Here is a 142759-nt window from a genome sequence, read left to right as displayed (position 1 = left end):
CTCCAGCTGCCGGAAGGACACTACTGTATAGGAAAACCAGAAAGGAAAACGGTTATGGATGATGTAATGCTTTTGTATCGCCTAAACTTCTGCCTCTACTCTCCAAAGAGATGATGAACAAATAAGTAGATACTATCTTTTGTACAGAATTGTCGCATGTTCTTTTAGATTTTCTTTTTCTAATATGAGCATGATTTTGGTTTCTCATTGTTATATGCCATAAACCTTTTTATTTTGTAATGGAAGAGAAACTGTTTTACTAGTATATTCTACTATTGACTGAAACCAACGTATTATCTTCATAAATCTTGCTAAAATTTTATAATTTCATTCCATATTATCATTGTACTCATGTGAATCTATTCGTATTCCTGTTTCAAATTGTTAGTATAATCTAGCCAACACCTACGACGATATATAAAAAAGTTCAAAACTTTGTATCTAGACTCTCTCATCTAGAGATTGAGCCTCGCCGCAGATACATACATGTTCAGACTTCCAGAAAAGTTTTGTTTGGGTTGAACCGTTGAAGGAGAGCCATCAGAGAAGAATATGGATGCCCTGCTACAAGAGGTGATCATCCTCTTGAAATCTTTTCAGTAGCTTTAGATATAATTTTGTATGGTCAATATTGTCATTTAGATTCTACGAAGTATCTCTCTTTTCTATCATAGGTTGTGAATTTTGACAATGGAGGTCAAACAAGATCACTTCATGATTCTAATCAACCCTTTTTTTTACTTCAACTACAAATAGATACTCTGCATATATACTTTGTATTAGATATCAATTTTGATATGAAAACTTTGTACAATATGATAATTGAAATCAACCTTTTTATTTCAAAATTGTTACAATGTTACTCAAATTTATTGTGAACATCATTTAGTTATCGAGCATATGATCATATTGTTTAAAAATATAATTAAAAATTATTCATTATTATTGTGAAAAGGTTAAAGCGCTAATCTATTTATTTTCCTTATATAAATACTTCCGTTGTGAATTTTTTTTATTGTTGTTGGCCAATAATACTTCCAATTTTTACATATTTCTGGATATTCGTGGCTTAAAGATTTGCTTATACTAAAAGTAGAATTTCCCTCCAAACAATACTAAAAATAGAATATGGAACTATTCCCAAAAACCTACCCATCATCAAAATATGGATTACGTTGGAATTAGCTAGGACTTTGTCTGCCGCCCCTATACCACTAGTCCACTAAACTTTATACAATTAAAGTAAAATTAACCCCTAATTGTGAATTAGAGTAAGAGTAATCAACCAAAAGTTTGGGTCACGTGATCTATAATATTTCTTTCAGGTTGATGTTTAGCTAAAAACAACATAGATTTAGCTTTATTTTTTATGATAATGATTTATAACGACCCATCATATAATCTATGGTATAAAAATTCTATAATCTACTTCTATAAAAGTAGACCATACACCTTTATAAGCACAGTTCATTTGAAAGAAAATACAAACTTTTTGGTGATTAGAGTAGAGTATTAAGAGTTAGTTATGCTTTACTGTACTTGATTTTTGCTGTTCCTCTAGAGTGTGGACTAAAGTTGAAATTACACTACTTTTAACAAACTTTTTCCGGTTAAATACAAATTTTTGGATATCTCAATTGTCAGACAAGCTTTATTCCATATTATTATTATTATTATTATTATTATTATTATTATTATTATTATTATTATTAGTACTACTATTACTGTGAATAATACATTAACATTTGGCTTGCATCCCATTTCCTAAAATATGGGTTTATTTAGCAGAAATTTTTACGAGCGGTTTATGTTGTCTGACTTGTCTCATTGTTAGTTGCATGTTGAGAGTGAAATAGTACGAGTGGTTAAGCATTCCTTTCAATATCAGGGGATCCTAGGACTAAATCTCATCTCTGCCCTTGTAGCTCTCTAAACACAAAGTTATTGAGTTTGTTTGTACTTATTTCACCTTTTATCTTATAAGCTCATATCGTACATTAAGGATTTGTTCCCTTCAACTTATTTCAGATACTTATTACTTATTCCTTAATAAATTCAAATCAGATCAGAAAGATTCAGATCAGACCAGATCAGAACTTTTGATTATCATTTACTTATTGCTAAATATCGTAAATTGCGTATTAATTTTTTTTATAAAAATTACATATTTAAAATGTTCATAATGAGACGAATCTAACAAGATTCATTTTGATGATATTTTTCTTTATAGATAAGTATCAAAATACGGTCAAAGTTTAGTCAAATTGTTAAATCAGATCAAACCAGACCAAATCAGAAAAATTCATATTAGACCTTAAAAAATTCAGACCAGATCTATTTGTTTCAGGTGAAGAGAACAAGTCCTAACTTATTCTAAGAAATAAGTAGAAATAAGATGAATTAAACAAGGTTTTAAAATTGATCCTCGATTAATAAAGGGTGCAAATAGAGACCAGACTCATATTTTGGATACTGCTACAAGCCCTACTATTTCAACTGACTTACATGATCCACAAATTAATTAGCCTAGATTAACAACAATTTCATTATAATTTCCCCTTAATCCATGTTCCTAATTTGATCTTTCAATTTCATTTTTTATAAAATTGCAAAACTATACCTTCCTTTTTCTTGTTTCCTCTTCCAATTATAAATCCACCTAGTTGAAAAACAATATACTAGTATTGGGCCTTTCTCTTCAACTTATTTTCAGTTCAGTTTATTTCAATTTAAACAGTTCCGTTCTTAATTTCCTTCTTTCATAAAATATTTAGTTCAGTTCAGTGCAGTAAATCAGAACAGGCTCTTACTCTAGTTAAAAGAATGAAATTACCAAAAAAAAATAAAATTATGTGTGATATTCACTAAAACTCCTCGATGTATGTGAAGATCCTCACACATGACAATTGAAAAATAATTCACCATTTATAGAATCTTACTGATGAACTCAAGTAAGCATATTTAGCTAACTTAGGGTAACTAATAAATACGGCCACGAGTGAATATGAAATTGCATACCTAATTTAATTAAGCTGTCTTTTGGTTTTTGTTTTTTTGATTAATGTCAATTGATTATATAAGCATTCTTTCCAAATATGTTAATCTGACACGGCCAAATATATTATCACTGCCTAGTATTAGTCCATGATTTTAATTATGATGATCTGTATGAAGACCTTTTTGTCCACTAATTTAATTACGCAAAATCTGTCTGTTTAAATAGTCACCAATTTAAGCTGTAGTAAGATTGAGACATGAGTATTTAATTTTGCCTATTTCAAGTAATAAGCATTGGTCGATTTGTCATAGGATGCTCACTATTTCATAAAACAAACAGAGGGTGTACTGTATTGTACGTACGTACTTTGTAGTTTGTACAACCCTTGGTGAAGATAATATGTTATGCCTATATTAGCCAGAGTCGGATGCTTAGAAACCGGATGATCCAATTCTTAGTAAAACGAAATATTAGCCTTTTACTTTTAGTTGTTATATTGACGTGTTTCTGATACACATTTTAGTTGTAAACCTTACAACGTAACATAAATTTCTTGAAAACTACTGAGTATACGTAATTTCTTGTGAACTCTTCTATCCAACCGAACCTTCTTTACAATAATAATAACAGAATGATAAATACTGATGATTGATACAAACATGTAGTGACTCAGTGAGACATCTAGAATAATACTTTGTATATTGTGGTTTTATATTAATGTTACATAATTATAAAAATTATTTATCCATCACTGCTTGACATCTGTTTTCCAATATAATATCCAAAAAAAAAAAAATACAGTAAATTACTGGAGGAAAGTTAATCCTACTCTAATAACAGATTAAGACAACTAACAAAATCCCAATTAATTAAAACCATATACTATACATTACAGCGCAATATAAAAAGAATAATGTATGAAAGTAGGTCTAAACATGATCTGATATCCCCTTTGTAATAAAAAGGGGTAACTAATTAATAATTAATCAACAAATTAATAAGATTGAGCTGGAGAAATTCTCCGAATCAAAGGCCAACGGAGCATAAGAAAAGGTCGGTTTCTTAAGACTCTCTTTATAATTCCAGGGAACATACTTTTTCTTATCTTAAAGCATGAAAGAGAGAGGAAAAAAAGAATTTGTGTTAACCTTTTTTTTATGCTTATTTGATGTGAAGAGACAGTAACGTTGATCAACATGACTATAATTTATGCCCTTTTGGTGACATTTTACTATTTGTACTCATTTGTATTTAGGGTAAATCACTATTTGATGTCAAAACACGGTATACGTTATACGTTAATATGCTCTTTTCAAATCTATGTTATCTCTGGCGTGTTCTCGAGTTATCGATTTATTTCTAAATAATAATTACTGTCATCATTTATAAATTTTAAAATGAACTTTATTTTCTTCGGGATTTATAGAAGATATGAGTAATTTTATTATAAAAGTGCGACGAACAATATAACTAAATTCCATTAACATAAATATAACACAAAGGAAATATTTTGAAATTGGAGAAATTCTATCGAATATAATGTGTGTTAAGTTTTTTTTTTTTTTTAATTTGTATACACTGCAAATATATAGCAAGCAAACATTATTAATGACCCTGAAATGTAAAATAGCTTAGAATAATCATTTATGCATGTAACATAATTAGTATGAAAGAAAATAATTAAGCCCTAATTAACCTAGCATTAGAAAAATGGTAATAAAAAAAATATATAAAAAATGATAGAAAGGTGAGAAGAGAACAAAGAATAAAAACTTTCCCTATCTTCTGGTCAAAAAGCAGAAAACCCACCACAGGAGGCACACATCATATTTCCACAATCAAAGAATATTATACACAATTTGTTTGAAGGCGCTCCACTACCATCTTCAAATAACATGTTTAAAATAATCTGAAAATTACATTTCATCATTACTATGATCGATTAATTTAATCAATTTTAAGACTCAATAAGTCCAGCTAATTAACATATATTCACACTATTGAAAAATTAACATATAATAATACTTATAATCAAAGCCAATTGAGGAAGAAATAATTTTTTTTTTAAAAAAAAGGACAATTTATCATGGAATACATAATATATGATGTATAACAAGGTTCTATTGTATAAACTACACTTAATACCCTATAATTACATAATTTTTACCATTTGCATGCACTACAAAGTTAACTTTCACGTAATTTGAGATGATTAAATTCAATTAATCTCGTGTTATATAAATGGTGTACATTCATGTAGAAGAAATTTTTTATTTTTTATTTTTATTTTTGTGTAAAGACTAAAGAGAGATACAAAGAAAAATGGATGACATATATAGAATATGATTTCAAGTCTTATATACCATCATTCAACATTTTAACCAACCGAACTAGTTAACATCCACTACAGCGAGAAAATGAAGCTAAAGTAAATAAAAGTAGTTTAAAATGTATGATAGAGTAAAAGAGACTAGGTAGGAACATACGTCAAAACAAACCCCAACAAGGTCATAGGCCATCTATCTTACATCATAAAGTGAGAGGCCTACACATAAAGCCATCACACAAACAATCACAAACATTCTTTCTTGCAAAATTAAGTCCATTTGCAGACAAAATTAAAAGGAGCTGATTTTTATTTTTCTCTCTTAGGCTCTTAGCCTTTCTCTTCCCCTCTTTTCATCTCAAAAGACATCATCTCATCTCATCTATTTTTCTTGCCTTTTTCTTCACCTTTTTTCCTTTGGATTCATGGATGCTGCTCAATGGCCACAGGTATGTCTATATATCTATCATGCTCAACTATTATTATTATTATTATTATTATTATTATTATTATTATTATTACCTTTTAATTAAACTTAATAATCCATGTTTATCTTCTGATAAATAGTTTGGTTTTTCTTTAGGTTTTAAACTAAAGATCTACAAAATTAAAGTGGCTTTTTTCACAAAGAAAAACCCTTTTTGGTGAAATTTGGTTTTATGTGCATGAAACTTTTCTCTGAAAGATGTTTAATGGAGTCATTTCCATGTCTTTCTTCCCTTTTCCCCTCTCTTTTTCTTCCCTTTTTTTCTTTATTGTTTGTTCAACTTTCTTGTTTGTTCTTGAAACATGTAAAAGCTTTTCACTTTTCCTTTTCTCCTTAACCCTTTTTAGTTATGTGATATGAAAAACAAATACATAAAGTTTATGTTGTAGTAGTAGTGTTTAGAGAAAAGGTAATATTAGTAATTATTGTGTGTTTTCTTCTTTCTTTAGTGATCTACTTTTACATCAATTCAATCTCAAATTCAAAAAGACATAACATAAACTTTGTTTGTTGCAATCACTACTCTATGTAACACGCGCACACATACACAAACACACACTTTCTGATCCATCTACATGTTATAGCTTCATTAGATTGTTTAATTTAATTTGTTCTCATCAATTTTCTTATAAAAGTGTTGAGATGAAAATCACTTTATCTTTTTACTCACAACTTTTAATTTTATTTTATCTTTTCTTGGTTATTGTGGGGGTATGTAGCATCAGCAAGTAGCTGGTTTTTCAAGGGCAATGGAAGAAATAGCAATACCAAACAATAACAATAATCCTACAAACAATAATTCAAGGGCAACACAAGTTGTTGGAGATCAAAGAAAAGCAAGGCCTCAAAAAGATCAAAACATCAATTGTCCTAGGTGTAATTCTACCAACACCAAATTTTGCTACTACAACAACTACAGCCTTACTCAACCAAGGTACTTTTGCAAGACTTGTAGAAGGTATTGGACTCAAGGTGGCTCTCTACGAAACGTCCCCGTCGGTGGTGGCTCTAGGAAGAACAAGAGATCATCGTCGTCCTTGTCGTCGTCGACCTCAAACCCATCAATCAACCACCCCACTAAACTCATCCCTGATTTAAACCCACCAAGTTCTTTGTCACACCTAATCACTGCCTCACACCAAAACCCTAAATTCCTTGAAGGTCATGATCTTAACCTTGCTTTTCCTATGCAAGGTATTTTCAACCCTAGTAATAACAACAATAATGAAAATCATGAGCCAATTAATATCATGAACACTAATAACAACAATGCTAATAACACAAACAACAATAATCTTTCTTCTAGTACTACAACTAACACATGTAGTACAACCACCTCTACAACCCCAATTTCAGCCCTTGAGCTTCTAAGGACAGGGATTGCATCTAGGGGAAGCCTAAACCCATATGTTCCGATTCCGATGCCGATGCCGATGCCAATGCCGGATTCCAACACTCTATACCCCTCAGGGTTCCCAAACTTGCAAGAATTCAAGCCAAACATGGATGTGTTTTCGCCTCCGAATGATCATAACATGGTTGGATCAGGTGACAATAATAATAATGTGGGATCAAATAATAATAATAATGGTGGTGCTAATTCTGCTAGACTTTTGTTTCCATTTGCTGATATGAACAAGCTTGCTAGCTCAACACCAACAACAACAACAACTCATCATCATCATCAACAAGAAATTGAAGATCAAAACAACAAAGGAGGAAATGATCATCATCAACATCATCATAATAACAACAATAATAATCATCATGGTTATTGGAGTGGCATGTTAGGTGGTGGAACATGGTAATTATAAAGTAATTAGAAGAAAAGATCAAAGAATCATATTTTTTTTATCTTTTTTTTTTTTACTATATGGTTGCTCACTTGTTTAATTTGGTTTTTTTTTTTTTAACTAACATATATATATAATAGGGGTACATCTTAATTGTTGTATTTGATGATAATATTCATGTAATAGCTAGTCTTGGGAGTTTTCTTTTCTTTTTTCTTTTTAACTTAGGGTTTTGGGCATTTTTTTTTTTTTTGGTTTTTACATCAAGGGTTCTTAGTAGGTTAGAGATAGAAGAAGAGGTGAATGTATAACTGTATAAATTCTAGCTTTCATGGTTTATATTCATACCTTCTTCTATCTATAACATTAAGTAAATCCTTTTAATCGAACTTTTGTATCCTTTTTTTTTATTAATTAAGTGCTTGATGATGATTTATTTACTATAGAAATTGCAACTATGTATATATATTGTAATAACACTTTGTCAATTTCATTTCTTTGCTTAAATGATCCTATTCAATTCACCTATTACTCACATATAACCACATACATTCATGATATATCATCACATACTACTTATCCGGCAAAATCATACAAGAGACGGTCATAAGCGATCTTTTCTATTTCAAGATTTAACTTGTTACTTTCTTTAGGGTAACTTTAAACATCGTCTTATAATAAGTCAATCAATACATACAATACAACACCATCCCGCACCTAGCTTGCTAGGCCAGGTGTTAGTGTACTAATTAAGTATAGTTTTGGTTAAATACTTGTGATTACCAATGTGGGCATTATATTAATTATTCTTTCTCAATCTCTTAATTATTCCTGAATGTTGAAGGGTGTGAAATCTGACATCTTTATCCATTTTGGGGAAGAAGGTGAATGAGAGAATCTTCCAGCCTTGAAAACCACTTCCATGAAGCCAATAGGAAATTGAAGCATATCATATCATATAATATGACTACTCTATAGTATAGACTACTAGTTTTATTTAGGATAATTAAGCTACTATATATTATAGTATGATATTATATTAGTTAATTAAATTGTGTGACAATGATATTGTAGCTTATTGTTGCCCATTAATCTCAAATGAAATCTATGTCTTACTTACTGTATGTTACTAAATTAAAGATCATACAACTTGCTCAACTAAATAGGATATTAAATCATTAATTTAAATCCAAACACTACATGATATAAACTTAATGATAAAAAAAATAATAAAAAAAAAGTTTACCTGCCTCAACAAAAGCTCACCTAATCACATTATAATTCATGTAGAAGAGGACCCCATAATTTTAAAATTTTGGCCCATCAATATCCATGAATGTTCATCATTATTGCATGTTTCTAAGTTAGCCACCCTTCTTTGTTTTACTTAAAATAATCACTGTTATTACAACTATGATTACTCTTAGATAAAGGTAAATAAATTTTAATATAAAAAATTAATTATTTTTCAAATTAAAAAATTATTTTAAATCTGACAAACCCTACTTTTTTTGGTCTAATGAGGGTCCACCCAAACATTCCCTCTGGGCAGGCGTGCTCATTAATAATTCCCTCCACTTTCAGTCAATTTTATTGGGATTTTTTTTTTAATTTAAAAAAAAATTATTTTTGGTTGGATTTTGAGTCAATCAAGCTAATGTTTTTATAAAAAAAAAGGATGGAGACTAGAAAGGGTTGGAGTTGAAATATTTGTCGGACCAATCTGCAACTACCTTTCTAAGGTAGATGCTTTGATTGTTAATTAGACTTGGGAGCTTGATTAGAGCTCTTTCTTTTCAAGGAAAATAGTAGGAGCTAAGGCACACTTTTAATTAATGAAATGCGCTAACAAATCAGGATAATTATGTACTTCTGTGTCAATAATTTACAAGGTTTGCTTCATATTTCATTCGTAGAGCTTGTTCACTTTAACTTAATTTCAGTTCAGTTTAGTTCAAATTAGTTCAACTCCTAATTTTCTTCTCTTATAAAATATTCATTTCAGCTCAGTTCAGTTCTGCTCAGTTCAATAAATGTGAACAGCAGGCCTGTAGTACGTACGAAGTATATGTTTGTGGTATTTGTAGTTGATTCTAATGACTTTCAAATAATTAGGTAGAGATATTATTTATCATATAATTTGTAGATAGATAGATAAAAAAAAAAAAAAAAAAAAAAAAAAAAAAAAAAAAAAAAAATCGAGTAATGTTGATGAAATGTCTCTTTGACTACTATCAATATTTAAAATTTATGAATTAGACTTCATGATAGACTATATATCTATTTCACATATATGTTCTTCACGAATTAGATAGAAAGAAATAAACAATAATACAAAGTGTAAGCCTATGCAAATAGAAAATCAGTATATGGCCTGGATTGGAGTAATATCATTGATCAATATAATAATATTTTGAGTAAATTAAAATTATAGTATCTCTTAATACATTAATTGTATGCTTAGAAAATTAGACGTACACCATGCAATGCTAATATTTTTAAAGAAAGAATTCAATGAAATATCGTTAGGACTGTTAATAAATAAATAATATAGAAACAAAAACAATAATATAAAGGTAGACTTTCTTTAGCTTGAGTATAAGTGAAGAAGGAACATATATAACCTCTGAAAATTATTTCAAAACAATTTCTTCATTCAATCCAATCAGAAACATCGCATCAACAACGCGCTCTTGAACAACCTTTAATAGCACGATTTATAAATTGCTTGCTTAGAAACGAATGTTTCGACTTTCATACCTTATTTTCCAACATTTGTAGCTCATTTGATATCGGCAAATCTTTAAAGTTGAAACATTACAATAAACAATAATTCTTTAAGTTTTTACTTTTGACCAATTTCATCTAATAGAGATTATGAAATAATTTACAATTCCACCAAAACTTAGTTTAAACTTGTACTTTCAATGTTGCATATTAAGGTATCATTAGTGGAGAAAGAATCATTAAGTAGATCATTGGTAAAAAGCTCCCGGTTCAATACTTGTTCTCTTTATCTTATATTAGCTATTTTAATTTTAATAAAGGTTGTGAGTTGAAATTAGGGTTAGGTTGCCTTGTAGTAACCAACAAAAAAAAAAAAAAAAAAAAAAAAGGATATCTTGTCTTATTTCATACATAGTATTAAATAGATTTGTAAATTCCCAAATAAAAAAAAAAAAGTTTAGATAAAATAAATTTTAAAAACTCATAGAAAATAAATTTGAACATAATAAATTAAGTTCATATAAATAAATAAGTTCAAATAAAGTGATTTTAAAGAATATCATAAATGAACAAAACAAAGATTTAGCCCTTCAAATCGGGTGTTCATGTGGCTGGCTGCACAGTACACATCAAAAGTTCAAAACACTAAATAGATAACCCTAACTGATCATTTAACCTTGAATCCTTGACCGAGTAACCCCTAATTGACTAAGTGACCCCTGACTTAGTAACCATTGAGGCATTGACCGAGTAATCCCTGACTGATCGAGTAACCCTTAAATAAGAAACTCTGACCGCACGCCACATATAAAGTTTTGCACCCTTTAAATTATTATTTATTTTAAAAAAATAAATAAAAAATAATAAAAAAAAAACTCTTAAATTAGACTTTTTTTTTTTTTTTAAAGGAATTCTTAAATTAGACCATTAGTCCTATCAAAAATCAATAAAACATATACTTCATTAAAAAAAAATGCTCTATCAAAAGAAAAAAAAATTGAGATTCATCGATCAATATCATCATTCCTTGGACTTGAAAGGGTGACCCATAGGCCAATTGATTACATGTTTAATTTTTATTTCTAGACTTAATAATACTCCGAAACATTTTTTTATTATTATTATTATGAAGATAATGTCAATAAAAACTGTTAACTCCTTAATTACAGTAATTAGCAGGTAGCCAACTTTCAAGGGAATGAATGATTGTGCGATTAGGGCGACATAAGCCGACAAATTAGAGGTAAGTGGGACCCATTAACGAAAAAAAATTACGGTAAGAAATTTGGGCGTTGTTGTCTTTGTGATTAGTGAAGGATAGATTTGATATCATGTTAAATTTAATGATGGTGACTTAATTTAAATTATATTTAATTACCCCATAAACTGCCAAATGCGGCCATATCCCACTGCTACTATATTGAAGACCCCACCTTTTGTCAACTCTTTTTCTAAGTGTCATTTGTACGACTAATTTATGTATTGTTTTTTTTTTTAATAATGTGTATATAATCTTGTGTAAGCTGAGCTTCTTTGAGCAAATTGCTAGAGCCTATGATGTACATCTTTTATTTATAAATAAAATACATGTAAGTTGAATTTTATATATACTTCGTAAATTTATATATTGAGTATGACTTAAATTTCAATTAATATATTAAAAATATGTTATTTAAAAGATATTTTTGAGTGTAATATAACAATATTTTAGGTTGGATTTTGAGTTATTAAGCTAATTAATTTTTTTTATAAAGGATGGAGAGGGTTGGATGGAGTTGAAATATTTGTCGCATAAAAATAATGATGGTTAAAGTTGGACGATAATGACAAAGTTGAACGATTATATGTTACATATCAAGTACTCTATTGTTGCATTTTTTATTTTGAAAGTTTCAAAATCATTGCTAAAGAAAGAGGGGTTAATATCAATGATCCTTTAATCGAAATAAACAATCTTCTTAAGAGGATATTATAGGGTTGGTCTTGCCACGTTTAGTTACGTAATTTTCCTTATTTTGGGTTTTCCCCTCTTTTACGTAAAAACAAATATAAATCATTTGTAATTTTATACGGAATACTATCTTTTATTTGGTTAAAATTTCAGTTCATTGGTAAAAAAAATAAGAAAGTAGAAACCCTACCTATTCAATAGGCCACAAAACAAGCCCTTGTGAGACTAATAATGATTATGAATGAAATTAATAAATCAAAGGAAAACTCTCTTTTGTATGCTTAATTAATGGAGTCCTAAAACACAGTACATATATATGACCCCAAACTCAATGTTAATTAACCTCAAAAGTCAAAACAGGCCCAAAGACTTTTATTAAAAACATTAGTATTAGTATTAGACTAGCAATCATTTCAATTTCACTCCTAAAAAGGGTGGGTGGGAAATTACAATTGAATTTTGGGGGCAATTATCTATATTTGCCAAATGGACTTAAGAAGCTTGTAGATGACGCCAAAAACATATCAAAGCTAAAATGATGGGACACCGACGATAATTATATTTATAGAGGAGGAGATTTTCAAGGGAATTGATTCTCAATATGGACGTTCTTTGTTGGTGGTCCATATTGGTCACATAATAATAATCCATGTATATGCATGTACAAGATTAGAAATTCATCTTGTTAAAACGTTCATCAAGATGTTATAAACAATACTCCATATTTAATTAAATAAAGAGAAATCTATCCATGACCACAAAGTCCATAACTATTCAATCAAATATATTAATCAAAATTAACCAATGGTAATCTCCGGACTATGAAGAAATCTTTACCTAACTCATTGGGTCACAATTAGAGCTGTCAATTTGGATAAACGGGTCAGGTTTGGGTCGGGTAAGAGTGGGTCGAGTCAACTCGAGTCGGGTCAATTCGGATTAATTCCATAACCTATGCGTGTCGGGTTTGGGTTGGGTCATGCTTGAATCAGGTCATGTCGGGTCATACTTCTTATCGGGTTTGGGTCGGGTTTAGGTCGGGTTACATTTGGGTCGGGTTTTCACGAGTTAGGGTAATTCTCGGGTTCGGTTCGAATCAATAATTTGCGGGTTAGAATAAGGTCAGGTCATTCTCGGGTTTGAGTTGGGTTCGGTTCAAGTCAATAATTTGCGAATTATAATCAGGTCGGGTCATTCTCGGGTTCAAGTCGGGTTCGGTTCAAGTCAATAATTTGCGGGTTATAATCAGGTTGGGTCATTTCCAAGTCGGGTCGTTTTCGGATTCAAGTCAGGTTATGTTCAAATCAATAATTTGCAGGTTACAATCAGGTCGGGTCATTTCCAAGTCAGGTCATATTCGGGTTCAAATAACTATAAATAGATAATTATCATTTTTATCAAGCTAATTATTTCCTTTGACTATAATATATATGACAATATACTAGGGAACTATAGTCTATAATTTAGGAAGATAACTATCTCCTTTGATCATACAACAAATATATACTATATTTAACTCTTAAATTTGAGGATGATGCTCCTTTCTTTTGCTGGCCTGGACCGACTTGGTCTCTTTAGACAAAATACTTTGATCAACAATAATAAGGTGGTCTAAATTGCATATAAGGTGATTTTAAATCGGGTCAGGAACAATTTGGGTTGAATTTAGGTCGGGTCAATAACAAGTCGTGTTAATTTCGAGTCGGGTTAATAACTGATCAGGTTGAATTTTTGGGTCGGGTAAGTAATAGGTCTGGTAAAATTCGGGTCAGGTCAATAACAACTCAGGTTGAATTTGGGTCAGGTCAATAACAAGTCGGGGTAATTTCGGGTCGGGTTTGTAACAGGTTGGGTTAAATTCGGGCTGGGTTAGGAACCAGTCGGGCTGAATTCAGGTCAGGTTAGTAACAAGTCGAATTGAATTCGGGTTTTGACAGTTTAAAACGGTTTAGGGTCAATTTCGATTCAAGTCGGGTTCGGTACAAGTTAATTAAATTAGCCGTTGAAAACCGGTAAATTGGTGCAAGTTGTAAACTGGTAAATTGACCGTTTAATAGCAAGTTGGATGATTCCACACACCCAATTGGACTGCCGTAGGGTATTAAGAACCATGGTAAAAATTTTGGCAATTTTTATTTCCCGGCAAAAAAAAAAAAAAAAAAAAAAAAAAAAGTCAAAAAAATTCCAAAAGTGAAGGCTAATATCCACGCTTTATGAGAATTTTTGGAGGTTTCAGGGCCCGGTGTCGAAAAGTCATTAAATTCTATGTAATACATCAAGGGGTCATATAATGTCGTTTGGAACCATATATGATCATTATTTGTTGTCATAAATGTTCGTGGTAGGCTTGAATTAATAACGAGATCCGTGCAAGTTGTAAATCGGTTTATTGGACGTTTAAAGGCAAATTGGATGGTTCGACCCTCCCAATTGGACTCCTGTAGGATATTAGGGACCATGGTAAATATTTCGGCAATTTTATATCCGGACGAAAAAAAAGTCAAAAAATTCCAAAATTGAAGCTAATATCCATGCTTTTGGAGAAATTTCGAATGTTTCAGGGCCCGGTGTCAAAAAGCATTGAGAATTTAGGGGATACATCTCGGGCTTATATAATGTCGTTTGGAACCAAATATAATCATTATATGTTGTCATAAATGTTTGTGGTAGGCTTGAATTAATGAAATCGGTGCAAGTTGTAAACCGGTAATTAAATTGGTCGTTTAAAGGCAAATTGGATGGTTCCACCCAGCCAATTGGACTCTCAGAGGGTATTAGAGACCATAAGAAACATTTCGACAATATTTAATTCCAGGCGAAAAAAAGTCAAAAAATTCCAAAATTGAAAACTTTTATATCCACGCTTTTTGAGAAATTTTGGATGTTTTAGGGCCCGGTGTCGAAAAGTCTTGAAATTCTACGGGACACATCTCGGGGTCATATAATTCCTTTTGGAACCATATATGATCATTATTTGTTGTCATAAGTGTTCGTGGTAAGCTTGAGTTAATGAAATCGGTACAAGTTGTAAACCGGTAAATTGGTCATTTAAAGGCAAATTGGTTGGTTCCACCACCCAATGGGACTCCCTGACGGTATTAGGGATCATGGTAAACATTGCGGCTATTTTAATTTTCAGGCAAAAAAAGTCAAAAATTACAAAATTAAAGGCTAATATCCACGCTTTTTGAGAAATTTTGAAGGACTCGGGGCCCGGTGTCGAAAAGTCTTAAAATTCTAGGGGATACATCTCGGGGTCATATAATGTCGCTTGGAGCCATTTATGATCATTATATGTTGTCACAAATGTTCGTGGTAGGCTTGATTTAATGAAATCGGTGCAAATTGTAAACTAGTAAATTGGTTGTTTGAAGGAAAATTGGATAGTTCAACCAACAAAATTGGACTTCCAGAGGGTGTTAGGGACCATAGTAAAAACTTTGGCAATTTTTATTTACAGGCGAAAAAAGCCAAACAATTCAAAATTGAAGGCCTATTTCCACGCTTTTTGAGAAATTTTGGAGGTTTCGGGGTACGATGTCGAATATCCTTGAGATTTTAGGAAATACATCTCGGGGTCATATAATGACGTTTGAAACCATATATGATCATTATGTGTTGTCTATGTTCGTGGTATGCTTGATTTAATGAAATCAGTGCAAGTTATAAACCGGTAAATAGGCCGTTTAAACGCAAATTGGATGGTTCCACCAACCCAATTGGACTACAGAAGGATATAAGGGACCGTGATAAACATTTTGGCAACTATTATTTTCGAGCGAAAAAAGTCTGAAAATTCCCAAAAAAAACAAGGCTAATATCCACGCTTTTTGAGAAATTTTGGAGGTTTCAGGGCCCAATATCGAAAAGCCTTTAAATTCTAAGGAATACATCTCAGGGTCATATAACGTTGTTTGGAATCATATTTAATCATTATTTGTTGTTATAAATGTTCGTGGTAGGCTTGAGTTAATGAAATCGGTGTAAATTGTAAACTGGTAAATTGGTTGTTTAAAGACAAATTGGATTATTCCACCCACACAATTGGACTACCGGAGGGTATTAAGGACCATGGTAAACATTTCGGCAATTTTTTTTCCGGGTGAAAAAAAAAGTCAAAAAATTCCGAAATTGAAGGCTAATATTCACACTTTACAATTTCAGTACCCGGTTTCGAACAATCTTGAAAGTCTAAGGGATATATCATGGGGTCATATAATGCTGTTTGGAACCATATATGATCATTATTTTTTGTCATAAATGTTTGTGGTAAGGTTAAGTTAATGCAATCGGCACAAGTTGTAAACCGTTAAATTGGTCGTTTAAAGGCAAACTGGATAGTTCCACCCACCCAATTGGAATCTCGGAGGGTATTATAGACCATGGTAAAATTTTCGAAAATTTTTGTTTCCTGGTGAAAAAAAATCAAAAAATTCCAAAATTCAAGTTTAATATTCACGCTTTTTGAGAAATTTTGAAGGTTTCGGAGTCCGTAGACGAAAAGACTCGATATTTTAGGGGATACAACTCGGGGTCATATAATGCCGTTTGGAACCATATATAATCATATATGTTGTCATAAATGTTCGTGATAGACTTGAATTAATGACATCAGTGCAAGTTGTAAATCGGTAAATTGGTCGTTTAAAGGCAAATTGGTTGGTTCCACCTTCTAAATCTGACTCCCGGATCGGAGGGTATTAGGAACCATGACAAACATTTCGGTAATTTTAATTTCCGAGTGAAAAAAGTCAAAAAATTCAAAAATTGAAGGCTAATATCTACGTTTTTTTAGAAATTTTGGATTCTTCAGGGCCCAATGTCTAAAAGTCTTGAAATTCTAGTGAATAGATCTCGTGGTCATATAATGTCGTTTGGACCCATATATGATCATTATTTGTTGTCATAAATGTTCGTGGTAGGCTTTAATTAATGAAATCGGTGCAGGTTGTAAACCGGTAAATTGACCATTTAAAGAAAATTGGATAGTTCAACTCACCCAATTGGACTCGCGTGGGATATTAGGAACCATGGTAAAAAATTTCGGAAATTTCAAGTTGCGGGCGAAAAAAGTCAAAAAATTCAAAAATTAAAGGCTTATATCCACACTTTTTAAGAAATTTTGGATGTTTCAGGTCACGGTGTCGAAAAGCCTTGAGATTTTAGGGAATACATCTCAGGGTCATATAATGACGTTTGGAACCGTAGATGATCATTATATGTTGTCATAAATGTCCGTGCTAGGCTTAAGTTAATGAAATCGATGAAAATTGTAAATCGGTAAATTGGTCGTTTAAAGGCAAGTTGGATGGTTTCACCCACCCAATTGGACTCCCGGAGGGCGTTAGTGACCACGATAAACATTTCATCAATTTTTATTTCTGGATGAAAAAAATCAAAAAATTCCAAAATTCAAGTCTAATATTCACGATATTTGAGAAATTTTGAAGGTTTCAGAGTCCGTTGACGAAAAGACTCGAGATTTTAGGGGATACATCTCGAGGTCATATAATGCCGTTTGGAACCATATATAATCATATATATTGTCATAAATGTTCGTGATAGGCTTGAATTAATGAAATCGGTGCAAGTTGTAAATCGGTAAATTGGCCGTTTAAAGGCAAATTGGTTGGTTCAACCTACCCAATTGGACTCCCGGAGGGTATTAGTAACCATGGCAAATATTTCGGTAATTTTAATTTCCGAGCGAAAAAAAGTTAAAAAATTCAAAAATTGAAGGCTTATATCCACGTTTTTTGAAAAATTTTGGATTCTTCGGGGCCCGGTGTCTAAAAGTCTTGAAATTATAGGGAATAAATCTCGTGGTCATATAATGTCGTTTGGACCCATATATGATCATTATTTGTTGTCATATATGTTTGTGGTAGCTGGTAGGCTTTAATTAATAAAATCGGTGTAGGTTGTAAAACGGTAATTTAGTTGTTTAAAGGAAAATTGGATGATTCCACCTACCCAATTGGACTCCCGGAGGGTATTAGGGACCATGGTAAATATTTCGGCAATTTTTTTTCCGGCCAAAAAAAGGTCAAAAAAATTCCAAAATTGAAGGCTATCCACGGTTTTTGAGAATTTTTGGAGGTTTCGGGTCACGGTGTCGAAAAGCCTTGATATTTTAGGGAATATATCTCGGGGGTCATATAATGATGTTTGGAACAATATATGATCATTATATGTTGTCATAAATGTTCGTGGTAGGGTAGAATTAATGAAATCGGTGCAAGTTGTAAATCGGTAAATTGGTCGTTTAAAGGCAAATTGGTTGGTGTAGACACCCATTTGTGTCTCCCCAAAAACAAACTTGGTGATGAGTACCTTTCACGTCGAATCATAATCGAATGAAGTGAAAGTGTGGAAAGTTTAGTGTTGCGGAAAGTTTTAATTTCTTTTCTCCTCTCTCTGTTTTTGAAAACTTATTTTAAGAAAACAGCCAATCCATTTTGGTTGGTCCATGATATGGGTCCAATAGTAGTGTAGTTGGATGGGGCTTGCAAATACCTTTCCAACGATATATTATAAGCCCAATTCCGATGAATATTAAGGAAGTTATGGCCAATTCACTAAACTGGGCCCGGTTTGAGCTTTATATGCGGCCCAATGATCTAGAGGAGGGCCTAATATGACTTGTCATTCCTAATGCAATTAGGAATGGTTTTAGTCTTCTAGATTCTTCTAGAAGGTTCTTTTCATTCCTAATTCAATTAGCATAGATAAATTGACTTTTGTTGACTTTTCAGAGTTTTAATTAAAATCAAAAAAGCATTTTCGAGGAAAAGACACGATTTTATCCTCCAGTACGGCAAACTTATCTGATTTTCGAAAACGCGTCAAAAACAGGCCTGGCGCCTGACTCCGGGCATTGGCGCCTGGAGTTAGGCTTGGCGCTTGGCGCTAGTGTTGGCGCCTGGCGCCAGTTAGCCAGGGTTGGCGCCAGCTCTGTTTCAGTTGCGCCAGGACTCTGTCTGTTAATTTATCTTTTTGGCTGATTTTCTCTATAAATAACGACGTAAAAACTCTGTTTTAACTCACCAATTCTCATCAACAATCAGTTTTCAATTATATTCACCTACAATCAGTTTTCATTCATCAATTCTCTCTCATTCTCTTCTATAATCATTCATCCATCTCTCTTTTTTCTAAACCTTGCTTGTACATACAAAATTCCGCATTCGCAATATCTAGAAACACCTAGCCATATTCGAAGTTGCCTTCGCCCTAGACGTGAAAGGTTTAATTTCTGAGGGTTTGGTCCCAAATCTCTATTTCAATTATTTAATTTAATTGTTTGTTTATTATTTTCCTTGAAGTTACTAACGTGTGTATTTTGTTATTAGAAAGAGGTACGAGGCATCAAAGTAAGTACTTTAATGATTTTTATTGATGTTATGATGTTATGATCATGTTTAAATTGTTATTATGACATTCCTAGTATCATGTCTAGGGTAACTTTAATATTAAATATGATTGTTACGATGCCTTTTATTCTCTTCCTAATATTTATGATTGTTAGTATCATGTTAGGGTTAAAGATTTGATTTTTATTGCTTAGTGACATGCTAGGGTTTGTTATTAATCTTGTTAGTATCATGCCTAGGATCTTGCTATTATTATGCTTTAATATTAACATGAACATGATTATGATTATAATTGTTATAATTTATGATGATTATGAATGTTATTATTATCATTGTTTTTATGATTATTATTTTAATATGACGATTATTATTATTGTTATTATTATTATTATGATGATTATTTCATTGCATGCTATAATTTTATGATCATGATTATATTTATTATTATAATTTATTATGTTGCTTGATGATATTTATTGTTATTGCTTGATCACACCTTTTATGCATGTTTAAAGGAAATCTATACTTGTAATCACGCTTATATAAGATATTTAATAATCTTGTTTAGGGTTAATTTGATTATAATTTCAAGTGATCGCCAATAATAGATTTATTTGTGCATTAATATTCAACCAACATAGATAAACAGGTTTAGGGTAATCCTATTGTTTGCATGTTAGTCAGAAAGCGCACATGAATACGATCTGAATAAAGTAGAGGCCTATTATTAGGGCAGGTTCAATCTCTTTTAGGTTGAATTTGTACCTTCATCCCCGAACCCTTATTTGGCTCAAGACCATATGGAGTTGACGATCTCTTGGATCGTTAAGGGGTGTAACCTTCACCCTGTGAACGGTTTACAAGTTCCTAAAACTTGTTGGCGACTCTTTTGCTCTATCTTCTTCCCTTATGGACGCCACCGTACTTTAGTGTATGATCATAGTGGGGTTCAAGATAAGGGTTAACGCTTGAAATTATTCCCTACAGTTGGTTCCACTTACCCTATTGGACTCCCGGAGGATATTAGGAACCATGGTAAAAATTTCGGCTATTTTTATTTCCGGGCGAAAAAAAGTCAAAAAATTCAAAAATTGAAGGCTAATATCCACGCTTTATGTGAAATTTTGGATTCTTCGGGGGCCGGTGTCTAAAAGTCTTGAAATTCTAGGGAATACATCTCATGGTCATATAATGTCGTTTGGACCGATATATGATCATTATTTGTTGTCATAAATGTTCGTGGTAGGCTTGAATTAATGAAATCGGTGCAGGTTGTAAATCGGTAATTTAGCTATAAAAAAGTTAAATAGGATGATTCCACCTACCCAATTAGACTTCCGGAGGGGATTAGGAACCATGGTAAACGTTTCGGAAATTTTTATTTCCGGCCAAAAAAAGGTCAAAAAATTCCAAAATTGAAGGCTTATATCCACGGTTTTTGAGAAATTTTTGAGGTTTCGGGTCACGGTGTCTAAAATCCTTGATATTTTAGGGAATAAATCTCGGGGTCATATAATGACGTTTGGAACCATATATGATCATTATATGTTGTCATAAATGTTCGTGGTAGGGTAGAATTAATGAAATCGGTGCAAGTTGTAAATCGGTAAATTGGTCGTTTAAAGGCAAATTAGTTGGTTCCACTTACCCTATTGGATTCCCGGAGGATATTAGGAACCATGGTAAACATTTCGGCAATTTTTATTTCCGGGCGAAAAAAGTCAAAAAATTCAAAAATTGAAGGCTAATTATCCACGCTTTTTGAGAAATTTTGGATTCTTCGGGGGCCGGTGTCTAAAAGTCTTGAAATACTAGGGAATACATTTTGTGGTCATATAATGTCGTTTGGACCCATATATGATCATTATTTGTTGTCATAAATGTTCGTGGTAGGCTTGAATTAATGAAATCGGTGTAATTTGTAAATCGGTAATTTAGCTATTTAAAGGCAAATTAGATGATTCCACCTACCCAATTGGACTTCCGGAGGGGATTCGGGATCATGGTAAACGTTTCGGCAAATTTTTTTTCCGGCCAAAAAATTCCAAAATTGAAGGCGTATCCATGGTTTTTGAGAAATTTTGGAAGTTTCGGGTCACGGAGTCGAAAAGCCTTGATATTTTAGGGAATAAATCTCGGGGTCATATAATGACGTTTGGAACCATATATGATCATTATATGTTGTCATAAATGTTCGTGGTAGGGTAGAATTAATGAAATCGGTGCAAGTTGTAAATTGATGATTTAGCTGTTTAAAGGCAAATTGGATGATTCCACCTACCCAATTGGACTCCCGGAGGGGATTAGGGATCATGGTAAATGTTTCGACAATTTTTTTTTTCGGCCAAAAAAAGGTCAAAAAATTCCAAAATTGAAGGCGTATCCATGGTTTTTGAGAAATTTTGGAAGTTTCGGGTCACGGTATCGAAAAGCCTTGATATTTTAGGGAATAAATCTCGGGGTCATATAATGATGTTTGGAACCATATATAATCACTATTTGTTGTCATTAATGTTCGTGGTAGGGTCGAATTAATGAAATCGGTGCAAGTTGTAAATCAGTAAATTGGTCGTTTAAAGGTAAATTGGTTGGTTCCACTTACCCTATTGGACTCCTGGAGGATATTAGGAACCATAGTAAACATTTCGGCAATTTTTATTTCCGGGCGAAAAAAAGTCAAAAAATTTAAAAATTGAAGCTAATATCCACGCTTTTTGAGAAATTTTGGATTTTTCGGGGGCCGGTGTCTAAAAGTCTTGAAATTTTAGGGAATAAATCTCGTGGGCATATAATCTCGTTTGGACCCATATATGATCATTATTTGTTTTCATAAATGTTCGTGGTAGGCTTGAATTAATGAAATCGGTGCAGGTTGTAAATCGGTGATTTAGCTGTTTAAAGGCAAATTGGATGATTCCACCTACCCAATTGGACTGCCGAAGGGGATTAGGGACCATGGTAAACGTTTCGGCAATTTTTTTTCCGACCAAAAAAAGGTCAAAAAATTCAAAAATTCCAAAATCCACGGTTTTTGAGAAATTTTGGAGGTTTCAGGTCACGATGTCGAAATTCCTTGATATTTTAGGGAATATATCTCGGGGACATATAATGACGTTTGGAACCATTTATGATCATTATATGTTGTCATAAATGTTCGTGGTAGGGTCGAATTAATGAAATTGCTGGTGCAAGTTGTAAATCGGTAAATTGGTCGTTTAAAGGCAAATTGGTTGGTTCCACTTACCCTATTGGACTCCCGGAGGATATTAGGAACCATGGTAAATATTTCGGCAATTTTTATTTCCGGGCGAAAAAAAGTTTAAAAATTCAAAAATTGAAGGCTAATATCCACGCTTTTTGAAAAATTTTGGATTCTTCGATGGCCGGTGTCTAAAAGTTTTGAAATTCTAAGGAATACATCTCGTGGTCATATAATGTCGTTTGGACCCATATATGATAATTATTTGAGGTCATAAATTTTCGTGGTAGGCTTGAATTAATGAAATCGGTGCAGGTAGTAAATCGGTAATTTAGTTGTTTAAAGGCAAATTGGATGATTCCACCTACCCAATTGGACTCCCGGGGGGGATTAGGGACCATGGTAAACGTTTCGGAAAATTTTCTTCCCGGCCAAAAAAAGGTCAAAAAATTCCAAAATTGAAGGCTTATATCCACGGTTTTTGAGAAATTTTAGAGGTTTCGGGTCACGGTGTCGAAAAGCCTTGATATTTTAGGGAATAAATCTCGGGGTCATATAATGACGTTTGGAACCATATATGATCATTATATGTTCTCATAAATGTTCGAGGTAGGGTAGAATTAATGAAATCGGTTCAAGTTGTAAATCGGTAAATTGGTCGTTTAAAGGAAAATTGGTTGGTTCCACTTACCCTATTGGATTCCTGGAGGATATTAGGAACCATGGTAAACATTTCGGCAATTTTTATTTCCGGGCGAAAAAAGTCAAAAAAATTCAAAAATTGAAGGCTAATATCCACGCTTTTTGAGAAATTTTGGATTCTTCGGGGGCCGGTGTCTAAAAGTCTTGAAATCCCAGGGAATACATTTCGTGGTCATATAATGTCGTTTGGACCCATATATGATCATCATTTGTTGTCATAAATGTTCGTGGTAGGCTTGAATTAATGAAATCGGTGTAGGTTGTAAATCGGTAATTTAGCTATTTAAAGGCAAATTAGATGATTCCACCTACCCAATTGGACTCCCGGAAGAGATTAGGGATCATGGTAAATGTTTCGACAATTTTTTTTCCGGCCAAAAAAAGGTCAAAAAATTCCAAAATTGAAGGCGTATCCATGGTTTTTGAGAAATTTTGGAAGTTTCGGGTCACGGTATCGAAAAGCCTTGATATTTTAGTGAATATATCTCGGGGTCATATAATGACGTTTGGAACCATATATAATCATTATTTGTTGTCATAAATGTTTGTGGTAGGGTCGAATTAATGAAATCGGTGCAAGTTGTAAATCAGTAAATTGGTCGTTTAAAGGTAAATTGGTTGGTTCCACTTAACCCTATTGGACTCCCGGAGGATATTAGGAACCATAGTAAACATTTCAGCAATTTTTATTTCCGGGCGAAAAAAAGTCAAAAAATTCAAAAATTGAAGGCAATATCCACGCTTTTTAAGAAATTTTGGATTCTTCGAGAGCCGGTGTCTAAAAGTCTTGAAATTCTAGGGAATAAATCTCGTGGGCATATAATCTCGTTTGGACCCATATATGATCATTATTTGTTGTCACAAATGTTCGTGGTAGGCTTGAATTAATGAAATCGGTGCAGGTTGTAAATCGATAATTTAGCTGTTTAAAGGCAAATTGGATGATTCCACCTATCCAATTGGACTCCCAAAGGAGATTAGGGACCATGGTAAACGTTTCGTCAATTTTTTTCGGCCAAAAAAAGGTCAAAAAATTCCAAAATTAAAGGCTTATCCACGGTTTTTGAGAAATTTTGGAGGTTTCGGATCACGGTGTCGAAAAGCCTTGATATTTTAGAGAATATATCTCGGGGTCATATAATGACGTTTGGAACCATATATAATCATTATATGTTGTCATAAATGTTCATGGTAGGGTCGAATTAATAAAATCAGTGCAAGTTGTAAATTGATAAATTAGTCGTTTAAAGGCAAATTGGTTGGTTCCACTTACCCTTTTGGACTCCCGCAGGATATTAGGAACCATGGTAAACATTTTGACAATTTTTTTTTTCTGGGCGAAAAAAAGTCAAAAAATTCAAAAATTGAAGGCTAATATCCACAGTTTTTGAGAAATTTTGGATTCTTCGGGGGGCCGGTGTCTAAAAGTCTTGAAATTCTAGGGAATACATCTCGTGGTCATATAATGTAGTTTGGACCCATATATGATCATTATTTGTTGTCATAAATGTTTGTGGTAGGCTTAAATTAATGAAATCGGTGCAGGTTGTAAATCGGTAATTTAGTTGTTTAAAGGCAAATTGGATGATTCCACCTACCAAATTGGACTTTCGGAGGGGATTAGAGACCATGATAAACGTTTCGGCAAATTTTTTCCGGCCAAAAAAAGGTCAAAAAATTCCAAAATTGAAGGCTTATATCCACGGTTTTTGAGAAATTTTGGAGGTTTCGGGTCACGGTTTCGAAAAGCAATGATATTTTAGGGAATATATCTCCGGGTCATATAATGATGTTTGGAACCATATATGATCATTATATGTTTTCATAAATGTTCGTGGTAGGGTAAAATTAATGAAATCGGTGCAAGTTGTAAATCGGTAAATTGGTCGTTTAAAGGCAAATTGGATGGATCTACCTACCCAATTGGACTCTCGGAGGGTATTACGAACCATGATAAACATTTCAGAAATTTTTATTTCCTGGCGAAAAAAAGTCAAAAAATTCAAAAATTGAAGGCTAATATCCACGGTTTTTGAGAAATTTTGGATTCTTTGGGGGACCGGTGTCTAAAAGTCTTGAAATTCTAGGGAATACATCTCGTGGTCATATAATGTCGTTTGGACCCATATATGATCATTATTTGTTGTCATAAATGTTTGTGGTAGGCTTAAATTAATGAAATTGGTGCAGGTTGTAAATCGGTAATTTAGCTGTTTAAAGGAAAATTGGATGATTCCACCTACCCAATTGGACTTTCAGAGGGGATTAGAGACCATGATAAACGTTTCGGAAAATTTTTCCCGGCCAAAAAAAGGTCAAAAAATTCCAAAATTGAAGGCTTATATCCACGGTTTTTGAGAAATTTTTGAGGTTTCGGGTCACGGTGTCGAAAAGCCTTGATATTTTAGGGAATATATCTCGGGGTCATATAATGACGTTTGGAACCATATATGATCATTATATGTGTTCATAAATTTTGGTGGTAGGGTAGAATTAATGAAATCGGTGCAAGTTGTAATTCGGTAAATTGGTCGTTTAAAGGCAAATTGGTTGGTTCTACCTACCCTATTGGACTCCCAGAGGTATTTCGGCAATTTTTATTTCCGGGCGAAAAAAATTCTAAAAATTCAAAAATTGAAGGCTAATATCCACGCTTTTTGAGAAATTTTGGATTCTTCGGGGGCCGGTGTCTAAAAGTCTTGAAATTCTAGGGAATACATCTCGTGGTCATATAATGTCGTTTGGACCCATATATTATCATTATTTGTTGTCATAAATGTTCGTGGTAGGCTTAAATTAATTAAATTGGTACATGTTGTAAATCGGTTATTTAGCTGTTTAAAGGCAAATTGGATGATTCCACCTACCCAATTGGACTTCAGGAGGGGATTAGAGACCATGATAAACGTTTCGGAAAATTTTTTTCCCGGACAAAAAACGGTCAAAAAATTCCAAAATAGAAGGCTTATATCCACGGTTTTTGAGAAATTTTGGAGGTTTCGGATCACGGTGTCGAAAAGACTTGATATTTTAGAGAATATATCTCGGGGTCATATAATGACGTTTGGAACCATATATGATCATTATATTTGTTCATAAATGTTCGTGGTAGGGTAGAATTAATGAAATCGGTGCAAGTTGTAAATCGGTAAATTGGTCGTTTAAAGACAAATTGGTTGGTTCTACCTACCCCATTGGACTCTTCGGGGGCCGGTGTCTAAAAGTCTTGAAATTCTAGGGAATACATCTCGTGGTCATATAATGTCGTTTGGACCGATATATGATCATTATTTGTTGTCATAAATGTTCGTGGTAGGCTTGAATTAATGAAATCGGTGCAGGTTGTAAATCGATAATTTAGCTTTTTAAAGGAAAATTGGATGATTCCACCTATCCAATTGGACTCCCGGAAGAGATTAGGGACCATGGTAAACGTTTCGTCAATTTTTTTTTGGCCAAAAAAAGGTCAAAAAATTCCAAAATTGAAGGCTTATCCACGGTTTTTGAGAAATTTTGGAGGTTTCGGGTCGCGGTGTCGAAAAGCCTTGATATTTTATGGAATATATCTCGGGGTCATATAATGACGTTTGGAACCATATATAATCATTATATGTTGTCATAAATGTTCGTGGTAAGGTCGAATTAATAAAATCAGTGCAAGTTGTAAATCGGTAAATTGGTTGTTTAAAGGTAAATTGGTTGGTTCCACTTACCTTATTGGACTCCTAGAGTATATAAGGAACCATTGTAAACATTAAGGCAATTTTTATTTCCGGACGAAAAAAAGTCAAAAAATTCAAAAATTGAATATCCACGCTTTTTGAGAAATTTTGGATTCTTAGGGGGCCGGTGTCTAAAAGTCTTGAAATTCTAGGGAATAGATCTCGTGGTCATATAACGTCGTTTGGACCCATATATGATCATTATTTGTTGTCATAAATGTTCGTGGTAGGCTTTAATTAATGAAATCGGTGCAGGTTGTAAATCGGTAATTTAGCTGTTTAAAGGCAAATTGGATGATTCCACCTACCCAAATGGGCTCTTAGAGGGAATTAGGTGTAAAAGTCTTGAAATTCTAGGGAATACATCTCGTGGTCATATAAGGAGGTTAGGACCCATATATGACATTATTTATTGTCATAAATGTTCGTGGTAGGGTAGAATTAATGAAATCGGTGCAAGTTATAAATCGGTAAATTGGTCGTTTAAAGGCACTTTGGTTGGTTCCACCTACTCAATTGGACTTCCGGAGGGTATTAGGAACCATGGTAAACATTTCTACAATTTTTATTTCCAGGCGAAAAAAAGTCAAAAATTCAAAAAAGTCGGTAATATTCACGCTTTTTGAGAAATTTTGAAGGTTTCGGAGTCCGTTGACGAAAAGACTCGAGATTTTAGGGGATACATCTCGGGGTCATATAATGTAATTTGGAACCATATATAATCATATATATTGTCATAAATGTTCGTGATAGGCTTGAATTAATAAATCGGTGCAAGTTGTAAATCGGTAAATTGGCCGTTTAAAGGCTAATTGGTTGGTTCCACCTACCCAATTGGACTTCCGGAGGGTATAAGGAACCATGGCAAACACTTCAGTACTTTTAATTTCCGAGCGAAAAAAGTCAAAAAATTCAAAAATTGAAGGCTAATATCCTTGTTTTTTGAAAATTTTAGATTCTTCGGGGCTCGGTGTCTAAAAGTTTTAAAATTCTAGGGAATACATCTCGTGGTCATATAATGTCGTTTGGGCCCATATATTATCATTATTTGTTGTCATAAATGTTCGTGGTAGGCTTTAATTAATTAAATCGGTGCATGTTGTAAATCGGTAATTTAGCTGTTTATAGGCAAATTGGATGATTTCACCTACCCAATTGGACTCCTGGAGGATATTAGGGACCATGGTAAACATTTCGGAAATTTTTATTCGTGGGCGAAAAAAAGTAAAAAAAAATCAAAAATTGAAGGCTTATATCTACGCTTTTTGAGAAATTTTGGAGGTTTCGGGTCATGGTGTCGAAAAGCCTTGACATTTTAGGGAATACATCTCAGGGTCATATAATGACATTTGGAACCATAGATGATCATTATATGTTGTCATAAAATGTACGTCTTGGGTTATGTTCAAGTCAATAATTTGCAGGTTACAATCAGGTCAGGTCATTTCCTAGTAAGGGTCATATTCGGGTTCAACTAACAATAAATAGATAATTATCATTTTTATCAAGCTAATTATTTCCTTTGACTATAACACTACTACAAAAAACCCCTAATAAGTCGGACTTTTAGAGTCACCTGTACATAAGGTGCGACTTATAAACCTATCGAGTCGCCTCATATTTATTAGGCGACTTGTTAAGTTGGAGTTAAAATCAACAAAGCACTTAACGAGTCGCTTAATATATATGAGGTGACTTGATAAGTTAACAAGTCGCCTCATATATGCATGCGACTCTATAATCCGACTTATTTGATGGTTTAAATTAGATTTTTAAAGTCACCTGTACATAAGGTGCGACTCGAAACCTTGTCGAGTCGCCTTATAATATTAGGCGACTTAATAGGTGAGTTTTCTTATCTACGACTCTCACCTAATTTTATAAGGCGACTCGATAGGTTAAAAAGTCGCACCTTATATACAGGTGACTTTAAAAATCTAATTTAAGCCACCTAATAAGTCGGGTTATAGAGTCACATGCATATATGGTGCGACTTGTAAACCTATCAAGTCACCTCATGTATATTAGGCGACTCATTAGGTGCTTTGTTGATTTTAACCCCAACATAACAGTCGCCTAATAATTATGAGGCGACTCGATATGTTTACAAGTCGCACCTTATATATAGGAGACTCTAAAAGTCCGACTTGTTAGGTGCTTTATTATATGACCACTACCTAATAAGTCGCCTAATACGTAAGACGCGACTCGATAGGTTAATTCTAAAAATGTATATAAAATAGGTACAATATCATATATATCTGAAAAGTAACTTTGGCATAATGGCAAGAACTTCAACCTTCCATGTAAAGAACCAGAGATCAAGCACACTGAGTGTCATAAACACTGACATTATATGAGCTAATAAAAATAGTTGGAAAAAATGTTGATTTTTTACGTGTCGCCTCTTTAAACACAAGCGACACAATAGATTAACCTATGGAGTCGCCTCTTTCAACACAATCGACACAATAGCTTAACAAATACAGTCGCCTAACAACTAATAGGCGACTTATATAAAAGCTATCAAGTCGCCTCAGAGGCGACTCCTAAAGTTGGAAGCTATTGTGTCCGGTGGCTGTGGAGTTGCCTTTAAAGCGATTAGTTAGGTCATTTTCAGGCGACTCGATAGGGGTTTTTTGTAGTAGTGTAATATATATGGAAATATACTAGGAAACTAAATATTATAATTTAGGACGATAATTATCTCCTTTGACCATACAACAAATATATACTATATTTAACTCTTAAATTTGAGGATGATACTCTTTTCTTTTGCTGGCCTGGACCGATTTGGTCTCCCTAAACAAAATGCTTTGATCAACAGTACAATAATAAGTTGGTCTAAATTGCATTTAAGGTGATTTGAAATCGGGTCAAGAACAATTTGGGTTGAATTTTGGTCGGGTCAATAACAAGTTGTGTTGATTTCGAGTCGGGTTAGTAACAGATTGGGTTGAATTTTTGGGTCGGGTTAGTAATAGGTTTGGTAAAATTCGGGTCGGGTCAATAACAAGTCGGGTTTAATTTGGGTCAGGTCAATAACAAGTCGGGTTGATTTCGGGTCGGGTTTGTAACAGGTTGGGTTAAATTCGGGTTAGGTTAGGAACAGGTCGGGTTGAATTCAGGTCATGTTAGTATCAAATCGGGTTAAATTCAGGTTTTGACGGGTTAAAACGGGTTTGGGTCAATTTTGGTTCAAGTCGGGTTCGATTCAGGTAAATAAATTACGGGTTACATTCGGGTCGGGTCATCTTCAGGTTAGTTCATGTTCAGGTTCGGGTTTCACATACTCGAGTCTAGGGTTGGTTTCAGGTCGAGTCGGGTCGGGTTTGGGTCACCATTTTTTCGGGTTCAGATGGGTTGGTTAATAATCGGATTTGAGTCGGTATTTCGGGTTAGGTTAACTTTTGACACTCTTGTCACAATAAAGTTTTTCACTTTCTTATATATCCAACCCAATAACTCGACTCGAACTTGACCCGATATTACTAAAAGAAACCTAAACCTGAGCCAAACTCAACACCCATTTATCATATTTTACAATGGTATTATGATGATATATATTGTCAATTACAATTGTAATGAGTTGAATTGAGCTGAATTGAACTAATTGGAGGTTCACATTTACTGAAATGAGCTGAATTGAACTAATTGGAGGTGACTGAACTGAGTTGAAATGAATATTTTATGGGAGAAGAAAATTTAGAGCTAAACTGAACTGAACTGAACTAAATTGAATTAAACTGAAATTAAGCTGAAGTGAACGGGACCTTAGTTACAGTAATTAGCATGTTACCAACTTTGTGCGATTGGGGCTTAGGGCAAGATTAGCCAACAAAGTAGAGGTTAGTGGTGTAGAAAAATATGGAGTATTAGGCTGAAACAAGAAGAATCGTACCGAATACTTCCCCTTGGCACAAACAAGAGGGATGTACAAAATTGGGTTGTTTGGCGAATGCTGGTTGTTTTGAAGGGACAACTGTTGTTGTGCGACGATTTTGCTGCTGTTGTGGCTAAGATCGGAGGAGGGAAATGGAGGAGGTGGACTCGTTGGCGTCCGGGGAATGTTTGGACACCAACAGCCAGCACGGGAAGGGGGAAGGGTGGCTGACGGGGAAGGGGGGAGAAGTGGTAGTGGGTGGGTGTTTTTTTTTTTTTTTTTTTCTTTTTAAAGTTTTTTATAAAAGTTTAAAAAAAATATTAAATCATTAAATAATTAGATAATGAGTCTCACTTAACAGAATCGAAACAGATTTAAGTAGTACCAAAACCTATATTTTGTACCTTGATGAGTACCAAATAAAATAAAATTTTAGATGAATACCAAAAATCAATAGGAGTCATTTTCGAAGTACCAAAAGTCAGAATTTCCTAAAATGGGCAACAACAAAACAAGTATTATATACAATGTCTACTTACTTGGCCTTTTTTTTTTTTTTTTCCCAATTCATTTACATTTCAGAATTTTCCAGCCACTCATTAATCATCATTATTAGAATTTTGAACAGGAATTCTCTATGTGAAACGCTTCTTGAAAAGACAATACCGTTTGGATAGATCCTTGGGCTTCATCTTGCTCTTCAAGTGTCCTCTCTTATGTCCAGTACTGCACAGTAGATGGTCGGCATATAACTATATAAGTCAGGGCAATCCAACAGTATTTCACAAAATACATGCGCTTAACTTCTGGGGTTAAGATTTTGTTTAATCTTTAGAAGAAACCAAATGCCAAATCACAATGAACCAAAGCCTAGGAATGCTGGTCTTAAAGAGATATAACATCTCGTATAATGATAATGGAGTTGGTGACTACAAGTTTAAAATTGTCAAGCAATAAGCAGATTGCGGAAAAATTATGCAAATTTCTTTAGCCTAAGAACGGGTTAATAAGCATGGCATTCAAAAACCAGATACCCTTACTTGTAGTCCGTGTAAACCATCCCACCAACACTCAACATAACACTCATAGATCCTGAGGTACGACGTGCTTTCTCAAGGGCTATTTCATCAGCATCTTCATCCAACATCTCCAGATCAACAGCTTCATCCCCAGCAGTTAGCACCTGTTACCAGAATCTGAAATCAGACACTATAAAAGATTCTTTTTTCAGCAGCATCTTGTGTGGTGTACCAATAAACTCATTAATACAAGCTTATATTGATAAATGTGACTTCCATTGCAAAGACCGACGGGAGAGGTAGCCTGACCAAAAGCTGCTAAATCATGCTCTCTTTTAAATACAGCATCAAATCTAAGTAATAAAGACCAACTACTTTTTTCCTGTGCCAACTACCTTGCCCTTACCAAAGAAGCATCAGTTTCATCACCAAAACTCAACGCTAATGTCATAACAGTTAAAAGATATTCTTGATTTGAGTCAAGGAGGAATAGACAGATACCTTTTTTCAGGAGGAAAAATAAAGCAGCCAGATGTTGAAAAGTGGGATACTTTCCTCAGGAGATCTCTCTGTTCCTGAACCGAGCTATAGCTGAGTTCTGATCCACAATCAGGAGGTAAACTTGTGATTACCTACAGCAGAAATGAACCATCATACCACTTAACACATTTGTATAGCATAAACCCATTTGGATGATAGCAAGAGTCCGTAGATTAGAAGGGCCAAACACAAGCAGAAATTAAAAAAAAAAACATACTTCATAGTGAAAAGTGGTTATTCTGGTACAAATGCACATAAGCTACACGGCATATATATCAATAACTAGCACCATGCAAAATAAATTGAAAAAAACTTGTTTCCAATCAGCCTATAAAGAACAGAAAATCAGAAAATCAAGTAAGAACACGCAAGTATCCAAGTTTAGCAAGAAAACAAATACAACACCAACTCCAGAACAATTTCATTTCTAAACATAAATTTAGTAAAGAAATAAAAGGATACGAGGAAAAAATCTAGTTGATTGTCATATACTCATATGGCTGATTTCAGATTACATGCCAGCCAAATACTAAGAAGAATTGGAGCTACACCATCATAAATCATTTCTCTAATACAGGCAAAACAATAAATAAGATGGCAAATCCATATATAGTAACTTGTTAAAAGCGAAAGAATAAACTGCAGCCAGCAGCAAAATAACTTTAAACATCAAACTATCTAATGACAGTAAGGACAGCTGATAAATATCATAAACACCTTCACACTAAAGAGCACTATATGTCAACTGCAAAGATCTAACCAGAATCCACAAAAAAAAAAAAAAATACAAGATATTACCTTAAAGCTGCAACCTTGGTCAATTAAAAACTGCTGTCTTTTAGTTGAGTAATACATCTCCTACATTTAAGAGGAAATATTGAGAAAGAATATAAAAATTATTATTAAAGAGATTAGAATTTCCCAAAAAGAATTGCTTTACCAATTACATGCAGACAGTATCTGTGTGTCAGACTGTCAGTAGATACAATTGAATAGAAAAAGGCATTATACTCTTCCTTATCCCCAGCAATCCTGTCTTCAGGCCGACCCTACCAATTACAGAGAAGAATTTTTGTTTTAGAAAAAAGGCAATAAATAGCAGCTACGTAAATTTCCAATTCAAAGCTCTTACAACAAAACAGAATTAGAGGGAAAATGGTGAAATAGATTCTTTAAAAGTAATCCATGTAACTGTATTAATATGAAACCAGATAAGAAAAGGTATACACTATACACAGATAGGGGAATATTGCTATCAGTCAAATTAATCTTCATCCTTCTTCACTAATTGTAGAGACATCAGAATTGGAAAGTTTATAAGTTAACAAATTAGCGGCTTCCCAATGCAAATATAATACTGAATTCTGAGACCCTGGCAACAATTTCAGTTAATTCTTTGGATGTTAAGTAACAAAAATGCAAAAATCATAATGGGATTTCAAAGCAGGTGCAAGATAAAAATTGGGTTCCTCAGACTACTACTGCACTTAGAGCAAGCTCTTAAACTTTGTATCAATCAATCAAAGCCTTAATTTTGGGACGTCCTATAAGTGGCTTAAACTTTGTATACTTAACAAATTAAGCAATGTCCCTGTATTTCATTTCCAGTAACCCTGGGGCATACCTCAGATAGTATAACAATTATATGTTTCTATTCCCACCACCCAGGGGTTATTTGAGAATAGATGAAAAGGAAAAAGAAAAACAAACAAGAATGGTAACGTATAATTAAAGCACCCTCTTCAGACCAAAAAGAATATGTGAGAGCACAAACCTTTGCCCTAAGGACGGCCAAGACGCTGAGCTTCTTGACGTCTAGACCCAGCATGTGATGAAATTTGAATAATCACATTCGCTTGGGGTATATCAATGGAATTATCGCCAATCTAATATCAAAAGAACAAAATATAAATAACTTACACTATTGTTTTGGCAAGAAAATTAATCCAAATGAAGATAAATGTTATCATGCCAGCAATATTCAACCAGATTGCTAAAAAGTTTAATATGACACTTATCTGATAATTAAAGTTAGTTAAGACACTATAAAACCACAAATCCTAAGCCTTTCTCACACTTTGTTCACCTACCATTAGCAAATTATAGTCCCATCTAAAAAAATCAATTTAAACAAAAACTTTTGCATGCCCCCGGTTTACAATAATTTTATCGAACATTTTGCGAAAAGTTACCCTTTTTTCTTATAAAAGTGACCCTTTTTTTTTTTACAAAAGTGACCCATATTTTCACAAAAGTGACCCTTTTTTTCACAAAAGTGATCCTTTTTTACAAAAATGATCCTTTTTTTTTTTCACAGAAGTGACCCGTTATTTTCACAAAAGTGACCCCTTTTTTTTCACAAAAGTAATTAAGATACATATGCAAAACAGAGTATCAAAAGGCAAGGGTTTTGGCGCGAACCGCTTGCCAATATATATAATGACAAGCGGTTTGGGGTTGAACCGCTTGCCATTACATATATTGGCAAGCGGTTCAACCCAAAACCGCTTGCCAATTAGAAAAAAAAACCCTAAAAGCGCTTACCCCTCCTCTTTTATTTCTCCTCCTCTTCCTTACCCCGGGCTGCTCTCTCTCTCTCTCTCCTCTTTCATTTCGCCCCTTTCTTCTTTCATTTCGGCTGCTCTCTTCTACTCTCGTTTTCCCTCTCTCTCCTCTTCCCTCTAACTCGCCCTTTCTACTTTCATTTTCTCTATTCTTTGTTCTTTCTCATCTCATCAAATTTGAACATAATTGGGTATTTTCGAGCTAATTTCGAGGATAATTTCAACCAAATTTCGAACAATTTTGAACAATTTGGAGCAAATTCGTGCATGCATGTGGGTGTATAAGTTTTTTAGGTCAAATTCGACCATGAAAACTCTAGATCTAGAGTTTTTATGGTCGAATTTGACCTTTAAAACCATAATTTGAAGCCAAAATCGGGTTAGATTGATGGTTTTTTTAATTTTTATTTCGATTTTAGTTTTATTTTTTATTTTAATTTTAATTTGATTCGTGGTGGGTGGTGGTCGTGGGTGGAGGTCGTGGTGGGTGGGGGTCTGGTTTGGGTTAGGGTCGTGGGTGGGTTGGGGTCTGGTTTGGGTTAGGGTCGTGGGTGGGTGGGGGTCTGGTTTGGGTTAGGGTCGTGGGTGGGTGGTGGTCGTGGGTGGAGGTCGTGGTGGGTGGGGGTCTGGTTTGAGTTTTTAGCTTTAAAATTTTGTTGTTTATAATTTAAGATCTGAATTTTTTTTTTTTTTTTTTTTTTTTTTTTACACAAAAGATCTGAAATTAAGTTACTTATTGTTGTTTATTTTTTCAATATATAATGTTTGTGTTTCAATTTAACCACCACGGGTAAAGGTGGTTGGTGGTGGCGACTGGTGGCGGCTGGTGGCGCGTGCGGCTGGAGGTGCGCGCGGCTGGTGGTATGTGCACGGCTGATGAACAAGAGCAGCTAGCATCAGTTGTAATATGCTTGAATTTTTTTTTTTTTTTTTATGAAAATGTAATATTACAACAATTAATTAATAAAAAATATTAATGTTTTTGCATATATTATGTTTGTGTTTCAATTTAATTGGAAAAACTGAAAAAAAAAATATTATTTTTTATACCCATAATGGGCAGCGGTTTGGCGCCAAAACCGCTGCCCTTTCACTACAAATGGCAAGCGGTTCAGAACCGCTTGCCATTTAAAAGGCTAATGGCAAAGCCCCCCAATGGCATGCGGTTCAAAACCGCTTCCCATTAGGGGGTTTGAACTGCTTCCCATCACGTTTATTCTACTAGTGAATTTTACCCAATTTATTCATTGATTAGCTCGAAGTTGAAAAATCAACAACAAAAATTTTTTTTAAAAAAAAGCAATAATTTGAAGAAAAAATGCATAAAATTGAAATATCAAAATCAAAACAGAAGAAAATGATCAAAATCGAAAACAATGGTGAAGTGAAATTTGATGATGATGTTGTAGAAGAAGTAATTGACTTGAAATCGTACTCGAGAAGTGAAGTTACAATAATTGATACGAGTTTTGATGAATGGAAATCAGATAAATGGGTGTTTAGGAAGAATGATGAATGGAAAATCAAGGATAAGAGGAGTAAATTTAAACCAAGGGTTTCAGGTGGGAAGAAGATGAATTTTTTGGTTGATAATTCACCGAAACTCACTACAAGCCTCCAAGGAAGAGAGATGGAAGGTAATAGGACCCACACGTGATGAAGGAAGATGATAAATTGAATAATTTATGCAACCAAATAATAAACTGAAAGAAGAATATGAAATGACGAAGAAAGAGAGAGATGGAAGGTAATAGGGCCCACACGTGCCCAACTTGTTTTGCTCTTTACTGATTTACAATATGGTTACTGTACATCAGATTTTTTTAAACATTTGTGCAATTTAAAACAGAATTCTCACAGATTTTCATTCAGTGGAGACAGGTTATTCAAACAGTGTAGTAGAATTTTGTTTGGGCTACAATAGAAAAGAGTTGGATGAACTACAAATTCTTCGACTTCTCTAAAGCCACAAATCTTAAGTATTTCTTACACATTTCTCGCATATGCAACACACCAACCTACCAAGCCACCAATCCTGCACACATACAGCAGAAGAGGACATCCACAGAGGGGCGCTCACAACTCACCAGACAACCAACAACAATCACAAGCAGGGCAAGGGGACAACTAAAGTACTTTTCAGCAATTTCCTTGGCAGCTTATGGCATGAAGACAAAAGTAGTTATGATAGTAATTAAAGCTAAGTCACATGTAGTAAATTGTAAGGAGTTAAATAGAAAGTTGGGAGGGGTAAAAGAATTCATTGGAAAAGTTTGTGATAGCTTAATAGTTGTAGCCGTGTAGTTAACTCTCAAAGCCTTTCGGCTATATCAATCCAATCCATTGTCTTCTGCCTACTTCTCTTCTCTTTTGCTTGAATTCGGTTGAGTTAGTGCGCTGTCCGTTGCAAGTGGTATCACAGCAGGCATGGCTCCGGCATCGAACACTCAGCGAATTGAAGCCCTTGAGGGCCATGTGTTGGATATGGTCACAAAAGTGGGTGACGGAGAAAACTCCATTCAAGCCATCCTGACCAAAACATCACGGAGAGCATGGAGGCACTCCAGAAATCCTTGTCGGAGCAGTTTAACCGGCAGCAGAACACCGAGGCACAGCGGATTGAGGGGAGGATAGATCGATTTCGGGAAGACCACACCCAACAAATCGCTTTGGTTAGACGCGACCAGGACAAATTTTTTGAGGAGATGCGTGGAGCCATCGAGTCCGTACGTGCTGGAAAAAAACCTCCGGGCCATATGGAGGACGAGGCGGCGTCTGGCGCCGGTGGGTCTCCCCCGGAGGCCTTTCAGTCTAAACAACGGTAACGGCCAAAACAGAGAGCAACCGATTAGGGGGTATGACCAGGGAGACAGTTATGGAGGTTGAGGGAATTGGAAGTTTCGGAAGCTGGATATGCCCCTCTTCTCCGGCGACGACCCAGATGGGTGGTTGCTGAGGGCGGAGCAATATTTTCAATTTTATCAACTCTCGGAGCAGGAACAACTTCAGGCTGCTATGGTATCAATGGAGGGAGACGGGTTGAGATGGTATCAATGGGAGAATCGTCGGCGGCCGTTGCGAGGGTGGGAGGACTTGAAGCACCGCATACTCACCCAGTTCCGACCGACCAACGTTGGGTCATTGCACGAGCAGTGGCTGGCGGTTGAGCACACTTCTACCGTGGCGGAGTATCGGAGGGAATTTATCGAGAAGGCTGCACTGCTTTCCGATGTGTCGGAGAGTTTGATGAAGGGTCAGTGGACTGAGGGAGGACATACGAGCTGAAGTATGGATGCTAAACCCATTTACCTTGGAGCAGGCTATGGACTTGGCCACTAGGGTGGAGGAAAGGAATCGGGTCCACGGGTTAAAAAAATCAAACGGGGCATTCTCCAAACCCAGCCCATATTCGTATTTCAACAAAAGCCCAGCCAACACCATATTAGGGGGAGGTGGGTCAGCCCAACCTTCTTCTCTCCAACATAGCAAGTAAAGCCCCTCAAAGTTCAGTTGGGTCTATTGGATCAACTGGATCAACCCCAAGCAAAATCACTCCTAGCTACTCAGGTGGAGTAAGAAGATTGACAGAAAAGGAGATGCAAGATAAAAAGGCTAAAGGCCTTTGCTTCAAGTGTGATGGGAAGTAGGACTTCAACCATGTGTGTCGTGCTAAGGAGTTTAGTGTGTTACTGGTAGAAGAGGAGGACGGGGAGTAGGAAGAGCGTGAGTTTACTGCCATTGAAGGTTCTTCAAGTGAGGGTGTCGAGGTTCCCGTTTCAACGTCGATGAACTCACTAGTTGGACTTACTAATCCTAAAACATTGAAGTTAATTGGTGAGATCAATGGAAAGAAGGTGGTAGTAATGATAGACTCGGGGGCTACGCATAATTTCATTTCCTTGCATACGGTGGAGAAGTTGGGAATGGTGATAGAAGGGAGTGGTACGTTTGGAGTATCATTAGGAAATGGCGAGACAGTGAGGGGACAGGGCTTGTGTGTTGGAGTGCACCTCAAATTGGGTGACAAGGTGGAGGTAGTGGAGGACTTCCTACCCCTCCAATTGGGGAACTTCGAGGTAATCCTCGGCGTCCAATGGCTTGAGAAGTTGGGAACGGTCCTTACAAATTGGAAAACTCAAGAGATGAGCTTCACGGTGAATGGCAAAACCGCGTGTGTTAGGGGAGACCCCTCCTTAGCACGTACCGGGGTTACTCTTTAAGGCCATGGTTAAGTCGTTGTGCAAGGAGAAGGGCGGCTTCTTGGTGGAGTTTAGTCATATGGAAGGCGTGAGCAGGGAGGAGAAATTCCAGAATTTTTAAAGTCCGAAATTGAGCAATTTGCGGGGATTTTCGAGAGTCCTAAGGGGTTACATCCGAGTCGTGGGCGTGATCATGCCATTGTTCTTAAGGATGGTAGCAACCCGGTGAGTGTTAGGCCCTATCGATATCCTCAATTTCAAAAGGATGAGATAGAAAGGCTTATAGGAGAAATGTTGACCGCGGGAATCATCAAACCATCTACTAGCCCTTTTTCAAGCCCGGTCCTTTTGGTCAAGAAAAAAGATGGCTCTCGGAGGTTTTGTGTGGATTATAGGGCACTTAACAAAGAAACGGTGCCGGATAAATACCCTATTCCGGTTATCGATGAACTCCTTGATGAGCTACATGGGGCACAAGTGTTCTCCAAACTTGATCTCAAGGCCGGCTACCATCAAATTGGTGAAACCCGAAGACACTCATAAGACGGCGTTCCGAACTCACGAGGGTCACTATGAATTTTTGGTGACGCCGTTTGGCCTAACTAATGCTCCGGCGACCTTCTAATAGCTCATGAATGAGGTATTTCGCCCCTATTTGAGAAAATTTGTGCTTGTGTTTTTTGATGATATTCTTGTTTATAGTGATAGCAAGGAAGCTCATGTCAAGCATTTGCAAGTAGTCTTAGCTACGTTGAGGGATCACACATTGTATGCCAATAAGAAAAAATGTGAGTTTGGAAAAGAAGAGGTTGCTTACTTGGGTCACATAATTTCAAAGCATGGGGGTGGCAGTGGATCAAGAAAAGGTGAGGTCCATGCTCAATTGGCCCATTCCCAAAACCTTAAGGGAGTTTAGAGGGTTTTTGGGCCTAACGGGCTATTATAGGAAGTTTATATCTCAATATGCACATATTGCCCATCCACTCACTAACCAACTTAAAAAAAGACAACTTTAAGTGGTCAGTGGAGGCCACTTGCGCATTCGAGAAACTCAAGCAGGCCATGGCTGAAGCTCCTGTACTCGCCATGCCCGATTTCCACAAGGATTTCATCGTGGAGACCGACGCCTCGGGGTTTGGCCTCGGGGCCGTCCTGATGCAAGAGGGCAGACTAATCGCCTTCTACAGCAAGGTTCTAGGGCCTACAAGTCGCGGCAAAACGGTGTACGAAAAGGAGTTGATGGCGGTTTGTTTAGCGGTGCAAAAATGGAAACATTACCTCTTGGGTCGAAAATTTGTGGTGAGGAGTGATCAACAGGTTCATCACTCAACAACACGAAGTGGCCATGGAATACCAAAAGTGGATTCGCAAATTAATTGGGTTTGATTTTGACTTGCAATATAAACCCGGTACGGCAAATCGGGTTTCGGGCCCTAGTCAGTACGCAAGGGGTGAATTGGGACTCCCTTGAGGCGGAGATAGAGGGGGATGCACTGCTGAAATCGATTAGAAGCGCAATCTTGGAGGGAATGGGGATTGCGGGTTACTCTATTGAAGGTGGGAGGCTGTTGTACAAAGGGAGAGTGGTGATACCAAAACATTCCGGCATAAAATTGACCTTGTTTCGGGCTTATCATGACTCGGTGGAGGGGGGACACTCAGGGGAGACAAAAACATTCTTAAGAATGGCGGGGGAATGGTTTTGGCAAGGGATGAGACGTGACGTCGCCGAGTATGTGAGGGCTTGTGATGTCTACCAAAGAAACAAACTCTCACCGGATTATTGCAACCGTTGCCAATTCCGAGTGCGGTTTGGGAAGACATAACTATGGACTTCATAGAGGGTCTTCCGCGCTCTAAGGGGTCGATACAATTTTGGTGGTGGTAGACCGATTGTCCAAGTATGCACATTTCATTGGGCTGCGCCACCCATTCTCCGCTCTAACTGTGGCAGAAGCATTTGTGAGGGAAGTGGTTCGATTGCACGGTTTTCCGGGAAGCATTGTATCGGACAGAGATAGGGTGTTCTTGAGTTCGTTTTGGAAAGAGTTATTCCGGTTACAGGGACTGACTTGAACAGGAGTACCTCGTACCACCCCCGGACGGATGGGCAAACAGAGGTGGTCAACAAGGGGCTTGAAACTTATCTGCGATGTTTTGTTGGGGATCACCCGAAAGCGTGGGCTAAATGGCTCCATTAGGCCGAGTTTTTGTACAACACGGCTATTCACTCATCCACCCAAATGTCTCCCTTTCGAGTGTTGTATGGTAGGGATCCACCTAAATTAATTAAGGTGGGCACGAGTTGTTCTTATGTGGAGGCGTTGGATGAATTACTGCAGGAGCGTGACTTAATGCTAGATGAGCTCAAGCTGAATTTGTTTCAAGCTCAGCTGAAAATGAAGAAGTATGCAGATGCTAAGCGGCGGGAGGAAGAGTTCCACGTGGGCGATTTTGTGTTCTTGAAATTAAGACCATATAGGCAACGCTCCCTACCTAAGAAGCCATTCGAGAAACTCGCTGCACAATTCTATGGGTCGTATGAAGTTGTGAAACGCATGGGTCAAGTAGCCTACAAATTGGTGCTACCAGGTGAATATCACCCAGTCTTCCATGTGGTGACAGGCCAAGTTCACCCACCATTCCGAATCAGATCACCCCGGAGTTGGAGTTGGTGGTTGAACCAGACACGGTGTTGGACAGCCGGATAATTCAGGGGAAATCCACCGTCCAAGAAGTCTTAATTAAGTGGCTCGGACTGCGTGATTTTGAAGCCACTTGGGAGGAGGCTACCTCGATTCTGCGTCGTTTCCCTGAATTCCACCTTGAGGACAAGGTGGTGCTTTTGGGGGGGGAGTATTGCAACACACCAACCTACCAAGCCACCAATCCTGCACACATACAGCAGAAGAGGACATCCACAGAGGGGCGCTCACAACTCACCAGACAACCAACAACAATCACAAGCAGGGCAAGGGACAACTAAAGTACTTTTCAGCAATTTCCTTGGCAGCTTATGGCATGAAGACAAAAGTAGTTATGACAGTAATTAAAGCTAAGTCACATGTAGTAAATTGTAAGGAGTTAAATAGAAAGTTGGGAGGGGTAAAAGAATTCATTGGAAAAGTTTGTGATAGCTTAATAGTTGTAGGCCTTGTAGCCGTGTAGTTTACTCTCAAAGCCTTTCGGCTATATCAATCCAATCCATTGTCTTCTGCCTACTTCTCTTCTCTTTTGCTTGAATTCGGTTGAGTTAGTGCGTTGTCCGTTGCAGCATACCTTTAGCTAATTATAGTCTCATCTTTAACTCAATGATTAGAGTCCATAGATTTCCATAAGAACTTTAATAGGACTAAAATATAAAAGAGTTGGAACTGGCAATCATCATTCTTTATGATGTCAAAAGGTTTATCGGACTATCCTTCAAAGAATTACAACCAAAAAGATTCCCCCAAACAAGGAAGCATTATTTGAATAAGATTAGATTAATTGAATACCTTAGAGATAAAGATCGTATTCACATCATTAGAAGTTCTGAAGGCCTCTAGAACTTTTGTCCTCTCTAACATGGCTTCCAAATAAACAAAGAAAAATAAGCACAGCTGGGCAATCGCCAAAGTAGACAAAATGCATTTGTACAAGTCATCAATACCTGGTAGCACCATGAATCATAGGTTTCCTAAGCTTCATAGCATACTCGTTGAAAGCAAAAATGTTATAAGCAAAAACTATTATTTTGTCACCACGCTCCCGCTCATGAAATCGAATTAGGAATTCACATGCTCTAAACTTGTTAAGGTTCATCACATATAATGCCTGAAATTATTCCAAAAGGTAATTAAAGACTATTATCAAAGTAATTAAAGCACATAAAGCCACTCTTAACCAAATCCAACCAATTGGCTTCGTACAATTTGGGACCGATAAGGAAGTTCAGATCAGTAATTCTCTCATCCTCTCTCACAAGTGTAGCTGCTGATTTTTTTTTTTTTTTTTTTTTTTTTTATAAATTAAAAAAAAAATAGAGGTGCCACTTTTTCAACTATGTATGGTCGACAAATCGACTCAACAAATAAATAGCATGAATAAAATCATAGCAAAAGTAAATACCAGTAAGCCCAAGTTTGCAATGTGACTTTGTAGTGCTGATAACTTTCCGAAACTTCTGAGCAGGAACGACATGCACCTATGCAGCATCAAATTAAAAGTGGGGAAGTTAGACATTTTTCCTTCAACTTCAAGGTCATTATCATCCTAAAATGCCCAAGGTCCTTCAACACAAGTAGTTACCTCATCCATGCGAAGTAATCCCCATTCTCTATTTCTTATTTCTTCAATAATCTTCTCAGGTTCTTCAGAATGTTTACCATCAAAAGCAATCATGTTGTATGTTGTCACAACTACTCCAACATTCCCATGGAACCTCTCTTTACTGTCAGAGGTGAAACAGCATATGTGCTCATCACTAATAGTGGACCAAAGTTTGAACTCAGATTCCCATTGGTCCACTGATACAGCACTTGCGGCCAGACAAAGGCAGCTCTTCTATATACGGCATGCTGCCGCTACACCAACTAGAGACTTTGCAGCACCACATGGCAACACAATGATGCTAGACCTTGCTCTACCTATAGATTATAGCATAAAACAAAATTTATAAGTATTTGACAAACTAAAGACAATATTTGCTTGAATTAAAACAGATACACCCCAATCGCAAGATATTGATCTAAGACCTCATCATCCATCTCTACATCATAAGCACACAAACCACAAAGGCTTTACCATTCCCAAACATTTTACTCAGACTCTTTTCCTGGTAGGGTCGTGGTTGTGCAAGATGTTTTAACTCCATGTCAAGATCAGGATCAACCTGCAATTCTCAACAGAGCATCAGATAATTGTGGTCAGTTAAGTCCAAATCTTCCCAAATCCCAACACTGAGCACAAGGTAACTATAGGCTGACCATTCCTACTAATAATTATACCCAAACAGAAAATTACTGTGTGCTACATTTTTGAGATTTTGCTTCCAAGTTGAAAGAATTGCTTACTGTGTTATCACAATGAATAGAAAGAGACTTTGACTTTGTCTTACTACCTTAAATGCTAATTTTCACCTTCCTATCTTATCATTTAAATTGCATATAAGAACACTCGTTGCAAAGCTCCTAAGCTCGCATTCAAATCATAAAAGAAGAAAGGAAATCCCTTGTTCAAGTCTGAATCTTGCACAACAACCTACCCTCAGCAACTTTATGTGAATTCTACGAATCCCATTATGATTCTTAAGCCCCAATAAACTATATGATGTTCCCAATTTGTTTGATCAAATTACAACCCTCCAAACTGCATCAAGACCAGCCATGCTCAAAGCAATGTGCATTATTAGAAAAAAGCACCAGTGCATGAAAACCACCCCATTGATCACATTCACAATAAAGTCATTACCCAATGACATGAAAAGCAACCTTAAGCCGTAGACAGCCTAAATTAGAGAATGATGCTCCAATGTCACCTAAAAAAGAGCATTGGATAAGATGTGTATATAACAATATAGAAAAAGCCTTGCTTATGTTAAAATGACTGACCATATCATAAAATCGATAACTATTACATTGCATTACAATTTTACAAAGGTCGGTAATTAAAGGCAATTCAGAGAATAAAGATGAATGATATACCTGCAAATTCCGTCTGGAGAAATCCATAGAGGACGATTCAGATGATCAATTTCAATTCTAGGGTTCTGTAACACATTACCAAATTAGGATTCAAATGAGTAACAAATTTCCAAGTAACCCTAAATTGTGTAATTGAAACTGTATGATGATGACAAAAAGAAACAACATGATACCTCAGAAAGCTGCTTCAATGGAGAAATCGGTAGGTGTAATAGAATCTCACGAAGACGAAAAGTCGTACCCTTTGGAGTTAATCATACCCTTCATTTCTCCATTTTTTTAGGGTTTCGTCGCCGAAATAAGGTAGTGTAGATGGTGTGTCACGAGGAAGAAGCTTCAAGGATCCATTTCCATGGCGGAAGAAGCTTCACTAATGGAGTCAAAAGCTTCAAACGGCGTCAGCTTCAAGGATCCATTTCCAAGCAAGGGAATAGGGAACTAGTAACGGAGTGTTAGGCTTTTTTTTTTTTTTTTTTTTTTTTTTTTTTTTTTGAGAACTGTTAGGCCCTGGTTTACTTTACGTTATTGCTGACTGAAAATTGTACTTCCTCCGTCCTTTTTACTTGGCCTGCTTTGACTTTTACACTATTTATCACCCCTTATTTGCCCATCTTTTGTGAATTGTGAGGAAAAACATATTGGTGTTGATAGTTTTATATTTTTACTTATAAAAATTTAAAGTTATTGATAGTTGAAGTTTTGTATTGACAAGCGTGATAAAAAAAACAGGTCAAGTAAAAAATAACCGAGGAAGTTTTTATTTAGCCCTAATTTTGTTTTTGCTGATTTAAATTACTTTTTACTAAGCTGAAATTAATTTTATTGAAATTAAAATTAATTTCACTAAGGGTTTGTTCTCTTACGTTGAAATTCAGTTCAGTTCAGTTCAGCTCCTAATTTCCTTCTCTTATAAAATATTCATTTCAATTCAGTTTAGTTCAGTTCAGCTCCTAATTTCCTTCTCTTATAAAATATTCATTTCAGTTCAGTTCAACTCAGTTCAATTCAGTTCAGATCAGCTGAGTTCAGTCAATGAGAACAGGCTCTAAATTGAAATTAATGTTACTAACTTCATTATATTTCTCATTTGATATTACGAAGTATATTTTTTTTTAACTAAATTAAAATTATTTTACACTTTATTTTAGTTATAAATGACAAAAGAATATGGTCCAAAATGAATAGAATAGGTTCCAACAAACTGTATAAAGTAAAACGCCAAGGTCAAATTATCAAATTAGTTTAGGTAAAAAAAATCTGAACCCTAATGTAATTACCAATCAAATCAAATAAAACTAGACGATTATTATGAAATTCATATGATGATTACAAAAAGAAACAACTTACCTCAGAAGCTGCTTCAATGGAGAACCGAGAGTCCGAGATGGAGAACAAGTAGAATTTTAATAATAAAAAAATGGTTTATTAGTTTTTTAGTTAAATAAATATAGAGTGAAAAATATAGCCAAATTTACTTGTAGTCTTGTGGTTAGAGCATTGATTTTTCCATCATCAAAGGCCATGTGTTTAAGGCCTTACATTTTTTTTTTCCCTTTCTAGTTTGATTGTAATGTTTTTAATATTTCTTTCAACATATGCAGACTCGAATTATTAGTTATAATTGATATTTTGAATCATGCTATTTGAGACAAATAATGTGTTTAGTGATTTGAATCCACAAAAGAAGATTTGTAAAAATTAGTCATTGCTTAAAGTCCTAAATAGGTGGAGGTTACATTTGATGGATTTTGGAAAACTGCGTAAAATAACTTTGAAACTTGATATTAAGAACATTCGCGGTATGTAATTGTTTTTTTTTTTCCTTTTTTATTTTTTTGACGGTATGGTGCCCTGGCTCCGCACTTGGAGTGTGCTTGCATTGTGCTTTAAGTGAGGAGGATATGTTTTTTTTTTATTATTATTTTTTTGAAGACAAACACGGGGAACATTTATTAGATCAAATCAAGTTCCGCCAAAGTAACAAAACTTTGGGGTATAGAGTCCATACAGATACTTTCACTACTAATACCTTTATCCCATCTAGCGGCTAAATAAGCTACAGTATTCCCCGTCCGTATAACATAAACACAATCGAAGCTAGTAAAATCATTCCTCATTCTATTGATATCCTCATAGAAATGAAAAATAGGAGTCGCACCCTCTTGCTTGTCTCTCTAATAGCACGCACCACATTCAAAGAGTGGCCTTCAAGTATCATATTCCCGAATGTAAAACAAGCGGGAATGTAAAGGTTATTTGCCAATTACTACCGCAAGTTAATACCACTTTGTAAATTACTACCGCAAATTAAAAAAGTTGTGAATTACTACCGCAAAATTTTTTAAGATGTTGCGATTACTACCAAACCCCCATTAAACCCAACTATGACGTCATTATATCCCTTTAACCCATGTTTGACTATGGTTAAGGGCTTTAACCAGCCCCCCCCCCCCCCAAAAAAAAAAAAAAAAATGGGTTAGGGATATAATGACGTCATAGTTAAGGGCTTTAACCCATGTTTGACCATGGTTAAGAGCTTTAACCATGGGTTAAAGTGATATAATGACGTCATAGTTGGGTTTAATGGGGTTTGGGAGTAATCGCAACATCTTAAAATTTTTTGCAGTAGTAATTCACAACTTTTTTAATTTGCGGTAGTAATTTATAAAGTGGTATTAACTTGCGGTAGTAATTGACAAATTTTTACTTTTATTTATGAATCATGAAATATCTCTCAAGAAAGGTTAGAGTCGAATAGGTCACATTGGCCCTAAAACCCATCATATCTTATAGTTGGGCATGGCCCATATATAAATGGGCCTATTGAACTTAATGGACGACCAAACTAATCATAAGGCAAACGTAAGGATCCAAATCATCGACGTCCCAATGTATCAATGATCAACTATTAATGCATTAGGAACTAATCAACAAAAGAAACCGGCAACAAAATTTGATAAGACTTTTTTATTTATGAAGGTGCCGGTCAATTAGATGAAGAATAGTATAACACATGACTACTTGAGTAATGGAAAAAAAATTAAAAAATAAAAAAATAAATTACGATTTAGTTTCACTCCCTCCATCCCTTTTTGTTGTTCCTATTTTGTTTTCATCGTATTTCATTTAAAATATTTTCTTTTATACTAACTTTTACGAGTAAAATTTAATAAAAGTGGAACAAAATGTATCACTTTTACTTATACAAAGTGTTTCGGGTAAAACAATGGGACCTTGTCGAAGGTCCTTTGTAGTGGCGGAAGACTGGCTCGGTCCAAGTAATGCTGGGTTGAGGATTTCCTGCACAACAAACACACGTAAACTGGCCTCAGGGGTGTGTCGAGGAAAGCCCCTTCGATGCCGAAGTCAGTACAATGTGTAGAGAGAGAAAGCTATGCAAGAGAATTAATTGCTTGAGGCTTATGTGAATGAATGCAATGTAAGAGGAGTGAAGGCTTTTATACCTTAGCACAATGAGGAGAAATGGCCTTGAGGCCAAGTGGGCTGACCACGTTGACTGGACCCTTGACTTGACTTGGCATGAATTGGAGATTTTAAACCTTGAACTTGGGCTTTAATTGAATCATTTATGGACCAGGCCTAATTAGGTTTAATTGGACCCAAACACAAAGTTAAAACCAACATATTAAAATTCATCATGGTTACTTAACTCTATTATGAACAATTTTGTGTAAAGATCACATAATATCTTATCTATAAATTATTAAGGTCCATTCATTTTTTAAATTTTTAAGAGGGAGGTCACTTCATTATTTTTATCAGCAAGAGGCACTAGTATAATTGTATAAAGTGTCATATTAATGTCCTAATTGGACCAACCACCCCTCTCCCCAAATGATAATGCAACAGCGATATGCCATAAGCTGATAAATTAAAAATGGGTAAACAATTGAAGATGTCTCATATCATCATATACTCGGTCACTCTTTGTGTGTCGGCAAGCTACAGACAATTTACAAATGTCTAATATTTAGTCGGATCTAAAACCTTGATCACCTGCAATTGATGTTACATATTTTATAGATTGTGCAACTTTTACTCTTATAAAAAAAAAAAAAAAAGTGTGCAATAAAATTATCATAAATAAATGAGAACATTGAGTGATAACACACGCATTCTCGTAATAGATTCAACTTAGTTTGACTAATTTTAGATAAATAATAAGGTGTATTGATATATACAGTCGGGTGCACTGTATATTTGTGAATATTTTGTTCTCATTTTGATAATTGATTTCATTTAATAATCAAATAAAGAGCAAAAACTAACCTTGGGTTAGTTAGATTTATGATATATCCGGTTTATATACTTGTATAACAAATTCTAAATAAGGTTAAATAAGTTTTGAAAATGATTCGGATAAAGGAAAAACCTAAGTTATATGATAAAAAGATAATTTTTGTGTACCAAGTATTATGCTTTAGAAAGATTGTTTTTCACTATACAAAAGTATATCGAAGTAGGATCAAATCTCACCTAAAAGAAATAAAAAGTTAATTTTTTTTTAAAAAAATGACAATAAATAAACATTTATTGCACCTATTTACTTGTAAATTATCGATAAATTTCCAACCTAATTCGGAGTAATAAAACAATGAAGTATATTAGGGCAGCATATAAGATTACGTCATTACCGGATTACTCGTTAATACATTTATCACAAACTTTTTAAAAAAATCGAATGTATTAAAGGGTCCTTTTGTGAATGGGCCACCACAAAAATCTCTACAACCATTCATATCCAAATATTGGGAATATTCATGTAATGTTGTTCACGTATCAGTCAAAGGGTTGGCCCAACCATGCTTCTAATTTGCTACTCCGTGTATTTCAGCGCAATAGAACACCCACCCTCTTTGGTTCCCTATTGTGTCATTTGTGTGAATATTACTACTCCAATATAAAAAAGTATTGTCGAAGAGTTTTAGTGGTTGTTTGGTTGATCATAAAGAATACTCCGTAAATCCGTATTTATAATTGTACTCCCATATTAGATCTAGAACTAGAATACTTGTTTTTTTAAAAAAAAATACTCCGTAATTGTGTAAGATCGAACTAAATAGTAGTGTGTACCAAATTATTTGATCGATTATACGAGTAAGCTAGTAATCTCATACATACATTTCACTTTATAAGAATAATAACAATCTAGAAATGTTTAATATCAATCAAACAAGCGTAATTATATTTTGTTTAAAGTAGAGGATGAAATAAGCCTTGGCCACTGGCTGGTTGGTTGGTGGACCTCTGCATGGCCTATTGGTCAACATCGTCCTTCCTTGAACCAAAACAAGCTTTAGGATATGGCGTAACTTATACTAATACTATTGTGTATTTGTATTATTTTTTTAAAAAAAATACACGTCGTGGACCTTTACTTTACTTGACCAAACAAATCTTAATTTGCTCTAGATATATTATAGTTTCGCTAAAATAATACAGTGGTTGTATACTTGTATTTTGTTTTTTTTTTTTTATAACACGTTTTGGACCTTTAGTTTGGTTGACCAAGCAAATTAGAATTTGCTTTACATACGTATACATTTATGAATACGGAGTACCCTTTTTGTCTCTCTTATGTATTACTCCCTGTAACCAAAGCATATAGACTAAGATAGAGCTCCTCAATATATATAAACAATAAATAAAGACTGTCTAATCTTCTTTAAAAAATCTTCACAATCGCTAGAAAAGTTAACATGTACACGAGTATTTTGTACAACGTTAACAATGCCTATAAAAGTCGGGTAAACAATTTACAAGTAGAATTTCATACAGATTTTTATAGGATTTTTTATGAATATAACACGTTTATTAGGAGTCTAAATTTTGTAACGGATGATCTAGAAATTCATGACATATAACTATATAAGAGTGTATCAAACATTCAAACCATCAAAGTGACACCACAAATTAGTTTATTTAACCTATTGCTCTGAATGGGACCATGCAAACAATATAAAGTCCCTGATGCTCCTCATGCAATATAATGACTCCAATAAGTCACTTCTGCAATGTAAAAAAAAAAAAGAAAAAAGGAGTCACTTCAAAGTGGGGAGCACTAGATTTTAGCACATGATCGGACAAAATTTGGAGTCATTATTAAGTTTGTTTGGTTCAATTCTTGTTTTTTTTAGGAAAAAAACTCATAATTTATAAGGATTAATTAGATTTAAGAAAAATCAATCTACCCTGGCCTAATTCAAGTCACAACTAAAATTAATTAAATTTGTTATTGTAGATAAGTTCGATCAAGTTTGGATAAGTTCATGTGGTAGTTAACACATTTTTGTGAGGAGTTACAATTATAAACATAGGCTATGATTAATTGATTATTGATGCAAGTTGAAGTACAAGTTGTACAACTATGAGTCATTGGGCGCGTAATCGCGTATGGACATTCAGTGAATAATCAAAGTAAAAATGTGCTTTTGAAATATTTCCATAGTAAATGTTCCAAAAAATAATTTGAGAAAAAAATACCGTTAAAATTCTTTGAATTCCAAACAAAGAAAACAAGACATTATATTATAACACTTTCACAAGTTATGAGCATTATTATGATAGAGTGTGTAAATATTATGAATGAATATAAATGTATAATTTTTGAAATCACCTTTCATTACTCACCAAGTCACCATAGTAAATAAATCAACATTTACACTCCACTTTAAACTTTTTTGGAATATTTTACTTATTTTGTCCAATAGCTTAAGATCGAGTATAATTTTACCAAGATTTGACACTCTAATCAGCTCCAATCCCCAACACTTTTTATAGAGTAATTTTCATAATCCAACATTAATTTAAATGTATTAAAAAAAATTATCCCAAAGTACAATCTTAGAGCACCAGCATAATGAGGATTTGTATCCTTTTAGCTCACTTTTTTGTGAAATAGGGGGAAAGGATCCTCTTAAGAAGAGGAAAATGTGGTTTCCTCTTAATGGAAAGGATTCTTTTCCTTGGCTCTTGTGCCAAAAGCTTCATTATTTTTAGTTTATGTTTTTTTTTAAACTATTATATTAATAAATAATTATATAAATAAGAGATAGAATATATAGTGGGGTATATATAAATAGGAGATTGAAAATGGAAAAGGATCCTTATTGATGTTGAAAATATTAGAGAAGGAGAATGAGAAAAAAGATGGAGATAGTAGGAAGTGATATGGAAAAAAGAGAATATAATGTGTCGATTAGAGAAAAAAAGAAATAAAATGGGAAAGGATATATTTATCCTCACCATTGTTGATGCTTATTTGCACAGAATCCAATATCAACCTTGACCCCATCCTATACAAACAGTAGTTAAGCAATGTATTCATGCATAATCCACCTTTCCAAAATTATTGACCATTCATCAAAACAATAATCATTAAAAAATTGTACTAAATAAAATTGTTTGTGTTCATACAACTGTACGTCTCAATGTCCTATAATCTTGGAAGTGTTTTGGTCCTTGGACAAATAACCGGGTTAGGGATCAAACATTAAAAAAATCGAAACTCGATAATTATTCTTAAAATGAAAATTAAAAGAAAGAAGAAGGAAAAAAAAAAAAAAAACACTGGATCTTTCAAATATTGGAAGTTTTGTCTTCGATCTAGAAGTACATGTCAACAATTAGCAAATATTTCGTTTGCATGCAGATGCCGTGAAATAATGGAAAGAGCTACTGATAATTCAAACTAATGCGGGATCAAATTTTCTCTCGATTTTATAACATGTTGCAATTTTTTTTTTTAATTATATTAATTTTAATTTAATCGTTAATATGGAGAAACATTTGGGCTCGAACATGCATTATCCCCTGGGGTTAAAAATCTCACATCTAAATCATAATTGATACTAGTTTTTGGGCCCGAGCGATGTCCCGGATTATTACATGAAACTAATTGATCATTAATTCATGAATATGTGTTTTTTTAAAAAATAATTAAACCATGTGGTTTATACTTATACACATTTCTTTTTCATATTTGTAATATTTTTGATAATTAGCTTAGATAGCTAAATAGTCAATTTTGCCGTAAGTGGTTTGGGGTTCGAATCCTCTTATGTTCATATTTTTTATATTTAGTGATGATGTGGCATGTTGTGATCGATCTTGGGTAGGTGACGTGGCGTCATCGAGTGTTTGTGAACCGATGTGGCGTCATGATTTGTTAGTAAAATCATGTGGCATAATTTGGAAGAGTCTACGTGGCACATGGACGTTTTTATAAACGCCTTTTAATATATTAGTATAGATATATTGGGGTTTGACAACATCGGCGTTATTGCATGAAGTTAGATATTATACCTCCAATCTAATTTTAAGTCAGATTTTTTAAAAAAAAATCTCATGTTATTACTAATAATTTTATTACATGGAGAGTTGTTTTTTTTTTTTTTTTTTTTTTAATGAAATATGTTGCTAAGTACTCATCGGTGTTGAGTCCATCAACAAACTCATGTGTAAATAAAAGTGTCGTCCTTCGTCAAAAGAGTGTAAAAGTGAAAAGGAGTATTTGAATGTATATCCCACAATCCACATTGAACAAAAGAGAAAGTTGAATCCATTTATAAAGTTAAGGGTCTACTCCCCTTGTTGCCATATGATTTTGTGGTAGAATTTCTTTGACTTATAAAGTGGACACTTAAGGCCTGTTCTCATTGACTGAACTCAGCTGAACTGAACTGAACTGAGCTGAACTGAACTGAATTTCAACGTAAGAAAACATGCCCTTATTATGGTGGTTGTAGCCTAACTCGTTTATCATTATTTGTAATTTTTTAATTATATATAGTCAGTGAAGAGTCACTACGTTCCTAAATAATTGATTTGTACTATTCACATATTAACTTTGACCATTATTTTATAGTCATGTATGAGAACAAATTTTATCATGAAATATATTGGTAAATAGGTATTAATATAAGTTTTATAATACCAGTTTGATTGTTTCAATTATTTAGGAACGCAAAAGATTGTAAATTTAAGACTAAAATACGAGTAATACATTATCACACGTGTACCAAGTTTAATCGTGTCAATTATTCTACAGAGTAATATAAAAGCGAGCCCTTTACTTGCATATAACCGTAGGTATATCGGTATATATAGCGGTATAGGTAGTTAAGAGTAAAAAAAGAGGTAGTCCGTAGTTGTTGAAGGACAAACGTAAAGGTGGGCTAAAAAAAAGGGCAGAAAATAAAAGCAGCTCACAAGGAGAGAGAGAGCAGGGTTGAAGAATTAAGAATAGCATGCAACATGTCATGCAGCATGCTGGGCTCGCTGGCGCAACAGTCTGGCAGTAAATGACAGTGGGTGTGGCACCCAGCCTAAGCCTAAGCCTAAGCTAAACATATAGAGCCGATTTCCGTAGTGTAGGCTTCATGAACCAACCTTGGTACCTGCTTCTATTTTTCTGACACTCGTAACATGTTTCATGCTTTCCTCCCTTCCCAACTTCGAACCGTCACTTCATTCTTACATTTTTTCTATTTCTATTTCTACTTCATCACTGCTTTGCTATGTTTTTAATGTTTTTTTTCTCCTATTTTTGGCATTCCTTTTTTAGTCTTTTATTCATGGGTCTACGTCTATGTATGTGTAGGCACAAGTGGGACTTTAATGAATACATGTGTCTAATTGTATTAGGTTTTTGTTGATCGTGGGGATATATGTTAATATGTAGCTGATGATGGAAATTAATTGCAATGATATTGTATGAAGAAGATATTTTGTAGGCGGTAATGAAAATTAATTAAGATATTATCCGTACTTGTAATTTTATAAAAGGTGTCATAGATACAAATAAAGTTTAAAAACAACATCTATGTAACATTTACGTGGTCATGTAAGGAAACAATATACAAAGACAAGAAACATTAACAATCAACACAGTAGAGTATAAAATACTCTGTAACAACTATCAAGTACATTGTCATCACTCGTCATTAGAGGTTATTCTTTACTTCTTACAAACGAATTACAACTACGGTAAACGAGTATAAATTTAAAGTTTCAAAAGTGTTTTTATTACCACCTACAAAATGGGTCCTTGCTTGATAACGAAATCGGACCAAAGTGTCGTCAAAACCTAAGATGAACAATGAATGCATTGTTGTAAGCTAACCAAACCATGAAAAAAAACATGAATGAAAATTCCGGTGGTAACTAACCGTAACAGTAGCAGCCAAAGAAGAAGAATACTCACACAAATACAAGACAACCACAACCTTTCACCTTCCTCACCATTTCACTCTTTTCGAGACTTTTCCTTCTTCTTTTTTCTCTCTCCTCTTAACTTTGTTTTTCTGCTTTAATTATTACTATATTTCCAGTTTAATTCAATTCCAATTCAATTGCAATCCAACAATTCAATTTAATTCAATTCCAAAAATAAAACCCATGTGATGTGAGTAGTACTACTACTATTGTCCTGTATTTATCTCTCTCTCTTTCATTTTCAGATCATTATTTTATTTTATACAGACTATTCCTCTTCTTCCTTCAATTTTTATTTTTAGAGAGAGAAAACAAAACCTGTGAATTCCCCAAGAATTTGTTGGTTTTTGAGGTTCATCTTCTCACTCCTCTCTTCTCCCCAGGTTAGTGTGTTTACAAATCCCTACCCACTTTTTAATTTTTTTTTTGTTTGCTTCCTCTTATTAATATTTTGTTCTAGTACTTTATTTGTTCACATTCTTCGTTTTTCTGGGTAATTATGTGTTGATTTTTATAATTATTAATTATTATTTTAATTTCTTGAAGTTGGGTTTGCTCCCTCCCCCATTTTCGCCGTGATCTGTGTGTTGTTTTGTACTGAAAAATTGATGCTAAATTTTAGTTTTTTATGCATATTAATTTAGTTGATTTGCTTTGAATTAGTTTGAATTGGGATCTGTGTTTTGTGGGTTTATATGATGAGCTGAAAAATTTCCTCTTTTTTTGTTTGTTGTTGTGTAGAGAGAGAATTATTTACTGCACAGCTGGAATTTGTTAATTCTGGGTGCTAATTATGTTGGGGTTTGTATAATTGATCCATCTGGGGTGGATTGTAGACTTGTAGTTCATGGGTTGAATGAACTACAAGTGGCAAATGGGTAGTCTAAGTGAAGAAGATGACCAATTTTATGATTCTAAGGATTGTATCACCCCTGTTTCGGAGTCCGGATCCGATGGGGTGGAGAATTCTGATTCAGAATCAAGGATTGCTGAGGATGTGCTTCGCAATTTCGGCTATGAGGTTTGGATCCGAAGTCCCGGGGCTATCGGCGAGCGCCGTCAGAAGCTGTTGAAATTGATGGGTTTAGCTCCGAATCAAGTGGTGGAGGAAGGGGATGATGTTGAGTGTTCTAGCAGATTTAATGGGGAGGTTGTGGATAGTGCTAGAATTATGGAAAATAGTGGGACGGTTTTGAGGTCGAGTTTTAGGGAGCTGCATTCGTCGAGTCAGTCTTCTGTATCGTGTTGCTCGAATGATACGCATGAGTTGTTGGACATGGCTATCGAGGAGAATTTGGTCCGTAGAATCAGGAATTTGGACGATGGATCGGAGTTCATTGTGGATGAACTTGGGCAAGATGGATTATTCAGAAGACTTCGAGAAGTGGGATCGAATAGGTTGCTCAGTGGGGAGGAATTTGAGCGGATTCTGGGTCTATCGCCGTTGGTTCAGAGAGCTATGAGAAGAGATGTTGGAATGGCACCCAATACTAAAGTTGAAGGAAAAAAGAGAGCTAAAAAAGGATTTTTACGGAGATTAGGTGTTGTGGCATGTATTGCTGATACACAGTCAAGCTCAAGGATTAACCGGGTTGAAAGTGATGGCTCTTTATCAATTTTAAGACGTAGAGCTCATAATGTTAGGGTTCGCACTTACAAAAAGCGTTCCAAGGACTTTTCGGCTCTTTATATGGGGCAAGATATTGCTGGACATGAAGGTGCTATCCTTACAATGAAGTTCAGTCCTGAAGGCCAGTTTTTGGCAAGTGCTGGTGAGGATGGAACTGTCCGGGTATGGCAAGTGATTGAGTCCGAGAAGTCAGAAATAGATCATGTTCCAGATGTTGATGCTGCACATGTCTATTTTACAATCAACCAACATGGAGAATTAGTACCTGTTAATGTTGACAAAGAAAAAAGGGGGAGACTGAAGAGCCTGAGAAAATCACCTGAGTCCGCGTGTGTTATCTTCCCACGGAAAGTATTCCAATTAGCAGAGAAGCCTCTTCATGAGTTCCATGGTCATCGTGGTGAAGTGTTGGATCTGTCATGGTCAAATAACAAGGTCAGTTGCTTTGGAATCGGGTTCATTCTGTGTTTCTCCCAGATTTAATTTTGAAAGTTTCTAAAATTTTCCCTGATTATGCAGTGTCTCCTGTCATCCTCTGTCGACAAAACTGTTCGTTTGTGGAGAGTGGGATTTGATGAGTGCCTGAAAGTTTTTTCACACAGCGATTTTGGTACTATCTTATTCTCCTGCGCTTATTTGTTAGAAATTATTTTGGTGCTTTGGCACTCAACATGAACTTATTTCTGAATGTCCTGTTTTTTTTGAATCAGTCACATGCATTCAGTTTAATCCCATGAATGAAAATTTCTTCATCAGTGGTTCTGTTGATGGTAAGGTTCGTATTTGGAGCATTTCTGAAAGTGGAGTTGTTGATTGGACAGACATTAAAGAAATAGTCACTGCTGTTTGTTATCAGCCTAATGGAAAGGTTTGCACTTGTTGGCCATATTGTCTGCAGAAAATTTTGACATCGAAGGCCTGTATTTTAAAGAGGTTTGTATTTGTGATGTAGGGTGCAATTGTTGGCTCAATATCTGGTGCTTGCTATTTCTTTGATACTTCAGGTATGCGTTTTTGTTTCAGCCTCTACTGCAGTTTTTCAGGCATTACTGATGTAGATAATGTGCTTTGATTTTTTACCTTTTAAGGATTAGTCCAGTGTTCATATTGCAGTAATTGGGAATTTGTGATGCTTGACAGTTTTGGATTTATGACGTAAAGTCTGACATTTAAGCAAAAACATTCATCTACATATGTTTATAATGGATTGTAACCCACTAATAAACTGTATGTTTTTATTACCATCCACTTCACTGGCCAAGTCTCCTTTTCTTTTGAAACAGTAAATGTCAACTCAAGTCAAGCATTTCGTTCCCAAAGATGCCCATTAGATGATGCAATGGATTTAAGGCCTGGTCTTTAAACCATTGAATAGGTTTAGTTTAGGATTATGTTGTTTACCCACCTTTTTCTCATGGTGCAATTATGTCATGATGAAACTTGCTTTGGAGACTGCATATGTAGCTGAAATGGAGTTAGAATCTGGGTTTTAAAAGGATTATGATCCTACATTTAATTTTTATTTTTATTTTAAAATTTTAAAATTTTTATATTTACTTTGTGAGACTTGCTTTGATGGATAAAGAATTTAAGCTTCTACTGCTTAGTTTTAATACATATAGTTTGATGAAAACTAGAATAATACACAGTATAACATTTTTGCTAAACAATTTTTTGAATCCACAGTGAGGGATCTATGTCTTTCTTACTGGTTTACTTCGTACATAATATCTCCACATTGATCATCAGTTAAACTTGGAAAAGTGATTTGTCAACTGTAGTTGTCTAGTTGAATTATATGTAAAGTTGAGTTTCCATTTATGTTTCACCAATATTGTTATGGGGTGTCTTTAATATATTTCATCTATTCCTTGTCTAAGACTCTATTTTATTACAGATGATCGGCTGCAAATGACTGATCAAATATCGTTGCATGGTAAAAAGAAGGCACCCTTAGGAAGAATAACTGGTTTTCAGGTAATTATTTTCTCAAATTTACTATCTTTTGCTTGTTTTTTTTATTACAACTCCGATGTTAGTCCCTAGTATTTTGAAGTGCTGACTTTAATTTGTATATGACGGATCCAGTTTTCCCCTGGTGACCCAAGCAAGCTCATGGTGACTACTGCTGATTCCCAGGTCCGAATACTCAAAGGGGTTGATGTAATCTGTAAATATAAAGGTTGGTAATTCTTCCCTTTTTAAAATTTTCTTTAAAGCTTCTGTGTCATACAAACTAAGTCATTACCCAAATAATTAGTGCTGATTGCACTTCTCTGGACGTTTAGCAAAATTTTGGAAATTTTATTTTGGTCCACTAACCTAGAGGACCGGGCAAACAACTACCTGTGTTTTATGTCAACATTTCCCCAGCTATCTACTTTCTCTATTTTGACCAAATGAGCACTTAGATCTTGCTATCAATTAAGCAGGACTGCTGGAGTGATTATGCAATTTAATTTGTATAAGCTGTTCATTGAATTGATTTTTGTGGCTTAATTTTCTAATCTGTTATTTACTGTTATCAGGTCTTCGAAATGCAGGAAGCCAAATATCTGCATCATTCACATCAGATGGAAAGCATATTGTCTCAGCGAGTGAAGACTCTTTTGTTTATGTATGGGACTCCAATAAATCAGACAGGACAGTTACATCTCACTTCCGAAGCAAGAGCTCCTGTGAGAAATTTTTCTCAAGCAACGCCTGTGTTGCTGTTCCTTGGTATGGAACAACATGCAGCAATGTTTTACCTTGTCTGTCGGAATCATCAACAACTTCTCCAGGAATCATGGTGCGATACACAACTGAAAGAAGACTGGAACATCAACCCTCTGCCGAGAGCCCACACCTCAGGACATCATTATTCTCAACAGATGCCATTTCTATGGGCTTTCCAGATCCATTTTCCAGAGGGGTTGCAACCTGGCCGGAAGAGAAGCTAACCAGCTCAAATTCCCTTATTGTTTCATCAGCAACTTGCAAATCAGAGTACAAGTTTTTAAAAACAACATGCCAAAGTATGGCAAGTTCCCAACACGCGTGGGGTTTAGTCATTGTAACCGCTGGTTGGGATGGTCGAATCAGGGTATTCCAGAACTATGGTTTACCGGTTCGCTTGTAAATTCTCAGGAGTTTGGTCAGTGTGTGCCTCAAAATGGAATTAATAAATTTATGATTCCATTGTATAAATGTAAAGGTAAAAATTTTCCCACACGTAATTATATTATTATACTTGTTAGTTGATTTTTTTTGCCGAAAAAAAGAAAAAGAAGAAGAAAATTGGGTCCATATTACTAGTTTTTACTTTTTAGCAAGAGGTTACAGGCTCTCAAAAGTCAATGTAATTTTGGCTGATTTTGTGGAAGTGGAAGCTGCCTTCCAAATTTGATTATTGAATAGTAGATCTTGGAATTTGAGGATCAAATATTCATTGTAGTTGACTTTTTCTTTTGTATATGTCATGTTATTATATACTCGTACCAAATTGTTGTGATGAACTTTTACAGTTTATATTGAATTATTGACTTTTTCATTTTATACCTTTACCAACTCCGACAAATCAACAAATAAAGAAAATTGGTCAAATCCTGGATGTTTTCGGCTGTCTTGTATGAAGTGTAAGGTAGAGTGTTAGAATTACCTTGTTAACCCATTTCTTTATTATTCACATTAAATAATCCAAAATGGTCTAATGCTTTTTAGATGGATTATACTCATTGTTTTGTTAAGTTATCACAGTATCACCTATGATTGTTTACCATCACGCGTATTTGGGTAACCTATCCATTGGGTAGGCTAAATTTGTTGTACAGGGGAAGCCGACCTCTTTTAGAGATGATTTCGCTTATGTTTTATGTGCTCTATTTATCCTGTTTTATGCATATATCATCGATCTATTGAGTGTGAAACATTTAACTAGTGATAAAATAAGTGTTTAAAGAAGATTGATCTCTATTGAACAATTCAAGATTTGATAAAGGCAAGCTAGTCTATGATGGACTCACAAAGTCACAATAACTTGTGAGATCGGTATATTAATTTTACATTCTTGTAAAAAGTTAATGTGAAGTTGTCTCATGTTTTAAACAAGCCGTGTTATTGTGTACCATCACGTTGGTGCTTGGTGGTTACTTTGTGCAATAAAATTGGCATATTTAGAAACTTATGCTAATTAATTGCATTTGTTGGGGGTGGATGCTATTCACATTAACAAAAACCCTCTCTTGTCTTGTCCAAAGGAAGCGTGCAAATACAATTCAACAAAGCTAAGATCTCAATGTCAAAAGCTTTCCTTATATTATGCTTGTCAATATATTCTCATCTCTCATAGAATTGTTCATTACTTCCATATTGGAAATGGTCGGTACATAGTTAATCCAACGCAATGTTTAAAGTATTTGTTTAGTACGTATGAATTTGGCAAAACTTGGTGTAAACTATAAACAACAACAAATAGTTTAATTACAATAAGATTGTTGATAGAAAAAATGGTGATCACCTATTTAAGAATAGGAAAATGTTATCTAAGTGTGTTAAGTTAATCAACCAAATTACATGAAGATACGGCATGAAGAACTATGGCAACTAGTATAAACGAGTGAATTAACCCAAAATGGAATAGTCTATTAGCATATAGATACTTCGCGTATAATTTATTTATTCATAGCCTTCGAATACTAACAAGTTCCAATTCAAGCCCCCATTTTTTGAAGTGTGCTTTGAATGAACCAAGCTCCATATATAGCAAAAGAGGTGCCAAATCAAACTCCTAGCGAGCCTCAATTGCCTTTTATAGTAAGATCAAGAGTTCTATGTCTATCAATTTTAGCTGAAGTTCTAATTCAATTTCTAAGGATAGATGAACAATTATAGATGGATTATAGACAATGTAGATATTAGCTTGTGTGGATAAGAATTTTATGATTTTATCAACCATACGCATTTTGCTAATAGCATCATATTTAAAGCTTCTTGTTTTTTGTTTGAATATTCCAAACATATACATGTATGATGAAAAGATGACATTGAGAAGGCGTATTGAAAATTTTCACCCTTTTTTACTGACGGACTGATGACAAGGCATGTCACGACATGAATATAGTGTTAGGTCGTCAAGTTTAAAGGAGTTGCCCACATGTTAATACTTGGTAGTGTCGTGTCTTCGTACCTAAGTTAATTATTGTTTCTTGATCATATATGCCTAAGTTCACATGTCTTATGAACGTTATAGACCTAGTTTGCAACCCTTAGCTTGTTGTGTCTAGCCATGATCATTCTATGCAAGCAGCCCAAACTTCGGGCTATCTCGCACTTGCCTAGTGTTCTTTGGACTCTAGACTAGACTTACAATAATGTTTATTTCTTTGAACTATTATAGTCAAATCAGATCATGACATTATTTAGTTACGATCCTCCTGACTTTATGGTATGAATGTACGTGCAAACTTATTGTGTAATTGCACATAATGCTTTCTTTTTTGGTCATTGTATGTATTACCTAAGCTCAATTAACAAGTTATAATTAGTACATACGTAGCTTTCATACAGCTTATGTGCCTAAAATAAGAAAAAATGGTGGAATTTGAATTATTAACAAGAATTCTCCAAAAACTGAAAAAACGTGGAGGGTTGGGAAGGGCAGATATTAGGGAGGAAAAGTTGTTGAGTTCAAACCATAATACGTTTTCATACATTTAATATAATACAAACAAAACCCTTTCATGTTATTATATATGTAATATCAAATTAACGTAACTAAGCTTGTATAATTAGTTAATTACCATATATTATGTACGTGTCCTGCCAAGTTGGAAGAGTAAAATCCTATTATTTAGGAAAGATTAATTTTTATAAACCATATATTATAATTGTTTTAATTTGTAGGGAATTAACAAAGGTTGTGACCCCTTGTTTGCTCTCTCTAAAGCATGAGAATGATCATCCTCTTTCTCTGATTGCCCTCCTCCTTATTCTCTCTCCTCCACTTAATCAAAAGTTTAGGTTTTTATTAATGAGATAGAAATTTAAGGAAAATAAAATTAAACGAAGGAAAAGGAGGAAGGAAAAAAGAAAAAAAAGAGTGAAAGTAGAAATGGGAAGAGCTCCTTGTTGCTCTAAAATTGGCTTGCATAGAGGTCCATGGACTGCTAGAGAAGACGCGTTGCTAATCAAGTACATTGAAGCTCATGGTGAAGGACAATGGAGATCTTTGCCTAAGAAAGCCGGTAAGACATGCATACTACTTTCGATGATTAGCTCATTCCAGGCCATCTCTATAAATTAAGTGTATATTATATGTTTCAGGGTGTGATACCTAGCTAGCTTAGTTAAACTTGTGAATTGATTATGCATGTTTGATTACCACTCCATAATAAATACATTAAATTCTCATTCATTTCTATTTAGAAATTCTAGTTACTAAACTAGTTAGAAAGAAGTGATGTGAAGTGAATTAAGTACTTATATGTAGATTTACACTAAGTGGTTTAATCAAGATTTAGACATTTAGATCGCGTTAATAATATAATAGTATACATACCTATCTCTAGATTGATTGATTGTGTCGTGGTAATTGAAGATTGATGATCTTTTGAATATAACTATCTTTATCCTACAAAGTATTGTATACTAAACTACACACTATATTGTAGCCTTTAATGACCATCTAAAATTAATAACAAGCTTGTTTTTCCAAGGAATTTTTCTTACTTTTACGTTTTTTCCCTCATGTTCTTACAATTACTATTTCAGTTCTCTCCCACCAGGCCACCACACTTTTGCTTAAATTAATTTCCACTATCAATTCATTATTAAATTCTTCATCTCCGTGTCAAACACAAGTGTACACAATAATATAGGACATCAATAAAAGTACAAGTTTTTATTTTTTTTCTTTTACTCCTAACCACCTCCTTCTTTCACTGTCTTCAGCTGAAAAATGTGATGTATAATTGTATATACTAAGCTAAAATCATAACTTCCCATCAATATAATTATTTTGATTAATCTACTATACCTTGAGCTAAATTTCCTTTTTTTTTTTTTTTTTTTTTTTTTTTTTGCCTAAATAATGTTGATAGTGATTGATGAGCTGACAAATTATGCTTATTTACAATAAATGTAGGACTTCTAAGGTGTGGAAAGAGTTGTAGATTGAGATGGATGAACTACTTGAGGCCGGATATTAAAAGAGGCAATATTACACCCGAAGAAGATGACCTTATTATTAGGTTACATGCCTTATTAGGCAACCGATGGTCTCTTATTGCTGGAAGATTACCTGGTAGAACCGATAATGAAATCAAAAATTATTGGAACACCCACTTAAGTAAGAAACTTCGGAGCCAAGGTACTGATCCGAATACCCATAAGAAGTTATCTGAATCTGATTTGGAAAAACTAGCTAAGAATTACAACAAAAAGAGATCTAGGAGCTCAATTAACAACAATAATAAACATACTAATAATAACAGAAGTGTCAAAAGTCAAAAAATCGACGTAGAGGAGAAAACCAAGATCCATTCACCCAAACCCGTTAGGGTTAAATCCGTTATCTCAATGACAAGAAATGATAGCAATACAAGTTTAGAAACAATCAATGTGAGTACGACAAGTGTCTCTTCTAGTCAAAATAATCAAACCCTAGACCAAAATTATGCCCTACCAACATATGACTCGGAAGATAATATCATTCTAAACATTCCATGGCTAGAACATCATACAAATATGGAAGCCAATGGGCTTGATGATCATCTGATGATGGCGATCGGATCATCATCGTGTGGTAATCATGACGTCAGCATCGATATCATGCAGCCTAATAATGAAGTAATGGCCACACCGGATAACAACCAACAGCTTGAGAAGCTCTATGAGGAGTACCTACAACTTATCAAGGTTGATCATGATCATCATCATTATCACGATGGCGATCGCGATGGAGGCCATGATGGTGATGTTGATGGTGAACTAGATTCCTTCACTGAGTCTTTTCTCATTTAATTGGAAATGTATGCATGATTGTATGTGAAAGGGAAGGAGAGATTATTAATAATAAAGATATATAGTAGACATTTTTTAACAATATGCATGGAATTGGCCCCTTGATAGCTTAATGATAATAATTTTTTTAAAAAACGATTGCATTCATTTTGCAATTTATGTAATGTTTACAAATTACTAATGCTAATGATAGTAATGAAAGGTACGTAATTAAGCGTAGAGAGTGTATAATAGTATAAATGTTCGTTGTTATATATTTTTCCTTGATCAATATATAAAAAGGTTAACATGTAATTAAGATGATTAAATTATATTGACAATTATTAATATAATATTATATGCAGTATGAGTAATTGGAGTATATAAAGGGATGTTAAATACCGCCATCTAAAAGGCAGCCGTAAGAATTTACGATTCTGACATACACAATTTTAAGATGTTAGCTAAATTGGTTAAGATGAAAATAAACTACTTTTTGAATAAATTACAAAAGTTAAAGTGGGTAATAAATTAAAGATCCCTTGTATTTTAATCTTGAAGTAGGAAAAATAACAGAAGCACAATGCAAGCAAAGGTGTAAAGTGTAGAGAAAGTTGGTAGATAAAGGTAGTTGGTGAAAAACAAAAATCCCCTAAAACAAATGGTTGACTAGTAATTATTTAATTTCTTGGATGTTGAAACAGATATTAAACTCTAAAGCGAGTAGTGATTTTGCAGCGTACTTAGATTGAAATAATTTCCACGATGTACCATAAAGTTAATTAGGTGAGATCCCAAACACCATTCAGGCATTGACTAAAAGAAGCTTAGCAGGTTCATTCTTCGACTATGTTTAGTACGAGTACTTGAATTTTTAATTATTTAAGTTTTGACATATCTTATCGTTTTATATTTGGATTTTTTTTTTTTTTTTTACCATTTAATATCTTATATATCTTAATTAAAAATATTATCAAAAGGCAAAAGCTCACGAAGGTTCCGAGGGCGTTGAATAAGATGACTGAAAGTGGAATTATCAATTTCAAATGAATATTAATTACACTAATCGACGCATGATTTTGGCATGTACTCCCAAATTAATTCCATTTTAGGAAATGTTTTAAATGCTCATCCAACGCCCCATGGACATTCATTAGCATGATGCTTAATAAAATACACATCATCATGAATTCAATAAGACACCGCTTGATATATATTTTCCTTATATACTCCAATTTGCATATAAGGTCAAAGTTTACTCAAGTCTAATAAAAAATGATCTTAGTTTAGATCAGATGAAAAAAAATAAAGTGACAAAAATAAGGTGAACAAAATAAGATATTTGAAGGAATCCTCACCTTTTTTTTTTTTTATTCTGATGCCTTGTTATAAATACCATCTCCATAATGATGTACGAGTATTTTAGAAGTTATCATATTAATTGTAATTTAATAATAGTACCTTCTAAGAGTTATCAATTTGAGTGTTTCCTTCATCTTAATTAGTTTACTAATCAGAACTTGCAAAAACTTAGTTTGATCCATTGTCATATTGAGTAATGTAATACCATATCATATATTTCCGAACAAAACTCCTGTATAAAGGGGTGATGAAATGAGAATATGAGATGGATGAAATATTTTACTTACGTATGAATAGCAACTACAAAAACTAAACATCTAATTCTTCCACTGACAATATTCCATATTTTGGTTTGGTTGTCAAAACAAAAATCGAATGTATCATAAAACAGAAATCGACTGTATCGGATAGGCCGCATAACCATATAGGCATTATATCATATGTACCCTACATATTATCATACGCATAACTCCGTAATCTAGTCTTATACGGAGTACCAAATTAATCTGCACAGAAATTTCAAAAAGAGAAGAAAGTAGGAAAGGGATGAAAGAGAAATACAAAGTAGCAAGAAATATTGATATCAGCATACTCGTATCACGGAGTACTAATCAATGTAAAAGAGAGCATGCAAATTTTCCTTTTTCACCCCAAAATGAGCAGCTTTAAAATTTGCCTTGTATGAACTAGATCTAAGTTCCTTAGTCATACAATTTTAACCCACTCAAGAGAACCCAATTACTGTACAAAATATGCCTATTTGCCCTATTACCGGAATTTCTCGGCTTCCATGTCCATAACAGTTCACAAAAGGCAAATTATCTGAAGACATGCATAATTCAAGCCAAGTACTTGAATAGCTGAGGATTTTCCTTGTCTCGTTCAAGGTAGTCCCTAGTAATCAAATCTTCGATCCTCTTCTTGATCACCTTAAAATCAGGCTGCAAAGAAAACAATTATCAGCGAAATACAAAACTCATTTAAAATTTACAAATAACCACATACAATTTAAGTACTTAACTCAAGACCCCACAAGCAGCAGTAATATGTCATACCTTGAAACTGCGGCTTAGATGCTCAACACACTCTGAGATCAATTGCTGATAACCCAACACCTTCCTGCTTTTCATTATACGTACGATAGAGGCATCAATAGCATAACGTCTATCCTTGTCCACATCCTCGACAATTTTTTTCCTCTCGTCCATTGTTGGAAGAGGAATCTGTATATCCAACAAGTAGAGGGAGAAAACTAAGCATTTGTTTGAGAGAATATCAGGAAAATATCAATGAAGAATAAAGAACATATACAAGAGCATACCCTTATCCTCCTCATTCTGTCAGTAAAGCCAGAGTTAAATGTGAATTGATCGGTATGAGAGACAGTTCTTGACACTGGCTCCTTGGTAAGAACCTTGTACTTTGCACAAGACAATGACTGTAGTACTCTGACCAAATCTTCATCACCTAAATTTAACTGAGCTGCAATTTCTGAATAACTCAAGCGATCTGCTGTGTTGAATAGAAGCAGAGCAGCAGCCTAAATAGAGATATATTAGGTATAAACTATTAGCTTTGATAGGATACAGAGACAGAGAGAGAGAGAGAGTTTAAAAAATAGCAGAACATTCACTCTTACTTGATAGGTTCCAACAATCAATTCAATTGTTTTCTGACCAAACTTGCCATGAATGTTGCAACTTCCCAGAGAGTAAACCCACGAGAGCTTCCTGTGTTTTGTTTTTGTTTGATAGAATTGCTTAAAAGCTTCCACACACTTTACCTACAAGTACAAGCAAATAAAGTTTATTATAATGTACTGAGAAAATTAACAAGCTAGCATCAGTTACTTGTATAATTTTGTGATGCACCAATTACCATCTCATCAGGAAGGTTAAGATCAGAGGATTTATAGCTTGGCCAGAATCCAGTTGTGAGAACTGTCACATTCAAATCAAGCCCAGGATTGGCAATTGGGTTTTGCTCAAGATAGTCTTCAAAATGAGTCTGATTCTCCCTCCCCAAAGCCAAATCAGTTACCTGTAATGGAAAAGGCAGAGGAAGATCAAGAACAACACCCCACTAATTTACAATGGTTAAATTCAGATGTACAAAACAACTCACCATCCCTTCCATCTTTGATGTAAACTGTGCACCACACTGCTGCTTCAATTTTGTTAAGATGCTCCTTTCATGATCATCATGGGCACTCTTGTCAAAGAGTAAACGGCGAGAGAGCTTCTTTCTGTATCAAGAAAGAAACATGAACATTATCAAACTTTTCAGTCAGAAAACAACTCTTAACAGGTGAAGAGAAAGGAGAGAAGCTAACCTGTAAAATTCAGCAAACATGTCTTTATCGCTTACATAAGCAAGAAGCTTTACTACCTGCAAACGTTAAAAATAATTACTTAATCATCAGCATATTGAGCACCACAGAACTTATATTTATAATTAGCAGCCTTATACCTTGTCAAGTGAGTCCTCAATAGCTTCATCACTTAGCTTTTCACTGCCACCCTTTTTGAGGATATTATCACAAAATGTTGCTAACAGTTCAGCACTAGTACTGCCAGCAACACCCTTGTTTAAAAATACCTCAAAAGCTTCCTTGAGAGCCTGAGCAAAGCCAAAAAGAAAACTTAAGCCACAGAACCAGGTAGCACAGTCCATTAAATAAATAAATAAATAACACAAGCACAATTATGCAAACCTTATGAAAAATGGTGTGGCTACTAAAGCACTCAATCACATAAACCATGAACTTATCGTGTAGCTCTATCACTTTCCTCACAAAAACCTGATACATGCAAACAAAATTTAGTTTGATCCAAATATTCATCCACTAATCAGGTATGTAGCTATAGGTTTTGGGACCTACCTGCTCATGTGATCCACCAGAACCAGTCTCAGCCTGCCAATCAAGAAATTTAAAGGGAGGACAATCAATATAACAAAGCATTTAACCTATTAACATAATCCATAAAAGCACCAAATAACTTCAGAATAATTCAACAATTCTAGATAAAGCAATAAAGTTGGAAAGTAACACTAAGCTACATCCTGGCCATTACAAATAGTCAAATCAAGAATCAACCAGCCATAAGGTATTCAATCATAAGTACAGCACATCAAAGACAACCAATGACAATAACATTTCAGAATGCATAAAACACACAAATGAAAGCTACTCTAGCAACAAGGGGATACAGCAACAGTGGAACATGGGTCTTCTTAGTGCATCAACAGTCACTTTGACAATTTGCATTGAGATGCTCTTTAAATAGGGTAATGATGTGTGTGTTCTCGTGTGTGTGAGAGAGAGAGATAAAGAAACCACTGTTCATTTAGTCAAAGAAAGGTGAACAGAGCAAGCCAAAAAGGCAGCCTGAAGGAAAGGAATCTCGTATTATAAAAATTTCACAAACTAGAAGTTGGGTTAAAAGAGCATATATTAGTATTAACAAAAATAGGTAGCTTTTCTCTAGCTGATTTAAGGGATCAACCATCATATTTTCTCATAATGACACCAAATGTTTTTTTAATACTGTTACAAAAATGCTTCAAATGATAACCATAGAAAGTGCCAAACCTTGCTAGTCGCAGCATCTTCTGCCTGCTGGACCAAGACAGTTCCTTCATCCGTAATATGCTGCAGGAAAGCATGTCGCACATCAAAAACCAACATGTAGTAACATGTATGTTGCCATTAAACACAGGAAGTGGGACGTAAACATACCGTCTTAAAGATGACTCCAATAGGCTCCAAACCCCGGGGAACTTTACTGTATAGCCGGTACATCCTGGAAAGATCCTCCACCTAACCAAATAAGACCAAAAGAGTGATACACTTTATTTTGATAAGATAGTTTTATAAGCAATATGAGAAATATAATAAAAAATACCTTGTCATCTTTAAGCAATACACGACATCCAGAGTTTTCTTTCTCGAGCAATTGGTTTTCAAATACCAACAACAACTCATTCTGCACTCTCTGTAAGGGCCAGTATGGAGCAATCAGACCACAAATCAAATAATTTAAATTAGCCCATTAAAAAAAAAAGGAACTATTTCTATTATTGATAACATAATACTATTAATTAGAAAATACTGTGCTACAACAGCACACATAAAACCCATGCAAAAATAAGCTATGGCCCTTTTAGAATCAGATTCCTCGACAAGTACTATAAAAGCATAAAGACAAACCTCTAGGAGCTTCTCTTCACTACTTAAGTGCAAGTAATGAGACACTCTCTCCTTTTCTTTTTTCAAACATTCCTCAGACTGCATAGCCAAAAGGAATACAATAAGCAACAAAATACACAATGTGCTGCATGGAAATATACAAGAGAAATTAAGTCATCCAAAACTTTGCCTTCAACATATATTCCGGACATGAATCCTCAACAATCCAGCTTGAGGCCTTCCGAGAATAATAAGCAGCTGTGTCATCCAGAAGATGCGCCTCAAAATCATTTTCATACTGTTCCATCTGACCCATTCCAATTTCAACATATATCCCAAGCACATTCTTTAATAATGCTCGGTCAATTTGCCCACCCTCTCTTTCAACATGGATCTGAGTAGAAAATTCCAAAGTCAACCACTTTGCAGGCAAGAGAAAGAGTTGTGAAAACACCTCAAAAAATTAACTTACCAGGGCTAGAACAGCATCCTTTGCTTTGCTACATATTTCTTGGTATACCTGATATAAAGAACAAAAAATCAGCAACTGCTTTAAACCGTGAAAGGAGTTCAAAACAGAAAGGTTGAAAACAAAAGCTAAAACTTAACCACTTGATAAGAACTAAAAAAAGAGCTTTAAATAAAAACAAAAGGGACAGTGAACAGACAAAAAAGGACATTTGTATTAAGCAAACAAGATAGATCAAATACCAGATCACGGAAGCAAGTGAGCCCAACTTCTTTCAGTGGAGGAAGTGACCTCCGAGTAACAAAGTAACGATCAAGATAATGGAAGAAGCGAGATAGCCACCTGACCATTACTTTATGATTTGACCATCTTTTTACAAATTCAATCAGCATATATTCATCATGTTTCTCCTTCAAAGCTGGCAAAACCTGATTTTTTTATTTAAAAAACATGGACAAAAGGCAATGGAAACTTGTTAGGAGCAAGGATGAAATGGACACATTGGATAAACAAAAACATATACAAGAACAGATAGTGGAAATATGAGGCCTCAATCAAACAAAAGAACATTAGTTGGCAGTCTGGGCACCTTCAGTAAGTTACCTAACAAACAAAAAAATGGATTTACATATACGCCTTACATATCTTATATTTGAAAATAATTGATTCAATTAATGAGATAAATAAGATGATACTCAAGAGATCACTAATGTTGACAATATTAATACCAAGGTTATAGAATAAAATCAAAAGATCATAGTAATGCTACTTTACAAAGCACTAAACTGCACTACTCATTTTAAATGAAAACAAATACGAATAAAACATATCCAGTCCTACTTCAAGGTAACAAATTACCATAAATTAGGGTAAGATATTCAGAAGGGTTACAGGCAGAACATCCTGCCCAGACAGAAGGTCATCTTGATTTCCAAAGCAGAAAAATGTAATCACTTGGAATAAAGGACGACTTCAAATACAGCTTTTCGCAAAGAAAAATGTGAAGTATTTACTCATTTAGTCACTAAGTACAGGATTACAAATTGTGCATGGGCAAAAACCCATATTAAAGAACAAGCTAGCTGCAAGTAAGGGTTTTCTCACCGTTGAAACTATGTAATCCACAAAAGCCTGTTTGTAATTATCATAAAGTTGCTGGGAATAATCATATGGGGCTTTCTGAGTACACATGTTGTATATTGTTCTGCATTGATATGATAGTATTTTTGAGTTAGAAACATAACCTGTACTCATGATCGTATTATATTGGTCATAGAGGACAACACACTTACGTGTAAAGCAACGAGTAGTCTTCAGAATTAAATGGAGGCTCAGGTAAACCTTCAAGAATCATAATCAGTTTCTTGATTCCTTTCTCCATAAACTTCCATCCTTCCTCTAGTTCTATGGGTTTACGATCATTCATTATTGTATATTGTTACAATTTGCTCAGCTGTGACATGTAACAAAAGTAGTCACTTCAAGAACATTTGCTGTTTAAATAATAAAGAGATGATAAAATCTAACCTGGACTAAGATGCGTAAAAACATACACACATAATAACAGATCAGAGATATGGAGAGAACATGCAGATATCGCAAGTAGAGTTTTAGATGTGGGTCAAACAGCAAGAGAGATCAAAGGAACATGGGATGAAAACTAAAGAGAAATTAAGAAGACATAAAATGGACTGTTACTATACAACAGCAACCAATGTCTAATTAAAAGAATGTACACCAACACCAATCCAATACAAGTGTTGTGCCTGTTACTCCATGTCTCTATGCACAGTAAACAAAAAAGGAACAGCAGATTTCTATGATCAACCCTTGCGAATTTCTAATGTTAATTTAATAAATCCTACCACAATATCGATCTTATTCTTTTAGGAATCCTACTACAATATCTTAAATAATAACAATACAACCTAATGATAAGCTAGCAACAGTAATGTTTAAGATTAATTAATCTATTAGCGATATTTTCAAACTATAAGTCAATGCTAGGTCAAAATTGACAAAGTAGATATCCAAATTTGTGAAATTAACCTCGATTTATCAAATGTTTCCATGTAACAGTGCAACTCTTGTAAATTAACACCAGATTATCACGTCTACGCATAAAACATACACTCTGAGTCTACATATTGGGTGCCACTGTGTTACATCAAACAAGTCTCACACTTACACAAAATGCACATGCCACCACATTATCTCCGAGCAATTACAACACCGACTAACCATGTCAACAGCTACCACCCTCTCTTTTTCCATTGCTAACCCCAGCATATACTCCACATAACAACACATGACCCTCATTGTTCGTATACATTAAACTTCAATCTAGCTTTTTCCTCCAGATACAAAAAGGTAACCCTAACTACAAATTCAAACGTACACCAATCAAACCTACATATGAAAGCTTTTCAATATTAATTCGACAGACTTGATTGTAAACTCCAGAAAATCAAAAACGCCTTATATCAACAAATACGAGAATTCTACTTTTTCCAGAATATAGAATCATACACTCAACTAATCTGAACTAATGTAAATCACAATTATGAAATAGGCATTGACTTAAAAGTCCAAAATCATTCAACTCCAAATTATTGCTATCGCTCAAACTCACAAAAACCTAATTCCAACAAGTATCAACTATACTCAACAATTCAGCATATCCACATTCAATCAACACAATTTTTAATCGGCAAAATAGTCCGACAAACCAAAAACATCAAAAATGTTATCAGAAAATTCAACAAATTACAACAGATAGAATTCCGAAATTAATCGAAAAATTAATCGAGATTCTGAAAAGCAAAAGCAAATACAGATAATTAATTAAACAAAAGTATTGATAAACAAAAATAAACGAAGAAGAATCTGGTTACCGTCGATTATTAGGGTTTGCGAGCAATGAAAAATGCAGGAAAATCAGAGATTTAGGAATCGATGAGAGAGAAATATGAGTAAGAGAGAGAGAGAGAGAGAGAGAGAAAAAGGGAGAAGACGAAGAAGAAGACGATTATGGCCTATGGGGTTTTCCTTCTCTGCTTTTTGCGACTGTGAATTATGAACCCCTTTTTTATGCTGCTATTACCCCTAAATGGTTATATATATATATATATATATATATATATATATATAATGTTCATGGGCTAAAAACTTCGTAGGTAAGTTTTTTTTTGTTTTTTTTTTCGTTTTTCTTAATGGCAAGATTAAAAAAATACTTAAAGTCGTCTTCACGAGAGCTATTCCTAATGTATTAGTCAAAATAATTGAAGAACGCTAGAATTATTCCAAACATCGATATTCGTATTATTAGAAACTAAATGACCCACATTAACAATTCAATATGTTGCATGATTTGCCTCTCGATATATATGTTGGATACTCCAACTTTGAACCCGAGTAAAAAGAAAATGATTTTGCCCAGAAATTGTCTAAATGCCTTTTTATAGTGTGATGACTGGTATATTATCACCTTGAATTTGAATGTTTTGAATGTCGCATTGAAGAGCTAGTTGTATTCCTTTATGAAGAGTTATACATTCAGCTATAAAAGCATTGGTGTTGCCGAGGTTGAATGTAGATGCCTTGATGAGTATTCCACTGCTATCTTTAATGATGATTTCCTACTGCTGCTGAATTGTTGCCAACTAACCCATCAAAATTTACGTTTAAAAATGTTGATGGGAGGAGTTTGCTGCTGCCGAATTGTTGCCAACTAACCCATCGAAGTTAAGTTTAAAGATGTTGATGGGAGGAGTCTTCCATGATACAAGGATGTAAGATGGGGAGAGTGAATGAGAATAATAGACATGAGATCTCGAAATGAGAGATCCCGTAGAGGAAAAAAGTATTCAAGAGACATATTGGGTGCCACTCATTGATCACATATTACGTTCGATTGTAAATTCTAAAAATGTAAAAGGTCTCATTGCGGAAGATGATAGCATTCCAAGGCTCTCTTTCCAAATACTTCAGATGAGGAAGATAAATTTCCTTATAGTGGTGTTTTCTAAGAAATAGAAAATTTTCTGTTAAACTTACAAAGGAAATTTATAATCTAACCATTTTTTTAATTTAAGCAAGTGTCCACATTTCTCCAATTCTTCAGGAATTGAGGTAAATATGATCAAGTGTTTCGTTTTGATGATTGCAAATTGGGCAAATGATAATAAGTGGGATAATGTTCCTTTTATGAAGAGTATCTTGGACACCAAAATTATTTTGGTATGTTTGCCATAAGAAAATCTAAATTTTGGGGGGAATGTCAATTTTCCATACCCATCGATGGACTCAGTTATTATCTTCAAGATCGAGATTACGAGCTAACCAAGCGGTTTACTTAATTGTGAAATTTCCATGCGTGGTGAGGTCCTACACGGGACTGTGACTCATATCAATAGTGGTAAAGGAATTCCCATGTGGGTTGTTGTGTTTTCAGGAAGAAGTGCCCTTAATATTTGTCTATCTTATTGTGTTACTGGGCAAAATAAAGTTTGATACTCTGGTATCAAGGTCAACTTGAGAACCAACTATTTGAAGGACCTCTAAAAGACTTTGATTAGCCACCTAGTTATCGATCTAAAAAAAGTTGTCTTTTCCGTTGTGTAATTTTCCTATGAATATACTTTCTCAACATTTCTAGTTGTGCAAGGATCATTCTCCATATATAGAAATTTTTTAAACTGTGTTTACATTCAAATAGTGATGATTTTTGCCCTCAAATATTTATTATTAATGACTTTTACCCAAAGGTTGTTAGGATCTAACATGATTCTCTAACCTAATTTAGCTATGAAAACTTTATTAAGTGGTAAGGTATGACGAAATAATTCAAATTACAACTAAAACAAATTATGATAAGTTCATGTAAATACATACAAATTACAAGTTTGGTAAAGTTTTGGGTGAGACGGACTCAAGTAAGTCCGCCATCTTCATTATCCTTCTTCCCCTTTCTCTCTCCTCCCGCCCATCAATGGCAGTCATATCCTCCACCACTCTCCGCCTCCTCTCCTGCACCTCCCAACTTGCCGGCGATGAAGATGATATGGAGAATGACCAGATCTTCTACTCCACTTATTTCTCTCTCCTTTTTTTTTAAAATTTATTGCCCCCAATTCCGATGTGAAACTCAGAGAATTTCGTAATCCTCTCCGTCTTTGTCCATCTCTTCCATCACCTTCTTCACTTCTTCCGCGCGATGTTTCCGATATTAAGGGGATTGCGAGAATTCTTTGCTGGAAATTGTATCTTCATGATAGTTGCTTGATGTAGAGAGAGCATCGGAATCAATCAATCCTCCAAGGGTATATGTGGAAGAATGGTTGTTGCTACTCAAGAACTTGATGTGGGTGTATGATTTTAGATAATTTTTATCATGAATAAGGCTATTTTAGTCAGGAATAAGATAATTTTTATATAAGACAATATTTTCGATTTTCACGTGAGTGGGGGATGAATGTGTGCATTATAAACCGGACTCACGTGAATCGTTCTACGCAAAACCTTCTCATTTAATATGATTGAAAATCAAGTATCTAATTAAGACCCAATATTTATCCTCATCCTTCCAAAATCTACTCACATTGTTTTTTAATATCGACTTTCCAAAATCTACTCGTTCTTTACAGCAATATATTATACTCTTCCAAGACTTTTCATAATGTACCAAAATTACTTGTCGGTGTGCCAAGATCAATTTCCCTCGGAAGTGGTGAAGGAAATGTGTCCTCGACTCTCGTGCAATTACTAATATAATATGGATCGTATTATGGAGATAATAAATTCGTTTAGTTGGGTCGTCTTTACGTCTTGCTAGAGACCAATATTGATCATTGGGTTAAACCAATGCCAACTAAATGGATCCTATGAGGTCACACGTTACAGTGTTAGGTCGAACATGACTACCGAGTCCAAAAGTTGAGCTTAGTGAATGACTGGCCATAAGGAGTAAGATAGGAATAAGTCTTGCCCTAATTAGATAATATGATTATATATAATAAAGGGCTTGGGGAAAAATAGAACAGACGTTCATCTCTCAAAAAGAAACAACGTAATAATTTTCCCTTCCTCTCTCTCTACAACCGGTTAGAAACCCTCCATAGAGGAGGAGATTAATCTCTACCGTCCAACTAGCATTGGTGGAGGTTCGATCTATACTTGTGGACCAATATTAGAGGAGCAACAAATGGGGCTCTAATCTCCGCAAGAAGGTAGAAGAAAGCTTGGGAATTCACGCATCAAAGGTTAATTCTAAACTATTATGTGATCCTTTATTTGTATATGCATGTGATCTTGTTTAGGTGCGTATGAATGAGATTCATGAAATTCCGCTTAGAGTATCTAAAACCCTACAAGTGGGCCATAATATTATAGGGAAAGGGGTTCACTTGTTAAAGTGAGTAACCACTAATTAGTGATCAATGAATGCAACAAGAAAATTAGAAGAGTAGCAAAGAGAAAAAATAAAAGTTGAGTTGAGAAAGATCAGGCATCCCCTGACGCACGTGAGAGTCATATGCAAGAGATGAACACAGCAACTGCAACTCCATGGAAGCAGCTTCTTCTTCATGCTCTCGAAGCCAATTCCCACCTCAAGCATTCTCTTTTTTTCCAACTTGTAAATTTCCACCTTTTTTTCATTAACATTTATCTTTTTCCCCAAATTACATTTTTATTTTTGTAATTTCCTGAAATTCAATTGATTTTATAATTGGGTAGGCCAAATTTACATATTTTTTTTTTAATCCTTGAAATTCAATTGCTTGTCTAATTGGGTAGGCGTCAGTTGGAGCTAATGGGAAACCTGCTAATCGTACTGTAGTTTTCAGGTATTATTTTTCTTAATTGTTTTATTTATTTATTTATAAATTTTTTTATTTAATTTAATATAAATGGATATATACATTGTATAATGTTCAGGGGATTTCAAGATGAAACAGATAAAATCCAGATCAACACTGATTGTCGTACTCGCAAGGTATGGTTTAATCTCTAGATTAAGTTGAATTTAAAAGTATGGTTGTTGGATATTCGATTATTAGTCAATGATGAACATGTATTGTGAGAATTATTGCAGGAGAAATTTGTTTGAAGTTTCAATTAGTCAAAAATTAAGATAGTTAATTCATAAATACTATTGATTGCAGCATACTCGCCCCGTCCCTTAATTATATGCCTATTTCTTTCATTAATTACCCACATAATATAGAGAAGTAGGCATAAGCGGGGAATACCAAATTTTTAATGTTGATGATTTTTTTTTTGTTTGCTTGTTGGTTTAAAGGAGCGAAATTAGATTAAAGAGAAATACTGTAGAAGAGTTCTTCCTACTTCATTCATAGAGAATCTAACATTTCAAGGTCGTACAATTACGTACTCCGTAAGAGAGTAAGAGGTGGAGAAATGAACGAATTAAAAAAAAAAAAGTAATTGTTGAGAGTGGGATTTGAACCCACGCCCTTTCGGACCAGAACCTTAATCTGGCGCCTTAGACCAACTCGGCCATCTCAACAATGTGCTATTTAAAGAATCATTGAACTTTTAGATCATATGATTCTGGTTATGTGTCGGAAGAATAAAAAATAGTACTCCATGACTTCCTCTTTCAAATTAAAAGAAGCATTGTTAAAGTAATGTGATATTGGATGTGTAATGCCTAATGGAATGGTGCTGTTAAATATTGCTTAAAGCTCAGTTTAGGTCTATAAAGTCTGCTCTCTTGCTTTAGTAATAGATTATTACTCGTATTATTTAAACTGGTTATTTCCTTTAGTTATTCTTAGAAGATCTTGATATTCATGTTTTCTAAGGAGTATATTTTTCTTGTGTCAAGTGTTAAGAAACCACTTACCTTTGATGTGATTGTTCTACATAGTCCTTTTAAATATGTAACCTCTTTGAGTAGAAGTGCTTTTGATTGTCTAGACTTTTTAAGATTGGACCTCCATGTGATATTAGGGTCGAGAACTATGAGATAGGGATTTGGCAATTTGACGATGTTATGTGTCATTTGTATAACTCATTAGCTCCTTTCCGCTTCTTTACTTCACCATCCTCTCTTAACAGGGGGCTGAGGTGATAGATAGTGTGGTATAGTGGTTGAGTAATGCCTAGATTTCACTTTCGTAAAATAATTTAATTAAGGTTCAACACATGGGTTACAAAACTCTTAGAAGTAAAGGAGAAAAAAAGTTGCTTATGAGAGTAATGACTGATAAGGTAGAGAATAGAATCTGCTTAGGATGAGAAGATTCCACTGAATACTTCATTGCTTTGCTAAAATGACCGATGTTATGAAAATAAAAAAAATCCCTATATGTGCTACTATATTATGACGTTGAAGAAGTATTTCTTAATACTTCTACAACATCCAATTATGTTCCATTATGTTAAATATGCTGAAAGTGATTTTGTATCTTGCAAATGTCTTGTTCTAAAATTTCCTTTTATAACAACCTTTCAAGGTTTACTCTCTTCGGTAACTTCTCATCTAAGATTTTTCTAATACTTGTTATATTTGATTTTATTTCCCATTCTGCAGATTGAAGATCTTAAGCACTGCCCATTTGCCGAGGTAATTAAGTTTTGAGGTTCACCACCTTGTTACGGAATAAGTTACATACATTGGTTTTGGATGCTGAAAGTTCAACCGAATTCCATGAAGTGTGAGCTCATTTTGCTGTCTTTCTAGATATGTTGGTATTTTATAGACTCTTGGGAGCAGTTCAGAATAAGTGGAAGAATTGATATTATTGATGGGTCAAATTCTGATACCATTAAACTCCAGGTGAGCGTAGCATCTTCTGATTCATATAAATATAATGAGCTATTTGACAATTCTTTTCGTTTTGAGTTTTGAGAGTTCAATAATGTCTGTAGTTTGGACTAGGTCTAGGTTCTTAGGTTTGAATTCATTACATCATTTTGTTGTATGGAAGTTACAGGGTTTTAGGTGTTTGGGTGCACTTGATTCACATTGTGCCCTACAAAGAATTCACCAGTGTAAAGTCCCCTTGAATACAGTGTGATGCTATTGCTAGTTCTCATCTTGTCAATTGTGCTATAGAAATGACCAGAATTTGGTATTGTATTTATTTTCCGTCTGCTGAAGTTTCTGAAGCCAGATGTTACTCTACAAGCAGCAAGTGCATTGAGAATTTGCGATCAGCATTGTAGTGACTTGTATTTATGGATAATTGATTGGCTGTATTTTACACCGATAAACACCTTTTTATTTGATAATTTTATGCAGCAAAGGGAGAAATCGTGGTTCGCTAGTTCATTCAAGTCAAGGTTGCAGTATTTGGGTCCTGATCCTGGCATACCCTCCATAACTGAAGAAGTACCAAAAGATTTCAGTTTAGATTCTTCAGCAGGCCCAGTTGATGCATTTTGCCTGCTGGTTTTAGACCCTGATCAGGTCTTGCTGGATTCAAAGTTCCTTCAGTAATGTCAACTTAGTTTATTCTTATTTTCTCTCTCACTCTATCTATTTTCTTTCTTGTGCAGGTGGATTACTTGAACTTAAAAACTAACACAAGGTTAACCTATAGGTGTCACAGGAATTTGAATGAAGAGAAATGCTGGACTCCAGAGAAAATTAATCCGTAGTCTCTTCTTTTCTTATTTTAAGAACATAATTGACAGTGAGTCAATGACAGATGTATATCTTTTGATCCAAGGCTTAAATCTTTAGGGGCCCTTCCCTGGAAATGTAAGCACGGTCAAGGAAATCTTAGTTATGTAACAACTTGAATCCAAAACTTTCATTATTAATGAATTATGAATGAATTAATAAGTTTTCACAGATAACCTCTATTTATCATCATTTTTGACTTTGACTTGCTAGATTTCACTATCTGTGGCTCTCATTTCTCTCGTTGTGTTCCTATATAATTACATGCTGCATTTTCCACTTATATAAAGCAGTACTGTAACTCTAAGTGACTTTTATCTCTTCTAATCTCATCTTGTTGCTCAATCAGCTGTTTGTTTTTAAACATTTATAATGGGCTGGAAATGCTAAATCCATCCCTGTTTCCTCACAGCATTCTATTTGAAGCATCACATATTGGGATGAAATATTATGTATTCATGGTACCAACATGTGTAGAATTATATGACGCTTAAGGAGGAAATATTGATTATATTTATAAGAGCACTATCTAACTTGACCTGTTATATTGGCAGGACAGGGATAAGAACATTTACTTTTATAGTTAGCTATTGCATGTATTCATGGAATCGATCTTAGAGTGTAGAGCAAACTGAAGCAAGGCTGCCACCAGAAGTATTCAGCTACTGCATGAGGTAATCATCATTCCGCAAACATACCATTTTCAAATCTGAATTAATGGTTGTAATTCCTTTTTAACCTTCCCATTTTGTTTTTGCCTTTTTGGTGCTATTGGAACATTAGGCCTGTGGTTACTGTTTAATAGTTCTTGGAGCTGATTCCCCTTTACTATTCAATTTTATGTCAAAGATAAAAGTTTGTTACAAATGCACTGATCTAAGCAAATCTCACTTAAACCTGAATATTCTGTGCTCATTTAGCTACAGCATTGATAATTTGCTTCTAACTGATCTACTGCTGGAAATTCTCTGATTCAACTTTTACATTTGCTATGCTTGTAAGTAGGCAATATTTGTTGAACAAATGAAGTCATCTTTGATTCTTTGTGTTTTCTGTAAGTCTTTTTTGAAGTATCTCCTTGAAAATAATCAAAACCAACCCCTCTTCATCCCCCCCCCCCCCCCCCCCCCCCCCCCACCACCCACCCCAAAAAATAAGAAGAAAAAACTTTTGGTTGTATTTACCAAATATCCTAGGTCTACCTTTCACTATTTTCAAGCAAAATAAGATCAGGCTCACCCCTTTCTCAAAAAAGGGGAAAGGAGGAAGGATAATTGTAGACTTGTAGAGAAAGACCTTCCTTGGCTTTCATCCTAGCATCTTGGCCTATCAGTTGGAGGGCGTGGAAGTGTCTCTTGTTGGCCTTGACCATTCTTCACTATGAGCACCACAGACAGTCCCCAAGACATATGCACTTCCATGTGACAATGCATGTACCATACCCCTGACAACAAAAGGAGTTTAGTGTGATCATTATTAGTAATTAGTACTCTAGCATTCCCTGGATTTATCTGACTACATTTTAATAAGAGAATTACATAAACATACCTGGATTATCTGCGACAAAGCGAATTGCTGCCCAGCCACCTGCTGGCACTCCTATGGTGTTCAGATAAGGCGGATCTACTAAGTTGAAAGATGCAGCTTGTGGGGTGTAATCTCCTGCACCATATCCCACCACGTAGAAGCTATGGCCATGAAGGTGAATGGGGTGGTTCTCTGTAGTCACAGTCCCTGTATCCTGTAGGATTATCTGCACTCTGGACCCATATTCAATGACCTTGGTTCTAGTTCCAATGATGGATTGAGTATCGTTAGGGATATCATTAGGAGCTTGATTAACAAAATCATAGACCTGTAGAGGAAAGTCTGGAAAATCTTCTGTGTATTGGCCATTGATCTTCATGTAGTATGCCTCAAGAAGTGAGATGTTAGGCTCTCTGAAGCTCACATTGTTCATTGAGGCTGCCATCACCCCTCCGTTGATTCCCTTGCAATTTTGTGAGGGATATTTGGAGGTACATTTCTGTACATTTATTCCAATGGTGATGAAAAGGTTGGTGTCAATCTCCCTCGGGACATTTACAGCACCCAAGCTCCGGAGGCCATCCATGACAGTCTTAATGACCAGGGTATCATTGAAGCTTGGCAATGGGGTAGAAGATAAAGGAAAGTTATTTGAAGTATAGCCAGAGTATTGGAAGTAACCTATGGAGACAATCTTTTGGAAGGTGACATTCCTAGCAGACATGTAAGGACCCACAGACATGGAATATTTGCCTATCTGTTGATCAGTTGTTACAAGAGCATTGATGGTTTGACCGGGACCAAGCATGATTTGACTCACAGTTAATGGCTTTGTGTATGCTCCATCAGCTTCAACTATCGTAAGATTGTGCTTGGCAATGGCAAAGAACTGCTCCATATTGAGGGCTGCATTGATTATCCTTAGCAGATAGGTCTTCCCTGGGAGAACATTAAGTGTATATGTGTCTGTAGTAAACAATTTAAACAAGGTCATCAGAGATTGGAGGACTTCCATAAATGTCATTTGGAAACCAATTAGTACATTATCAGCCTTCAAATATATATATTTTATTTTATTTTGGCTTGTTTCAAGGTTCAGTCCTTTAAAGTAGGTTGAATACTAATTAAGCATAGTGTGACTTTTTGATCAATGATATATTAGTATAAGAGCTTAATTGCTATCTCATTTACCATTAGTTGAGCAATTGTAGTTGGGTCCTGGATGACCATTAATGGTAAATGCATCTGCCGGTGGAGGACTTCCACCACTTGATAGAACATCATGCTCAAGTTGCACAAGGTCCTTCAGCCAGTATTCTCCTATGAAGGTGTTAGCCAAACATTTTTGGATCTTTAGCATTGGAGTTTAGATAAGCAGAAGGAAAAAGAAGCTTACAGATTCAGTAAAGAAATAATTTACCTAGGAGTATGATATGTTCTTCATATGGAGGTTTCAAAGGGTAGGGTACCCTAGTCTTGGGATATGCAACAATGGCACCATACACAGTACCTCGAAGCCAGGAGGAGTGAGCATGCCATAGAAGGGTGCCTTTTTGCTCCACCATTGTGAACTTATAGGTGAAGGTATTCCCTGGTTGGATAGGGCATTGGGTTATGTAGGAAGGACCATCGTACCAGCAGGAGAGCTTCTGACGAACGCCATGCCTGAGAAATAAATATAACATAATCAGTATTGTTCACTACATTATCGTATAAAGAAACCACAGAGTGTTATGCATACCAGTGTATTGTGATGTTGTAGGGGGAGTCATTGGTAACTTTGACAGTCACTCTGTCATCTTCTCGGGCATAAAGGACTGGTCCTGGGTACATGCCATTGACAGTGACTATGTCTTTCATGTTGCACAGCTTTGTGACCCTGGTCGTTTGCACCTAATATGTCACAACATATATCGTTCAGTCAAATCATATTTTATTGGTTAGCTTTCAGCCTTTTAGAGTAGGTTTACTCAGGTTAAGCTATGACTGTTAGACATGATAAATGTCCAGGTGTCAAACTCGTGCATTTTATAAAACTTGTGAAAATGCAGTTTGCTTAAGAAAAGTACCAAAAAAAAAAAAAAAAAAAAGAAAAAAAAAAAAGAAAAAAAGATAAGGAAGACAGCCTGAGACCTTAAAGTCGTAGAATTTGGTTGATGTTTGACTTGACCATCTTGCTGCTGTTGGTAGAACTCGAGCTTGTAATATCAAGATGAACCATAACATAGCAGAAGCTGCTGAATTGCTCATCCTTGGCAGACTGATCCTAATTATTTAGTAGAATTCAGCTTGTTACAGTAAAGAAGATGGTTTTATAGGAAAGACTCAAAAAAGAAAGAGAGAGTTGGACTTGCTTTTTTTAGTGTATGCTCCTTGCTGATTTGTTCAGCTGTCATGATTTGTAACATGGATGGGTGATAATAAGTTGTTTGGAGCATGAGCATACAGGATTGGATTAATGTGGGGAAAGTTTTGGCTTTTGACCTATCAATACCTTTCCCGAAAAAAAAAAAATACATTCTTTTTCTTGGTTTCATGTTGCTCCCTGAAGAAGCAATCTCTCTTTCACTGCTGGTTTTCACTTATGGTTTTTGCTAGGGCCTGTCAAGCTACTTTTGGATGATTTTTGTTAAGATGGAATAGCTATGATGTTTATTACATTAGATAGGGTCCTAAATGTGATTAATACACGTTTACATCTTATTTAGTAGATTACTAAAGTCGTTCATGTTAACATTGTAGTAGTAATTATAGTTCATGTATATAATATTAGGAGATGTATGATGTACTACTCAAAGTCTAATATGTGTTGTGTACTATTGTACTCTGTAAAGTTATGCAATGATTTGTAAAACCTGGATTTTTTTTTTTGCCAAGGTCTTCCTGTTTGATGATCAAAGCTCAAGGCAGATGTAATTTTGCTTAGTGACGAAGGTGTTGATTTCAAAATGGTTTACCATCTAATCAGTTGGAGATTCGCTCTTGAGGAAGGTATGTGAGAGTGTGAGACGACAAAAGTCACCCTACTACCTGAATATATGTGCAAGTGAGTAGATGATAGAAATCGGATCTCTTGAAACTATTTCGGATATGCCAAATGAATCTTATGTCTTAGGGGTGGTTCACTGGTTCAGCCATGCTTCCGTAGGTAACTCATTATTATTTTTTAGTTTTCATTATATATTCAAGCTATGTTTGATGATGGTGAATTGGTATTTTGGTGACCACCTTATGTTACAATTCTTTGGTTTGCAGTATAAATGAAGGTTTTTGCGAACCTGATCTTGTGTTTAAGAAGATTTCATTGATTATTTATTTTAAGCTGATTCTCTCAGAATATGTTTTTGGGTTTTGGAGAAGTAATTATAGTTATACCTCAGTTTTTCTTTTTCCCAAAGAAAGTTGTTACATACAAGTCTGTTGTACCAGAGGACTAGTGAGTAGTGAGTAGTGACTAGTGAAGATGATAGAGAGGGAATACTTTTGCTAGATCTTGACTGAAGGCGGCATTTGTTGGCCGGGGTTAGATAAATAATTCCGTTGTCATAGGCCACGTATCTATTTTAGGCAAGTTTCTGTTTTTTTTTGGCCTATTATTTAAAAAACCGGGGAATATTAATTTAGCATAATTATAATAAATTGTATGCATGTACCCCAAGTCGAAAATAATAGTCGTAAGATTTCTTTTTTTAGTAGCCAGTCTAGTCACTATTAATAAAATAATAATGATTTTTAAATGTACTTTACTAGATATCATTATTATAATTGTGACAAAATTATGTTGTTAGAGTAGAGTGAAAATATTAGTATTTCAAGTTGAGCTTTATATATGGTGGGACAAAAGTGGTCGGATGGTCAATGACCAGTGATGATGGAGTAACCGAGTACACAAATGGTGGTGAACTGATTGGAGAAAAATACATACATGCAAGTTAATTCTACGAAATTCTTATATAATGTGGCCACATGTTTAGGTACTGTAAGTTGTACTTCAAGTCACTTCCTTACTCAGTGTTATCTATTTTAGGTGAACTGTATATGGCATACCTTACCTTGTTGTGAGAAGAGCAATCATAATTCGTAAATTGTGTTCTCACGATGAATGTGCCAAAATCAATTTTTGTTGTGCCAAAATTATACTCCAATTGTTGCGCACAAAGCTGTAGTCGTCGACACGAACTAGTGTATATACTGAATTCCATGCAATTTATGATAATTGGTAACAAAACACCAGGTCATGATGAAGGCAAAGGTCAAAGGAAGGCAATGTTTAAAGCAAGTAGGCAAACAAGGTTAAAATGTGAAACAATAGTGGTTGGAGAAGGCAGAAAGGAGTAAAAGGTGATTGGAAAGAGAAGATTTGGCCGGGCTTTTGCAAAACACAACCTTTTGCACGCCTTTCTGGCCCCATTTACTTCATGTTTTGATATGGAGGAGCTTCTATGGCTTTTTTGACATGTCTTCATTGCTTAGAATTATGGCATTCTTCTAGTGTACTCATTTCATCTTTTTATTTGATTATTTTTAATCCGTGCTCTTTTTTCTTTAATAATATTGGAGGAAAATAATACTTGTATGTATTATGCTACATTGTAAAAAAATTATTGGTTGTAAATGATTCTTTTATATATTACGGATTAATGCATTGGAGTAATGTTCAACATAATTCCTATATGTTAGGTTTTTATATTTTTGTTTAGCATTATTCTTATACGAAGTATATAGATTTGCAAAAACGTGTTTCATTAGACTTAGGAGTATCATAAATTCGTGATTGAAGAATGAAGGTCCCATGACCAGCTAAGCCAACGTCCCCAAACCAGCTCGGGTGGCACGAGCTGCATGACACATTGACACACGTTAGTTTGCTGCTCATGTACATCATATGCGCCAATATGGTGTGTACCAATAAGAGTGCCTTCCCGGCTGGACTTGATCACCAAATTTTGATCCTAAAAATGCTGGTGATAACTGATAACATTCGGAATCAGAGATCAACTGATCACTATGCTTCTGCAAGTCGTTCTATTCAGAAGTATAACTCTGTATGTGGCTCATATTTGTTGCGTAATGATGAACGAATGATGACAGCATGAATCTCTAATACGTTAGATTTTTCTCTTTTTATTTTTTAGCATTATAAAGAAATAAAAAGGTTCACAATAGCTAAGCCTCTTGGATGCTTCATGTTTTTTAGCTCTTAATATTCCCTATTTTGCTCGAGCTATTGACCAAGTATCAGAAACGTCCATAAAATTGGTTACTACAAAAACTAAATTCTTCTGTTCAAACTCGGAACTTGTTTTTATTTCAGAAAACAATAAATAATTAGCTATAATATATTATTACAGAAAAACAGTTGTTTTGTAACTGCATTTGAAAGTCAGGCTTCAGAGTCCAAGCAAGAACCCCAGAAATTCTCCAGCAGAGGACCAGTAGGTCTTCCTGCTTATCTGGTTAGCCACAGGCTTCTATGTTCTCTATATATATACTAACCCTCGTTAAGACGCCTGTGCGCTCTCTCCCTCACCCTCCACAACCCTCTATCATCATCCATCGACATTGTTTCCTTAACTTAAGTTTCCTAGCAATAATAATGACTACTAGACTTCCAATTCATCTGGCAAGGGGTTCAACTGAAAACAGAGCTCAAAAGGAGAAGCGCTTCAAGATAATACGAACAAGACTCTACATTATCCTTCGTTGTGTGTTGATGCTAGTCTGTGGGAAAGAAAGTGAAGGCTGATCATGTCTACCATCACGCAAGTTGGAGCAGCAACTAGGTTCAAATTCTAGAGTTTATTATGGAGTATAGTCACTAAGAATCACTAAAAGAATGTAAATGCTAGTATAAAGAACAAGGCAATGCAGATTAGAACCAGTTAGTCTCTACTCTCTTCTATTTGTTTAAACATATCCTACCCCTTAGTCACTTCACTCATTAGTGTTCTGCCCTTCATCCCTCGTAAAGTATGAACACAACTTAGATGCAACTATGCTAAAACATCACAGATAAATAGCAAGATTTCCAACAAAAATCATTTTGTACATAAGAACATATACTATGTTTACTTCATAAAGATAAAACTCTCAGGCTAATCTACTAACTCATGGCTGTTCAAAAGATAATCTGATTGTGAAATCTAAAGCATCAAGAAGCAAGCTCTACACAGATCAAAATTCAATACATGCGCCACAAAGAGCATAAAATTTAGCTTAATTCTCAATTTTCACTTTCTTGCATGATCCGATCCAATTGTAAGCAGATAAATCCTAAAGTATGCCCAAAAGATTTGCTGAGAACTCCACTGCAAATTCCCTATCAGTTTTTTGTCAATGAACTCAAAAAACTACACAGACCAGAATTCAATATAATTGCCATGAAGAACCCAAGTGCAGATATTTTTTCAGTTTTGCCTATGAACTAACAATCTACACTAACCAGAACTCATTCCATCACACATCAAGACTCAAGAACACAAGCCTAAACATTGTGGGTCATGTCGTCATGACTCATGAGTTCCGAAAACACAAACAATGTCATTAAGGCAATGCAATCAAATCAATAGATTTAAGTTGGTCTTTCAGACAAGAGAAAGCATTGTCAACATTAACAGCATTGGACATACACTTACATGATGGCTGGTAAGCAAATCAAGGCTCAACTATAACCACAAATCCACAAACAAATTGAAGATTATCATAGAAATCCAGTTTAGAAGCAAGCTTTATAAATTTTTGGACTGACCTCCTTTTATCACCTTAAGCATCACAATCAAAGAATAATGATGTACTTTAAAATTATTGAGGAAAAAAAAACCTACTCCAGAAATTATACTTTTTTTTTTTTTTTTTTTTTTTTTTTTTTTTTTTTTTTTTTTTTTTTTTTATCCAATAAATCTGCAGGCACAAAATTTTCAGCGTCTAAGGCTAATTTGATTTAATTCATTCAGTTAAAAAAAACAATTAATTTAACGCCAAATTATAATGAAAAGAGGAGAATTTATGATAAATGAAACAAACACAATAAAAAGTAGCATTACAAAAAATAAAACTCACAAATTACTGAGATTGTCATGAAATTGGGCAACAATTGAATTAAAATTTTCTAAAATTACCAGATAATCCGCATATATAAATGTACAAATAAAAATTTGTACGGAGTAATTGATTGTTTTGTATAGTTAACGACACTGCTAATTTGCTATACAAAACCTAATCTAACCTGATAAACAATAATAATAACTAATTAAAATCGAAAATTAAAAACACAAAACCCTAATTAAGAAGAGAGAGAAAGGTGAATCAAACGACAGAATTGGTTGAGTTTTGATGAGTCGAAGAAGATGTGGTGGTGGTGGTGACGCGGCGGAGCACGGGCTCCTCCTGGTTGGTGGCGGCGTCGTCGACGTCGGTGGTGGAGACGTTAATACAAGAGCAACGCTCGAGTGAAGCAAAGAATGCTGTTACTACGTTTGTTCCCAACCATGATATGAAGCTGCACCTTTCCATTATTTTCTCGATTAAGATAACTGTGCTTTAAATTCGCTCTGAATCTCTGATTCTACAATATTTATTTAGCTAAATACAAGTACATGGGTGCAGGACCAACTTATATACTACTGTGTACTTTTCATATGAGTAAATGAAAGATTATCTTTTCTTATGGCTAATTATTAATTAAAAAAAAAAAAACTATAAATAAAAGAAAGCTAAAGATTCCAATCAAATTAACCATTTTTTTATTTTTTTTATTTGAGTTTAATCATCATTAATTCATTATACGAAGTATATGTTTGTAGAGTAGACACTAAATCTGTTTCCAAAAAAAAAAAAAAAAAAAAAAGTAAACACTAAATCAAATTTAACTAGTAATATATGCCACTTATTAATAATTTTATTCTACGAGTACTAGATTAGTGTAAAGATAAACTCAATTAATATTGTCAAATTCAAACAAGTGATCTAAACTGAGACTAATCTAACTTGATATATTCTACCTTCTTCAAATGACATAAAGTCATACAATTTAGAATTTATTTATCCTTGACCGACTTGTGTGCAAAATTTCAATGAAACTTATTCAAAACACTCAAAAGAATTCCCAACCAAACCATACAAGCAGCACAGTCACTAGTAGTTGTTGGACTTGTTGCTATGATGCATAGTTGTATACTATGTGTATTGCCTTTTGCCCTTGTATTCTAATTCTTACAACTAACTTGAAAATTTGGTAAGAAAGTCTAAGCCTTGCCTGATTGTCAGTTTATCACTTGTATATGTGTGAAGTAAAGAAGAGAAAGCACAAATTTACAAATATAATACCGTATGTATTGCTTTGATTAGAGTTCAAAATTGGTTGTTCAATGTCAAAAATAAATAACTTTGGGATGAGGATTCCCTTACCCTCCTCCCCCCCTCACTTCAAATGTGCCTAACCTACTAACCCGGGCTGGAAGGATCTGTGAGAGATTCCGGCACAATAGGGCCATTTTCCTTACAAAAAAAAAAAAAAAAAAAAGGTCAAAAATAAATACATAATTATACTTATTTTAATATTTCAGAAAATTTTGTCAGCAGCGCATCTAGTGTAGTGGTATCATAGTACCCTCCCACGGTACTGACCGGGGTTCGATTCCCCGGATGCGCATTCATGAAAATTGCACCTTTTTATAGCGTAAACCAAGCTTACTCTTAGTTAATTTTTATGACTTTCTCAAAAAAAAAAAAAAAAAAAAAAAAAAAATTATGAATCTTCATTCCCTAAATTTATTCACGCCCACGAAAGGAAACAATGAAGAAAACTCAAGTAATATGCCAACATCTATAAGCTGCGAGACTTGCATAAAACTGCTGATTCTCCCAAATCTGACATAAAAGGATGAGTAAGACAGCCCATAATAAACTAGAGCTGCAAGTCCTGCAACTGATGTCGAGCATTTCACTGTCCAATTTTCAGACAATCTGACATAAACCGGGGTTAAAAGAGCAACAAATGAGCTATGAGCATATCAGTAATCATCATATTAGCTAGGTAGCCACCAATGCAAACACCCTATCAATGTTCTGATAGATGCAACAAAATATAGACAGTATTAAGATGTAAAATTCCTGTCAAAATATGCACAGAACAGTTTTTACCTTTCACCTCTCTTATTTACAGCCTTAATAGCATTTCCTATACTTAGCACCAGTGTTGTTTACTAAAAGCGATCCAAAGAAGTGGGAAGAAGACGACTGGCTAGTTACTCCACGAGGCAGAGCGAATGAGCTTGGGCTTGGCAATTGTCTTGTCTTCCTCAAGTGAGACCAGCAGAAGATTGGCTGGATTTTCAAGCATCTTCTTGGCGACCAAGTAGCCAGAAATACTCCATGTCTGGAACTTTCTTGCTTGCTTACCAATATAGCGACCTGTCTTCCCATCATAGTACTCTGGCCAGCCATCATTGGAAAGGCGTTTCTCCACCAGCTCAATGGCATTTCTGGCCATCTGAGGCCTCGCAGTCTTGATGCATGCAGATACCAGCAACCACAGCAGAACTGCAATATTTACGAATGTAATTAATAATAATGCATAAGCTTCTAATGTTTTGCAATAGCATGAGAAATGCATCCTAGAGGAAAAAAAAAAAGAAAGTTGTATGTTTACAACTCCATACAGAATCACTGCATGAAACACAGACCGACAGACATATTGTCAACATGTCAGAGATTATCAATCATAAATATGAAGTTAAATTCTTGTCTTGTAACTTGAAGATAAATTCAAATTCTAAAGCTTATATAGTGTTAAACAAAGCCACAAATACACAAAGTAGAAAAATCTCGGAGCACTAAGTTTGAAGTCAGTAAAATTTGTATCAGGAAACTCACCTGGCCAAGATCCACCATTATGGTAACTCCACCGAGTATTCTTGGAATCAAACCCTGTGATAATGTTCCAGTCATTACCTTCTAGCGCCGGATAAGAGATTTTCAAGGGCATCTCTCCAACTAACTCATCCCAACGAGCCTCAATTAAGTCCATTATAGCTGATGCTTGCTTTGGTGTCGCAAGACTGCTTAAGATAGCAATACAGTTACCAAGTAAGAACCACCTGAAATCCATGCGAGCTGGGCTGACATTGCCAATGAAATAACCACCTCGTAAGGGCATGAACTCGAATAGCCAATCAGGAATTGACTCCGGGGATACATTGAACTTGTTTAAAGCAGTGTGAGAGTATTCTTCTGTTTTATAGCGGTATATGTTATTCAACTGGGTATAATCAAGCCAGTAATATGTCCGAATATGGTAACTAAGTGCCTTGATCTTGGAGTTGATCTTATCCAGCAATTCTTTGTTGTCAGGCACTTCTTTCAACATGTTTTTGGCACATCTCAGTGCAAAAAAGAAAAGAGCCTGAACCTCAATTGGATACCCATATATTCCCTACCCAATTGATGATGATGGATAAAGTTAGTAAGAAAATGGAAGCAGGCACTCCAGGCAGGCATGTTACAAACAATTTAAACAGCAGTCACACAGCAATTACGTTTCATTTCGAATAACTACCAAATCTGTTCACTTATAGTTTTTAAGACATCATCAGAGGAGTTTCCAAGATTTTTAGGTAGAAGTGATTTAATCCAAAATAGAAGAAGCATAGGCTTTTGTAGTTTCAAAATGCTACTTTTTTTTTTTACAGTGGTTATACATTAACCAAGTGAAACATTATTCAATACCATAAAAGGGAAACGGTAAACAAGAAACTAACCATCCTTCTGTCAATCATACAGCATGCATCTGCACAGAGTAGCGATGGGAAAGTGTCAAAACCATCAGAGAGGCACAAGTCAAGGATCAATTTCATGCCTTTCTGCACATCAGGCTGATCTGCCAGTGAGCGGTCACTTGTGCTTTTGACATATGACCTCAGCAAAATAATCCACCAGAACCCAGAATCCATAGGTGCAACTCTTCCAATTGCAGTGCCACCATAATCCGCTTCCAGAATTTCCTTCACGCGCTCATTTTTCTCGTCTATCACAACCTTGAAGCTTGCTGGCATTACACCTTCTCCAAGAGTGAAGTTATCAATCCTCTTTTCACGACCTTGAAGATGGAGAGTTTTCAGCAAGAAGTTCTTCACAATTTCTGTGTCAGGGGGATCTTTCATTAGACAAGCTAGAGCACTAGGAACGAAGTCCCTCACAAAAACCTATACATTGGAAAAAGTAAATCAGTACGTGCAAATCCTCATAGTTCATTTCAAGAATATCAAAGACAAATGCAGTACATAAATAAAATGACATTTGTGAATTAGTACTTTAGCTGTGAACAATTCTAGAGAGCCACAAACATATACGGATTTACCTAATTAGCTGATCTTTGTGGTTAACACTTACCAGCTATGGACTTACCTAACTACCTACATCTGAAACCCCAATTATGAATTTGTTAAGTGCGGACAAGTATCTTATTAATAAGTTCATCTTAGACAATTGCAGCTCGTATGGTTGTATGATTATTCAAAACTTGATAATCAAATAGAGCTACTTGACAAATCACTTCAGAACCACTGACCGAGCCAATTATGTACATGAGTGACAAAGGCAAACATGGATGGTGCAACATCGATATGCCTAGTTCTGCATCCTATTGCAGAATTAAAGGTTTTTGAGAAGACCTGTATATATCACCAAATCAGGGGAGAATCAAAACACCTACAAGCTACCTGCCCATTATATTTGCTAAGTTGAGCTATGATAAAATTAAGTCCGGATTCCCTGCTTCCCCGACTATTATCTAATTCAACATTCAATAATTGGAAAAGTAAGGATCAGAAGTTGACTAATCTCAGTGACAAGAAATTGGTCACTCAAATTAAAATTCTGATGGCTTGGTCAATCCAAATTTCATAACCTTTTCCCTTTTTTATATCAACTCTGCATCAAAATAAAATATTCAAATGTCCAACTCCATGAGCTACTGGCTATATAATACAGTTCTATTACAAGCATAATTCAAAGAAAGTGTATAGATAGTTCATACACAGCCTAGAGCATTCATGCATTAAACACGTAACAACCTGTTTGCAATATTGTCATGTGCATTCCATTGAGATTCAAATTTAACTAGTATTTTTTTTTTCTCACACACACACACACACAAAACCTTGGTATTCCAAGTCCAATAATCATGTAGGAAGAGTTGAAGACCATGCACGAAAAGTTGTATCTGATAGTTCTTCAAGTTTCGACCAACATATAACTTTTCACTTGTGGTTTACAAAGCATGAATGACAAATTCAAGCCAGTGAAACATGAATGATTCAGGCAACACTGTGCAATGCAATATAAAAGGCCAGCATAACATGAATAATTTAGCAGCAATAATCTTAGGTCTTTAAGAAGACGTATACTATCTATCAGGGTAACAACTGTTACTTCTTACTAAGTTACTTGCCAAATGAATCACGTCTATCTACCAGCTTTAATATCTTATACTTTAGGGGCTAGGGCTCTTGCGTACACCCCAGTGCACAACACCAAATTGACAGTTACACTAATTGTGTTCAAATAGTAGCATATCACATTGGCCATTGCTCAAGATTTAGTACATTTTATGCGTCCTATTCACCATTTTAAATAGAAATACACGTCAATTGCATCTAGACATGGAAATTTGGTTGTGCAACCAGCAACAAATAACATGATTTTTCAATGACCTAGCACAACAGGAAAAGTTTGCTCTCAGTATTACGGAATCATTACCTATTTACCTGCTATGCTTTATATTTCAATTTGTGGATAGTATAATCATTTAAATCAAAATGACAACTAATAAATCCAGAGAAATCTGCTGCGTAAGCTCCAGAACAAACACGGAAAACAAATTTATCCTCACAAACTCGAGAATTCCAAATTCATAAATGTCAAACAGTTCTACAAAATAATCAACAAAAATTCCAGTAAAGCTAAGCAGATACGGAATAAATGTTCGCTACTCCGTAATTTTATTTTAATTTTTTTTTAAAAAAAAAAGAAGAAAAACAGAGACCGTCTAGCAATCTAGCATTAATGTACGCCATAAATTTAAATTATGCAGTACTTATTCAAAATAATGAACAAATTCATGAAAATGTAGATTAAAAACAACAACACTAAAGTATTCTACTCCAAACGATGACCAACTAAAATCTGGAAAAATGTTAAGAAACAACATCAAAGGACCAAAAGCTAGAAAATAAGAAGTGTAATGATAATTGCTAATAAATCTTCAGATCATTTACGCATAGATTAAAAATCAAATCAAACTAGAATCTCAAGAAATCACAGTAAAAATTCTCGCCGGCAAATTTTGAAAACTAATGAAACGACGAAAAGACGCCATGGAGGAGAGAGAAAATATACCTGATTATAGTTCAGCGCCTCAGCACTAGGATCGGAAGCAGCAACAGTTCCAACAGATATTCCTTTGTAATAAACATAAGATTTCTCTAACAAGCTCCAAGCCTCCTTCACCATTGGATGCTCTGCTATAGGAATAGGATGCTGAAAATATCCATTAGCACCGTTGGATTTCACCGTACCTCCTGATTTCGGCGTATTTCCGTTGCATTTTCCGGCGCTTCCGGTCTTCTCGCATAAGCTCTCGAGGTTTGCAGCCGAAGTTGAAGACCTGACTGAAACTGGACGCAGCGTTGCTTCGAGACAAACACTGTCAACAGTAATCGAACTCTTCTCCGAACCTCCGGCGTCTGGATTCTCCGACGAAGAAGCACTTTCTTCGGTGGTTGTTACGGCGGAGCTGCTGCTACTGTTAATGTCGATTTCTTCATTTTCGTTGACGACGCTGAAGGCGACATGACGTTGAAGAGAAGGAGAATGTAGTTTCTCTGGTGGAGGTGGAATTTCGGTGATTTCTTCTGGAATGAGGTTGTTGTTATCTGGTTCAATGGAAGCCATTGATGAGAGAGAAAATGGAGGTTTGAATTTGTTGTGCTGAACTGATTACAGGGACGAGAGAGGGTTGATATATGTAGTGGGTGATTTTGGCGCTGAGATGGTACAGTCAAGGCTTTTGCCCCAAATAAGACGTTACAATTACAAATATGCCATTGTTTGGGAAATGAGTGATGGGATAATTTCATAACTTGATGTTTGATATAGGGGTGTTTTTGTAAAGATTGCAAAAGGGTCAATATTGTGTTTTATTTTCCTAGTCCAATACTCCAATATTGTACAAATGTACAGTTGTACTACTATTGCCTAAGTGAAATTTTGAACCATCTTGCTAAAGTAATTTGTTATTTTTCTGCCCGATTTTAAGATATTTTGGGATCGATTCTCACCCATCATTGTGGCTCTTTAAACACCCAAAAGAAAAGGTCTGTATTATTATCCGCACTTCGTAAGTCTAAGTGTTTTCTACCCCTATACCTCACACAACCTTGAGAAAGCTCAATTAGTACTTGTAGGGGATGATTTACGAAAGTATGGTTATTTTAAAACTTATTTACACTTTTGCGTCGGAATGAAACTTAATTACGAAATTACTGTCCACGTAGGCTCGGATAAGTTTTTATTTTATTTTTTTATTTTTCAAAGTAAAACCGCTACCTCAAGTAGCGGTTTATGTACTAAAACCGCTACTTGAGGTAGCGGTTTCACTTTTCATAAATTGATTAAATGTATCTTTACTTAGAGTACTAATGACAAACCGCTACCTCAAGTAGCGGTTTTAGACTATAACCGCTACATAAGGTAGCGGTTTGTCTCTAAAGAAAAAAATTGCCCCCAAATGTATCTCCAAGCCTACGTGGAACATATTTTCGTAAATAAGTTTCATTCCAATGCAAAACCGTAAATAAGTTTCTTAAAAGCTATATTTTTGTAAATCATCCTATAGGCTTGTAGTTGTAGTATTTTTTTTATCTACCTTAGTTATCCGCTTTATATCAATAGATGTGATTCATGTGAACACAATGATTATATTTAAACATGGGCAACGGGTCGTGCCGTGCCGCGGTGGTGGGCGTGCCGTGCCGGCTTCGCGGCGGGCCGTGCCTAAATTTGGCACACCCCAGCCCACGGCACGGCACGGCCCACGTGCCTGGCGGGCCGTGCCGTGCCGGGCCGCGTGCCAAACCGTGCCACTTTTTTTTTTTTTTTTTTTTTTTTTTTTAAATGAACGTAAAAAAAAAACGATATATAAATATTTTTTAGTACAACTTAATTTTATATAAATAATGTTATTAATTTATATTTGTGTTTATGTTAATGTTAATATATTTTGTTTTGAACAAACTTTATTTTAACTAAGGTTATAAAAATTATTTATCTAATTATGTTTAAGTTTTTATAAATAATTTTATTAATTTAGCAAAAAACAACAATACATATAATAAAAATTAAATTACCACTGCTGTGCCAGACCGTGCCACGTGTCGTGCCGCGCGTGCCGACCCACGGGCCGGCCACCGTGCCTCGTGCCGATTCCCAGATTTTTGTTCACGGCACGGCCCACGGCCCACAGGTGGGCCGCCGTGCCGTGCCGTGCCGGAATCGTGCTGGGCCCGTGCCGCCCGCGTGCCGGCACGGCCCATGCCCATCTTTAATTATATTCTTACATTACAGCCTAATTAATATCATTCAAAACTCATTTTATATATTCAGATTACAAAAATGTTTAGCTCTTTCTTAAATGTATTTTTGCAATAATGATTAATCAATATGTATTTGCAGTGAGATTATCAAATTGTAAACATTAATTGTAAGGAATAAGGATACATAACTAAGCAAGGTTCCTGTCAAGAAAAAAAAAATACACTAAGCAAGGTTTGACTACATGACTTAAAAGTCACGAGATCAGATCCCATCAAAGGGCTTTTTGAAGGTGTGGATGTTTAAGACTTGGGAGAGGTTACACCGATTCAATACAATCGTTCCGCTTGTCGAAAAAAAATCAAAGTATGTTAAAACGGAGAGAGTAATTAACAAGTCCTAATTTTATTTTAACGAAAACAAGCCCTAATTTGAATTTATTGGTATTCAATCAAAAAATTTGGGGGTAAAATTTGGCAGTAAAATCAAATTCACAGCAGTCAAAAGTACACTTCAGTATTTTCCATTGAACTAGAATTATTTTCACCTCCGACTCAAAGATCACATCATTCCATCAAAACTCGACCTCATCAAAACCCACAACAATGGCGGAACCTTCCGCCGCCGATCTAACCGACCACCTTCCTCTGCAACTAATCAAATCAGAAACAATTCCACCTTCTCCAAACCTCTCAGAATCCGGATCTTCCGCCGTCGATTGGTTGCCGGACTTCGCCGGATACTCATGGATTGCTTATGGAGCTTCTTCTCTCCTCGTTATCTCTAACTTTCCTTCCCCTCTCTCTCCTCAACAGTCTCGCATTGGCCCTGTTTTCCGGCAAGTATTCGAACTTCTCCCTTCTTCCGACTTCTCCGACGTCGTCTCCGTCGCTTGGTCGCCGGAGGTTCCTTCTTCCGGCGATCTTGCTGCCGCCGCGGATAATCATGTTTTTCTGTTTCATTATGATTCTTCTCCAGGTATTTTTTGCAGTTTTTACAAATTTCGATTTTGTAGGACTGGAATTTTGTGCGAATTGTTGTTTCTAGAGTTTAGATTGTAAGATACTCATTGAAATTCGTAGAATTATCTGAATTGAACTTATATTGGGCTCATTAACGCTGAATAATTCATTTGAACTTGAGATTTTAGTTCTGATGCCATGGATGTAGATTAATGGATCTTATACATTGGAAGAGCTCAGGAGTTTATTTATGTTACAATTTGTTGAATTTAATTGCTATGAATTTCAGTTTATGTGCAATCAAAATTTTGGACTAATGTTGTTTGTATTGAGTTCGGGACTAATGGATAGAGCTCAGGAGTTTATTGTTTTGCATAATTTTTGAATTTACTTGCTAACAATGCTAAGAATCTAATTTAAGTGCTCATCAATTTTGCGGACTAATGCTGCTGTTTGTTTAAAGTTCGGGATCAATTAATTTACTCATATTCAGGTTCTTTTTGTTGGAGTCAGACTGCTACATTGGTGCAATCTGCCAAGGCTGAGGCTGTGGCGTGGACGGGCTCCGGAGATGGGATAATAGCTGCAGGAAAAGAAGTAGTTTTATGGAAAAGAAACATAAAGTCTTGGGAGATAGCATGGAAGTTCAGAATGAAGGTTCCTCAAACTCTGGTTTCTGCGACTTGGTCGCTTGATGGACTTTCAGCAACTGGTGCATATCCTACTAATCATCATGCTGATGGATTAGCTAATGTGCCTTGTAATGAAAGTGGTTGTGTTAGTGTGTTCCACTATGATAGAAAAGCTGGATATGTTGCTGCTGAATTACGACATCCTCAACCTGTTTTGGCGATTCAGTGGAGACCTTGTGGAGGACGCCAATTAAATGGAGATTTTCTATATGCAACAAGGCATGTTCTGCTAACTAGCAGTGTAGATGGGACTGTCAGGTTGTGGTGTGAGATTGATGACAGCAGAATGCGGAAGGGCAGTAAAGATAACCGTGAAACTTCAACCCTAAGACGATCTTTTTGTGTGGTTACTGCCATCGAAATTAATCAATCATTGGGTGGTACTCTGGGCAAAGATATTTTCTTAGAGTGGGCTCTGGAAATAGATGGCATGGTTTGTGGGGGAGATGGACTTAACAAAAATTTCACCGGTGAGAGATGCCAAAGTGACGAGGTTGGCAGTTGTGAGTGGTTGATTGGGATTGGTCCTGGCCAAATGCTCACGTTTTGGGCTGTGCACTGCCTTGATGACATTGCTACAATGCGGTCTCCACGAGTGACATTATGGAAGAAGCAGGAAGTGTCGGAGCCTGGTATGAGAAGCTCCTGTAGAAATATTGGTCCAAGGTGCTACAGAGAATCTTATTTAAACAAAGTCTCTATCAAGAGGAATAGATTCTTTGGTCCACCAGCCATATGCTCGTTACTTCAATTATTTCCTTGTAACTCCTTTGTCTGGTCAGTGTTATATGATCAATCATTACAGAAGGTAGAGGAGAAATCTTCTCTAGTATGTGAAACAGATAAATTGTCATGTCAATCTGTTAGAATCTTGGATACTCTAGGTCACACTGGTAAAATTTTACAAGTTGCTGTTCATCCTTGTACAAATGAAGTTGAACTAGCTGTTTCCTTGGATTCTAATGGGCTACTTATGTTCTGGTCGATTTCCAACAATTCTTATAGCCTTTCTGGTCTGCCAACCTTTACTCCTTCATGGAAAATTGTGGGAAACCTTGTCCTGCAGTATACTATATCTCAGAATATGAGCTTGTATTGGGCGCCGTCATGGTTGGAAGAAGACCAGATTCTTCTCATTGGACATGCTCAGGGAATAGACTGCCTTATCATTAAAACTTGCGTTACTGAAGAAGACAATATACTATGCCATAAACTCTGCACTATTCCTTTCGCCGTGCGTGATCACTTAGATGGGCCTGACAAAATTGTCTCAGTTCCCTTACATTCCACTTGTGAAGAGAATATCAAATTCAATAATTTCTTTCTTATGGGAGTATGGATGAAGAGCTGTGAAATTCAGTCCTGGAAATTGACCTTGCATTCCTATGAGCATTGTGAAAGAGTCCACCTGTACAATTCTGACACTGGATATAATGCTGACTGCAGCATATGTATATATAAAACTGACTTTGCTGGCAAAACGTATTGCATGGCTGTGAGTCCGTGTTCATCAGATTTGTCAGATGTTCATAATGACATTACAAGTATCTCTGTGGTGTCTCCTAGTTTATCAATGCATTATCTGCAGAACAAGTTGGTAAATGATTCTTGTCTTAACAACTTTCCATTTCACATGGCCACAGGACACTCAGATGGTAGATCAAGACTCTGGAGGATTAACCTATCTGATATATCAGTTGGTCAGACTCCTTTTGAGCTTGTAGGTATAATTAGTTCCCTTCAAAGCCCTGTCACTGCTATAGCTGTAGCTGATTGGGGTCAAAAGATTGCAACAATATGTTCAGATGGTCATAGAAATAATGTAAACATGTTATATATATGGGAACCTCTGCATCTCACAGGTGCTGGGACTCTGGAATTGGAAGACAAGATATGCTTGAATGGTAAAATTGTGGCTTTCACTTGGTTTCAAATAGAAAATATATTATTTCTTGGGGTCTGCTTCCAGAATGAGCTGCACATTTATTCCCGAAGAGTTTGTAGTGTTCAGATCTCACATGACCTGGAAAAACTGCCAGAATCATCCTCTTGGGTTTGCATTGCCATTGTGCGTACTTCATCTACTATCTGTGACTTTGTTATAGGGCCTAGGGGTACACTTGTAATTATTCATGAGAATTACTTTACTCTCTTCAGTCACTGGTCATTATTTAAAGGTAACAAGCATTTGACTGATTATACTGATTTGTATTTTAAAAGTGGGATGGTTAGTTATAGTCCTGCATACTCTGTGGGTAAAATTCAAGTCTTTGAAGAGTTGTCATTTGAAAAAAGCAGTGAGAGAGATTCTTTCTGCCCTCCTTTGACAAAGGCACATGATGATGTACGTAGCCTTCTGATTGGAGATGGTACTGAACCAAACATTATCCCATTGAACAAGAATTGCTTCTTGAAGATGACAGTTGTTGCTGAAAAATTGTCTGGTCCTCTGCCTTTCTACCACCCTGAGGCACTCTTGACAAATATTTATTCAGGTATGTTTAATCATTACATCTGTGGTATTCTATGTTATAAGAAATAGGAAAAAAAATAAAAAAAATAGAAGAGATAGGAAATTTTTTTGTTAATTTGGTTAGATAGGGAAAAAATTGTTATTTTGGTTTTGGAAAAGGCTTATGCCAGCCAGTTAGGAAAGACAATGAACTGCTGATGTCGAGTTCTCCACTACACTTGCTGGCCTTTCCTGTTCTATTATATGCTCTGCTTGAGGACAACAATCATATATTCCAGGAGAACAAATATTTACAGTCATTTTTTTTTTTTTGTACCTTAACCTTGTATTTCAAGCCATCTTATCAAGTGCTATATTTGTATACACGAGGGTTTGTTTTGTTGGAAATTTTAGAATTCAATAGGATTCAGTATAATTTCTTATTTGCTCTTCCTGGCTTCATCAGAAAGGACCAACACTTATCTTCTTGGACTGTTTGAATCATGCAAGTATTGATGCCTGAAGAAGTGTAAATTTTATCTGCATCTGATCGTAATAATTCGGTGTTTTTGTTGTGAGTCAAAGACAATGTTCCAATTTTCACTTTGTAACCATGTGTTTTATGTGATACAAAGATTTCTGTTACTCTTAACATTGAGATTTAATATTCTGTGATTGATTGATTAACACTGAAATTTGATATTTTAGCATTTTTTGGCGCTGCTATTGTAATTTATTAAATGGGTGCTCTAAAATGTTATAGGCAACTGGAGACGTGCATATGTAGCTGTTTGTCATCTTTTTGAGTGTTTAACCTCTAATTCTGCCATTGGCCAAGGAGTTTCTCCACCAAAGTCTAGCATCATTATTACACAGATTAATCTCTCAAAGTATTTCGAAGGACAGTCATTAAAAGTAGGAGCTAGTCAAGGACTCCAGTGGAGCAATAACTTCGACACAAACAATTATTCTCGGAATTCAGATGAAGGGCTTATGCGTTTTGCAGATACTTCTGCGGGTGATGCTATGAACTGTGTGCCCGCTGCATCTGCCACAAGCTCTGAGTCATATGGATTTCATAAAATACTGGAGAAATTGCATGGTCATCAAGATCTTACTGATTCACAGAAGATGCAGATGCTTGCAATTATAGACCTTCTGAATGAAATTAGTAATTCACAATCGACCTCTGCATATGGAAGCCTTGATGACACAGGAAGAAGGTAACGGTAAAGAACTTTGCACTACCAATCCTTGCTCTCTTCAACTTTAATGAATTTCAATGATTAATAGGATCAGTTTTGGACAATGAGCTTTTAATCAGCATAAATATCTTTATCTGAAATCTATATCTGTTAAATAGAACAGGGCCTACTGCAGGTTTTTAACTTGCCTACACGTATTTGGGTAACTTAATGTGAAATACTATAACAAAATCCATTAGCTTAGGTAATGAGTCATGTTAGCTGTATTGTAATCCAGTCTATTTGTGTGGGAAACTGTATATGACCTGGGCACATGCACCACATGACCAAAACTGATAGCATTTTGTGTGTACGTGTGTGTATATTACATTTTTTCCCTCAAGGCAAGTGTTTTTTTTTTTTTTTTTTTTTATAAGTCCAATAACCCCCAACCGCCACCCTGCAGTCACCGGAAAAGCAAAAGCTGTATGGTCTTTGTCTTTGAAGAGCGCACTCTGTTTGATAGTGTTTATTCTTGTAGTTTACTTATTTATAACCTTTATCATTTTCCGACATTAGATGCTTTGTAGTTTATGACACCTATCATTGGTTTGATGTAAGGTTCTGGTGCGGAATAAGGCTACAGCAACTGGATTACCGTCGGAGATACCATAAGACTCCATCAATTGAAGAATTAGTTGTTGATTCTAGGGTGATGGTTTGGGCCTTCCATTCTGATTGTCAAGCAATCTTATTTAGTACTATTCTACCAACTGAACCGACTTGGGAAGATATGCGGAAGTTGGGTGTTGGGTTCTGGTTTACAAATCTTTCAGATCTGCGCAGTAAGGTATGTTGGAGTTGTTATGTAATTAGTTCCTTCATCTGATATTGTCATGGTTTCTAGTGAGTTTGGGCTGAAATGAGAACTCTCTGAAGCTTTTAGGGATCCATTACAGATATTTATTTATTTATTTTTTTTTAAAAAAAAAATCTACACTGGTCACTAGAGCTGCTCTACTGTTGCTACTTGTATTCTTCAGACTGTCATAGTTGTCATCTATATTCAAATTGATTTTGAACTGAAATTGATTTTGAACTCAGTTCTCGTTGGTGTCAATTAACTTTTTCAGCTAGTCATTTGTCAAAAAAATGCTTTAGTATGATCTTGCTTTGAGTACTAATGCCAATAATTTTCTGTATGTTTCTCTTGTCATGCTCCATCTTCTGATTGTCTACTTCTTTAGGTAATAGATCTAGTTCAATTTAGCTTACTCCTTGTTTACCAAAAAAATAAGTTGTTAAATGCATAAAGCTCACAAGTCTTTCAAGAGTAGTAGTTATCTTGTTCCCGTAACTAGATGCAGTGAGAAACTAAAGGCCAGCTTGGTATCACCTTATTTTTCCTCCAATTCATTTACTTCTTAAAGGTTGCATGAAAAAACTTACCATCCATCTAGAAGTCTTCCACACCTATTTAGTTCTCGTTCATCAGAAGAAGACTAAAGACTAAAGAGTGCCTAGAAAACAAAGATAGCAGCAGGAGAACATGTTGGCTAATGTTTCAAGAAACAGTATTAGATGCTCATCAATTCTTATGCATTAGTCTGAATTGTCCAGTAATACTCAGAGGAAATATTCTGTGGTATTTTCAAATAGACTTAGAAGTCATGGTCTATATAGAAGTCAAGAACTTGTACTTGTGCTTTAAAGCTAATTCCAAAAGTCAGTCTGGGGCAATTGATATTCATATTTATATTCTGCTACAATTTTAATGTTATTCTGTTTTATTTAAGTCATCTTTCTTTCTCCTGATTTTAAACCTCGTGGGTGATATTTGGATGTTCTAGCTGTCCCTTCACAGAAGACACTGCTTCTCTGTACAGTGTGCCATAATTAATGTATAACCATACATTAAGCATATAATCATGAAGAATAGATAAAATGGGCTATAGATTTTAAAAAGATTTTTTGATATAAGAAATCTGAATACTTATACCCTGCTGAAGCTTGCTGTTTCTTGTAGATTTGCTTACTGCGTATGTACTACTAAGATTTTTTGGCATAGTAGCTTGCAAAAAAATTTTATATACAAGTTTTTTCTGCAGATGGAAAAGCTGGCTAGATCTCGATATCTGAAAAATAAAGATCCAAAGGCGTGTGCCCTTCTGTACATAGCATTAAATAGACTTCAAGTCTTGACTGGCCTCTTCAAGATCAGTAAGGAGGAGAAAGACAAGCCCCTAGTTGCATTTCTATCTCGCAATTTTCAGGTGCTCCTTCAATCTTAACTCAAGAACCGACTATTTCCCTTGCATAATCTGAACTGTATTGTTTTTCACCACAGTGTGTCATACCACTGTTGCAGTGAAACCTATATCTTGCTTGTTTGTATCAAAACCTATATATCCTACTTGCTTAATGTATAATCTGTTATATTGGTTGTCATACAGGAAGAGAGACATAGAGCTGCCGCTTTGAAAAATGCTTATGTGTTGATGGGGAGGCATCAATATGAGTTAGCAATTGCTTTCTTTTTGCTTGGAGGTGATACAATTTCTGCTATCACTGTTTGTGCTAAGACTCTTGGAGATGAACAACTTGCTCTTGTAATTTGCCGGCTCATTGAGGGACAAGGTGGAGCATCGGAGCGCCATCTAATATTAAAGATTTTACTTCCATCTGCAATTGAGAAAGGCGACTACTGGCTTGCGAGTATTCTTGAGGTGGCTTGTTATGACTATCTTTGATACTTTGTTTGAGAATACTCTTGATATTATGCTTTTCATTTCTAAGCTATCGGTTCTTTCTTTGCAGTGGGTGTTGGGTAATTACCTCCAGTCCTTTCTAATTGTTCTTGGTTTGCAAGGGGATTCTTATGCCACTGAGTTTGAAAATTCATTTAGATCTGCCGCTTTTCTTGACCCTAGTATTGGTCAGTACTGCCAAATGTTGACAGCCAAGAATGTCCTAAAAAATGCTGTTGGGGAGCAGAACATTGCAATTTTGTGTCGTTGGACTATAGTGATGACTGCTTCTGGATTTAACAAACGTGGCCTTCCGGTAAGTCTAGTTCAACTGTTTTCTAGTATTGTTAAAATGCTAATCAAATATTTTTTCCTTAGTCATATCCTTGTAATTCCTTTGTTATTTGACAAAGATGCGTCAAGTTTCAGTATGCTACTTCTTACAAGTGAATGATGCTTACTGTTTGGATAATAACATGAGTGTTTGTTGATTAATCAATTTCTCGTTAAATTTGACCGGCATTATAATGTGGTCAGCTTGAAGCTTTGGAATGCCTATCATCATCTGCCAGCGTTCTTGGAATTCCGGATAAAAGATCAAAGGGTGAAGATTCTGAAATTCTTCCCAGGATACTGCTTCCATCTCCAGCTGATTCTTTTAGGTGGCTTTCACATGAGGTAGCCTGTCATTTGGTTTACCAAGTCAAATTAGATCTAGCCATGCAGTATGCCGCCAAACTTTATAAGGAGCATCCATGCTGGCTTACCACTAGTTCAGTATTATCAAATTCTGGTACTTTCAATGCGAGCTCGCTGGGGCATGAGATAAGTCAATATGGCGCTCTTCTTGAAAATTTTGAACAGCTTTTGGATTCCGAATTTGTTTATCTGGAGCAGAAATTTTCTGTGGCACGGGATGTATTGCTTGATAAGGTAAGTCAGTATTCAATCATTTGATTGTCCCTGTTTAGTTTGGTTTTGAAACATGCTAAGCTTTCTAAATCTTGATGCAGATTTTTGTTTCTTTAGACAGTGATAAGCTGTTGCTATACGGCTGTAAAGGTTTTGCTTCTCACGTTCATTTGCCTCCAACAAACCATAATGACTGTACTTCATCCCGGCTGATCAAACATTTTGTAGATGTGACTGAACGTTTGTCTTATTCGCTTCCAAGATTTATTAATGCTTGCAGCATAGCTAGTTCCAGGGTCTTATCTTCATCTGAGCAGAATTTGTCTGATATCAAACCATATTGCTTCTTCCAATTATTGGAATTCTACATGCAGGGTTTTATATCATCAATCTCCAACCTAGAAGCTGCTTTAATGAAGCATTGTAGTGGTAGTTCTGGAAACTTTGCTGGTCAGTGCATTATTGCTCTTGATTTATGCAAGTATTGTATATATTTCACTTCAGCAATGCTTCAACGTAACCTGAAAGCTCTTGATGCAATGTTGCGACCTGTTTTGGTGTCATGCACTGATGGAATATATGAAGAAATTGACATTGTAAGTTTGAGGACTATACTTGGACAGGTGGTTGAGGCACTCAGCCTCGAACCATCAGGCCTTAATGGTTCACTGGGCACTCAAGGATTGCAGCAGGAGAATGGAGGGAATACGTTGTTTATAATTCCTGAAGATGAGATATGGATTATTCTTAAGTCGTGTTTGTGGCAACATTTATCTAAGTTTATTGAATGCCAGCTGAATTTTTTATTTAGTAAACTATCTCATGATGATGCACCTAAGACATCTGTCCTGGATTCTAGTTTATCTCTCCACCCTGATAGTAATTGTTCTCTGAAACAAGTTAGACAGGTCTTAATGATATTTATTGAAACGATGGGAAATACCTTCACTCATATACCACCGCATACTGCAAGGCAGCTTGCCATTTTTCTTCAGCAGAAAGTACAGAGTGGGACCTCTCTACCTATCCTAACATGGTTGGAGGAATCAAACCAATCTACTTCTAATGTGCTTCGTGAGCATCAGGATGGAAGTTCTGGTTTCTCAGAAACTTCTGATAAAGATAATTTATGTTCAAGCTCTAAGTTACTAACAATCTGCAATTGTCCTAAAACTGTCTCTGAAATGCTTGCTCAATTACCAGTTAAGTTGTCAGAGCTCATTCACTGGAAGCCTGGTAAAGGGTGGAATCATTTGCATATGGGTGTTCTCGGAGAGCATGAAAAACTGGAAAGTTATAAGCAAGAAGGTATATTTGATAGCAGTCCTCGTGGTAATAGAAGTAAAAGCCCTTCTGCAGGTTCTGAACAGAGTAATGACGTTCTGGATTCTGATAGAAAGGGGGAAGCTGTCACAAAAAAGGTGGTTCCTTTCAACAGTCCTAAAGAAATTTACAGGCGAAATGGAGAACTATTGGAGGTTAGTTTTATCTCTGGACATATTTGTAATAATCATCATTTTCAGAACTATTGTCTTACAACATTATGTTAAATTTAATGACTATCTTTATTGGACAGGCGTTTTGTATTAATTCCGTAGAACAACAGCAGGCTGCACTTGCTAGAAACAAAAAGGTACATTGTTGTGCATAAGAAACTTCTTGTTTTGTGTAGCGTAGAAAGTAGTGTGAAATAAACTATAAGTGAGTTTATAATATCTTGGGCTTTATGTGAAAAAAAAAAAAAAAAAAAAAAAAAAAATCCCTGTTTGGTTGGCCAAGTTGTGAGTATTTGCTTGCTGTCTCGGTCACTATTCCCCTCTCACAACCCAACTAATCTGATGAGGTTGCCATCATGTTATTCATGCTGGTGATCTTGTTAATGTTGGTATAACAATGTGGAACTTGGTTATGCTTGTTCGGTTATGAAGTAAGGAAGAATTAATCAAAGGCAACTGTATTAATGAGAGTTGTTCCCATATTTTTTGCATTGTGAAGAAGCTTGTGTCTTTAATCCTGTCCTGACCAAATTTATCAATATTACCATAAATATGCCTCTATGACCTAATAATTCAATCTTACATTGTACAGGGAATATGTTTCTTTAGTTGGGGTGATGGATTGCCTTTAAGAGATCCATCAGACTATATCTGGGCACAAGCTGATTGGCCACAGAATGGTTGGGCTGGTACCGAGTCTACTCCAGTTCCTACATGCGTCTCTCCTGGTGCTGGTCTTGGAAGTGATAATGATTCACCTCTTGGATTAGGTGTAGCTACCAATGGTTTTGGTTCTCAAGCAAGACTTGGAAATGATTTAACTGGTGGCGGAGCATTTGGGATCCCAGGTTATGCTGGTATTGGTGCCACTGGCATGGGATGGGGAATTCAAGAGGAATTTGACCATTGTGTTGATCCACCAGCTACATTGAATAATGTAAATGGAAGTGCTTTAGCTGCTCATCCTTCCAGGCCTTACTTTCTAGTTGGTTCTAGCAACACTCACATTTACCTATGGGAGGTATATGACTACATAAAGATCTTTCAATTGCAATATTGCATATTTTTGCTTTAAATGTGTTAAAGAGGCTACAAATTGTGGTTAAATTTCCAGTAGTAGGAAGCCTTGCCTCAAAACTTAATACTTCAGATACAAGTTAATTTTAGTTTGCATTTCAGAATATCCCAGTATAATAGTTAATTTCTTTACAAGCTGTTAATGTTTATCTCTTATGCATATTCTCTTATGGGGCTGCATATAAGCATACACTTTCTAAATTGGTATTATTTAAGGAGTGCAAGAAATTAATTATGAGTCAGTCAATGTGATTTTTTTTTCTGATATCTTAACATTTCTTCTATGTGACCAGTAAAATTGTTTGTATATAAGTCATAAAATTTGGTCTTGATGGCACATTGTTGGGAGGGTAACTGTATCTTCATTTGCTTGTGAATGCATTCTCGTATGACATTTATTTTTAGGGTAATGCTATACATAGCCTTTAGGGCTACATATAAGCATCAAATACACTTGAAAAGTGTATAAAATTAGGAATTCATGACAAAAACACACTTTCCTAAATTTAAACAATTTTATATGGTTACATCTCTATCAAATTTTCAGACATCTTAGCTCGTATTGAAACTGACCTAATATTCTTCTTTGAATTTAGTAATAATATATAGAATAGTAAAGAAATATATAATATTTACATTGTTGTCATTAGCTAGGGTAACTTAATTTTTTCATTCTTGTTTGCTTGCTTGTATACACGTCCTCATATTGCTGAATTTATATATAATGACTGCAGTTTGGTGAAGAGGAAGCTGCTGCAACTTATGGAATAATAGCTGCAGCTAATATACCTCCTCCATATGCTCTTCCGTCTGTTACTAGTTTACAGTTTGATCACTGTGGCCACAGATTTGCTAGCAGTGCATCAGATGGAACTGTGTCCGCCTGGCAATTGGAGGTGGGGGGGAGGAGCAATGTCAGGCCAACTGAGTCATCTCTCTGCTTTAATGGTCATGTGTCGTAAGTATTATTCTTAAAGGAGAAGGAACAAACATGCTTTCTCATGAGTTGTTTCCCACATTGTACATTATGATCTTGTGCTATGCAGGCTAGTTTTTAGACTTAAAATATGCATGTGACTGTTATTGCTTCTTTTTCACCATTGTTGTCCTTTGCATCGAACTTAGATGTACCTTTGATGAGCTGGGGCGTGAAGTACACATCCTTATGGCCGTTTCTGGAAGACCATATGAAACATAAAGACACTTTATCTGCTCACGTTTGATAAAAACTCTCACTAACATGGTAAAACAAAATATACAGGCTTTTCTGGCTTTCAAAAGTGGATGGTCTTTGGAAAGAAATTGGGCGTGTAATTGATTGCATTTATTGGGCACTTATATCATTTATATTGTATAATGGATGAAGTTTTTTTGTTTCGAGTTTTATGTCATGCTTTGGGGGGGGGGGGGGGGGGGGGGGAGGCAGCTGCCTATTGATTTCCCTCCAATATCTTTTATGCTTTGAGTGGAGGCTTTTGATGTACAAAATATGTTAAAGCTTCTGTCCCTTTCTGCATTGATTAAGTTTATATGTTTTTTTTTTTTGTTTTTTTTGTTTTTTTGGGTGAATAGTTACATGGTTGCTATTTGATTTGATAGGGATGTCTGCTATGTGGCAACCAGTGGATCAGTTATTGCTGCTTCTGGTTACAGTTCAAATGGTGTTAATGTGGTTATATGGGATACACTAGCTCCCCCATCGAGCTCCCGAGCTTCTGTGATGTGCCATGAAGGTACTAATTTCAGACGAGAAAACATTCTTAGCTATTTATATCTTGCCCAAGTTGCTATCAGCTTTAGGATGTTATATTGCTATTCCAGGGAGTAACAAACAGTAGAAATGTTGCTAAAAGTAGTTATTGAATCACGAATCTACTTATTGATCTTACAATAGTTTTCACTTATATTTTGAGATATTGCAAGCTGACAAGCCATCACAAACTGTTATCACATATATGATTATGTTCTCTCAACCGTTTTAGCCTCTTGGTGTAGGTGGTGCTAGTTCCATTGCTGTGTTTGATAATGATGTGGGAACTGGTTCTATTTCTCCCCTAATTGTTACTGGTGGAAAAGGTGGTGACGTTGGACTTCATGATTTCCGTTATATAGCCACAGGAAAGACCAAAAGACAGAGACATTTGAACAGTCCTGAGAGATCTGATACAGCTGCTATAGATATACGATCTGAACACTCCTCAAGTGTCGGAGATCAGAATCGACATGGAATGTTATGGTATATACCAAAGGCTCACTCAGGTAAAGTCTGGTTTCTCAGATTTCCAGTGAATTTAAATTGTATCTGCTTGACATGCTATGTTTTGAATTTTCACAACAGGGAGCATTTCTAAGATTGCAACGATTCCAAATACTAGTTTTTTCTTGACTGGAAGCAAGGATGGAGATGTTAAACTTTGGGATGCTAAGAGAGCTAGCCTGGTCTTTCATTGGCCAAGATTGCATGAGAGACATACATTTCTTCAGCGTAGTTCTCAAAGCTTTGGAGGAGTTACTAGGGTGAGTAAACTAATTTCTACATCAAAATTTGAAATCTATATCTACTTTTACTAAATACATCCTTGATATCGCAGGTTGGTGTCACAGATATTCAAGTTATTTCTGATGGTTTCCTCACATGTGGAGGTGACGGTTCAGTAAAACTGATCCAGTTGGACAATAATGTTCTCTTGTGAATATATTGAAAACTAGCTTGAACCATACCTGAGTCAACTTCTGGTATTGCCGTATGATACCTTCCTGTTATTGCTGGATATTACTTAGGATCATAATGAACACCTTCTAGGAGCCACGGAAGACTTTATTTTTTTTTATCGAAGTGCAGTCCATCACAAAGGCCCCAATCTGAATAACCACGAATCATGAAACTTCAAAAGTGTTCAAGGATGCTTTGCTGCATGTCCATGTTTTAGAGGATTCTACTTAATTTGAGTCCGGGGTGAGATTGTATCTGGCATTGTGTACTTCTGGGAGAAACCTGTAATGATCGAGCATTTGTACCCTAACTTGTACATTTAGCTCATATTAAATTTTGTAGGATTAGTCTGTGTGGTTAATATGTGTATATTTGTAAAAATTGTAACATTAAAGCTGATAAAGGAAATATATACAATCAAGTTTTTATCTGACCATTTGAATGTGGGCTAGAAAGAATTACTAGTTTCATACAAGGTACTTCCTTGTGAAGTTCCCGTCAAAATAAAATAAAATAAAATAATATAAAATAAAAAATTAAAAAATTGAATGAAGTTGTGATCACACTTTAATACTTCCTCTGTTTTTTTTATTATTATTATTATTATTATACACCAAAGTAAAATATATAGGAAAATGATAAACATAAGGAGCTAAAACAAAAATATTAAAGATAAATTTACATTAATCATAGCGATTGACATTAACCACATATAGCATTACCCATTAAAAAAAAAAAAATAATAAAAAAAATCTTTACTTTTATAAAAAAAAATAACATATTTATAGGGTGGGTATTTTTTTTTTTTTTTTCTTTTGAAAACTTATAGGGTGTGTATATAATGTTATAGATAAATTTACATTAATCACAACGATTGGCATTAACCACATATAGCATCACCCATTAAAAAAAAAAAATCTTTACTCTTATAAAAAAAAAATACTCACTCGGTTTCATAATATTAGTCCCATATGGAATCAATCACATAAAATAAGAAAACAAATATATATGGAATCTAACATTATTAGGAAAGCACAAGTCATAATTGCATAATTAGTTTACCTTATTTAACTTTTTTTATTTTTCATTAGGAAAGCACAAGTCATAATTGCATAATTTAAGGTAAAAATTTCCCTACTTAGAGTCATGTCATCAATATATTCAATATGGGTAGAACTTTTTAAAACGCCCAAAATAGTATATGGGACTAACATTATGAAACGGAGGGAGTAACATATTTATAGGGTGTCGTCTCTATATAATGTTAATGTTTCCTAATCCTAAAAAAAACTCTTATTCCATAATCAAACAATAGTAAATATTTTAATCATAATAAAACTCTTATTCCATATTCAAGTAAAAAATAATTTACTGATACTTTTTTTTATATATATATAAATACAGTAATAGACTCATACTTGTTAGTTGTTACCACCAATCTACTATATTGGAGATTGTATAAAGGGTTTTGATCATTATATTTACCAGAAGTCTCTCTGAAATCATTGATGGCAATGAATAATTCAAATTCTGTTGATGATCTTCGTTTATCTTCCGACGACGATTTTGAGCGCGCGGGAGAAGGAAGTGGAAGTGGAAGTGGAAGTGGAAGTGAATCAAGTGATGTTAGGTCACATATTGAGGAGATGAATATGAACATGGAAAAAGAGATGATGCGGATGCAACAGTTGGATCTCAACGGAAAACCAGAGGATGACGATCACAATAATACATTTTCCGATGACGAGGAAAGTGGAAGCGACTATTCCGATATGACGGACATTGATGAACCCCAATCTAGGTATAAAATTGCAACCCCGAAAACAAATCCAACCCGATACCACTTTAACCCCATTCATGATTCCAAACACATATCACTCTGCAGTCTGCATACCACTCTGCGAACCAAACGCCCCCATTATGTTTTATAATGATTTGCAATTGATTATTTTGCATATGCTATTTTAATTAATTTCGGCTAATCGGCTAAACAATATGTCAATCAGGTTTAAATCTTTATTTTACTTTTCTAATATGGATTCATTCACTTTGCAGCTTTTGGTTGTACAAATTCACTGATAGTGATATTAACGACGAAGAAGACCAACTTAGGTAAGCAAACTCTCTTATCACATCTGTTTTATCATAATTATATGTTTTATTTTGCGTATCCAATTCAACCATGAATATTTCTTCATGCATGTAGGAGTGTCAAGTATGACCTTTCAAAGGAAGCATTGCAGCGTGCTCCTCGACAGCCTTCTTCTTTGTACGTTTCCTAACCTTGTATTTATTTATATCATATTTTACCGACGTCTTATTTTAGTTGACACATTTGATTAGGCACATTTGTCAAATATACTCCACTTTTTAATGTTTATTTGTCAAATATACTCCACTTTTTAATGTTTATTTAATTAAACAAAATCAAGAGTGATTTTAAACTCATAGGTTTTGCTATATTTACTCCACTTTTTAATCTGTAAACCATTTGTTTCTAGATATTATCATGATTCCTTAGACTTAGGTTTATCAATCTTTCGTTTTGTATATACCAATATATATGATTATTCAGCCGTTAATTACTGATCAATAAAATGATATGATGATGATTAATGTTCCGCAACATGATTAATGATGGGTTGGAAATGTTTTAAAAATATTTGTGGTGGTTTATTTTCTTGGAAAATGATAACATAACCCTTAAAAAGAAGTTAAAAATGGAGTAAAAAATAAAGAAAATATTGAAAATAAATTAACATTAATCCCTCTCTGATTTATGTGTGATTTTGTCATGAATTCTCAACTTAATTTTAAGATGTATATTTAATGTTTATACATAATCCTGAGCTACATATATCATAACCCTATTTTATTTTATTTATCAATTTATTTTACAGTGGAGGTGTTATGCTCTTGCCTAGGGCAAACAAGGAGACCGTTTATGCCAGGTTGGAGAAAGATGCTAATATTGTTTTGGAAGAGTACAATATGCGCGAGGCTAGTTTTTCTTCTCTCGTTCTATATCCTTTATTTTGTTGCTTTTATTTCTTTTTTTTAGAGAGCCACAAAGGGCGAGGGTGATAATCGATCCCAGGATCTCCTGGAATCGGGAGGAAAGCTCTAACCACTTGAGCTATACCTCACTAACTAGATAATACCTTTGAAATTTATAAATGTGAAAAACGTGACATTGGTTATTAAGTAATTAAAGTAGTCAATAAAAACTTTGACAATAAATAACCAAGTTACACTAATTTAATTTAAACTAGTGTGTGACCCGGGCTTTGTTCTACATAATACTTTAAATAATTTTATTTTTATATTAACGTGGGTAAATAAAAATAAAATGATAACAATAACTTATTTTGGAATTTTTTGATTTTTATTCTACAGTCTAATACATGTATCATGAACGTATTTATACATTAATGTGGATTAATAGAACATAATTTAATTCTGGCTAAGATGGTAATACATGTGGCTCCCATTCAATTTTCCTTGTAAACATTGTTGTAATCTTGATCAATTCAAGTTTGGCCACTTCTTAAATTTCATTACCTAGACACATTGTAAAGATTTTTATCTTGAGGAATCCTATATTGTTTTTATTAATTGAGTTGATAAAATTTCGCTTTTTTTTAGGTATATATGAATAGAAATTTTCATTTGCTGTTGCTAAGGGTTCGTTTGGCAATACTGTGGTTTTCTGTTTTTTAAAGTATATGATGATATATGCCCCATAATGAATTAAAAATTATTTGAACTTATTAAAATCATGATAATTTTGAAAACTGACAACAGAAAAGTGAAAACACCTTTTTTTTTTTTTTTTTTTTTTTTCCTATTTTTGGTTTTTGGTTTAAAAAAAAAAAAAGGAAACTGATGCCAAACAAACCCTATATTAGTGATTATTTTCTTTCAAAAAAAAAATAGTGATTATTTTTTTAATATAACAGGGGTTTAATTATGAGTATGAGAGTATGATTAGATCAAGACCGGCACGTTCACCAGACAACCCTGAGCAATTTGTGCAGCATATGAATTTTTGGGCTAGGCGCAAATTCACATTCACTTCTTCGGAGCTGTTTTTTGGCTCGCTAGGTTATGGCGTGAAGAGATTATTACATGTTTGTAAACTAAATCTTGATCCCGATTCTCATGGTATGCTACGTTGAACAATTTTATTTGTTCCCTTTGTTTCCGTCCTACATTGCAAGTTTGTAACGTATGTAACATGCTAATATGCTTTGCTTTATTTCATATGCCTCTTTTTACAGGTGAAACTACCGAAATCCATGAACTCCTACATTGTGAGCATGTCAAGTGCTCGGACAGTTCTTTATGGAAATTCCCAAGAGCTTGAATGTTTATTTTGGACATCAGTTTTCTTTGACTTTTACTTAGCTTTTGTATATAACTATTGTCACAATACTGGCTTTTTGTTGCGCATGAAATAATTAATATGAGATGGATTAGAGAGGTTTTTACTTTTGCTGTTATATTGGCTCAAGCTTAAGTTGCTGTTTCTGCAGCCAAATTAATTTGCAGCATATGCTTAGACACTGAATGACTTTATTGTATTTTGTAAAGGGACAAGTGAGGTGGTAAGAAGACTAATAGTCTAATACTAATTACCCATTATTTCTACGTCAATGAAATCAAGAAATAATGGGTACTCCCTCCGTTCCCTATTGTTTTTTAGGTTTGGAATTATACGCGGTTATTAAAAAATTGTGTAAAATTGAGGTATATTGAAATATTTCAATAATTGAAAGTACAATTTTATTGAAAAATACAATGTTGAGCTTGTGGGGTTAAGAAATTAGAGGAGAGGAGAGAGAAAGTAATAATAAGTGTTAAAAAACTACTCCGTATTAAACTAGTACAAAAGTACAATATCACATGAAAAAGTAAGGACTTTAAGTATAAAAATTGTAAAACCAAGGGTAATTTTGTTCAAAATTTATGACCAAAATAGGAAAGATACTAAATCTAAATAATAAAAAAGAACACCCTAAATGGAAATGTAAAAAACATTTAAAAACGAAGGGAGTAGTAAACATACCTTACCAACTAAACAAAAATAGTAAACATATTAAAATAAAATTAAATTAAGCCGAGTCAACTAATTACCAAGACTATATAATAAAAGAGCAATTCTTACCATTAAGCCACGAAATGTTAAGAGTAAAATTAGATAGGGGCCGCGGGAACGCAGGCCCCCGCTATCACAAATTATGACGTAGACTCTCCCCGTTGGGGAGATCTTAGGCTGATGCGCTTTCGAAGTGCAATGGAGGCCATCACCCTAGGCCATGGGCCTTCTTGATCGCCCATTGACCCCATCCAGGTAAGTATGTTGCCTTGTCACGTAAGCTTTCATTTTATACATCATTATCTCTCTCTTCTGTTTGCTTTCTTCGATGTGGGACTCCCATAGTTTGGTCGAAAATATGCTATTCCCACATTATAATATTGCTTTGCAAAAGATAGTGCTGAATTTGGTTCAAGAATATAGTGACCCTTTGGTTTAGACAGTTAACAACATAAATATGGTAAATATTTCTAATGTTAATCCTTATTATTGTACACTTATAGTCTTATACCGTGTTTTATCTAATTATAAGAGTTCATTGATTATTAGAATGCTTTAGCTTCCTAAATTTGTATGAAATGTGAGCCCTTGATTGGTTCCTTGTATAACAACACCAATACATGCATTCTTAAACTACAGCTTACCTTTTAGCTTACTTGCACTGTTGCACATAGATTACTCCCTGATTAAAGCACAAGAACAATTTGATATGAATTTTAATTTATCAGGTTAATGTTTGAAAACTACTTTAACATATAAATGATGGATTGATATCATTTATTAATTTAAAAAAGCCAAGTATGACACAGAAATTACCGTGGTACATATATTACACTATAATAAACCTAATTCAGGATGCGCTTATAAAGTTGGTATCAAGTGCCAATCCCAAACCTCTTCTACAATCTACCCAAAAAATATATACATAGTATATATATTGGAATACTACTCCATACATGGTTAATAAAATTGTATGGCACGAACACTACCTACAGGACTTAGTGGTACATAAAATACTCTAATAGACCCAATTAAACGTCCGGTCAGGTCAAGAAGATCAATACTGTATAAAGTTAGCAACAAGTCAACTACCCAAAACCTCACATCTAAAAAAAATTATATAGTTGGCGCCAAAAATTTGTCCATTTACCCGCCATAAATCCACTTTATGAATATTCACAAATCAAAAATCACATTTGTAACAGTCGTAAATACACAATTCACAAACCCTAAATTCCAAAAAAAAAATGAAGAAGAAAAACCAAAAACCTCCAAAACAAGAAGAAGAACAAGAACAACAAGAAGAAGATAAACAGCAATACTGGTTGCTGAAAACCGAAATTGGGGAATGGTCTTGGGAAGATCAATCCTCAAACGGAGGAAAATCTAAATGGGACGGCGTTAAAAACAAGCAAGCTCAGAAATATCTCAAATCCATGAAAATGGGGGACCTCTGTTTCTTCTACCATTCTGGCAACAAAGCGCGCCGCATTGTCGGCGTTGTTACAGTCGTTAAGGAATGCTATGACGACGGCGATGACGGCGGAGTTGCGATGGATGTAGCGGCGGTGGGGGAGATGAAGAGGCCGGTGGATTTGGCGGAGATGAAGATGGATGATCGGATGAAGGCGTCAGGGTTTGCGTTGTTTCGGCAGCCTCGGTTGTCGGTGGTGCCTGTGTCGAAGGAGGTGTGGGAGAGGGTGTGTGAGTTGGGTGGTGGGTATGAAGGGGATGGTAGTTGTGGTGTTGAGGATGAGGTATGAAGTATGATCACAATGTGTTTGTGGTTTTGTCTCAATGAAAGAAAGTTGATTTACGGAGTAGTAAACATTTTGGCTAAGCTTTGATTAGACTATATAAGTTTGTTTTTGGGTGTAGGGTAAGAGTAAAATTAGTTTATCCTCTGTTTTGCGTGGATTGATTACTAATTAGTAATTACTTGATTACTAATTAGTAATTACTTGATTACAAAGTAGCTTTTTTCAATGAAGGTTATGTCTTACTATTTAGTATGAAGTACTCCATTTTATGTACTAATAGTAATAAAAGTATTATATTTTATATTATTTAGAGTCTGTTCTCATATGTTTATTTTCAATTCAGTTCAGTAAATTTGAGTTCAGTCAATGAGAACAACCTTTACTTATATTTTAATATATGGTGATTTTATCTTTCAAAGAATATGCGTATCGTTTTATCCAAATCAAATCACACTACTCCGTGGTTTCATATTTTTAGATAGGCAAGGCATGAAAAATTGAAAATGAAATAGTCAATTAGTTGTATACGTGGTACTGTGGTAGAATGGTGGAATGGGTGGATTGTTCATACTTCATAGTAGAGGTGAAAAAGTTATGATTGGGCCACAAATAGTAAATGGGCTTAATATTGAAATTGATTTGAATTATTTGTCATTGGGTAAAATGTTTGGGCAAAGTGGGATAAAATTGGATCATTAGGAAGTTAAATTCAATATAGACAGAATCTAATATCTATTTATCTTCCCATGATTATTTCAAGATTTGAATTCAGAAATCCCTTGATTTACTTTGTGTCATGTTCAACATACAACTCAAAACTATACATGATTTTACTCGTATAATTAACCAAAAACATCTATAACTTTAATACAAACATTTTGCCATAATCATTATTTTTATCTTATCCAACTAATTAATGTATATGTCTACCGTTACAAAATTATAATAAAACGTTTACAAATTCAATAGTCTATTGTACTCGTAACAAAATTGTAAAGATATAGTCACATCTAATTATTGTTATAAATGGTCCAATATTTACGGAGTATTTGAAATTGGTTAAGTGTAGCTTTCATTCATTTGAATTTCTAATTAAATTACATTCTTCTTGAAGGTCGGTCTAATAATTAAGAGTGATGTTGGTACTTACTAGCAATCGAAACTAACCGTGCTTCATTTTATTATTAGAAAAAGCTTTTTAGACGACTAAATCCATGTCAAGTCCTACTAATTTTTGTCTTAACCAAAGATCAATAGATGATTAATTAACAACTATTTTGTTTTGTAATACCTAGGATTGTTCTTTCTTGTGACGCAAGATATACATGGCGTATATATATACATACATTATTACAAATCCAATCTACCCATAAGACAATCAGAATGAATAACAAAATTATGTAGAATAATTGTATATATATCGGGGTCATTATCTGTGTACTAATTGTAGTTAATACTTTAATAACAAGTAATTGAACAACGTCATTTGCTTCAAACGAGACACAATGTATGGAAGTAAAATAGTGTAGAAGAGCATTAGGAAGTTGGCGCCTTCCATCACTTAGTCTTCATTCTAAGTCACAAGTTTGTCCAATATGATATTATGATTTAATATTTATAATTAACTAATTAAGAAGTATAAATAGTATAGAATTATGAGATGTTTTTTAATCAACAAGCATATACAGCTATTAAATTAGTCGTCCTCATAATCATGATTTCTTTATTTTACTCAGCTTAACTTTCACTGAATATGTTGAAAAACTTTACCCAAAATCTAATCAAAGGTCATTTGATCGAATAGATCGGTTTGGTTGACAATTTGACATGCATCAAACCAAAATAAATTGCATCAATTAAATCAAAATAAATTCCATCCAATTGTAATACACTCGTAATTTGTAATTTGAAATTATTTGAAATGGTACTCTTATGCAAAACGTATAATTTAACAATATAATACTACGAATCAAGTAATATAATCCAAGTGATAATCGAGGGCAAGGATTAATTATATATACTTAAAATCTATCTAGTTTTCTAATTACAAATCTCATCTAATTAGAAAAAACATAAAAGATAATATCTTTGTCATATAAAATGGAACAACAATTCTTTTTTTTTTGTTTGGCAATTGACTCAAAAACTATCAATGGGCTCACCTTGGTTTTATACTGTAATCTATGTGCTACGCCTACCATCTGACTTTCCATTAAACAAGCGAACAGCTATAATAAGATTTACAAGTATTACCACTTTAAGTGGTTATAATATCCTTTTATACCAGCTTTTACCATTAAGGTCAAAGTTTCTAAATCTTCTACTAGTAATTGCTATATTAAGGGAGTTTGGCAGGGCAACACCACTACAACTTACGTACTTTCCATCTAAGATAGGATAGGTCTAAAATTTTAAAACCTTCTCAAATTTTAATTTTAAATGGGCATACTAGAACTAAGCAAATATACTATAATGTATCACACACTGACACACGCGTTACAATATAATACTGTATGTCTAGACATAGTGCAATATATTCCAATACACTTAACTAGCTGTCAATTAAGTAGTTAGTATTTTTTATTTGCTTATTTTTTTATTTTTTTTTTTACCGTTGATTATACAAATTGAACTCTTTTTTTTTATTGTAATCTTGTCACGACATTGTAGTAATATGCATGATTGTTTTCAATAATTATCATGAATGTAGATAGATAAGATCATCATATCATATCATCCTTTATTTATGGTCCATAATGTTTTACTGGCATGGGACAATTGAATATAATCATGAATCATCTACTCCGATCCGTACTAGACTAGTAGGATATATGGCTCTATGGGCATGACCCTCCTTGAGCGCTCATGGTTGCATGGGCGGTATGGCCCTCCTATTTGGTGTTTTTGGCAACTTGACTTGCATCTACAATTTCATGCATGTGACTCAAGCCATAATTTTGTAAGTGATTTGATTTTTTCACTACTTTCCTCTGTTAAAATAAATGGATGTTATATTGAATTTATATACCAATAATATAAGGTGATGAGGTTGTCTTGACCTAACGCTTTAAACTAAGAATCCATTATAACTCATTCAGGCCCAAAAAAAAAAGGTTATATAAGTATCAATGTTTTATACTCCGTAATTGATTGGAACATAATCTGTTATGTATTTTGCTAACTTAGTTTTAAAATTATTCTTACAAAGTATATCAAAAAACTTAATTAGTGGAGGAACAAATCAACTCCAAAATAATTTCACCGAGACTATTATTAGGAGGCTGATAGTAACTTACTTTGGGAGACTGTGGTAGGTCTAATTTTGGTATTATTGAGAATAAGAACACCAAAACAAAGATGGTCCTTTTGGTCCCTAGTCTAAAAGATCTTATCACCAAATTTGTACGTATGACTCTTTCTACATGATGCTGATCGATCATTTTGTTTCCTTTGGTCATGACTCAAACATAATACGGAGCAAGTCCCTTTAAAATCAGCTTTTCAGTTTTTGTAAAGCCGATTTAGGAATACAAGTACTATTTTATTGGACTTATTATTGATGTTATTTTGTCTACATTTTTTTTTTTTTTTTTAATTTTATGTTTTTATCCTTTTTTTTTTCCTCTTCCTATTATAGCATTACTTAAGTTTTTTTAATGCAATTGAATTTATTTTCACAATAGAAAATTAAAACTTATTTTATTTGAAAAAAACTAGCCTAAGTTAAGCATAACAAAACCTTATGCCAGTTATAAACAAATGCATTACGCAGTACAAAGTAAATGTGTATAAATGGTACAGCCCTACGCAGCCCTTTTATATAGAAAAATGTAAATAGTCTCGTGCAAATATAAAAAATAATCAAAATGATCTAAAATTACAATGGTAATTAATACGAATTACTATATTTTGCAATTAGAACTGCCAATTCAAATTACGTATATGGCTAATTAGTTCTAAATTGAGTCTTTTGAATATAATCCGATTATGTTTTATACAATGCTAATCCATCCATGCAATCAAGTGCGTACACATATTTTTTTTAGAGCTACTTTAATTTTTGTAGGATTAAGATCGAATCGGGTTAGTTTATGATATCTTTACCTCTAGGGTTAGGGAGTAGGGGCACTAGTAGGTTGATAGATAGAGGATGGGCAAGTAAAGGAGGCCACATAGATGAAATCTCAGGGTGACATGTTGTGGGACAAACAATGGTCTAACGTGAAGGGGACATAATTAATTGATAAAAAGTTATCAAAGTAAGAGAAAATAGAGAATAAATGAAGAAGATTAACAAAGTAATTGGAATAAATTTGGAAATACTGTACGTGTATAGCTTGGTCCCTCCACAAGCTTACACATGATATCCTTATTCCTTCCCTTGGCTCATCTCATCATTGATCAGATTTTCTTTGGTTTTATATTCCTATTTCTTTATTATTCAACTTTTATTTATATATTTTTGGTGGATGCAATAATGTTGATTTTTTAAAACAGCAAAAGTAGTCAAGAATCCATCCTCACCATTAGTAATTAGGAGGACCCATTTTCATATAAAACTATAAACGACATTTTGCAGACATCACTTTATTTTAACCCGACCTGTCAATTAGGCTAAATATTACGGAGTAATCGGTGTTGTTTGGTTGTACTAAAGTAATGAGGAAATAGAAAATTCATGTGAATTTGAAAATAGGAAATTTGTTTGGTAGATCATAATGAGTGAAATGTGAAAAGTGCAAATTTATAGGAATATTAGTAAACACCAAATTAACACAAGTTTAGTTAATTTTAGGAAATTTGATGTGGGATTTAATTTCTCATGAAATACAAGGTCTATATAAAAATTTATTCTTATGTCAACCAAACATTAGTAAATTTATTTACATTATGAGATAGACTTAGAAATTACACTTTGTAACGAATTATATAAATCAAAATAACCATTTTAAAAAAGTCAAAATAAAACAAGTGTAATATATTTCATATGTTGATAATCTAATATAAAAATTTAATTATAATCCAAAATATAATTTAGCTTTAAAAAATCGTACATAAAATAATACGGAATAAAATTTAGTAAAAATAAGGTGAATTAAACTTGACCTAGAGTACCAGTGTCACTATGTGCAATTTTATAACACCTTGAGGAGTTACCAAGTTTTTGTCCTATGAGGACGGTCTAACAATAAATAATTATAAATTTTAACCTTTCCCTTTTTTGTCAAATGCGTTGTCGTTTTGCTTCTTACAAAATACTCATCTAATACGTAATTAATCCAGTAATACTTAATCAAGAAAAACAAACAGAGTGTAAAAGATAACTGCAAAAACAAACCAACAACAACAACAATTCAATTCAACAGATCAAAGCTTACATCGGAGGAGAGAGAAAACCATCGACTACTTTCTGTTCTTCATCAACCCTTTTTAATTCTCACGTAATTTTCTCTATTCATTTTTTTTTCTTCACTCCACTTTCCCAATTTATTTTTCTACATTTTTTTTTAAAAAAAATTTCATCTTCTTAAAGTCGATGATTGATTACAACTACCTATGTAAGATTCATTTATTTTTTTGAAATTTTCTGGGTTTTGATTTTGAGCTTTTTCTTTTGCTAGTGAAGCATAATTTTACCATGAATAGATTCCGGAAGATTCATTTGGATGCAGAATCATTTTGTCCTTTTGTGAAATTTTTTGTATTTAGTGCTAATAATCTTCAATTTCGTGTTAAAATTGATCTGTTGATACTTAATTTGTGCGAACTAATGATCCATGATTGATGATTCCATATTTATGAACAATAATAATTGTTTTTTGTCGAGCATGTTACTATTACTGGATATTTAGTCATACATGAATATTGATCCATTATTTTTGTTTATGACATTTAATGGAATTTATTTAGCATCATAATTGATGGGAAATCATGTGCTTAATAAGTAAGATTAGGAGTAAAAACAAGAAGAGGATTTGATGTTTTTGGTGGGAAGTTGTGAATTACTGTACGGATCTGATTATTTATTTTTATGGATTTCTTTGATTTTACTCATGACACTTTACATTTGGAGTTTGAATAAACTTGTATGTAGTATGGTTATGTTACAGTTATATCGAATCGAATCCCGGCTACATCATTGCCCTTGTGCTCCCTATACATCCAATCCCTGTAAAAAAAAAAAAGTTTAGTAAGGTGTGAGGGTTCTTGTGTTTTTTTGGTGTTAACAGCATGAAGTACTGAATGTGTTGTTTTCGATTTGAATTTCTTATTTTTTGTAATTGATTTGTGTGTTTGTTTCATATGATGATTCCAGAGTCCAGACTCTTAGTAGCTGTATTGATCTTGAGATGAATCCATGGCTTTATGAACTGGAATGATTTATAAATGATGTGATCATATTGGTTGTAGGAGGTCAGACTGTGTATAGTTGGACTGTGTTATCGTCGAAGCCTTAATCCTGGGATTCTTTTTGTATGCTATTTGACTGCATTGCTTCTTATTTTTGCAAAATGTAATGGAGGTCTTGATTTATTTTTTGCCCTTGTAGTAAGATGACTGATGGCTGCTGCAGAAGCAAGAGCAGTTTGGCAAAGAACAGCTAACCGTTACTTTGTCCAAGAAGATGCTAAAAGAGCTCCCAAATTAGCTTGTTGTCAATCTTCAAACTCATCTTCCAAACTAGTGGATGCAGGACCTGCTAATGCTACTGATGCCCTGGATCATCGAACTGTAGGTCGTATGCCTTTTGATAGGACACCTTCGTATAGTAATTTGCCTCCTGATGCAAAATGGTGGCTTCAAATGCAACCAGATAATGGGCATCACACGGGCCTTAACTTTCAGCAATTTCACTCTAGGACAGCTGATGTGGAAACCTCTTCACCTGTTACTATGAGTACAGATTTGCCAGTCAGAGAAATTGCAACTATGGAGGATGAAAGTATACAGAATGTTGTTTACAAAGACCTGGAGTCTTTTTTCGACGTGAAGAAAAATTCTGAATCAATATTGGATGAATTGAATGCTGTTGATAGTAATAAGGTGGATCAAGATTATCTTGATGTAAAGAACATGACAGACTACTATGAGTTTCTGGAAATGGAGATGGTTGGTAGCTCCGTTTCTAAACAAATCAGTGACTTATCTTCAAACACAGATTCTTCTTGGATAGGTGGCGAGAAGGTTCCTTGGTGGCGTGTTTCAGATGGGGAGGAATTAGCCTCGTTTGTGGCGCATAAGTCCCTTCATCATGTTGAGAATTGTGATCTTCCTCCCCCTCAAAAAACGTGTGTGAGAAGAGAGCTTTCTAAACAGGCCAAATCTTTTGACCATGATGAGCTTTATATGTCCTCTTTAGAGTGCGAGGCTCAAAGTGATGTCATTTCCAGTCCATCTTCTATCAGGTCACATAAAATAGATTGGTCTGCAGTACAAGGAGGACTATCCCAGAATGAAAACAAAGCTTCCGGACCTAACAGGTAACATGAAAACTCTAGTTGTGTTGTTGCATGGTATGATATGTGCCTATTTGTGGGTTTTTCTGCAACAAACTGTGCTGTTTGTTTAGATCTCTTTAGCCTTCCTTGTGGTTATTCTAGCTGTTATATACGAAGTATATTTTATTTTCCTATATTGTTGACTTCTAACTTGGTTCTAATACTACTTCTAGTACAATTTTATGTTAATCCAAGAATTATTCTAGAGGTTGTGCCTTTTGAAACTCTCAAGTCTCAAAGTAGCAATGGTAGGATGGGACAAGTGTGTGGATCTATTTGTTCAATATAAGCTTTATGTAACACAGCAGGACCATAAATTTCTTCAATTAGGTATCCTAATGTCTTAATAGCACAATTCCTTACAGTAGCCAGTAGCCTGTGGCCTTTCGGAAATGATAGACTTGCTGAAACCCCTAGGATTTAGCATCGAGACAGAGAGAGCTATGAAACTGTTCATGTTTGGATAATGTATTCTACAGCCATCGAATCCAATTCTACTACTCGCATTTTCTGTTTCAGATGCTGATTGATAGAGCCAAATTTAAAAGTGTGGTGCAGTAAACAGTATATTTATAATCTGTCTCAATGTTGAAAAGGTTATTTGTGCTTATAGATTGAATTGTGACATCTGAAGTATACTTCGTATTAAATATATAACTTTCTCCCATAGAAAAAAATATGTCTCTGTGCTTTGCTCTTATGGTTCCAGGATTTAGCAAAAGAATTGTCCTCTTATTATTGGAATGTTTTCCTTAGAAACTTTTTCAGTGTGGCAGTCATTTGGATTGCTGCCTGGTTTATACTGTAAACTTTTATAGAATTTCTGCTGTCCTGCATCTTTTTCCTCTTTTTGTAATAGGTCTTCCATATAGGGTAGTGATGTAGATGAAATTTGATTTCGGGTGCCACTCCCGAAGATTTTACCAATTAGGCTAGTTGGCATATCCAGTCCTTATTCCTCATTTACTGTTCTGTGATTTGGACTTTATTAAGTTCTGTTAACTTATTCATGTCGGCACTTCTATAATTTCTAATTCCCAGAACATGTAGTGATATGCAAGAAGAGGGAAGGATTTTAGATAATGACCCTAGCAAAGCTAAGCTATTGGAAGCACTTTGCCATTCTCAAACTCGTGCAAGGGAAGCGGAGAAGGCGGCAAAAGAAGCATACACCGAGAAAGAACACATTCTCAAGCTTTTTTTTCGACAAGCTTCCCAGCTCTTTGCTTATAAGCAGTGGTTTAAAATACTACAATTGGAAAATCACCTCCTACAGACCGAGGGTGACTCTTCACCTCCCACAGGATTCCCTGATTTACTTCCTTGGATGCCCCACAATCCCCGGAAAAAACTACATAAAAGCTGGCAGAAGGCAAAGCGGCATAGGAGAGGCTCACAAGAAAACGACATTGGTAAATACGCTGTTGCATTTGCTGTAGGCTTCACTCTTGTTAGCGCCGGGCTGATTCTGGGATGGACAGTTGGTTGGTTGCTACCTGCATTTTAGGTGAGTTTTACCTTGTTTTGAAGGTTGAAGACGCAGAGCAGTAAGATTAGGTTTCTTTCAGTATTAAACTGGTAATTTGCTTAGGTTTTTTTAGCAGTTTGGAGAATCTTCTTATGATGGATCTCTCTGGGTTCGTGTAAATACTTAGTCGTATGTGTAATGTATATGTATAAATGTAAATACAGAATGTTAAAACAGACACCCACTCTGTTACAACTTTCTTCATTTTAAGGTATGTACAATTTCTTTATTTCATGTTATGTGCAATTTCTTGTTTATATAGTGGCTTGTGAAGTGAAGTCTCGAGAAATTATTATGTTGACTCGGCCTTTAACCCCCATATTTGAGAGAGGCTTGCATCGTCCATTTACGATTTTTGGACAAGCGCAATCCTATTTTAGTTATCATTGTTACTAAAGTGATGAACTACTAATTAAAAAATACTTGGTAAGTAATTAAGTATAAATACTCTTCTTTGTTGGTACAAGTGTTAATTGTTTTTACCCGAAGTAAAATGTCTACAGCTAAAGTTACTCCGCATCTCCACCCCACAACTGGTAACGATTAAGCCAAATTGAGGGCAGTAAATTTGCCAAATTTTAAGGAGCAATAAAGTATACTAATGTAAGAGGTTTGGAAAATTGAAAAACATTCCCCTCAAAAATCCTACAAAGTGGAACCCCAAACTCACAAACTATTGTCGAGAGAATGCCTGTGATCTAAGTGACAGCTCAAAGTGGGAAGTGCAAACCGCTCTTCCATAGTTTACCATTATCTCAAACTCGCCACTCATTAGTTTTTTGCTATAGGATTATCCATTGCAAGGCCTAGGACTTGAGTCCCACATCGGCCCCCATAACCGATGTGGGGTTTGTATAAGACGATAAGCTCTCCTCCATTTATGCTAGCTTTTGGGGAGGCTCTCAAATATAGTAAGAACTTGAACAGGACTGTCAACTATTTTTTAAGCTTACAGAATTTGCAAAGAAGAATGTCCATAAATGCATTATTACAACTTCACTGAATTTTAAGTTTTTTTTTTGGACAAAACATTCTTTTTATTATTATTATTTATATATATATATATATATATATATATATATATATATATATATATATATATATCAGAAAGATTATGTTGACGCTGTCGAGGAAGATCCAGTCTGCAATCCCTGCATGGCCATCTGATTAGCCTCAGCCTCGAGCTCATCATACTTGGCCTTCACCAAAGGCCAAGAATCCTCCAAACCTGTTGCTGAGAATGCCTTCTTCATATTATCAACAGCATCATTTAGACCGCAATCAAAGGCCTCAATCCCATTTGAAATCTTGAAGTCTTTATAAGCTTGGGTTTGCTTCCAAGCCTCAATAACCTCCTCCTGAGAGAGCATGTTCCTCCTATCAGATGCGCTAACCTGATCTCGTGCTTCAACCAGCTCTTGTTCTGTCGCATTGAGCTTCCTCTGGAGTTAGCTATTGAAGGTAAAGGCATACTTATGCATTTTCTTCTCATTGGCTATCTCGGCCTCCTTAGCCTCGATAGCTTCCCTGTGCTTTGTGCTAGCCAAACTCAAGTCGGACTGCACCCTATGCAAATCTTGCTTCAACTTGTGGCAATCATTCCTCACTTGGTTAAGCTCCGCACGAAGGCCCAAAGTTTCTTGCAGAGAGCCCTTCTTCAAACGCTCTCCCAAAACTGTCATAGACACTCCAAACTGTACAAAGTGAAGTAATTAGCAACATAATAGCTTTCTAGAAAGCAAAGTCCAATAAAAGAGCCGAGGATTACCTTTGTATAAGCATCATACATTTCATCTACTGCAGCCTGTCCTGCCTCATCGAAGTAAGCATCATCCGCTTGGGAGTAAAGCTGGTTAGTAAGGTCGTGCACCTTGGGGGCCCTATCAGTCCATTTAAGGGCCAAGAACGCAGATGGAGGCGAGGAATCACCTCCCTCTTTCCGGGGACGCTTGCCCTTGGATTTCTCAGACCCACTGCTAGAAGCATGGCGGTTACGGGAGAAAACTGGAGGTGAATCCTGAGAATAAGAGATAAGCATTGGTCAAAAAGATTGACATAACAATGAACCAACAGAGATCAAGAAGCAACCCTTACCGTAGGAGGGGTTGGAACCATCATCTCCCTCTCTTGCAACAATTTCATAATTAGTTTCTCGTTTTAACTTGTTGGAAACAATATCTACACACATCGACAAGCAGATAAGTTAAAAGGCACATTCCTCTGTTCATTCCATATACACATACATTGATACATTAACACAAACTAAAATGAATCAACCACTTCTCACATTTAAATTACAACAAGAATATGTGATAAATCGTGATGGCTAACAAATGCAATTTACAATTATTGTGGTAGGAAATATTCCCATCATTCCACACAATAATTTTAGATAAAAAGGCTGTGTTTTTGTGCTAACATATCTAGTATTTTTCGAATAAAACCCTTGAAATGTAATAATTTCAAACAAAACTAGCTACAATTATTATATCATACAGAAATCCAACAACAAAGAAAACTATATGAATTTGTAAAATTGATTAAGCTTACAAAGTTGCAGGATCCATTAATTCATGAAACCTAGGCTACGGTGAACATGAAATTCCGAAAAATAAAAGATTTATGACCTGACCTGAGAGAGCTCAGAGAGAAGAATAGTGGAGTACGAAATGCAAGTGTTGAGTAAACGATAAGCGATCTAACTCCATCCAGGACCTTCTCTTTCTATCTTCTCGGTATCGGAAGCCTGGATCCCTGTGTTGGTGCCTTGGTGGATTTGGAGCTGCGCAAAGATGGCGCACGGGTGGAGGGTTTTTCGATAAATGCTAGAAAGAGGAATGTAATTTAGGAACGGAGGGAGTGTTTTATTAACTATAGTAGTTAGTGCTCCTCTCCCCGTTTCAAGAGACGTGAGATCAATTCTCATTACCCGTCTTTGTGGCTCTCTAAACACAAAAAAAAAAAAAAAAATGCAATCATTTCAAGCTGAACAAATCTCTGTCAACAAAATTTGATATTTTTTATAAACCCTCTAACACACAAAATACCCTAAAGAAAAATGAACAACAAAACTAATGACTCCACCACCCGGAAAAATTTGGTTACACTTTTCTGGTATTAGTTTTCAAAATTATCATTTTCAAACAGACCCTTAACATTGAAAGTTGAAGACTTCAAAGCCTTCTTTATAAGAGGTTGATACCTCACTAGTAGAGGCCTTTTGGAGTTTTGGATAGGAATTATGTGTTGTACAAAAATCAAATCCGGGCAGGTTAAGTTTAAAGAGAACAATATTTTCTGGACTCATGTTAACCTGGGAAGTCAAGCCCTTGAATCTCATACGACATGTCGTCATTCGTCGACAAGCCCAATCATGACTAAAGATGAAAATACCCTTCTTAAAGGTCAAATAGCCCGATCATGACTATAGATTAAAATACCCTTTCTCAAAAGTCAAGTATGTTACAATCCTGCTCATTATCTTTGATCACCCAGTCACCCACAATTGCTCTATTATGAATTTACCCATAATCTATTAGCCACTTTTTTTGTTAAAAAAAAGAATAGATAAAATGACAAACATACCCCGTTGATTAGATGAAATGACAAAAATATCTCATTTAGTAGCTAAAATAACTCTATTACCCTTTGATTTGTAAATTAGTTTGATGAGTTTTTATTATAATTAATTTTTATTTTATAATCAGATCAGTGAAATTGATTCACGAGCTTTTCAAGCTGAGCTATGAACAAACTCGGCTCGTTAAGGGCTCAAGCCCGAATCAAGCCACCATGATTTCAGCTTTAACCAAATTTTGACCAAGCCAAGCTCGAACTATTCACCCTTAAGTGGAACAATTAAAAAACAAACTGTGAAAGAATTAAAAAGGCTAGGCTAATAGATGGAAATCAAAAGACCAAGTTCGAACCAAATAAGCAAATAGGAATCAAGTCCGTTTGGTAGCCACCATTAACGTACCCAAATTCCGAACTCTCAAAAACACACCCAAAGAAAGAAAGAGAGAGAAAAAAGTGAGAAGTCGGAGAAATGGGAGTAATGCAGAAACTCAGGATGTTCGTCGCTGAAGAACCAGTCGTCGCTGCTTCTTGCATTATTGGTGGCATTGGTATTTTTTTTCCCTCTTTCTAAACCCTAATTTTTATTTCCCGATTCAATTTCGTTTATCTTTAACTTTGATCAACTTGTTATTTGTTACTAGATTTCCAATTCATTGTCTGATTGATCTAATATTTAGCCATATCCCTAAATTATTGATTGCCATGCGACTTCTGGTAGTATTATGTAATTGGATCATTTGCTCAAATTAGCATCGTAAACTTTGGAATTCCTAAATTTTAGTTTCGGGATTTTCAATGTATTTGTACAAATGGAGCTATTTAGGACGACTTTCCTACAAGTTGTTTGTAGTTTAGATAGGATTTTGTTGGCGTAAATTTGTTTAGCTTTAACTTATGTGATGCTGAGCCATTTCAGACTTGATTTGTAGGAATTTCATCAGATGCAGTAAGATTTTGAGCTCAACATGGTATCCCATTAATTTCTTTTCCTCGTCTTTAACGGACTTAATTGTTACGGAGTAATTGTTTACGGTCTAGGTTGGATTGTTATCAGCATTTTAGGTAATCTCAGGAAGTTAAGGTCTTTAGCTATCAGTTTGTCAGAGTATCTTAGGATGTTGGCATTCAGTCTAATTAAGGTTTTGAGGTGAGAGCTAAAATCTGTGTAATATAAAATGTTTCAGAAATAAATTTTAAGGGGGCATTTGGTACGAATAATGGAAACGGAATGGAAAGGAAATAAATAAGAGGGGGGAAAGGAATCATTTAACTATTACAGTACCTTTTTATTTGTTTGGTTTAACCATAGAAAGAAATTAGTTAATCTTTACTCCCTTTGTTTGTGTTTGAGGAGGGTAAGAGTATTTGTTACCCTAAGTTTTCGAGAGGTGACAAATGAGAGGTAACCATTGCCCTTAGGTAATGATAATTGTTACTGAACCTTCTAACCAAACACTTGGTAACGGTATTGGTTTAATCGAATCCATTTTCAATCTAAAAAATACACAAACCAAACATGTTCTAAGTGTTTTCCATGCAATTCATGATTGTGTTCTTTGGCGAATATGAAAGTTTTTTTTGACTTGTTTTAGGACTTTGGAACACTGATTGTGCCAATATGATTATGATATTGGCTGGATGGTCTTAGACGCTTTGGTTTGATGGAAAGCACTTTCATTGAAAATTGACTTTTGGAAGACAAGTGAAAACATGAGCGAGGAAAAATGTGTCTTCCCTTCCTTAGAAAAGGAAAATATTGTCTGATTTCATGCAAACCAAACAAAAGAAGATGGGAAATGGGAAAATGTTTTTCTCTCAACCTAACAATCTTTTGAAGAAAATTAAATAGTGTAAAACTGACATGATATAAGGACATTAAGGAGAATAGCTTAATAGATATGCAACTCAGGCCGTAGAAAACGGTTAATGTGCTGTGAATTTGACACTATTGTGTACCCTTGCTATTGGTGTATTTATCTATTCTGGCAAAACAATTCAATTGTGTTAGAAATTAAGATTTGGTGCCAGAGTCCATATTCTATAACAATACAGTGGTATGTGCTTTTGTTTTTTTAGTGTTAGGCCATCAACTTTATGATTACTTTTTACTCTTTGTCTCGTATCAGTTGTTTTGAAAAGGATTGAAAGCTCGAACATGTTTTAGTTTAATGGCAATCTACCACAGTAAGTTAGAATTGCAAAGAGATTTTTTTTTTTCTTTCATGATTCACACTGCAGAATACTTTTTAAATGCTTACTTGTATGATATTCAAATGCAAATGTATAACACTGTGGTTGTATAAGATTTGGAGAGATAGGTAGTGTAAAATGAGTGACAGAAGTTTTTCTTTCACCTTTTGGATGTGGATTGTGAGGAGGCTTACTATGGCTATTGAAACACACCACAAATTCATTGGTGTGCCCAGTGTTTGAATAAGTGCGCCTAGGTGCTGAGGTGCAAGGCAATTAAAGGTATGCGCTTAATATGGTCAGGGTGAGGCTTTTTGTTTAGGCTCACAAAAAGCGTATGAGGCACACCAAGAGTGCACAAGGCGCACCTGAGCTAAACTTCAGCCAAATTTTTTTAACTGGCCAAATAGTGCGCTTCACTCCAAAGAGGCACGCCTTTGGCGCAGCAGAACCCCTCTCGCTTCAATGCGCCTTGAGCTTTTTTATACATTGGGTGTGCCTGGCTTCTTAACAGTTAGAATTTTATAAGCTGTAATAACTTGATCTTCAATAGTTTAGGCTTATCGACAATTGTGTTCTCACTGTTATTTTCTGGTCTTACTCTTCAGGGCTTTTCCTTCCAGCTGTGGTGAGGCCTATGTTGGATTCTAGGAAAGCAGCCAACCAAGTACCTCCGCCCCCTTTGAATGATGTAAGTGTCATTATGTGTTCTCATGCTAATTCTTGCTCCATGTTACAAACAATACCAAGCTCTTCCTTTTCTATAGATCACAATATATTCTTCTGTAGAAGTTTACCTTTTGGATATGTTCCCTTCATTGTGGAGCCTATTGTTTGATTTTTTAATTTTGTTTTGGCACTTTCCTGATTGCAATATTAAATCAAGTTTTAGTTAAACGCCGATCACAATGTGTCATGTTTGTTCCATTGTCAGCTCGTGTGGTAGCCAGCTTTATATAGCGGTAATGAGAATGAGTTCTAACTTCTAAGTGTAATTGGGAAAGCAAAGTGACATCCTTTATTTATTTTTAAAGTTAACATCTCATCCCCCAACTTTTTTTTTTCCCCATAATTGTCCATTACGTCCTAATACTACCCCCCAAGCAGTAACTGGCGGCAATGAAAATTTTGTAAGAAAAAGAGTTAACTCGGGGTAAGCTATCATTGCCACGGGAATGGACATTATTTTTCTTACAAATTTATATACCAATTCATACCCATTAGTCCAATACCACAATGTATGGTACTATCCTAATGGTTTTTAAGATTGTATTGATTCTTTGGTTTTAAGATATAGAGAGTTTTCTCGATATAATATATATAAAATAATATCCTGGATGTACCTAGGTGAAACTGAATGTGTAATGGAATTCAAATTACTCCTTGCCTTCTGCCTAGCACTTTTTTAAAGATGGCGGGATAGTTTCTTTGTTGATTTATAGGTCTCGGTCTGTTCCACAGAGTAAGCTTATACAGAGTACTTTGTTCTGGGTAACTGGATGCTCAAATTAGCTGTTCACACTCTTTTATCTGATGTGTTTATGGATTATCGCTTACACGATAATATTTATCATCTCGATTTGTAGGTTGTTGCTGGTGTTGTTGGTAGAAAAGAATGAAGCGGATCATGGATGTGAGTCTTGATTTTTCTTGAAGCTCTCTTGTCTTCTTTTAATGTGAGATACATTCTCATAGGAAATAAGCCATTTTTTGTATGAGCTAGATATACTGTTTTTCATGTTTCTCCATTTTGATTGTACTTAAATATGTTTACCTAAGCTTCAGATCTGAAATTCATGGCGTGTGTGTTTTGCACTCCATATTTTCACTATTTTGATCCATTACCTCACAAGATTAATGCAGAACTCCGTTACATACGTACATGCCATTTCAAATGCTAATTTTTGCAGTGCTGATTTAATTAGTGTTCCCTCATCAAACTACCATCAACTGTGAGAACTTTGAGAGTACTAACCTTTAATTAGCTTAATTCTGAGAAAATATTACATTAACACTTTCCAAAATGATAAATTAGCTCTGTTCTATAGTTAGCTGCAATACCTTGCCAGAAAATGCCGTAGTAGCTAGCTCAAGGATAATATAAGCTCTGTGCTATAGTCAGCAAGCATATGTTGAAGATAAATAAATTATTGAGGCTTTCTTGTACAATTCTCATGAGCCGAGATTGTGAGCAAAGTTTGTTGACCCAGACATACATTAGGAACTATGGGAGAATGTAGGTTAGTCATTCAGCCATCTGCCATCCAATTTTGGTGATACAAGGGATTTTAAAATAAGACAAGAGACATGTATGCCATCCTTACAATGGGTGGGAGCGATTATACATATATACTAGGTTAATGTTGATATCGATTTGTACAAGGTGTAGCCTGTAGGAACCTTCTAAAATGCGTAAAACCTCTATTGCTATCGTTTTCTTCCTCAACGTCCCAAGTCCCAACTATAGAAGACTAGTGAACTCCAGTATAGGCAGTTAGTACAGCAACTTAGAATGCCAATGCCACTAGTTTTTGCGCAGCTTCAGTGCTTTTTTGACTAAGACAAATAATGACAGAAGTCAATGCAAGTTTGTCAATAATGCCAATAGGCTCAATATAGGACTTTTTGTGATTTAGTGATGTTGGTGATAGGAATGAGATGCTCTTCTCCACTGTTTCTTATTATAATGGGAAGATTGGTGCAGTTATATTCTATCTCCTCCATAACAGCACTAAACAAACATGGTAATGGGAACTGTGCAGCAAAAACTTTTAGTCAAGATAAGAAAATTATACGAAGTACAAAGCAAAGACTAAGAACTTAAAGAGAGCGTAAAAAGTGTTACGGGATTGTAAGTATAATATGGAGTATTCCACATTTACTTTAATATGGGTTGGAGGGAGTAATTAGTAATAGCATTAACATTAGCAATCTAGCAGTTAGTAGTCAATTCTTTGTGAAGGTTTTGTGTTGGCTTAGCAGTTTGGTAAGTACATATATGCCATTTACTATTTGAAACCAAATTATGATAACTAGTAATTGGGTAAGTAGCAGTTTGATCAGTATATTTCAATGCAGTTGCTTTTATTTGTTAGTCAATGTCATCAATTAACCATATTTAAGAGAGAGAAAAGAGAGAAAATGTGGTTGCAATCTGAATATTGTCGCAAATACATTGATTATATTTTCTTTTGGAAGTTACAGGCCGTTAAAGAAGTTATTCGTCTTTGTTGTCCTGTAATTGACCTGGTTTAATTGAGCTACAGTACATTAGCGTTCTCAAAAGTTGACCCGATCCGAAATACCGACTCAAACCAGATTATTAACCTACCCATCTGAACCCGAAAAAATGGTGACCCAAACCCGACCTGACCCGACCTAAATCAACCCTAGACCCGAGTATGTGAGACCCAAACCCGAACATGAACTGACCTAAAGACGACCCGACCCGAATGTAACCCGTAAATTATTGACCTGAATCGAACCCGACTTGAACTGAAATTGACCCAAACCCGTTTTAACCTACCAAAACCCAAATTTAACCCGACTTGTTACTAACCCAACCTGAATTCAACCCGACCCGTTCCTAACCCGACTCGAATTTAACCCAACCTGTTACAAACCCGACTTGTTATTGACCTAACCCAAATTCAACCGGACTTGTTATTGACCCAACCCGAATTTTACCAGACCTATTACTAACCCGACCCAAAAATTCAACCCAATCTGTTACTAACCCGACTCGAAATCAACACGACTTGTTATTGACCCGACCTAAATTCAACCAAATTTGTTCCTGACTCGATTTCAAATCATCTTAATGCAATTTAGACCACCTTATTATTGTTGATCAAAGCATTTTGTTTAGGAAAACCAAGTCGGTCTAGGCCACCAAAAGGAGCATCATCCTCAAATTTAAGGGTTAAATATAGTATATATATTTGTTGTATGGTCAAAGGAGATAATTATCTTCCTAAATTATAAAATATATAGTTCCCTAGTATATTGCCATATATATTATAGTCAAAGAAAATAATTAGCATGATAAAAATGATAATTATCTATTTATAGTTAGTTGAACCCGAATATGGCCTGACTTGGAAATGAACCGACCTGATTGTAACCTGCAAATTATTGACTTGAACATAACCCGACTTGAATCCGAGAATGACCCGACCTGAAAATGACCCAACCTTACTATAACTCGCAAATTATTGACTTGAACTGAACCCGACTTGAACCCGAGAATGACCCGACTTGAACCCAAGATTGACCCGACCTGATTATAACCCGCAAATTATTGACTTGAACCGAACCCGACTTAAACCCGAGAATGACCCGACCGAATTATAACCCACAAATTATTGACTTGAACCGAACCCGAGAATTACCCTAACCTGTTTTAACCCGAATTAAACCCGGCCTATTCTTCACCCGACCCGAATGTAACTCGACCCAAACCTGATAAGAAATATGACCTAACGTGACCCGACCCGCATAGGTTATGGAATTAATCCAAATTAACCAGACCCGAGTTGACCCGACCCATTTACCCGAATTGACAGCTCTATCCGAATCCTCCAAAATTTCTCAAAAAGCCTTCAATTTTGGAATTTTTTTTTACTTCTTTCACCTGGAAATAAAAATTGCCGAAATATTTACCATGGTCTCTAATACCCTCCGAGAGTCCAATTGGCCGGGTGGAACCATCTAATTTGTCTTTAAATGTCCAATTTACCGGTTTACAACTTGGACCGATTTCATTAACTTAAGCCTACCACGAACATTTATGACAACATATAATGATCATATATGGTTCCAAACGGAATTATATGAACCCGATATGTATCACGCACCTAAAATCTCAATGCTTTTCGACACCAAGCCCCATAATATTCAAAAATGATATTAGCCTTCTATTTTGGAATTGTTTGACTTTTTTTCGCCCGCAAATAAAAATTGCTGAAATTTTTACCATGGTCCCTAATACCTCCGGAAGTCCAATTGGGTGAGTTGAACTATCTAATTTGCCTTTAAACGACCAATTTACTTGTTTACAACTTGCACCGATTTCATTAAATCAAACCTACCACGAACAATTATGACAACATATAATGATCATAAATGGATCCAAACACGGCATTATATGACCCAGAGATGTATCCCCTAAAATTTCAAGGCTTTTCAACACCGGGCCTCGAAACTTCCAAAATTTCTCAAAAAACGTGAATCTTAGCCTTTAATTTTGAAATTTTATGACTTTTTTCGCCTGAAAATAAAAATTGCCGAAATGTTTACCATGGTCTCTAATACCCTCATGGAGTCCAATTGGGTGGGTGGAACCATCCAATTTGCCTTTAAACGAACAATTTACCGGTTTACATCTTGCAACGATTTCATTAACCCAAGCTTACCACGAACTTTTATGACAACATTTAATGATCATATATGGTTCCAAACGGCATTATATGACCCCGGGATTTATCCCCTAAAATCTCAAGCCTTTTCGACACCGGGCTCCGAAATATACAAAATTTCTCAAAAAGCGTGGATATTAGCCTTTAATTTTAGAATTTTGACTTTTTTCGCCCGTAAATAAAAATGGCTGAAATATTTACCATGGTCCCTAACACCCTCCGGGAGTCCAATTAGGTGGGTGGACATTAACTCAAGCCTACCGTGAACATTTACGACTACCGTGAACATTTACGACAACATATAATGATCATATATGGTTCCAAACGTCATTATATGACCCCGAGATGTATCCCCTAAAATCTCAAAGATATTCGACACCGGGCTTCGAAGCCTCCAAAATTTTTCAAAAAGCGTTGATATTAGCCTTAAATTTTAAAATTTTTTAACTTTTTTTTCGCCTGTAAATAAAAATTGCTGATATGTTTACCATGGTCCCTAATACCCTCCGAGAGTCCAATTAGGTGGGTGGAACCATCCAATTTGACTTTAAATGGCGAATTTACCAGTTTACAACTTGCACCGATTTTATTAATTCAAGCCTACCATGAACATTTATGACAACATATAATGATCACTTATGGTTTAAAAAAGTATTATATGACCCCGAGATGTATCCCCTAAAATCTCAAACCTTTTCGACACCGGGCCATGAAACGTCAAAAATTTCTCAAAAAGCGTGGATATTAGCCTTCAATTTTGAAATTTTTTGACTTTTATTCACCTGAAAATAAAAATTGCTTAAATGTTTATCATGGTCCCTAATACCCTCCGAAAGTCCAATTGAATGGGTGGAACCATCCAATTTGCCTTTAAACGGCCAATTTACAGGTTTTCAACTTGCACTGATTTCATTAACTCAAGCCTACTACAAACATTTATGACAACAAATAATGATCATATATAGTTCCAAACGACATTATATGACCCCGAGATGTATTCCCTAAAATATCAAGTCTTTTCGACACCGTGTCCCGAAACTCCAAAATTTCTCAAATTAAAAATGTGGATATTAGCCTTCAATTTTGGAATTTTTTGACTTTTTTTTGCCCAAAAATAAAAATTTCTGAAATGATCACCATGTTCATGAATCCGGGAGTCCAATTAATAGGGTGGAACCATCCAATTTGCCTTTAAACGACCAATTTACCGATTTACAACTTGTAGTGATTTCATTAACTCAAGCCTACAACGAACATTTATGACAACAAATAATGATCAAATATGGTTCCTAACGAAATTATATGACCCCGAGATGTATTCCCTAAAATTTCAAGATTTTTCAACACCGGGCCTCGAACCCTTCAAGTTTCTCATAAAGTGTTGATATTAGACTTCAATTTTGGAATTTTTTTGACTTTTTTTCACCCGAAAATAATAATTTCCGAAATGTTTACCATGGACCCTAATATCCTCCGGGAGTCCAATTAGGTGGGTGGAACCACCCAATTTGCCTTTAAACGACCAATTTACCGGTTTGCTAGTTGCACCAATTTCATTAACTCAAGCCTACCACGAACATTTATGACAACATATAATGATCATATATGGTTCCATACGACATTATATGACCCCGAGATGTATTCCCTAAAATTCCAAGACTTTTCAACACTGGGCCCGAAACCTCCAAAATTTCTCAAAAATCGTGGATATTAGACTTCAATTTTGGAATTTTTTGACTTTTTTAGCCCGAAAATAAAAATTGCCGAAATGTTTACCATGGTCCCTAATATCCTCCGGGAGTCCAATTAGGTCGGTGGAACCATCCAATTTGCATGTAAACGACCAATTTACAACTTGCACCGATTTCATTAACTCAAGCCTACCACGAACATTTATGACAACATATAATGATCATATATGTTTCCAAACAGCATTATATAAACCCGAGATGTATACTCTAAAATATCAAGTCTTTTCGACACCGTGTCCGGAAAGCTCCAAAATTTCTCAAAAAACGTGGATATTAGCCTTCAATTTTAGAATTTTTTGACTTTTTTCGCCCGAATATAAAAATTTCTAAAATGATCACCATGGTCATTAATACCCTCCGGGAGTCCAATTAATAGGGTGGAACCATCCAATTTGCCTTTAAACAACCAATTTACCGGTTTACAACTTGCACCGTTTTCATTAACTCAAGCCTACAACGAACATTTATGACAACAAATAATGATCATATATGGTTCCAAACGGCATTATATGAACCCGAGTTGTATCCCATAAAATTTCAAGACTTTTCGACACCGGATCCCAAAACCTCCAAAATTTCTCAAAAAGCGTGGATATAAGCCTTCAATTTTGAAATTTTTTTACTGTTTTTTGCCTGGAAATAAAAATTGTTGAAATTTTTACCATGGTCCTTAATACCCTACGGGAGTCCAATTGAGTGTGTGGAACCATCCAATTTGCTTAAACGGCCAATTTACCGGTTTACATCTTGCACTGATTTACCGGTTTACAACTGCCAATTTAATTAACTTGCACCAATCCTGACTTGAACTGAAATTGACCCTAACCCGTTTTAACCCATCAAAAACTCAAAACCCGACTTGTTATTAACCTGACCTAAATTCAACCCGACCTGAATTTAAACACAACATGTTACAAACTCGACCCGTAATCAACCCGACTAACATTGACCTGACCCTAATTCACCCGAATTTTACCAGACCTATTACTTACCGACCCAAAAATTCAACCCGATCTGTTACTACCCGACTCGAAATTAACACGACTTGTTATTAATCCGGCCTAAATTCAACCCAAATTGTTCCTGACCCAATTTCAAATCACTTTAAATGCAATTTAGACCACCTTATTATTGTTGATCAAAGCATTTTGTCTAGGGAGACCAAGTCGGTCCAGGCCAGCAAAAGAACGGAGCATCATCCTCAAATTTAAGAGTTAAATATAGTATATATTTGTTGTATGGTCAAAGGAGATAATTATCTTCCTAAATTATAGACTATAGTTCCCTAGTATATTGTCATATATATTATAGTCAAAGGAAATAATTAGCTTGATAAAAATGATAATTATCTATTTATAGTTAGTTGAACCCGAATATGACCTGACTTGGAAATGACTCGACCTGATTATAACCTGCAAATTATTGACTTGAACATAACCCGACTTGAATCCGAGAATGACCCGACTTGGAAATGACCCCAACTTGATTATAACCCGCAAATTATTGACTTGAACCGAACCCGAATTGAACCCGAGAATGACCAGACTTGATTATAATCCGCAAATTACTGACTTGAACCGAACCCGACTCAAACCCGAGAATGACCCGACCTGATTCTAACCCGCAAATTATTGACTTGAACCGAACCCGACTCGAACCCGAGAATTACCCTAACTCGTTTTAACCCGTGAAAACTCGAATTAAACCCGACCTATTGTTCACCTGACCCGAATGTAACCCGACCTGTTATTAACCTGACCTAAACACGATAAGAAGTATGACTCGACGTGACCCGACTCAAGCATGAACCAATCCAAACCCGACCCGCATAGGTTATGGAATTAATCCGAATTGACCCGATCGGAGTTGACCCGACTCACTCTTACCCGACCCGTTTACCCG

General features: G+C 35.1%; 12 protein-coding genes, 3 non-coding genes and 1 pseudogene across 22 annotated transcripts in view; 9 read left to right on the top strand and 7 right to left on the bottom strand.

Moving 5' to 3' along the window:
* Positions 1 to 266, top strand: part of LOC145638628 (uncharacterized) — a 7725-nt gene extending 7459 nt beyond the window's left edge. Inside the window, exon 3 of the mRNA XM_081689616.1 lies at positions 1 to 266. This exon is cut by the window's left edge and continues 194 nt beyond it. The gene's annotated coding sequence lies outside the window, so the exon portion shown is untranslated.
* A 5288-nt stretch (positions 267 to 5554) lies between these two features.
* On the top strand, positions 5555 to 8398 carry LOC145638627 (dof zinc finger protein DOF3.7-like). Of its 2 annotated transcripts, none has more exons than XM_081689615.1 (2): positions 5555 to 5773; positions 6537 to 8398. In XM_081689615.1, exons 1-2 carry the CDS (start codon positions 5750 to 5752, stop codon positions 7617 to 7619), a joined length of 1107 nt encoding a protein of 368 aa, XP_081545741.1. In that variant the 5' UTR covers positions 5555 to 5749; the 3' UTR covers positions 7620 to 8398. The 2 variants fall into 2 exon arrangements, with proteins under 2 accessions (XP_081545741.1, XP_081545740.1); XM_081689614.1 differs by having other exon boundaries at positions 6531 to 8398.
* Positions 8399 to 31058: 22660 nt separating this feature from the next.
* On the bottom strand, positions 31059 to 45632 carry LOC145639679 (general transcription and DNA repair factor IIH helicase/translocase subunit XPB1-like; annotated as a pseudogene). Its single transcript, XR_014114926.1, has 12 exons — positions 45341 to 45632; positions 45168 to 45232; positions 44269 to 44356; positions 43774 to 44111; positions 43594 to 43669; positions 43136 to 43455; positions 42981 to 43054; positions 34495 to 34606; positions 33519 to 33769; positions 32682 to 32812; positions 32202 to 32344; positions 31059 to 31887 (listed from the first exon to the last, which is right to left on the bottom strand). The product of XR_014114926.1 is annotated as a general transcription and DNA repair factor IIH helicase/translocase subunit XPB1-like (transcript).
* A 9759-nt stretch (positions 45633 to 55391) lies between these two features.
* LOC145639678 (uncharacterized) lies at positions 55392 to 60570 on the top strand. The gene is made up of 8 exons (XM_081690988.1): positions 55392 to 55786; positions 56145 to 57468; positions 57553 to 57643; positions 57744 to 57901; positions 57986 to 58037; positions 58931 to 59010; positions 59122 to 59215; positions 59562 to 60570. Exons 2-8 carry the CDS (start codon positions 56260 to 56262, stop codon positions 60152 to 60154), a joined length of 2277 nt encoding a protein of 758 aa, XP_081547114.1. The 5' UTR covers positions 55392 to 55786; positions 56145 to 56259; the 3' UTR covers positions 60155 to 60570.
* A 2360-nt stretch (positions 60571 to 62930) lies between these two features.
* On the top strand, positions 62931 to 65034 carry LOC145638626 (uncharacterized). Its single transcript, XM_081689612.1, has 2 exons — positions 62931 to 63257; positions 64157 to 65034. The coding sequence occupies exons 1-2, from the start codon at positions 63125 to 63127 to the stop codon at positions 65032 to 65034; spliced, it is 1011 nt and encodes a 336-aa protein (XP_081545738.1). The 5' UTR covers positions 62931 to 63124.
* Positions 65035 to 66871: 1837 nt separating this feature from the next.
* Positions 66872 to 74130, bottom strand: LOC145639677 (cullin-1-like). Its single transcript, XM_081690986.1, has 20 exons — positions 73928 to 74130; positions 72326 to 72486; positions 72138 to 72237; positions 71276 to 71461; positions 71037 to 71084; positions 70755 to 70958; positions 70586 to 70663; positions 70281 to 70370; positions 70115 to 70195; positions 69968 to 70027; positions 69257 to 69289; positions 69089 to 69175; positions 68845 to 68994; positions 68708 to 68763; positions 68500 to 68620; positions 68254 to 68415; positions 68015 to 68158; positions 67697 to 67915; positions 67431 to 67598; positions 66872 to 67316 (listed from the first exon to the last, which is right to left on the bottom strand). The coding sequence occupies exons 2-20, from the start codon at positions 72457 to 72459 to the stop codon at positions 67215 to 67217; spliced, it is 2223 nt and encodes a 740-aa protein (XP_081547112.1). The 5' UTR covers positions 72460 to 72486; positions 73928 to 74130; the 3' UTR covers positions 66872 to 67214.
* Positions 74131 to 77453: 3323 nt separating this feature from the next.
* Positions 77454 to 80867, top strand: LOC145639676 (pyridoxine/pyridoxamine 5'-phosphate oxidase 2-like). The gene is made up of 7 exons (XM_081690985.1): positions 77454 to 77667; positions 77829 to 77878; positions 77970 to 78027; positions 79591 to 79623; positions 79741 to 79836; positions 80302 to 80469; positions 80559 to 80867. The coding sequence occupies exons 1-7, from the start codon at positions 77566 to 77568 to the stop codon at positions 80658 to 80660; spliced, it is 609 nt and encodes a 202-aa protein (XP_081547111.1). The 5' UTR covers positions 77454 to 77565; the 3' UTR covers positions 80661 to 80867.
* Positions 78481 to 78561, bottom strand: TRNAL-AAG (transfer RNA leucine (anticodon AAG)). The gene has a single exon. It is a non-coding gene; the product is annotated as a tRNA-Leu (tRNA).
* A 976-nt stretch (positions 80868 to 81843) lies between the features above and the next one.
* Positions 81844 to 84473, bottom strand: LOC145639675 (laccase-6-like). Its single transcript, XM_081690984.1, has 6 exons — positions 84346 to 84473; positions 83954 to 84105; positions 83633 to 83877; positions 83404 to 83532; positions 82234 to 83178; positions 81844 to 82129 (listed from the first exon to the last, which is right to left on the bottom strand). The coding sequence occupies exons 1-6, from the start codon at positions 84460 to 84462 to the stop codon at positions 81999 to 82001; spliced, it is 1719 nt and encodes a 572-aa protein (XP_081547110.1). The 5' UTR covers positions 84463 to 84473; the 3' UTR covers positions 81844 to 81998.
* A 6318-nt stretch (positions 84474 to 90791) lies between these two features.
* On the top strand, positions 90792 to 90862 carry TRNAG-CCC (transfer RNA glycine (anticodon CCC)). The gene has a single exon. It is a non-coding gene; the product is annotated as a tRNA-Gly (tRNA).
* Positions 90863 to 90968: 106 nt separating this feature from the next.
* On the bottom strand, positions 90969 to 96162 carry LOC145640708 (putative alkaline/neutral invertase F). The gene is made up of 6 exons (XM_081691938.1): positions 95608 to 96162; positions 92970 to 93413; positions 92086 to 92644; positions 91462 to 91752; positions 91354 to 91390; positions 90969 to 91212 (listed from the first exon to the last, which is right to left on the bottom strand). Exons 1-6 carry the CDS (start codon positions 96160 to 96162, stop codon positions 90969 to 90971), a joined length of 2130 nt encoding a protein of 709 aa, XP_081548064.1.
* A 2208-nt stretch (positions 96163 to 98370) lies between these two features.
* On the top strand, positions 98371 to 112490 carry LOC145639673 (uncharacterized). 2 transcript variants are annotated; one of them, XM_081690982.1, is made up of 16 exons: positions 98371 to 98778; positions 99256 to 101949; positions 102670 to 103129; positions 103712 to 103940; positions 105199 to 105363; positions 105544 to 105816; positions 105908 to 106153; positions 106375 to 106770; positions 106851 to 108227; positions 108326 to 108382; positions 108838 to 109266; positions 110057 to 110280; positions 110922 to 111055; positions 111318 to 111581; positions 111661 to 111839; positions 111914 to 112490. In XM_081690982.1, the coding sequence occupies exons 1-16, from the start codon at positions 98406 to 98408 to the stop codon at positions 112013 to 112015; spliced, it is 7602 nt and encodes a 2533-aa protein (XP_081547108.1). In that variant the 5' UTR covers positions 98371 to 98405; the 3' UTR covers positions 112016 to 112490. The 2 variants fall into 2 exon arrangements, with proteins under 2 accessions (XP_081547108.1, XP_081547109.1); XM_081690983.1 differs by having other exon boundaries at positions 98427 to 98778; positions 99276 to 101949.
* A 4745-nt stretch (positions 112491 to 117235) lies between these two features.
* On the bottom strand, positions 117236 to 117396 carry LOC145641108 (U1 spliceosomal RNA). Its single transcript, XR_014115174.1, has one exon. It is a non-coding gene; the product is annotated as a U1 spliceosomal RNA (small nuclear RNA).
* Positions 117397 to 118380: 984 nt separating this feature from the next.
* LOC145638625 (uncharacterized) lies at positions 118381 to 119062 on the top strand. Its single transcript, XM_081689611.1, has one exon. The coding sequence runs from the start codon at positions 118381 to 118383 to the stop codon at positions 118894 to 118896; it is 516 nt and encodes a 171-aa protein (XP_081545737.1). The 3' UTR covers positions 118897 to 119062.
* A 5021-nt stretch (positions 119063 to 124083) lies between these two features.
* On the top strand, positions 124084 to 128154 carry LOC145639672 (uncharacterized). 4 transcript variants are annotated; one of them, XM_081690980.1, is made up of 3 exons: positions 124084 to 124334; positions 125444 to 126374; positions 127443 to 128154. In XM_081690980.1, the coding sequence occupies exons 2-3, from the start codon at positions 125455 to 125457 to the stop codon at positions 127897 to 127899; spliced, it is 1377 nt and encodes a 458-aa protein (XP_081547106.1). In that variant the 5' UTR covers positions 124084 to 124334; positions 125444 to 125454; the 3' UTR covers positions 127900 to 128154. The 4 variants fall into 4 exon arrangements, with proteins under 4 accessions (XP_081547106.1, XP_081547105.1, XP_081547107.1 ...); XM_081690979.1 differs by having other exon boundaries at positions 124087 to 124334; positions 125448 to 126374; positions 127434 to 128154; XM_081690981.1 differs by having other exon boundaries at positions 124089 to 124334; positions 125468 to 126374; positions 127434 to 128154.
* Positions 128155 to 129014: 860 nt separating this feature from the next.
* On the bottom strand, positions 129015 to 130855 carry LOC145638623 (uncharacterized). Of its 2 annotated transcripts, none has more exons than XR_014114677.1 (4): positions 130553 to 130855; positions 130015 to 130098; positions 129689 to 129924; positions 129015 to 129614 (listed from the first exon to the last, which is right to left on the bottom strand). XR_014114677.1 is itself a non-coding variant. In XM_081689610.1 (4 exons), the coding sequence occupies exons 2-4, from the start codon at positions 130060 to 130062 to the stop codon at positions 129369 to 129371; spliced, it is 543 nt and encodes a 180-aa protein (XP_081545736.1). In that variant the 5' UTR covers positions 130063 to 130098; positions 130553 to 130852; the 3' UTR covers positions 129015 to 129368. The 2 variants fall into 2 exon arrangements, 1 of the variants encoding a protein (XP_081545736.1); XM_081689610.1 differs by having other exon boundaries at positions 129689 to 129937; positions 130553 to 130852.
* Between the last annotated feature and the right edge of the window lie 11904 nt (positions 130856 to 142759).

This window comes from Chenopodium album, chromosome 7, assembly GCF_948465745.1.
Source record: "Chenopodium album chromosome 7, dcCheAlbu1.1, whole genome shotgun sequence".
Lineage (NCBI taxonomy): Eukaryota > Viridiplantae > Streptophyta > Magnoliopsida > Caryophyllales > Amaranthaceae > Chenopodium > Chenopodium album.
The sequence above is the reverse complement of the archived record's forward strand: the minus strand, read 5'-3'. Positions and strand labels throughout refer to the sequence as shown.

Excerpts from the sequence above, each read along its gene's own strand:
- LOC145638627 (XM_081689614.1), top strand. The coding sequence starts at position 5,750 with ATGGATGCTGCTCAATGGCCACAG. Across the intron at positions 5,774-6,530 it reads ATGCTGCTCAATGGCCACAG|CATCAGCAAGTAGCTGGTTT; the intron begins GTATGTCTATAT and ends GGGGGTATGTAG.
- LOC145639678 (XM_081690988.1), top strand. The coding sequence starts at position 56,260 with ATGAACTACAAGTGGCAAATGGGTAGTCTAAGTGAAGAAGATGACCAA. Across the intron at positions 57,469-57,552 it reads TGTCATGGTCAAATAACAAG|TGTCTCCTGTCATCCTCTGT; the intron begins GTCAGTTGCTTT and ends CTGATTATGCAG. Across the intron at positions 59,216-59,561 it reads TGTAATCTGTAAATATAAAG|GTCTTCGAAATGCAGGAAGC; the intron begins GTTGGTAATTCT and ends TACTGTTATCAG.
- LOC145638626 (XM_081689612.1), top strand. The coding sequence starts at position 63,125 with ATGGGAAGAGCTCCTTGTTGCTCTAAAATTGGCTTGCATAGAGGTCCA. Across the intron at positions 63,258-64,156 it reads ATCTTTGCCTAAGAAAGCCG|GACTTCTAAGGTGTGGAAAG; the intron begins GTAAGACATGCA and ends CAATAAATGTAG.
- LOC145639677 (XM_081690986.1), bottom strand. The coding sequence starts at position 72,459 with ATGAATGATCGTAAACCCATAGAACTAGAGGAAGGATGGAAGTTTATG. Across the intron at positions 70,196-70,280 it reads TATTGCTTAAAGATGACAAG|GTGGAGGATCTTTCCAGGAT; the intron begins GTATTTTTTATT and ends TTATTTGGTTAG. Across the intron at positions 68,995-69,088 it reads GCCACACCATTTTTCATAAG|GCTCTCAAGGAAGCTTTTGA; the intron begins GTTTGCATAATT and ends GGCTTTGCTCAG.
- LOC145639676 (XM_081690985.1), top strand. The coding sequence starts at position 77,566 with ATGCAAGAGATGAACACAGCAACTGCAACTCCATGGAAGCAGCTTCTT. Across the intron at positions 79,837-80,301 it reads CTGATACCATTAAACTCCAG|CAAAGGGAGAAATCGTGGTT; the intron begins GTGAGCGTAGCA and ends AATTTTATGCAG. Across the intron at positions 80,470-80,558 it reads TGGTTTTAGACCCTGATCAG|GTGGATTACTTGAACTTAAA; the intron begins GTCTTGCTGGAT and ends TTTCTTGTGCAG.
- LOC145639675 (XM_081690984.1), bottom strand. The coding sequence starts at position 84,462 with ATGAGCAATTCAGCAGCTTCTGCTATGTTATGGTTCATCTTGATATTA. Across the intron at positions 83,533-83,632 it reads AGAACATATCATACTCCTAG|GAGAATACTGGCTGAAGGAC; the intron begins GTAAATTATTTC and ends ACACCTTCATAG. Across the intron at positions 82,130-82,233 it reads CTTTGTCGCAGATAATCCAG|GGGTATGGTACATGCATTGT; the intron begins GTATGTTTATGT and ends TTTTGTTGTCAG.
- LOC145640708 (XM_081691938.1), bottom strand. The coding sequence starts at position 96,162 with ATGGCTTCCATTGAACCAGATAACAACAACCTCATTCCAGAAGAAATC. Across the intron at positions 93,414-95,607 it reads AGGCGCTGAACTATAATCAG|GTTTTTGTGAGGGACTTCGT; the intron begins GTATATTTTCTC and ends TCCAATGTATAG. Across the intron at positions 91,391-91,461 it reads CATTCGCTCTGCCTCGTGGA|GAAATGCTATTAAGGCTGTA; the intron begins GTAACTAGCCAG and ends TGCTAAGTATAG.
- LOC145639673 (XM_081690982.1), top strand. The coding sequence starts at position 98,406 with ATGGCGGAACCTTCCGCCGCCGATCTAACCGACCACCTTCCTCTGCAA. Across the intron at positions 101,950-102,669 it reads CTTGACAAATATTTATTCAG|GCAACTGGAGACGTGCATAT; the intron begins GTATGTTTAATC and ends AAAATGTTATAG. Across the intron at positions 110,281-110,921 it reads TGCTTTAATGGTCATGTGTC|GGATGTCTGCTATGTGGCAA; the intron begins GTAAGTATTATT and ends TTGATTTGATAG.
- LOC145638625 (XM_081689611.1), top strand. The coding sequence starts at position 118,381 with ATGAAGAAGAAAAACCAAAAACCTCCAAAACAAGAAGAAGAACAAGAA.
- LOC145639672 (XM_081690979.1), top strand. The coding sequence starts at position 125,455 with ATGGCTGCTGCAGAAGCAAGAGCAGTTTGGCAAAGAACAGCTAACCGT. Across the intron at positions 126,375-127,433 it reads AAAGCTTCCGGACCTAACAG|AACATGTAGTGATATGCAAG; the intron begins GTAACATGAAAA and ends TCTAATTCCCAG.
- LOC145638623 (XM_081689610.1), bottom strand. The coding sequence starts at position 130,062 with ATGAAATTGTTGCAAGAGAGGGAGATGATGGTTCCAACCCCTCCTACG. Across the intron at positions 129,938-130,014 it reads TGGTTCCAACCCCTCCTACG|GATTCACCTCCAGTTTTCTC; the intron begins GTAAGGGTTGCT and ends TCTTATTCTCAG. Across the intron at positions 129,615-129,688 it reads TGTATGATGCTTATACAAAG|TTTGGAGTGTCTATGACAGT; the intron begins GTAATCCTCGGC and ends CACTTTGTACAG.